Source organism: Rhinatrema bivittatum, chromosome 12 (genome assembly GCF_901001135.1).
Source record: "Rhinatrema bivittatum chromosome 12, aRhiBiv1.1, whole genome shotgun sequence".
NCBI classification, from domain to species: Eukaryota; Metazoa; Chordata; class Amphibia; order Gymnophiona; family Rhinatrematidae; genus Rhinatrema; species Rhinatrema bivittatum.
In genome coordinates this window covers 16538791-16671156 of record NC_042626.1, presented here as the reverse complement: position 1 = coordinate 16671156, position 132366 = coordinate 16538791, and the positions used below count along the sequence as shown (strand labels likewise).

At 47.0% G+C, this 132366-nt stretch overlaps 5 protein-coding genes across 17 annotated transcripts; 4 read left to right on the top strand and 1 right to left on the bottom strand.

The window, feature by feature from the left end:
• Positions 1-14695: 14695 nt before the first annotated feature.
• On the top strand, positions 14696-30263 carry LOC115074575 (NADH-cytochrome b5 reductase 1). Of its 3 annotated transcripts, none has more exons than XM_029574153.1 (9): positions 14696-14949; positions 16055-16204; positions 19077-19146; positions 20010-20116; positions 22364-22493; positions 23550-23633; positions 24869-24954; positions 27507-27606; positions 28516-30263. In XM_029574153.1, exons 1-9 carry the CDS (start codon positions 14935-14937, stop codon positions 28686-28688), a joined length of 915 nt encoding a protein of 304 aa, XP_029430013.1. In that variant the 5' UTR covers positions 14696-14934; the 3' UTR covers positions 28689-30263. The 3 variants fall into 3 exon arrangements, with proteins under 3 accessions (XP_029430013.1, XP_029430014.1, XP_029430012.1); XM_029574152.1 differs by having other exon boundaries at positions 14703-14949; positions 19074-19146; XM_029574154.1 differs by lacking the exon at positions 23550-23633 and having other exon boundaries at positions 14698-14949; positions 19074-19146.
• Positions 15997-37281, bottom strand: LOC115074576 (rab15 effector protein-like). 3 transcript variants are annotated; one of them, XR_003852282.1, is made up of 3 exons: positions 37142-37281; positions 36858-36974; positions 15997-16367 (listed from the first exon to the last, which is right to left on the bottom strand). XR_003852282.1 is itself a non-coding variant. In XM_029574155.1 (2 exons), the coding sequence occupies exon 1, from the start codon at positions 33826-33828 to the stop codon at positions 33115-33117; it is 714 nt and encodes a 237-aa protein (XP_029430015.1). In that variant the 5' UTR covers positions 33829-34380; the 3' UTR covers positions 15997-16367; positions 32681-33114. The 3 variants fall into 3 exon arrangements, 1 of the variants encoding a protein (XP_029430015.1); XR_003852281.1 differs by lacking the exons at positions 36858-36974; positions 37142-37281 and adding an exon at positions 16979-17067; XM_029574155.1 differs by lacking the exons at positions 36858-36974; positions 37142-37281 and adding an exon at positions 32681-34380.
• An 11-nt stretch (positions 37282-37292) lies between these two features.
• On the top strand, positions 37293-75673 carry ADIPOR1 (adiponectin receptor 1). Of its 4 annotated transcripts, XM_029574147.1 has the most exons (9): positions 37293-37425; positions 44727-44940; positions 57688-57952; positions 60003-60125; positions 66552-66723; positions 71326-71512; positions 71790-71977; positions 72763-72956; positions 74760-74897. In XM_029574147.1, exons 3-9 carry the CDS (start codon positions 57806-57808, stop codon positions 74886-74888), a joined length of 1140 nt encoding a protein of 379 aa, XP_029430007.1. In that variant the 5' UTR covers positions 37293-37425; positions 44727-44940; positions 57688-57805; the 3' UTR covers positions 74889-74897. The 4 variants fall into 4 exon arrangements, with proteins under 4 accessions (XP_029430007.1, XP_029430011.1, XP_029430009.1 ...); XM_029574151.1 differs by lacking the exon at positions 44727-44940 and having other exon boundaries at positions 74760-75673; XM_029574149.1 differs by lacking the exons at positions 37293-37425; positions 44727-44940 and adding an exon at positions 37562-37583.
• Positions 75674-81855: 6182 nt separating this feature from the next.
• KLHL12 (kelch like family member 12) lies at positions 81856-112028 on the top strand. Of its 6 annotated transcripts, XM_029572881.1 has the most exons (15): positions 81856-82104; positions 84289-84548; positions 84634-84702; positions 84979-85021; positions 85474-85715; positions 86087-86240; positions 86934-87151; positions 88577-88726; positions 89475-89589; positions 95285-95391; positions 97403-97598; positions 105157-105315; positions 106530-106628; positions 109544-109730; positions 110743-112028. In XM_029572881.1, exons 5-15 carry the CDS (start codon positions 85533-85535, stop codon positions 110867-110869), a joined length of 1695 nt encoding a protein of 564 aa, XP_029428741.1. In that variant the 5' UTR covers positions 81856-82104; positions 84289-84548; positions 84634-84702; positions 84979-85021; positions 85474-85532; the 3' UTR covers positions 110870-112028. The 6 variants fall into 6 exon arrangements, with proteins under 6 accessions (XP_029428741.1, XP_029428738.1, XP_029428742.1 ...); XM_029572879.1 differs by lacking the exon at positions 81856-82104 and having other exon boundaries at positions 82578-84548; XM_029572880.1 differs by lacking the exons at positions 81856-82104; positions 84979-85021 and having other exon boundaries at positions 82578-84548.
• A 4196-nt stretch (positions 112029-116224) lies between these two features.
• On the top strand, positions 116225-118093 carry RABIF (RAB interacting factor). Its single transcript, XM_029573929.1, has 2 exons — positions 116225-116422; positions 117114-118093. The coding sequence occupies exons 1-2, from the start codon at positions 116306-116308 to the stop codon at positions 117357-117359; spliced, it is 363 nt and encodes a 120-aa protein (XP_029429789.1). The 5' UTR covers positions 116225-116305; the 3' UTR covers positions 117360-118093.
• The last annotated feature ends 14273 nt before the right edge of the window (positions 118094-132366 follow it).

The window sequence follows — 132366 nt, the reverse complement described above, 5'->3', positions numbered from 1 at the left end:
CAGGGGGCAGTAATGTCTGGGGATTGCTCCTACCCCATTAGGTCCATCCTGGGGGCACAGGAGGGAGGAGTTCTGAGAGGACACAGGGGAGGAGATGGGGGTGGGTGTCAGTATAAGATGGTGGGGGAAGTTTTATGTGGGTGAGTGGAGGGGAGGGGGGGGGGGGGCAGGATTCCTCCAGGGAAGAATGCATTAATGTGCACAAAACTGTTTTCAACTCGTGTTAAAAAGAAATGGATCAAAATATTTTTTTCAAACAATACAAAATGATAAAAAGAAAAAGCAGAAAGAAAACAACACCCAAATTAAATGTAAAAAGGGAACACAGACCCTCCTACTGCCTTCCTGCCTGCTGCTGATATAAGAGGAAAATATTTATGACTTGCATCTCTGCGCCCAACCCCTGATCCCTCCAGTCCTAGAGGTGACAGGCTCTGTATCCCTGTGCCCCTCCCCTGAGCCCTCCAGTCCTAGAGGTGACAGGCTCTGTATCCCTGTGCCCCTCCCCTGAGCCCTCCAGTCCTAGAGGTGACAGGCTCTGTATCCCTGTGCCCATCCCTTGAGCCTTCCACTCTTAGAGGTGAAAGGCTCTGTATCCCTGTGCCCATCCCCAGAGCCCTCCAGTCCTAGAGGTGACAGGCTCTGTATCCCTGTGCCCATCATCTGAGGCCTCCAGTCCTAGAGGTGACAGGCTCTCTATCCCTGTGCCCATCCCCAGAGCCCTCCAGTCCTAGAGGTGACAGGCTCTGTATCTCTGCGCCCATCCCCAGAGCCCTCCAGTCCTAGAGGTGACAGGCTCTCTATCCCTGTGCCCATCCCCAGAGCCCTCCAGTCCTAGAGGTGACAGGCTCTGTATCTCTGCGCCCATCCCCAGAGCCCTCCAGTCCTAGAGGTGACAGGCTCTGTATCTCTGCGCCCATCCCCAGAGCCCTCCAGTCCTAGAGGTGACAGGCTCTCTATCCCTGTGCCCATCCCCAGAGCCCTCCAGTCCTAGAGGTGACAGGCTCTGCATCCCTGTGCCCATCATCTGAGGCCTCCAGTCCTAGAGGTGACAGGCTCTGTATCCCTGTGCCCCTCCCCTGATCCCTCCAGTCCTAGAGGTGACAGGCTCTGTATCCCTGTGCCCCTCCCCTGAGCCCTCCAGTCCTAGAGGTGACAGGCTCTGTATCCCTGTGCCCATCCCCTGAGCCCTCCACTCCTAGAGGTGACAGGCTCTGTATCCCTGTGCCCATCCCCAGAGCCCTCCAGTCCTAGAGGGGACAGGCTCTGTATCCCTGTGCCCATCCCCAGAGCCCTCCAGTCCTAGAGGGGACAGGCTCTGTATCCCTGAGCCCATCCCCTGAGTCCTCCAGTCCTAGAGGTGACAGGCTGTGGATCCCTGCGCTCATCCCCTGAGCCCTCCAGTCCTAGAGGTGACAGGCTCTGGATCCCTGTGCCCATCCCCTGATCTCTCCAGTCCTAGAGGTGACAGGCTCTGTATCCCTGAGCCCATCCCCTGAGTCCTCCAGTCCTAGAGGTGACAGGCTGTGGATCCCTGCGCTCATACCCTGAGCCCTCCAGTCCTAGAGGTGACAGGCTCTGGATCCCTGTGCCCATCCCCTGAGCCCTCCAGTCCTAGAGGTGACAGGATCTGTATCCCTGTGCCCATCCCCTGAGCCCTCCAGTCCTAGAGGGGACAGGTTCTGTATGCCTGTGCCCATCCCCTGAGCCCTCCAGTCCTAGAGGGGACAGGTTCTGTATGCCTGTGCCCATCCCCTGAGCCCTCCAGTCCTAGAGGGGACAGGCTCTGTATCCCTGTGCCCATCCCCAGAGCCCTCCAGTCCTAGAGGGGACAGGTTCTGTATGCCTGTGCCCGTCCCCAGAGCCCTCCAGTCCTAGAGGGGACAGGCTCTGTATCCCTGTGCCCATCCCCTGATCCCTCCAGTCCTAGAGGTGACAGGCTCTGTATCCCTGCGCCCATCCCCTGAGCCCTCCAGTCCTAGAGGTGACAGGCTCTGTACCCCTGCACCCATCCCCTGAGCCCTCCAGTCCTAGAGGTGACAGGCTCTGTATCCCTGTGCCCATCCCCTGAGCCCTCCAGTCCTAGAGGTGACAGGCTCTGGATCCCTGTGCCCATCCCCTGAGCCCTCCAGTCCTAGAGGTGACAGGCTCTGTACCCCTGCACCCATCCCCTGAGCCCTCCAGTCCTAGAGGTGACAGGCTCTGTATCCCTGTGCCCATCCCCTGAGCCCTCCAGTCCTAGAGGTGACAGGCTCTGGATCCCTGTGCCCATCCCCTGAGCCCTCCAGTCCTAGAGGTGACAGGCTCTGTATCCCTGTGCCCATCCCCTGAGCCCTCCAGTCCTAGAGGTGACAGGCTCTGTATCCCTGTGCCCATCCCCTGAGCCCTCCAGTCCTAGAGGGGACAGGTTCTGTATCCCTGTGCCCATCCCCTGATCCCTCCAGTCCTAGAGGGGACAGGTTCTGTATGCCTGTGCCCATCCCCTGAGCCCTCCAGTCCTAGAGGTGACAGGCTCTGTATCCCTGTGCCCATCCCCAGAGCCCTCCAGTCCTAGAGGGGACAGGTTCTGTATGCCTGTGCCCGTCCCCAGAGCCCTCCAGTCCTAGAGGGGACAGGCTCTGTATCCCTGTGCCCATCCCCTGATCCCTCCAGTCCTAGAGGTGACAGGCTCTGTATCCCTGTGCCCATCCCCTGAGCCCTCCAGTCCTAGAGGTGACAGGCTCTGTACCCCTGCACCCATCCCCTGAGCCCTCCAGTCCTAGAGGTGACAGGCTCTGTATCCCTGTGCCCATCCCCTGAGCCCTCCAGTCCTAGAGGTGACAGGCTCTGGATCCCTGTGCCCATCCCCTGAGCCCTCCAGTCCTAGAGGTGACAAGCTCTGTGTATCCCTGTGCCTGTCCTCTGAGCAGGACTGTCATCATGAAGTAGGTACAAGAAGCCAAAAATGCTTATCCACACTTAAGTTACTTCACTATGTCATTTAAACCTGCTCAAAAGCACATGCATGGCCCTTCAGAAATCAATGGAGAGTTAATGAAAAGTGTAATAAAATTTAAAGATGTTAACTTGATATTGTAAATTGATAGTTGGGGTCTGGGGAAAGGGTTATCCACCTGGCTAGGGTACATCATTCATCCTCAGGCTCAGATCACATTGGGCAAATGAGCAGCTGTCTCAGAGAAACCTGTTGTCACTTCTTGTCTCTTATGTACAGCATAGCCATGATAAATGTTATTAGGTAATGTAAGCAGCCAGGTCATATTTCCTCTCAGCCTCTTGAAGGAACCATTATCCATGCTGCATTCTGTCTCAATCCACCTCAAGGCTGGGACAAAGGATTTGCTTAGACTCCATGTTTCCTACAATGTTGATGAAACAGTAGAATCACGCACAGTCACATACTGTAAAACTGGCTACAAGTGCACAGGTTCTTTTCACCTTCCTCCGAGGCCGATGTACTTACCCATGGTATTTGCCACCATGTTTGAAAGGGGCTGCGTGACCTGTTTCCCCACCCCTCCCCCTATCTGCGCCCACACTAAGAACTCTTTGGTGGTTCTGGTGGTCCCTACCCTGATCCTGGAACCCCTCTTGGGCCCAAAAAATCATGGGGCTTGTTAAGTTCCACCCCCATTGTCCCTCCTAAATGATTTAAAGTGATACTCAGCCCCCTCTCTCCTCCCCTTAACCCCTCCTTTGTCATGCTGGCGCCATTTTGGAAAATGGTGCAGACGAGGAAGGAACAAATGGGCATCACTCCTGCCCCCAGCATAAACCTCCGCCCCCAACTATGGGGTAAGCCTGCAAATCCCTTTTTGCACGCTCATTTCTACATTGTAGCAGCTCAGTACTGAGCAATTTCAATAAATATTAATGCATAGCAAACTGTGGACTAATGCTACTAATTTTGGGTTTTTTTGTTTTGCAAAAAAACTGTTTTGCGAAACAACCAGGAGAAACAGAAAAATGTGTCGAGAGAAAAAGAGTGTATGGCCTATCCAATCTGCCCATCCACCCAACTAATTCAGCTTTGCGATTCCCATCATTCCCTCAGGCATCCCTTGTGTCTATCCCAGGCTTACTGCTTTTGTCTCTACCACTTTCACATGGAGGCTGTTCCGTGCATCCACCACCCTCTCTGTAAAGAAATATTTCCTGGGATTACTCCTGAGTCTGCCCCCTTTCAGGTTTGATGGCACTCTGGTCTTCTTCCAACCTAACCAACTACGACCCATCAAACTCTGGTCTTCTTCCAACCTAACCAACTACGAACCATCAAACACAAATCCGTCTTAGAAGGACAAAAGGGATAGAAAGTCGGATACATCTCCTGTTTCAGCTTTGTGTGAATTACTGAGCACGAAACCCTCATTCACTATAGACTCAGGGGCATATGTACATATTATGGACTACGACATGTTTACAAATTCACCTTAGAAGCCAAAGTTGTGGTCAATGAAATTTAATATCTTTAATTATGGATCTGATTCACCTTTGCCTCCCTAAGATGCTCCCAGTCAGTCACTGAACCACAACACAAGGTCTATTTTGGGGGGGCATATAAAGGGCAATAGTAACATAGTAGATGTTTTAATTCTACTTATGTTTCTTTTAATTCTATTGCATTTATTATGTGTCTTACGGTATTTTCCTTTGTTATTGTCTATTTTTTTGTTCTTGGCTGGCTGCGCTTTATTTTTCATTGCTTATATTGTTCCTTGCATTGAGTATCTTTTGACATAATCATGAATAAAAATGTTAATTAAATAAACTTCACAAAACACCACAGCTGGCTACAATTAAACAGCCTCTTTGGAATCTCACTGAACAAGTGCAGGTTATCTCCCAAACAAGGCGCAGCAGCCAACTTGTCATGAGCATCTTTCCTGCTACTTTTAGCCAAGCTAGACTTCTGGATCCTATGGCAATGGCAGACAATATTGAAGTGTCAAATAACTCATAGATATGACTAAATTCTTTGTCTGTTGATTATTGTTTTTGTGTTTGTTGACTGTTTTATGTTTTTTTCATATTATGAGTGTTTTAATCTGTTCACCGCATAGAACCTTGGATATTGTGGTTTACAAATAAATAAATAGAAAAAAAAAACCCATCGGCCCAGCCAGTCTGCCCTGTATTTCCTATCCACACTGATCAGGATATATCCCAGCTGTCAGCCTTAGTTGACCTTTTGTAGGTTATGGCTCTTTATCTGTCAGTTTTTGTTGTCTTTCTCGCTGGTTCGCTATCATCCTGGGTAGGTGAACAAACAGATTTTCATTCTTAATCCAACACCCAGCCCCTGTCCAGTCTCCCTCAGCCACCTCCATACCCCCTACCACAAAGTCCTACAACCAAGCTTTGCAATCATCTAAACAGCTACCAAAACTAGCGAAGCTGTTTCCCAAACATCTAATCTCCCAGGTCCCCATAGCCTTGCTGGATGATAGGAGGACACCACTAATCTGCGATGCTGACTTGGTTGGTTTCTGGGGTGTTGTAGCCTTCAGGTAGCAACCTCGCCACCCTAAGGTCTGCTGTGTCACTAGCTTGTATTTTCTTTATGTGCCCCATAATTTCTCATTATCACCTTGCTGGACTGTGCCTGGCCATCACCAGCCTGCCGGCACTGACCAAGTTGATGTCTGGAGAGTTGTAGCCTAGTGGTACCAACCAGGCTATTCTATGGCCTGCAGACTCGCTAGGCAGTTTTCCCTTTATCACCTTTCCCCTTTACTCTGATATCAAGAAATGAAAGTTTTGTTTTTTTTTAATACTACAGCCTCCTAACTGCATTCCAACCAATGTCTTCTAAATCCGTCCCAGCACCGGTCTCTACCCTCTCTCTTGTTTCCTTTGAATCTTCCTCTCTCCAGCTTTGTATCAGGATCTCTTTGTCCTTAAAATTCCTCTTCTATGGAAAATTTCCTGTTCCTGTGATTTATTGAAGCCTGTCAGTTACCGAATGTCCTTTGCTATAAATAAAGTGAGATTCCAATCAACAGATTAATAAAACCAAAAGTCAATGCCTTGTACCCTGCAGCACACAGACACTGAACACAAGTAAATACAATAGCACTGCTTAAACCTTATCTACAACGTGATCTGTGGCAAAACAAAACACAGAACTCCCAAGGCTCTCACAAGCTGGTTCTATGCATTTCTGCCAGCTTAGGCAGACATGGATCCAGAAAGCAACATCGCTTACCTGTAACAGACGTTCTCTGAAGGCAGGGGAATCACCAGCGACACTGATGGGTGGAGATATGTGGGTTTTGATGAATTTTTAACTGTCATAAAATGAGATATTTGGCTTGAGACAAATATATTCACCGACCCACGTGAAAAGATTTTCTGCGTCACATAGGCAAAGCCAGTATGGACGCTGCATTACTGCCCTCAACTGCAGCCATGCAGCTGCCTCCTAGGACTAATCAGAAGCATCTTTTCTGCACCGTCAGCAGCGCTCAGGAAAGGGGAACTCCCCCCTGGGCAGCTGCTGACACCTTGCAGCTTTGGTCATTTCAATGGCAGCGTATGTTACCTCCCAATATGGGTGAACAAAAAAAGCTGTAGCTTTTATGGCTGTATGGGGTAGCTAAGTTCTATCTTGAATAAGCTAAACATCCAAATGGACCCAGCACTGTTACATCTGAAGAAGGGGGTCTGAAAAGCTCATGTGGAACATTATGCTTTGATAATTCTTATCTTGAGCCAATAAAGGGTATTAAACATTACAGAGGACACTTAAAACATTCCTAGAGGTGCCCAGCTGTTGAATGTAATTTTTCAGAGTGAGGCAGAAGGAGCCTTTCAGCCTGAGACGTTCAATAATAGGTCTCCTCCTGTCCACTGTGAAGTCCTGCCACAAGCCCTGTGTCTCTGGAATTGTCAGGGCAAAATCGCTCCAGAGGTACATCTGACTAGTCCAGGACCGTGGTGAGGAGACTGCACAGCACGTGCATGTGTTTGCCATTAAGTCTTGTCGAGGAGGGTGGTTGGCACACAGTCCCAGGGCCGGTGCTTCCATTCGGCAAACTAGGTAGTCACCTAGAGCATCAAAGTTTTGGGGACGGCCTAATCCTGCCAGCACGAGGCCCAGAGGAGTGGCGTGCCAGAGTCGATACCAGCAAAGAGGGCAGCAATGTTCTGGAGCCACCGCCACCAACAGAAGGAAGCCCTGTGCTAGAGAGGGGCAAGCGCGACTGAAGGTTTGCATAGGCTGCCAAATACTTCTTGCACCGACCCTGCACAGCCTAAAGAATTATGGGACTTGTAGTCCTGCTTTTCCTGTTGAAAGAAGCCAGGATGATCACTGAAACAGAAACCTGGACTCCTGCGAAGACCCAGAGGCTCCTCACTGCTAATGTGAGTGAGCAGTTACCTATGTCAGTGAAAATACCAAGAACCTGGGCTGAAGTTATAACCAAAGATCATAAGGACCACTCCTCCTATTCTGTCAGCAAACTCTGTGGCAAGGTTTGTTCATGGGAACAATACTTTTAAAGAGCCACGCAGGCGGACATGTACGCACATATGCCAGCACGCACCACTGCATGCAGCCATTTTATACCATACGTGCATATATGCATTTGGTTAGAAAATAGGCAGTATGGGGCGGATTTTAAAAAGCATTTACATGCGTAAATCTGGGTTTTACGCATGTAAATGCACTTTACTCGAGTAAGTGGGCTTTTGAAAATTGCTACAATATATGCCATTGAATCGTCCATAGGATTTATTCGCATAAGTGCACTTTACGTGAGTAAATGGCTTTTGAAAATTGCTACAATAGTAGCTACATTTATGCGCGTAACTCCTTTGAAAATTACCCCCTATGAGTATACACGTGCAATTTTATAAGGATGCGCACATGTGCTTGCAAATGCTGCCCTATCGCACAAGTGGGGGATTTTGCTAGGCATGCACGCTGACGCAAATACCCATTTCCCCATTTCGTTCCCAGTTCACCCCGGTAAAGGACAGGACTCCCTAACCCCCCCCAGCTAGACAGCCTCCCTTTTACCCTATTAGCCCCAACCCTTCAAACCCCTCTGACTGGCACTGATTTTTTTTATTTCAAAACTTATGCGCCATCCGTAGCAGAAGTACAGTTATGAGGTGGGGGGACCCCGATGCTCGCTTGTGTGCGTAAAGACACGCACAGGCTTCATGTTACAGACCCAGAGTGCCCATGCCCTGCCCCCTTTTTTCCCTTTCCAATATGTAAGCGTACCAGGAGATACGCACGTACTCGGGCATGTCTTAAAATCCACGCGGATCTCCCGGCCTGGGCGCGGGAGGCTCTGAGAGAACATTTAAGTAGTGGGGGTGTTGGGTAGTTCCACAGAAGGGAACGACTGGAGCTCACCTTAGAACCCCCTCCGTTTGTGCCCTGCCCACTCGTGCAGTCACCCGGGGGAAATGCAGGACACGCAGGGCCAGGTTTAAAGATTGCTCAAAGGAAAAATAATGCCGCGAGGATCTTGCACGCACAATGACATTTAAAGTTCATCCACACGCAGAACTTTCTCCATAAAGAGACAACGGAGAAGCCAGACGTCAGCTGGGGTCTATGGCCCTGGCCAGCAATGAAACTGAGCCGCCGGTCCCTATCTGCCGTCAGATTCTAGGTTTCTAGAAAATGACTGTGCGGAAAAACACATTTCTACAAATCATGTACTTCTGTGCTTTTGAAACAGCGCGAGTCTTCCCGAAGGCATAAATTTGGCGCTAGACAAAAAGGGCCAGATTTTCAAAAGCATTTACTCGAGCAAAACTGGTTTTTGCTCGAGTAAATACACTTTACTCAAGTAAGTGGGCTTTTCAAAATTGCTACAATATTTGCCATTGAATTGTCCATAGGATTTACTCAAGTAAGTGCACTTTACTCGAGTAAATAGCTTTTGAAAATTGCTACGATAGTATGTCACATTTACATGCGTAACTCCTTTGAAAATGACCCCCAAAGTGTGAGCGGAAATACTGACGCGATCCGGCGCGCACCAAGGTGTCCCCCCCCCCCGCTGTGGATGCTGTGTAAGCTGAAATTTAAAGACAACTAGGCAAATCTGCAGGATTTTAAGGGTTGGGTCAGTGCTAACTAGGGGAGATGAGGGGTATCTAACCAGGGGGTTGGAGGACCTATCTCTTAACTGGGCAAACTGGGGACGGACTTGAAAAATTGGGAATGGCGTCAGCACGTGCCTCTTTTAAATTTCCCCCGAATTACCTTGTAGAAGCAGGATTTGCGCTCACAAACTTAAAATATGGCACGTATGTGCACACAAGCGCGTGTAGGTTAGAAAATGACAGTGTAGCTGGGCGCGGGCCGACGTAGGCGCGCACGTGCGCCGGTTTGAAAGTTACTGCTCCTGCCTGGAGATTTACGCTCGTGCTTTTTCAAAATAGAAAGTGAGCATGTAAATCCTTTCCCTGCCCCCCTCTCCCAACCCCCAGAGCGCGTCTTCCTTCTGCGGACGAAAGTGCACGCAAAAGCGGGTTTTGAGTGTACTCTTACCTGCAGAACCTGCGGGTTGATTTTCATACAGGGCTTAATGTGCATTAAATACTTTGAAAACCAAGCCCTAAAAGTGGATTTTCTTCTCCAACTGGAACATTTTGAACAAGAGGATTTTTTTTTTTTTTAGGGAAGTGGGAGGAAGGAAGTAGTTAGAGAAGATTTAGACCAATAGTTTAGTTATCCCCAGCTGACATCTCTTAAAGTATTCCACGTGCCCACCACACGGTGCTCCAAATGTCCATAGGGAAAAAAACAACGTAATACATAGCGCCAGTATCCTGCACTTACCCTGCGAGGACTCAGCACCCGTGTGCCTGGCCTTGCCCCTCAGCACATTTGCAGCTCAGATCCGGACCCGAGTTACAGAGACTGCAAGAGCAAAAGCCCACGGCAGGCAGGGGCTGCCAGGCCCACGTTGGGCAGCCACTCCTTTAGGGGCACTAATAATTTATAAGGAACTAGATATGCCCAGATGTCAGGAGAATGGAGGCAGCCAGGTAATCAGCCCTTGGCCCTGTAACAGACTCCATCAGAAGCAATTACATTGTGGTTTGGGGGGGGTGTACTTAACCCAGAACAGGAATCTGATCCGAGTCCCAGCAAAGCCAGCGTGCTCCGGCATCAATTATTCCTAGGGTCCCTGCCTGCCTTTTTACAGCTTCTCTTGTAAATAACAGGTGTGACTGCTGTCCAGCAGGGAACTTGACCCCTGGGGGGGAAATCCCTCATGAATGCTTAAAGGCTGCCTGAGTCATTGTTCAGTGCTTTGCTGTGGAGACTGGAGAGCTCCGTCCCAGGCCATAGCCCCACTGGTGCAGCATCCATAGACCATGGAAATCTGCACCTTTACTGCAGGAAGGCAAAGAGGAAGTGTGTGTACCTGCAGCCAAAGCTTTGCGGGATTCTGGGGGATCTCTGGCTCTCCTTTTGGCCATGCAGTCTTCCCCATAGGCGCAACTGCCTGCTCCAAGGGGGCGGGTGGGCCACGTTACCTCTTTCGGGCCGATACAGTAAAGCCCGCTCTCCCGGCGCGCGCACAGGCCACTCTCCTGTGCGCGCGATTCACTATTCAAATTAGGCCCGGCGGTAAAAAACCAGGCAAAAGGAGGTGCTGGGGACACTAGCGTATCCCTAGCGCCTCCTTTTGGCCTGGAGCGGCGGCTGTCAGCGGGTTTGACAGCCGACGCTCAATTTTGCCGGCGTCGGTTCTCGAGCCCGCTGACAGCCACGGGCTCGGAAACCGGACGCCGGCAAAATTGAGCATCCGGTTTTCGACCCGACAGCCGCCAGCCGACTTCACTTTTTTTTTTTTTTACTTTTGGTAACTTTCGGGACATTAAGTCGGAGGGTGCACAGAAAAGTAGTTTGGGTCGGCGCTAATTTCTGAAAGCAAAATGTGCGGCTTGGTTGCACATTTTGTTTTCTGAATCGCACGGGAATACCTAATAGCGCCCGCAACATGCATATGCATGTTGCGGGCGCTATTAGGTTCGAGGGGTTTGACGCACGTTTTCGGCCCCTTACTGAATAAGGGGTAACGCTAGCGCGTCGAAAACGCGCGTCCAGTAGAGGGTTAACAGTGCGCTCCGTCGGAGCGCACTGTACTGTATCGGCCCGCTTGTTAGTGTGGGTGTGCCCCTTGGGCTTGGAGAGGTTGGGAAACCCTGGTCTAATTGATCTCATAGTTTCCTGCTCCTCCACTCATGTCCACGAGGGGGCAGACTGCTGCTGCTTCCGCCTGCACAAGCAGAGCCTGAGAACCCAAGCCCGTGCACTGCGCGGTGCCTCCCTCCTGCAGGCGAGGCTGCCCGTCCGGATCCCCCCTCGACATCAGAGACTGTGAGGGTGGGTGGGAATGAGGGCCCCTGTTGGGGGAAAAGGCTACAAAGGGAACATATCCTCCGTGCACACTCTACAGAAATGCACCCGATTTAATGTCTCACCAGCCGCCACTGGTTAGAGCAATAGGAAAGATATGTTAAGGATCCATTTATTAAGGATCTGGCAAAATGAGGAGTTTAAAGGCCAGTTTTGCCCGTCTTGAAGTGGCAGACCTCTTTCCCCAGGCTTCCTGCACTATCAGGAAAGGGAAACGTTCCACAGAAAAAAAAACAAGGTTTTGCCGGCAAGCTTTGGGTCTGTGCTATTTTCTCCCAGAAGTGACAGGAGAATGAATTCTGGACCAAGAGATGAGCAGCTGCAGAATTGGGCACAGCACAGCTACTTGCAAGCTTTTTTTTTTATTTTGGGGGTGGGATGGGTCGGAGTTTCTTCTAATTTTACTCCATCCTAAATCTATTTAGTGGCTGAGGGATGGGTGGCGAGGCAAATCCAGGCTGACCCTAACCATGGAGTCTAAAGTCAATGGGGCTAAATCAATAATCCATGCATAAAAACGTGCGTCCAAAATGGGCGCCCGTTTTCTTTTAAATGCATGCATAGCCACATCTCTCAGGCGCCGATGCAGTACGGTAGTGAGGTGCCACGCTAAAAAGGACACGCTAGGGATCAATTGTGTGTCCCTAGTGCATTCTTGGCATTGGGCACCCAGGAGATGTGGCTGTGTGCACAGCCACGGGTTAGGAAAACGGACGCTGGTAAACTGAGCGTCCTTTTTCTAACCTGATCACCGTCAAGACTCCCCCCCCCCCCCCCCCATGGTGCTGCTTTCTGTGGTTTCCTTCTACTTAGTGTTGCGACAATATTAAATGTAGAAGGAAGCACAGAAAGCAGAACGTTTATGGTTTTTAGTGAACCCTTGACGCAGGGCAGGCAGAAAGTTAAATTTGCCATGTTTCAAAGTGTGCATCCAGCGGCGGACTCGCGATGTCGGACCGGCCCGGGTATTCGCCGCCCAGGACACGTCACGTGGTCTGCCGAGCGGGGCTCTGTCACGGCCGCGCACGGCAGACCACGTGACTGGAGCGACCGGCCCACCGGGGGATGCCCGATCCCCCGGTGGGCCGATCCGCCCCTGTGTGCATCGGGCAGATGGCAATTTTCTGCATGGGGAGTAATAGCTAACAGCCTCATCTACCCAGCACTTACATGTGATGAGCACTATTAGCTCCACGCGGGTCTGGACGCGCTCATCCCCTTACTGCATCGGGCGTTAGCCTAGCACGTCCAAAACGCGCGTCCAATCGCTGGTTAAGCTGTGCGCTAGCCTGAGCACGCGATATTGCATCGGCCCCGTAGAGTCTGGATTACACTACAGAAGCCTTTTTCGAATGAGCAGCAATGTCTGACGAGCGCCCTGCTTTCCATCTGCTTGTCCGCTCCTGTGAGGCTCCAGACTGCATTAGAGGTCTTTTCCTATTAGCAGCGAAGTCTTAATTTCCTCAGAACTGGAAGAGTGAGTCTCTATTACAGGAAGCACCGAATTACGCATTCTGTTGCTTCCTGAACATTGTGTGACTTCTGAAAGGTGGGGAGGAGCTGGATGGATTATTCTGTGCAAGATGTGCCAGCATGAAAGATACTGCACATGAGCTCCCTAGTCCACCCAGATGTTGTGTCTTCTTTGACGTCCCAAGAAAGGACCCGTGGGACCTTAAAAACTCAGGTGCAGCAAGGTCTTTCGATGTTTCCAACGACCTGCTGGGAGCCTCGTTTTCTCCAGACCCAACAGGGCAACTGGAACTGCCTCCCATGGGTCTTGTGCGCTGTGGCAAGTCCCACCTGTGGCATGGTCAGGCTGCACCTCCAGGGCCTTGTCCACTTCCTTTCTTCCAAGCCAAAAACCCACCCATTTCTACGCAAGAGAAGCGTTTATTCTGAATAAAGTCCTGAGGAAGCGGAAGTATATAAGGTGACAGCTTTTTATTGGACTAGTGTTATCACCTTATACATTTTTTTTTATTTTATTCCCATAACATTTTTAGCCTTTCCCAAGTCCACGTAGATGGTGCCAGCCCTTAAGGATGGCTCACTGGTGGGTCACGAGCCACGCACGGGCTGCCAGTGGTCTGCCCCACCTCCTGAGCTGGAGGAGGTGAACCTGTGTGACCCCGTGGAGGTAGGAGAGGGGCAGAGGGGGGTATGGTAGGGTGGGAGAGCAGACACCTCTCCTCCCCAGAGGGTGGCACTGAAGAGTCTGCAAAGGGTTAGATACGTTATTTGCCGTCTGGGGAACATTAAAGAATATTATTATCCAGGATGTTTGCAGCTGTGGTTTTCTGGCGTGGACTCTGCAGCATGAGCACAGCTTTGTCAAAGAAAACGATTTTTTTTTAAGTGAATGCAAGCATTACACCTTGTCAAATATTTCAGAACAAACCTAAGCTGCTATAGTACTTAGTAAATACTGGTTTTGCTTTTAATTGTGCTGATACCACTACAGTTATTTTATTATTCATTTATTTAAAATACTTAGCTGAACAGAAGCACTGAATAACAGGATTCCCCTCAGTCCCTCAATGTTACTCCCGGTCTTCATCCTGCCCTTTGCATTTAAGCTTCCTGCAAAGATGCCTGTGACTTATCTGAGTATTTTTTTTTTACAGTAAGCAGCGGGGGAGAAACGGGGGCTAAAGTGAGGCATGGGAGTGGGAGGGCAAAGGCAAACCAAACTGACATTCTCATACGTCACCCCCAGCATGGATTCAAATTGGCCATAAAATTCATAATCAGTATAGGAGCCGAAGACCTTCTGTGCAATTTTAAACCTCCCCAGCCAGTTTCCACCACCCAGTAAAACTACCCTTAAAATGATTTGCTATGGAAGCAAAGCCTGGAGTCTGTAGAGGAAGGGACAAATCTCAATATAAGCCCTGCACTTCCGATTATTCCCCCACCAATGGACCTGGGACGTTTCCCTTTACAACTCAATACAAAAAAATATATATATATTCAAATTCTGGTGACACCTCAGTAACAGTCATACAAACACCTTCCACTGCCAGACACTGCCACACCAAAACACCCTAACTTCCAGAACTCAAAAAGCACCCTCTAACTATGAAAAGACAACACTGCAGATAGTGCTACAGGCCTAGAACACCTATACACCTCCTGCTGTAAAAACAGAGCAAGCCAGACTGCTGCAGATCCCTCCACAGAAAATGGATGGATTTGTGGCTCTGATTAATTCCCATCGATGCGCTTAGGAAAATCAGAACTACAGATTCATACAGTACATGCAAGCAGGACAAAAGCAGGACTGGATCAGCCTGTTCGCTTGACGTGGGGTGAGATGACAGTCCTGCAGTGACAGCTGTGTGCCCAGCACTGAGCTGGACGCCTTTAACACGGCCCCTGAATCTGAATGGCTGTTTCTCTGAGCAGGACAGGGTGGGTGTGCCCGTGTCTGGGTAGAGCTGAGCTCTCAGCCCTGCCCTGGCTGACCGACACAGCAGGACGGAGTACCCAGAGTCAGGACGGCACAGTGCCCTGCAATACCATAAACGGCGATGGGTTACCCAGGGGTAAGCTGCGCTCGCCACCGAACGCTATTGACACAGTTTTCGAAAGAAATGTATGATTCTGTCTTTCTGCGATGCAACCAAGATTTACTCCAGGATGTAGTCCAGCTTCCCTCTCCTGGTAGAGGAAGGGATCTGAGCAGTCCGGAATTCCTGGCATTCCTTAGCCTGATAGAGGACTTTTCTATATTAATCTAATTGGGTAATTGTCTCTGAACAGAGAGAGAGAGAAATGCACTCACTCATAGCATTCAGACTGTGGACCATGCCAAGCGCCAGCCTCCTCCCATGCTGAGCGAGCTCTGTTTTCATAGACCCCCCCCCCCGAAACGTGGTAAGAGGACAGTCCTTTGCAATGTGCGACCTTGTCTGATTCTCACCACTGCTATCTAAAAGGTTCGTCCAAAAGCCTTAGCAGTGAGGGCTGGGAGCACATAGTCCTTGGTCTGTTCTGAATCTGTTCGGAGGGTCGGCTCGTGCCACGGTAAATCAAACCCATTGGGGCGAGTGAGATGAATGACAAGGGACATGTACGTCACATGGCTCCTTCTGCTGGTGCTGTCAGTCACATGCTATATCTGGCGCTGCTCCTGGGGGCATGTGTTAAATGCACTGTCTGTCGTTGATGCCACAGGTGTCACTCCCTGTTACCCAGGTCAGATCCCTATTATTCAGGGGTGGCTCGGTATTTCGGAGGGTGACAATCCCTGAATACAAGGGTGGCCCTGCCATGCAGTATCTGTGTATGGGGAGTGCTGAGAGCTCTGAGTGAAGTTTTAGGAGGTCTCTTACTGTAGCTTTTCCAGCTGGGTGTATGGGTGTGTGTGTGCGTTTGTGGATGTTTAGATTCCTTTATGCATGTATGTATATATATATATTTTTTATTTTTCCTAATGTTATTCCTGAATCTACTCTCCGGAAACCTCATATTGTGATTACTTATTTAGAACATCCTTTCCAGTGAAAAAAGCTTTTCTCTTCTGCATTAGATATTTGAATGTTTCTATCAGGTCTCCTCCTCTCCTTTCAGCCTAACCAACTAAAACAAAATGTATAAATGTGAAGATTTAATTCCCATACATTTCCTGCTCTGCCCCTGTCATTTCAGTCCACAAGGGTGCTGGTGGCAGTGGGCGCTGCGGTCCTGACTGCTGTGGGTTTTGTTGTCGGAAGCTACCTGGTGAGGAGGAGAAGGAAGCCCTTGGTGACGCTGAAGGACCCCAGTGAGAAGTATCTGCTATGCCTTGTTGATAAGACAGTAAGTGCTGGGCACTGCCGGCCGGGTGTGGCGTGGGATGCTCTCAGGTGGACGCGGTGCCAGCTGGGCATTGCTTAGGACCCTTAAGCAGCTCGAGGAGTCTCCAGGTTACGGCTGGGAGCCACATACAGCACAGTGACTGTAGTCCACAGCGCCTTGGCTTCTGTAAAATAATAAGATAATAAGGAAAGTGTAAGGGACCCCACATCTCATCTCTTCTCCCAATAAAGAATTCCAGAAAGAAAACTCACCCTACCACCCCGTTTAGTCAACAATGTCAACTCTCCTGGGCCTTGGAGTTATTCAGGCCTCTGTTTTATTATTTAAGGTTTCACAGTGGTCAGGAATGAAAGGTGTGCATCTTTTTATCCTGGCAACATTTCCCTTCCTCCCAAATCTCCTGCTCTGAGCTTCTTTTGGCTTGATTTACTAAGCTTTTATCCCACAGCCACAGTAAATCAAGCACTTTTTTCTTCTATTTGTGCTTTAAAGGTGCTAAAGTTGTTTTAGTGTCTTTTGCCGATGACAATCAGCACAGCAGCAACATAGTAGACTTAGAATCAATATGGTGGGATGACTACATAACAAGAACAATCAAAAGCCTCAAAACAAGGCAAGATCCTAGTCAGCTCGACTTCAGATTGGTAAATGGAGACCTCCCACGTGATATTTTTTTTTTTCTGAAGCTGCTAACAAAATGACATCAGGCCTGCTCGGGGTATATTTGGTGCTGTTCCTTGGAGGCCTGGCCCCTGTGCATAATATTTTACAAACCTTCAAATCTACAAATCCAAGGCTAGGCTTCCTCTTCTCCATTATTACGTTCTCTAAGTGCTTTGTAAAATGAACACTGGGAACTCCTCGGGGAAGTTCCCCTTTGAACATTGGCAGGCAGCACCATGGTTCATCTCGCCTCTAAGACGATCCCCTTTCCTTTGCAGGCTGGTAACCCACGCTAGTGCCAGCCCCTCAGTCCCGCAGACAACAGCCAGAAATGTTCAGAGCTTTGTAACACGAGATGCCTGGCGGAGCACAGAAGTACTTACATCAGCAGAGTTAATACCTCACAAAGGTTATGACAGCACCAGTGATGTCATCCAACACAACAATGGCCACACCACCTGCAGCAGCCATAAAAACTGATTTGTCTGTCAGATTTCATCAGTGGGCGGCCACGAGACCATTAAATCCAGAGAGGCTACTGCTGCTGTCCGTGCCTCCGTCCCGTGCATTAATAGGTCCGCATAGTCGCATATTTCCTCCATTTGTCTGGTGTTCTGTGGCCTGGCTCTCACACCTGAGCTGGCAGCCAAGATGGAACCCGCTCACTGCCATTTGTGATGGAGGGTTCCCAAACCGAGAGGCCCTGGACCTGCCCTCAAGGCCACCGGCGGCTTTATCCCTGACCGGTGCCTCTATAACCCCTCCCCTTCAGTGAGAATCCTCAGCAGGGAGCTGCAGATTGTGCTTACCTTCAGGGGTCGCTGTTGAATAATGACCGCAGCCCCCTCTGTTTGGGTGTTCTGACCGCTGCCCCCCCCCCCCCCCCCCAAAAAAAATCCTCTGGCCTCTTACCGCCCCATGAGAATCCTGGTCTGGGAATGGAACCCGAGTGCCTCTGAGCTGTTTGTCCTGGCCCCTCCGTTAAGAGCTTTAATAAACATTTAGTACATCTTTCATTGGTTCATTGTTCATCTTTTCATTGGTTCATTGGTTCATTGTTCATTGGTTGATTGTTATTGTTCTATGTAAAAAACCCCGGTCTAACCTCCCAGACCAGGGCAACCTTTTTGTTACATGTAAACCAGATTGATTTGTATTGCATACAGGAATTCCGGTATATAAAAATTAAAAATAAAATAAATAAATAATATAATAAATATCTTTTGTGCTGGGTTCGTTGTGTGGTTGACTTGAGCTAAGAAGGAGTAAACTTCAAACTATAAACTGAATGCACTGTAAGGACAAATGATGTGAGTACAGTACAGCGTATTCATCCGATGTTCAGCAAATTCTGTGCTTACAGCCAGCATATCCCTATGTACACAACTTAGCACAGCAATGAGATAAAGAAATACTGAGATGTGTGTACAGTGCCAGGCTGCACGTACAGTGCTGTGTGCAGTGCTGTGCTATGTACACAACTCAGCACTGCAATGAAATAAAGAAATACTGAGATGCGTGTACAGTGTCAGGTTGCACGTACAGTGCTGTGTGCAGTGCTGTGCTATGTACACAACTCAGCACTGCAATAAAATAAAGAAATAAATATTGAGATGTGTGTACAGTGTCAGGCTGCATGTACAGTGCTGTGTGCAGTGCTGTGCTATGTACACAACCCAGCACTGCAATGAGATAAAGAAATACTGAGATATGCGTACAGTGCCAGGCTGCATGTACAGTGCTGTGTACAGTGCTGTGCTATGTACACAAACTTAGCACTGCAATGAAATAAATAAATATTGAGATATGTGTACAGTGCCAGGCTGCATGTACAGAGATGTGTAGAGTGCTGTGCTCTGAGTGGTTAGGCTGCATGTCCAGTGCTGGGTTGGGTGTACAGCACTGTGCTGTATGTACAGGTCCAGGCTGCATGTACTATGCTGTGCTATATGTACAGGTTCGGGTTGTGTGTACAGTGCTGTGCTATGTGTACAGGTCTGGGCTGTGTGTACAGGGCTGTGCTATGGGCACAGTTTTAGGCTGCATATCCAGTGCTGGTTTGGATGTACAGTGCTGTGCTATGTGTACAGGTCCGGGCTGCGTGTACCGTGCTGTGCTATGTGTACAGGTCCGGGCTGCGTGTACAATGCTGTGCTATATTCACTCTGTGCAGCCCACATTCAAATCCTTATTTTCCTTAATTTAGCAGGTGAGTGCCAACACCCGAAGGTTTCGCTTTGCCCTCCCTTCACCAGACCATGTCTTGGGGCTTCCTGTCGGTGAGATTACTTCACAAATTCAACTTTATGTATTTATTTATTTCTTTTTACAGAGAATGGCAGCTGGGAATGGCATGTAGCACCTTTCATCCAAATAGGCTCTTAAAGTGCTTTTTCATTCATCACAGACATGCAGCCACCTCTGGGATGGATGGCTTGGCAGCATGTTGCTTGAGTTCATGTTGCATGAACGCTTCCAAAGGAGAGAAGAAGCCGTGCTGTTGTTACATTTGCTCACTGGTGGGCAAACGAAGGGAGTTAAGGGAGGAGCAGAGAGGATCTCAGTTATCTTCATAGGGTCAGGCTCCTCGCTATCCTGCCCCACCTTGCTTCCCTATGAGCTGCCGCCTTTGACATGGAAGCCTTCCAGTAATTCAGTGGAGTCAGTCCCTTTACTGATGCAAATCATTTTCAAACACACGTCGCAAGAGGCATGCACTAATTATTTATTTATCTATCTATACTTGATTACCTGCATTTCCTTTTAGGACTCAAAGCAGGGGTACAATAAATATTAGCAAGAAACAATAGCACTTCAAATAAATGCAATTCATAATAACAACCAATAAAACCAATCACAATAAAAACGAAATATGCATCAAATGTGTTGTAACTGTACAGTAAAGGCTGCAGAGCAGTAAAGACTTAGAAGAACACACAGTCATGGTCTCTAGAGACCGAAGGAGCCTAACAAGTTGTAGTGTGGGGTTCTGCATTATTCTGTGAGCCAGGGGGGCTAGTGTGAGGTTTCCTGTGAGCTGCATCATGGGGCAGTGTAGGATTCTGCGAGAGCTGCACCAGGGGGGACAGTGTGAGGTACTGGGTATGTTGCAAGCTGTCAACCTATTGGCATTTCTCTACAGGGAAGCATGTCTACCTCTCTGCCAGAATTGATGGGAGCCTCGTGGTCAGACCATACACACCCATCTCCAGTGACGAGGACAAAGGGTACGTGGATCTTGTCATCAAGGTATTCGATGTTATTCATAATCAGTGCTTTACAGTCATGATGTGAAGCCAAGTAAAATGCTAATGCAATCCACCACTCCACTGGGAGCAGCATAGGATCCTCGACAAGGAAGCTAAGTACTGAGCTGGAATCTGAAGGGAAGTGGACATAATAGGAGGTAATTACAGAAAAGCAAATTTCTGCTCCTTCCTTCATCTGGGTCCGGAACAACAGGGCTGCTAGCAGCGGGGGCCGAATTATACGGTGGGACAAGACTTAGGAGAGCGGAGGGAACAAGTAGCACAACGAATAGAAAGAAAACCAGAGAGGTTGGTCAAAAGTCCAGTTTGAGGAAAGAGAATGAATCTGTAGGCAGATGGAGAATTTTGAAAGAATAGAGTCTTGGGCTTCCTAAGAAGGGCAGAGAATGATAGAGACTTGAGGTTTCAACAGGAGAAGATCGAGGATAGAGATGTGGCCTTCACCGTGTGCAGTGCCTTTGGCCACCGCAGCTGCTGGGCAGTGTCTGTCAGTATACTACTGTGGTGTATGTTTTTCCCAGGTACCTGATCCATCTTTCCTGCCATATTATATACTCTGGAGCAGAAAGATACAGGCACACAAGCTCCTACTGGATTAGCAGACACAGTTTTCTCTCGTTTTGAAGGACATATGGGCCGATACAGTAAAAATCACGGGAGAGCGGGCAAGCGCCTGCTCTCTCGGCGCGCACACAGGCCACTCTCCTGTGCGCGCGATATAGTAAATTAATTTAAATTAGGGTCCGCGGCAAAAAAGAGGCGCTAGGGACACTAGCGCGTCCCTAGTGCCTCTTTTCGGACAGGAGCGGCAGCTGTCAGCGGGTTTGTCAGCCGACGCTCAATTTTGCTGGCATCGGTTCTCGAGCCCGCTGACAGCCACGGGTTCGGAAACCGGACGCCGGCAAAATTGAGCGTCCGGTTTTCAACCCGCGAGCCGCTGGCCCATTTAAATTTTTTTTTTTTTAAATGTTTTACTTTTTTTTACTTTTGGGGCCTCTGACTTAATATCGCCATGATATTAAGTCGGAGGGTGCACAGAAAAGCAGATTTTTACTGCTTTTCTGTGCACTTCCCCGGCGCCGGCAGAAATTAACGCCTACCTTTGGGTAAGCGCTAATTTCTTAAAGTAAAATGTGTAGCTTGGCTGCACATTTTACTTACTGTATCGCGCGGGAATACCTAATAGGGCCATCAAAATGTATTTGCATGTTGCAGGTGCTATTAGGTTCGGGGGGGGGGTTGGACGCGCATTTTCGACAGGCTATTACCCCTTCCTGAATAAGGGGTAAAGCTAGCGCGTTGAAAACGCGCGTCCAATCGCGGGTTAACAGGGTGCTCAGCTGGACTGCACTGTACTGTATCGGCCTGCATGTTAGTGCATCTGGACTTGCCTGATGTACTCTGCATGCCTGTTTGAGGAGGGGTTGTTTTTTTTTCCTAGTTGCTACATTACAGCAGATCTGGGGAATGCACAAAGTCCAGTCACTGCTGACACCGTATATTGGGTTGAGCTGCAGTCTTTGATCCCTGGCTGAGGGCTGAAGGGATATAAAAGTAAGAAAAGAATCCCTGGGTGGTTGAGAAGGAAGGCTCCTGGTGGTGGATTCCAGCTCCGGATCCAACTAAGCTGAAGGCCCAAACGAGCAGGCAGAAACTGCCCCCTCCCACATCCCAGAGGATTTGACCATTCTTTTCCACATGATGACATCACTAACATTACGGACCTCTATGTAACACCACTGCAGTCCTCCTATAATGCTCTAGGGCTCGCTTCATCAGAAAAATAATGGTCTAACCCTAAAAGTAGTTCTACAGATGCAGAGGGCTGATATCTCTCTCTCTCTTTCTCTGACTGTGAAATATTAATCTTGAAGAGGATTCTTATTTTTTAATTTAAAAACATCACAGTCATGCTTACAACTGATACTTGTCTTGGAAGTCACTGGCACCTATTGCTTCTGCCATGTCTGTCTGTCTATGCTTCCGTGTGCATGTGTCGGGGGCCCTCTCCATGGATTGGTCAGAAGTTTGACGGACGGGCCTCTTACTGAGGTTCCAGGACACCTCTCAAACTCCATTCAGCTCCGTCCATGGAAAGAGCCTCCGGCAGAATGTGCTGGGAGAGCGGGACCAGGAGTGCAAAGGAGCCACGGTGCCACAGTCCAGGCTTGCATTTTCTCAGCTTGTTTCTTTCTTTCTCATTTGCCTCTCCACCGTCCCCTGCAAGATCTATTTTAAAGGCACGCATCCAAAGTTTCCTGACGGAGGAAAAATGAGCCAGTATCTGGAGAATTTGGCGATTGGAGACATGATCGAGTTCCGAGGTCCTGGCGGGTTGCTGGTTTATCAGGGAAAAGGTAACGTGTGGACAACTTGCAGGGGACAGGAAAACCATTCTGTAACTGTAGAGCCTCCTATGGCACCTTATAGAGCAACCAATTTATTGAGGCAAGAGCTTCCGAGGACAGAGTCCACTTCGTACAGCCTCCTGTATCGGTACTTTCAGGGATACTCTGGTGCTTTGATTTTCTTTGTTAAATAACTCTAATCAATAACATTGCTCCTGCTTGCCCCTCTCTTTCCTCAGCAGTAATTGTATCTCTGTTTATTGCCCCTGCATGCCCCACTCTCTGTCTTGCACTCAAACATACAGCATGTGACTGCTGGAAGGGGATGTTTTGGGGAGAGGTGTTGGCTTAGTCTGTGCTCGGCAAAGCTACGCACCTTCCTCATCTCCTGCTTCCACAATCCCTGGATAGGTCTGGGACCATTCGCTTGCCCTCCTCTTCCCGCTGTCAGCAGCGCTTCTCTGTTCTCTCCCTTCTGCTATCGTCCCCTCCCCAACCTGTGACCAGCAGTTCATCTCAGGCCCGGCCGCTCCCTCCTACAGTAGGGCTACTTTCTGTCTCCCCAGGGTCAGACAGCAGCTTTTAAGTGAATGAACATCATCCTAGGCTGAAAAATGATTTGCTTACAGGCTACATTCAGCCCGAGGGCCACCAGTTTGGCCACCACTGTATAGAGACATAGAAACGTGACAGCAGAAAAAGACCGAACGGCCTATCTAGTTTGCCCATCCTTGGTGAGTCTTTTCAGATGTTCAAGTTGGTCCAAGACGAAGCCCAAGCATGCCACCTGCGGGTGGAGTCGTCAAAAATGGAGGGATAAAGGAAAAAGCCTCCCCCCTCCCAAAAAAAAAGGCAGGACTCTAAGTTCAGGCAGGAAATGTGGTACAAAGCAGGTCTGAATCAGCCTGACCTGGAAAAATGGAGTCATCTGTTGGTCCTTTCCAGGGCTGCTTCTGACCACTGCAAACCATGAGCAAACTTCCGAGTGCTTCTAACCCTTCTTTTCCCACTGAGGTCGACCCGTTCTCGTCCTGAGACTGCCACTCACTCTGCCTCTCGTTTCAGGGAAGTTTGCCATCCAGCCGGATAAGAAATCCCCTGCTCAGGTGAAATTCGCCAAAGCCCTAGGACTGATCGCTGGAGGCACAGGTGTGTGTAAGGGATGCTTCCCAGGCTTGACAACCCAAGTCCGAGTCAGCGGGAGATGGACCTTCAGTCCCGGAGTCCCGTGCATTCTTACTTTACTGTCATGCCAGCACCTTTTGGGACGGAAGTTAGGCCTGGCCTACGTCTTTAACCTCAATGGAATTTGTCTGTCTGCGGTGCTGCCGGTGCTAAAGGTGCATTATCCTCTCCCCTTCTGTCCTGGACCCTGCTGCAGCTGGGGTTCTGTGGTTCATTGGCCGGGGAGACCCAGGCGGGGTAGTGCTTGCGATACAGTCTGCCCCTGCTGCTTAAGAGGAGTGGCGCACTGAGACCCCAGAACCTTTACAGTCTCACCTCGGTTTAGCGTGATCTGTCTGTTCATGCACTGTCTCTCGGCTGTGATCAAGTGCCGATCGGCCTCACACCCATACAGCCAGGCAGCAGAAAGAGACTGGAAGCATGGGACCTTCTCAGAACCAAGGTCGGAGCAGCATTTACTGTACTAAGCAACTCGCTGGGCAGACTGGATGGACCCATTTGGGTCTTTATCAGTCATTTAATAGGTTGCTCTGTTAAGAGACTCAGTTTTAGAATTATATAGCTAGGAAAAAGAGAGAGAGCGATAATGGGATACATTTAAAAAATGCTCAGCACTTCACTTAGGCCCAAAGTTTAGCAGAACTTTCAATATTCAGAAAAGTGGCAAGCAGACAAGTTATCCGGCTACTTTGCCTGGGATATTCAGCAGAGCACTGCCGATTAAGCACTCTGCTGAATGTACCCGGATAGCTTTATCCGGCTAACCCTAGGAGGTAAGTTATACGGATAATTCAGAATACTGGAGTTAATCAGATAACTGGTCAGACCAGCGGTAGTGGCCACAGAGGCAACGAGAGACAGCCACACTTCATGGTCCCGCAGCCTGCCACGGAGGGGGAGGGGATGGGAGATAGCCAGTGCCCCCCTCTTTTTACCCCCATAGACGGGTCACCTGGCATCCTGTGGGCCAGGCAACCTGGTGGGGGAGGTAAGTGGCGGGGGTGGATAGGAGACAGCCTAGGGGGGGTTTCCTGGAAGACCTAGCAGACTTTTATTGTCTTCTCCTCTCATTTTAGTAAATCTGACTGTGTGCAAGCCACGTGTTGCGGACACACTGAGCCAAAATCCTGAAAGCATTATTGGAGGTTGTCAGGGAATGAGAACTGCACACTGGCGCTCTTTCTGATATGTTTCTGCAGGTCTGACACCCATGCTGCAGCTTATTCGAGCCATCATGAAGGACCCCAATGACCAAACCAAATGTTCTCTCCTGTTTGCCAACCAGGTTGGTTCTATAGCTGTATCCTGAATGTCTGAACGCTTTGTGTCAAGGACATAAGATCAGTCAGAACTGTGGACTGAGAATGACTGACATACTGCAGGTTTAGAATCTGTACTAATGCAGGAAAACTCATACATCCGTCTTAGTTTATTTTTTACAAAAACACAAATTCGCTTACTATGATCATCCTCCAAACGATCTAAAGTCCATGGTTTATTAAAAAATACATTAAGGGAGACTTCATTCACTGCATAAATCCCATTGCATGATGAGAGGATTTATCTGCATATAACCTTGTCACAGCTCTAACAGAGATGTTATTAAGGGGTCCCATGAGGCAGGCATTGGTTTTCTGAAAAAGCAGCATATTTGTATGATGATGTTATGTAGCATCGTTGACAAATCAAACAAAATTTGGATTTTTAGCCTGTCTTTCCAAATAATGCTCCAGGTGGCTTACAGCATTATTAGTTAGTCCCTTCCCCAAAGAGCTTACAGTCTGAGTGTTTACCTAGGTCAATGGCCAACAAAGCGACTTGCCCACAGTCATAAGGTGTGCCAGTGGAAGAAGTGGGATTTGAACTTTGGTTTCCAGCCCATTGTTCTAACCCAGGAGTGGCCAATTCCGGTCCTCAAGGGCCACAAACCGGGCTGGTTTGGAGGGTAACCCTCATCCTTATGCATGAAATAGATTTGTACACAATGAAGGCAGATCTCTCCCATGCATATTTATTAGGAATATCCTGAAAACCTGACTAACCAGAGGTGCCAACACCTTTTCTAACCACTAGGCCACTCCTTCTGGATGCCAAGCCAGTAGGAAGTAGGACTGAGTCCTTCTGCTGCCAAAGCTTGGGGTGACCTTTGGGGGGGTTTCTGAAATCATGGGGGTCAGGATGGGGGAAAGGATTGGGCTGACAGGAATTTATTTTTTTTTTATCGTGGCTGTTGAGAGGAAGGGGGCACTGCTGACTTGGTTGGGTTTTTTGTTTTTAGAGCCTTTGCCAGCTGGTGCTGATTTTCCGGGCTAGCCAGCTAAATTTAGGCTGAGGCCCCTAATTCCAGCCGGCTGAATTTAGAATGATTTTCAGCTGACAATCATCTTAACTAGGCCAGTCAAAACTATTTTGGAAAAGTTAACCACCATCTAACCTTATTTATTTTGGATAATTCATTATATTTACGTCTCAGCTCTCATTTATTAAATATTTTTTCACCGCTTTTACCCACTTGGTGGTCTCTGCCGCCCCTACCCCTCAGATAGGCTGTTTGGGCAATGCCAGTGATCCTTGGTAGTGCCAGGACTAGAGGACACATCTTTCCAAAACCACTCGCAGCGCTGCTGGTCACTAGCAGGAATCATCTGTGCCAGCAGTGTCTCCCTGGGTCGCCCAGACCGGACCAACCCGATCTGGCAGAGGTTCTGAAACTGCCCAGTTCTGAGCTTGGAGTCCCCGGGACAGCCCTCTCAGCCATTCGTTTTATGCTGATGATACTCCGATGTACACATGCCCCCTCACCCATTCCACTTCTCAATGAATTTTGTGAACTTACCCATAGATCTCTCTCTAATCTTACTTTTATTCACCATGTTCCTTCCACTGTACTTCCCCTCTCCTCTCCATCCCAATGCAGACTACACTGGTGACTGGTCTATATGGTATTGGAGGAGGTCTTTTTCTGTGGATATGGTGGCAGATCTCTATTGGTGCCACTAGTAGATCTTTTGCTCTGGGTGCCACTTGCAGATCTCTCTGCATGGGTGTCACTAGCAGACCCAGTGGCATATCTCATGCTATGGGTTCACTGGCAGATGTCTTTCTGTGGGTGCTGGTGGCAGATCTCTCATTGTGTGTCATTGGCAGATCTCTCTCTATGGATGCCAATGGTAGATCACTCGCTATGGGTGTCCCTGGCAAATCTCTTGCTATGGGTGCCGCTGACAGATCTACCTCTATGGAGAGCAGTGGTAGATTTCCCTCTATAGGTGCTGGTGGCTGATCTCTCTCTAATGATGCCAGTGGGAGATCTCCTTCTATGGGAGTTGGTGGCAGACCTCTTGCTATGGATACCACTGGCAGATCTCCCTCTATAGGTGCCAGTGAATGACTGGTGGGTCTCTCTCTATGGGTGCACCCTCTGCCTGAAATGCCAACTCCTTTCCACTGCAGATGCTGTCTCCAAGACACACCTAATCTTTCTTGTCTTATGGATCTTATTCAAAAAGAACTTGTTTTCCACTCTGCCAGTGGAAACAAATCTTTATTGAATAAAGCCCTTAGAGTCTAATGCTTACCTAATCAATTAAAGTTTAGTGATATATTGCATTCCACTATTTGATACATATATTACTATATGTGATGATAAAGCATTTCTGGATCACAAGTCATACTGAGCCCTGTATTCCCTCTCTTTATATAGATTACAGTGGTGTAATATGGTGTACTATAGGCTCTCTCTGTTTTATACCCCGCTGGTAATATAATATGTGCCCTGTACTCCTTCTCTGTGCTTCTACGCCACCAGCGATATAATTCACTATGCTGTATTTTCAGACTGATAAAGACATACTTCTTCGGGATGAGCTAGAGGAGCTGCAAACACGGCATCCAGATCGCTTGAAGCTGTGGTTCATTGTAGACCGAGCTCCAGCAGGTAGTTTCCAGTCTCCCCTCATCGTTACTTGTTCTGCACTGACGTAGCTGAGGGCTCACTCTGTGCCTGCTGTAGAGGAGCACCGAGATGAGCCAAAACGAAATGCTAGGACATGTCTTCACCAGAAGAATCTATTGAAGTTCTCCTACTATATTTCACAAGCGTGTGAGATCCCTGGGCATGGTGACATGCTACCGCTGTGTCTCCAGACCCAGTGACATGCTGCTAAATTTAAATTTACTTTGAAAATAAAATCCTTTATCTACACGGTCAACAATTAAGTGTTGCTAATACAGCAGAAATTGAGGACAGTCCATCAATTTCACTAGTTATACATATGTAGAAACACCTGTACTTGAAATGCAGTGTTTGTACACCTGCATACTTTGTGAAATTGGCGGGTTGACTTCTGTTTCTGCATTATGATGAATACTGGGTCAATCATATTTGTCTTCTATTGGGTGTCTCTTTGAGGTAATTAAGTATTATGTCATGACATCACAATTGCTATGAAGTCCTGACTGAATGTGCATTTTTCAGAATGCCTCCAGCAGCTGAATATAAGCCCTTCCATAGGGTATCCATGCATTGGTTTTAGGCAATCCAGGTTTATATGATCATAGAAATTTCCCATCAGCAGTTGATATTACATTTGTTGGACAGTGCCATCCACTGCAATGTGACAGCTCTGCCTCCTGCATTAAACCTCTACCACTGAAACACAAAGCAGGAATGGAAGAGGAAACCCCAGGAGGCTAGAAATAGGCAGAGAGCACTGACTGTGCGAGAAGTCAGTGACAATGATGCAGGGATGGTGGATAGCAGAAAGAGTTCCCAGTGCAAGCAGTGATGTGTGTTATAGGCAAAGGGCAGTGATGGTGATTAACATGGCATCTTTTTATGTTACAGGATGGGAGTACAGCGAGGGATTTGTGAATGCCTCTGTGATCAGGGATCACCTGCCTGCACCAGCAGAGGATACCCTGATCCTGATGTGTGGCCCTCCACCTATGATTCAAATTGCTTGCAATCCTAGTCTTGACATGTTGGGATATGCTCAGGACCTACGTTTTATTTATTGATTCCCTCTGACCTCACACATACAGAGATATCCAGAGAACCTGTGCTTTATCTGTTGCTCCCATTTGCCCCAGGTCACTGGGATAACCAGAGAATCTGTGCTTTGTTAATCCCATCCACCCCAAGTACTCTGGGATAACCAGAGAATCCGTTTTTTTAGTGTATTAACCCTCTCTGACCTGACAGACTTACTTTGATTTATCTTTATATCCCATCTGTGAGAAATGGATATGAGCAACCAGGCTAACGTAGATATGGATCTCTTACTAGCTTAGCTATGGAAGCTGCTCTTTTAGTTCAGCAATAGTCTTTTGTTTGGAGCCAAAAGATTTCACGCTCATATTCCAAGATCCCCAGTTGGAAAAATGGGCTGTGGCACTGCAGAGTGCACATTAACTAATCCCAGCTATACCAGGATTCCCACTAATTTATAGTTTATTCATTAATAGCATCCTAATTCAATATGCAGGCCTACCCCCAGAATAAATCATCTACCTGTTAATGGGCACATGTTTTTTACCTTTGGGTATATACATTCAATTGAAAATTATTTAAAACTGATAAAATTCCTTTCCACCCACTGATTATTAGCACAGGCAAACAGTCATATCCTTTAATGCAAATGAATTAAAAAAAGAATCCCATTGTATAGAACAGTACAACTTAAGGAAACTCATAATTATATAGGTTCAAATGTTACTGGGTGAGCTTTGAACCTTTTCTTATTGGAGGATAGGTTTTTACTTCAACTCATCTCTCACTCCCCTGGTGGAATTAAAGGGCTCCATGTGGGAAGATTTAAGGGGGACTTCTTGCAGGCAGGCTGTCCCCTTCATCAGGCTTCCCCTGTCCCATTGGGCAGTGCCAGGTACTTGCCTCACTAGCAGAGTTCCTGCCAGCAGAGCACTCAAGAGGTCCAACCCAGCAGTCAGCACTACAGTGCCTCCAGATTTCTAATGCTTGGTTTGTGATGTCATCTGTGACATCATAGCTAATCAGATCCAGCCTTGTGAGAAAAGCGATGACAATGGGTCAGCACATGGCAGTCCCAAGAGCTTAGGGGCGAGCAACTTACAAGATTTCACATATTGTAACGTTTGCAATATTGCCCAGTTCACATCTAAGAGCAAGGGTATTCAAAAAGCTGGAGACTGGTCCTGCTTCATAAACCACTATTAATTCTGATTTCTGCAGCTGCCTTCACCGTCCAGTATTAAATGCTTTTAATAATGCATTTTCAGTGTTTTGTATGCAAATCTAACCATGTTTTTGTATTTAAATTGGTCTTTTGCATCTGTTGCTGGTAATATTTGTTGTCGGTGCTGTGGTATCTTTTAATGGGATTATGGATTCTTATTGTGTTATGTGGCTATTTTGTGACCACTTTCAGCTAACATTGGAAAAGTGGGATAGAAATGTAATAATAATAATTAACTTGCTGTGCTTAGCACTCCCAATAAACTGTTTTTCAGTCTGCATTTTTCTGACCATTGTACCAAATTGAGTCTTTCTTATTTCCAGTGCCAGAGCTGCTGCTTGTTTGCATATGAGAAAATGCAATAAAGTTCTCAACCGCATTTCCCATTTGTGTCATTCCACACGTTTCATCTGCATTGGCTCCCTGTTTGACAAGTTCAGATAGAGATTAGAATTGTATTAGTCCCTTCAGATGCACAGAAATAAAAGTGAGATCCTGTTACTGGGCTAACATAATAAGTATGAAACCAGCTTTTGAGAGCTGTGCTGCCTTCATCAGGTCAGCGAACAGCGCTCCCGAAAGCACGTCATGAACACATTCACACAATCCAATAAAAAACGCATTGTCTGCAGCTTGTTCTTGAGGGTAATTTTAAAACACCCTGCGTAGTGATAAAGTCTGCATTGTATGTTGTGCATGGAGATTTACAGAATATTTTCAAAGCCAATTTATGTGCATAAGTTTGCTTTCAAAATGTGCCCTCTTTGGAGGGTGTAACTTATGCACGGAAGTGCCGACTCCAGCTCTGGAACACCTCTGCTCAGTTTGTGCTTGAAACTAGGATACACATACCCTTTTATGTGCAGAGCCCCAGATGATTTATGTGCATCAATGGCTTTGAAAATGAGACCACCCTCAGGAGGACAATTTTCAAAGCCATATATGCAGGTAAGTAGCCATTTCTGCGTGTAAACGAGCCATCTGAGAATTACCCCCCCCATGATGCGGCGTTCCACAACACATGGATTTTGCAGTGGTGTTGAGGAGGCATTCCCGGGGATGTGCGTAGGTCAGGAAGGAGAGGGAGGAACATAACAGGCCTAGACTGCACATTTCACTCTCAGTGCATTATTTTCCTTGAGAAAAGCACCTGCAATGAAAGCAGGTGCAAACGTCTACAGGTACTTTGTATCCTCAGCAAGTTTCATACTGAAAAGTGTGCTTGGCGCAAAGCCTGTAGGCAAAAGGTACCCACGCGGACAGTCTGAAAATTCTTTCCTGTTTGTATATACCCAAATGAACTAATGGCACTCCCACTAGTCTATACAGCTATTCAGCTGCTCTTGGGTTATCACTAGTGCTAGTTTACACTGCCCAGATCTCATGCAAGAGTAACTTACTCACCATATCCTCCTGCCTTCCACCCCCATTCCTCCAAGGGATGGCAGCAATGGGGAAACATGGCAAGTGCACACCTCCCAGCCATTCCACACCTGGGCAGCCCTTTCACTCTCCTCCACTTAAACCTACCAATTCCCAGTCCCCACTCTGGTGCAGCCCTCTCACTTTCCTCCACCAACCCCATTCACCCGCCTCAGTGCAGTCTTATTCTTCCAGCTCCACACACGCTCCATCCAACCACCCAGTCTCCCCAACCTGCAGCCTGCTCTCCTCCTCCCCATGTTCTCTCCTCTTCTCCCCTCCAGCCCTTTCATTCTCTCACTCTTTCTTCTTCACATCTCCCTCTGCCTTCTCAGGTGCTGCCTTCCCCTCCACCATAAGCCCAGTCAGGGACAAAGATGTCCCTCATCTCCTCTAATGATATTTCTGATGCCTCTGCCACTCCCCAGCTCCTACGCCTGGGCCCCAATTGACAACTGGGACCAAAGATGCTTCTGCAATTTGCCCCTGCTCCTGCTTTCTCCAGCCAAGAAAATGCGCTCACCCCAGGTGAGTGGAAGAGTGCTGCTTCAAAACCTTGGCAATTCCTTAATAAAAATGCACTTGTTTTAGTTCTTGGACCTTGAAGTTATGGTGTGAACTCCAGCAGCAGGAACCTCAAACCACTGCTGCCAAAAAGAAAGAAAATCAGTCAACATCGCACTCTTTTTGCCTCTCTCGGCAGTTCCTCTTTGCCATGTCTTCCATTTTGCTACTCAATAACACTGGTGGCTCTTCCCAATATTTCTTTCCTCTTACTTCTGGTGATCTTTTCTCACCTTCTTTTGTTCCTCACCTTCACTGTGCAAATCAGCTCTGCTTTTTTCTTGCCTTTTTACCTACCCCAAGTTGTTTCCTCCCCCCTTTTCAAAGCCACCTAACCTGATGGCTAGCAAAGACATTGTCATTCACACCAACTAAGCTGGCAACAGTATAGATCCAACATATTGATGTATTCCAGGGCTAATAAAATAGCTGATCTATATTACTTTGAATATTTCTCAGGTTGGAAGCTACCAGTCTGTCCCTATAACCTCTTAAGAAGTTTCCGTTTCTTTCAGCTTTCCCATGTTTGCAGGTACCGTGGTCTCCTGGGATTCAGAGACCTGCTTGGAATCTACAGTAAGTGAATGATACCGGATCTTTGCTCACCTCTCATCCTGATGCCATATCTTGGGGAGCTATGATGTTCTGTCACAAGCAACAGACTACATTATAATAATATTTCCAGTCACATGTCACTTCAGTCCTTTAGTTCGGGGTAGGGTCTCTTATTTGGAAGCCAGAAGGTTGCAAGTTCAAAGTCCAAGCAACCCAGTTAAAAAAACAGGCACAGCAAGGGTTAAAGGGTCTTACCTCCCATCCTGGCAGAGTTTGCAGTTATCTGTTCAAAAGAGCTGCCTCTGGTGACACAGAAACGGTTATAGTGGTGTGACCATTTGTTAAATCTCATCCTGGTGCTCTTGCTTAGAGCTGTACCAGTAACATATTCATTCCTCAGGCTCTATGTTGCTGATGTACCTTTTGATCAGACAGTGGTCCAATGTCACATCCTCTTCTTAGATGCTATCTTAGGTGACAACAGTCCTCCTGATGACACATCTCTTCTTCAGACATTGTTCTGGTGATGTGGCCCTTGCTGGAGCCACAGTACTTGCTGTGGAACAGTCCCAGTGATGTGACCCTTGGCCTGGTCATGATTAGGGAAGAAAAAAGTAAACTGCAAACATCCTGAAATAAATAAGTGTTTCAAGAGCTGAACTGCTCCTAGGAATAATTGGCAGAAGAGCTTAAAGAAAGTTTATGTAGACCTGTTCAGCACTGGTGGATTTTTTTCCATTGCAAATATAGCTTTCCATCATTTCTTTCACAGTGATAAAACAACCTGCGGTTTTCAGATACTGCAGCAGTATTTCCTCTTTCATGTGGGGATTCTTGTCCTTGAAATGAAGAAGGTGATTAACAAGGACTCCACGGATCTCTCTGGTTCTCTCCTGCACCCCATACACAATAATCAGTCCTGTACAGTTTGTGCCTATGGAGGTGCAGAAGTCATGCAGCTTCTCATAACAGCTCTTATTGACGCCTTCTAAGTCTATCATTGACTTCTCCAGAATCCTCTCATAAGGATCCTGGTCCATTTCCCTGATTTTGTACGTGTCTCCCAGCTGCACCGTCTGCACAGCAATCTGGAAGCTGGTTTGTTTGTCCCCTCCAGTCAGAGTCCAGATCCAGTCCACCCCCAGTAAGATTTCTTGCTGCTTGGTCATTTTGCTAGTGGAAATCTGATCCTCCATCCCTTTCTCCTTGCACAAGCTGATGAAGCTCATCAAAAACACCTCGTTTAGAGTCCTGGTGCTTATGTTCAGCTTTTGTTGGGGGTCCTGGAATCCCAGATAACCCCTCACCTTTTCGGCCGCATGCAGCAGGATTTGGGTAAAGATCTCACATACCACGTCAGGTTTGTTATCTTGTGCCAAAAACATAGTCTGATTTTGCCCCATCTTTCCAATCTGAAAATGTTCTCGAGAGTCTGGGCTGTCACAGATGTTATTTGATGTTGCAGCCTCGAAGGCTCTAGCCGTATTTTTGTCTGGCTCTGGAGAAGCAGGGCATGCAGATGATTTGTATGTCCACTTTAGGAAAAAGTAAATCCCAAACAAAAGGCAAACTCCCAAAAATGAAACAGTCAAGTCACTTGCATTCTAGGCATCTGTCCTTCTGAAAGTGCAACTGCTTCAGCTTTTGGCATCAGATTTCCAAAATTGTTTACAGGTAATCCCACTTAGACTTCAGAAATAAAAAGTCAGAACAGCTGATAGGAATATGCTGTCTCTTAGTAGCTCTGCTGGGCCTTACCCTAGGCTCTGCTTTCGGTCTGTTTCTTTCCTGTGGTCACTTCCATTTCCTGCTAAATTACCTGTTGGAGCTGGCCCTGAGCCTGGCTCAGCCTCTTTGGATTGGTTTGTTCCCCTCTGTGATGTCACAAAGGGGTTTGTTTTAGGGAGGCCTTGGTAGTCAGACATCTGACACCTTCTCTTCATACAAGTATTCAAGGTGAGTCTGTAACTGGCAGTCACTGCTGGTTCAATTTAAAACACAAGACAAGAAGCTCCACAAGACTCTGAATAGTAAGTCTGGCTATATGCAGTTTTTCTCAGAAGATATATTTTATTAAATATCATCATTGTAGGACGATATTCATGTTTCTGTCATGTAACTGTTATGCATTATAATTCTGGAAAATTAATAAACATGTTTTCACAAATTAAAAAAAAAAATCACCATTGTATAGGTTTGTGGTTTGTTAATGTAAATTACACAGTTTAGAGTACAGAGTTTTAGACTTCACCCAGTTAAAATCTTGGTCAGGTGACCTAATAAAATGATAGTATTCCTAGAAATCAGAGAAAAAAATTAGCAGTCTATGATTATTTATTTAGCCAACCCTAATGGCTCTACACTGGCTACCAATTGATTCACGCATTCTTTTTAAAATGTTATGTACTCTACATAAAGTAATTTTTGGCGATCAAAATGACTGGATGAAAGCTATGATACGATTACACACTCCACAAAGAAACCTCAGATCAGCAAATAAAGGCCTTCTGACAGTACCGTCTGTTAACATGGCTACACTAACGTTAGTGCGAGACAGAGCAATCTCACTATCAGGCCCAAAGCATTGGAATGAAATGCCACTTGAACTAAGAATGCAATCGGATTTTAAAGTTTTTAAAAGAATCTGAAAACCTGGTTATTTAAGAGAACTTATAGCACGGCTGATTGATGCATTTTTACTAATCTTATTTTCTTATGCTGTTCTTATCTATATTTTATTTTGATTTTAACTATTTGTTCTATTGTAAAACTTGTTTTATTTCATTTCTGTGTATTCTCAAAATTATTTTATACTCAAAGATGTATTTATTTTCTTAATCATGTAAACCGTTGTGAAAGTTTTTACTAAACGACGGTCTAGAAATCCTGGTAAATAAATAAATAAATAAATATACCGTTGTTCCATATAATGACCACAATGGTTTACAGTAGTAACATTCATTACTATTAATTAGCAAATGATGGTTTTCATAGGTAGTATTCATAAGCAGGGCTTAACATATCTCACATGAAATTAAAATGTTCCAATACATATTAAATTGTTTATTAAAGATCTAAGACTAAAGGCGAGTAATTCATTAAAATACTATAACAAATATCATATAATAGTCTGTACATTGTCTTAAGATTCTTATATTCTCTCATTATGTTTTATTCCTCCTGCTTCAAATAATATCTCTGCATCATTTTTCCTTGATTTCCATGGATTTTATTATCATGATTTGATATCATGAGCCAATAATGCTTGGATGACAGGCTGAAGTTTCAGCCTATTTCTACTCATAAACTTATCCTCCCTAGCAGAACCAATAGCAGGTGCATTCCATTCAACCATGTACACAGATTTCACAGACACCACCCCTACACTACACAGCTGGGGGCCATGATTAATCCAAGATCCGGAGAGTTGCAAGAGTACCAGAGGCACTGGGGCCAGTGGCTGCTCTGGTGCAAAGGTGAGAATGAACTGAAATCCATCAATATATCTTCAAAAAAGAATTATTTGGTGTTAAACGCACACAATCTGCTCTAGAATCCTTTCAGAATGAACTAATCCCAGAGCCAGACAGTAGTGATATCACAATGATATCATAAGAGAGTCATGTTTATATGGGCCTGCATGAGGGCTTTAACTGCAAGACTGAAGCTGGCCATCAGAGGCAGGTGCAGGTATGAAATGTGCTCTCTTTCTACAGTAGGGAGAAGAGGCGCCAATGGATGGGGGGAGGGGATTGAGGGAGATAGTGGAGGACTGGGAATTAATGGCAGAGGGATGGAGGAGGAGTACTAAGGATGGGCAGTAAGGAGAAGCTGCAGTGGCATTGTGGAGTGCTTAATAACCACAGATGGGAAAGTAAACTCCAAGGTCCTACGAATGTCTCCCTCAGAAATCCAGGGAATTCAATTTCCAAACTCCATATTCCATGCAAAACTGTTGCTCTAAAGAAAGGCTTTACTGAAAATAAACATCAATGTTATAACCTCCCATGAAGCCAAATGCTTCATTTATTATCCACTGCTTCTCTAGGGATGATCATTGTCTTAAACCCCTCTAAGAAGTAAGCATGACAAGCCCAATTACATTTCCTGGTGCAAGTGGGGTTCTCTGAGTCTCCTACTACCCTTACTACACAAATGTTTCTCAGTGGGGCAATTCCCTTAAGGATTCCTTCTAGCATAATTCCATTCACAATAATCCAGTCCCTGGAGATCTGGACTCCTGAAAAGATTCTCACATGGATACACTGAAAGGACATTCGATGGTCACACTCTCTTTCTCCTTCACCCCATTGGTACACAGCTGGATGCTGCCTCTGGAGATCCTGTCGTGGACCCCCCCCCCTCCTTCTTCCTCCTCCTCCTCTGGAGCCAATAATTTTTCCCTTGGAGGAAGAAAATCTCCTGTTCTCACCTCCTTCTCCAAGGCTCTCTCTGATAGGACTCTCTTCATCTCTCACTAGGGGTGAGGTGGCGTAGGGGTCTCTGTCCATTACATTCCAGGCTCTCCCAATGAGAGATGCTTTCGACCCTGCAAAATGCCATAACATTCCCAGTACTAGAGACATTAACTTTACTGGGGAGTCCAAGGGGCTCTCACACCATTAAGAAAAGGATATGAGGGCTCACTCTGTAATAGGGACCGGGTGCTAGGGGCCACATTCTCAGGGCTGGGATGAGGCTCTAGGAGCTGCTTACTCTCTGATCCACTCGCTTTTCCAGGAAGGGATGTGGTGCCAGGGGCCACTCCCTCTGAATAAAGCAGGGCTGGATATTAGGGGGCCACTTTCTCTCCGTCAGGACCTCTGGAGGTATCGAGGGCTCGCTCGCTTTCTCTCTGGTTGCTAAGGGGCTCTTGTGACAATTGTTATGATCCTCGTCCCCGGTCTGGCGCAGGAAGTGCGTCATTCCGCAGCGCCTCACTTCCGGCTTGCAGAGGTTCTGCGGTGGCGGTGGCAGTGGGGGAGGTGAGCGTCCGGCAGGTGAGTTGGATTGAGACACGGGGTTGGGGGCCAGGGGATGACGTGGCCTTCTCGGGACGGAAGGGCAGTCCCGGCCGCCTGCTGATTGAAGGGAGCTCGGCCAGGGGCAACCGCCCCCGACTGCGGACCCCCCCCCCCCCTTGCCCTCCTCGTCCCAGGTGCTTGTCTTCTCCCGGTGCGGCTTCCGTCCTATGATCCCCCTCTGCCCCACTAGCCTGCAAATCCTTTCCATCCCGCTCTCGTCAGGGAGCCATCGTGCGCCTTCTCCCTGCAGGGCACCGGGTGGCGCTGGCTTCTGGGCCGCTGAGCTGCTAGTGTAAGCCGTTCTTACTAGTGTGAAGTCGTGCAGTCCTCTGTGATGGAGGCTGAGTACTTCGAGGAGCTAGATGCTGTCCAGGAATTTACTCTGATCGTCGTCTTTTGGCTTACGATCTGTGTTTTATGTCTTCATTTCAGTCCTGGTCTATTTTGTCCTCTTGTCATGCCCTCCAGTACTTATGGGTATATTTATGAAACTGGAGTACCACGGGTTTTATAATGTTTATCATAGTTTCGAAATAGACCCCTAAATAAGGTGGTCTGCCATCAGGTCCTTTGCGTACATGACCAGCAAGCATGATTATACACCCTTGGGTGACATAATCAATTAGCTAGGCTACAGGGCTTTAAGCTCTATACACTCGTTCAGAGAATTCTAAAGCTGTCGTACACAATGAGTGTGATGTACTAAGAATTTTTCCGGTAGACACCAAATGTCTGATTTACAAATCCTTTTATTTATATATATATATATATATATCATACACACAGACTGGGGGAAAACCTCCTAGTAAATCAAGGGGGTTTTCCTCCATTCTGTGTATAAAAGGATTAGTAAATCAGACATTTGATGTCTACTGGAAAAACATTTATTAATTGTATGTAACCCTTTGCTACAGGTACAAAATATTATTTTTTGTTCTCCAATTTGCTAACTGAAATGAAGATCATGGCTGTGAATGTACTTTCAGAAATTGGTTTTGAAATAGATAAAACCTTGCTCTGCAGACTGAGCTGTTCTCCCAGCTGCATACTTTACATTTATCTGTATAAACTCTGCTTGATTTGGTTTACATTCGCTACTTAGAACACTTTTGTTATATTTTTAGAATTCGGCTGACACATGCTAGAAACTTTCCTGTTCTGCTGAAGGCTTTCACCTCAGCCCTGACTGTAATTGTTGGGGAATCTCAGCTTTGTTTGGTTTGCTTTTATTAGGTATGTTTGAAATTATAGGAATGTGAAAAAACTGGGCAGACTTTACAGCCTGAGATGGGCAGTTGCCTTTTTTGGATTAGTGAATGGAGCCAAGAGATGTTGTGTACCCATCATTGTGGCTTCCTGAGTTTCTACGTGCTTGAAGGATTCCAGTCTGTCCCACGTAGGTGGATTACAGTTTCCTTCTTTTAAGAGTTGGCCTCAAGGTTAGACACAAACAGAAAACCTAAACTACTTTTGGAAATTTGATTAGCACTTAATTGCATGGCATTTATTTTGACTAGTGTATAGAGAACTGCATAAAAATCAGACAGTTTTGTATAGTGTGAATTTCTATGATAATCCATTGCCTTGTGGACCAGTGTTATTAGCCTGGGCATATGACAGCACAGTAGCTAATAACACTATGTTGGCCAGTCAGATTATGCTAGGTTATAAGTGTATGCAAGATCTAACAGATTCTATTTTATGGGGGGATTATTGTACTTTTGGGTGAGTAGTGACAACAGAATACAGTCAACCAGCTGAGACTGGCAATATTCCTTTTGTGTGTATTCCTTGTAACTCAGTTCTACAAAATGACTGCCCACTAGGAGAACTAAGAACATGAAGCAGGGCAGAATGCTTACTTTTGCTAACACTGTATCAGGGCTTCCTAAACTTGTCCTGGGAATCCCATAGCCAGTTGGGTTTTCTGACTGTTCATAATGTAAATTTGGATAGATTGATTTTCCATTGCATACAGCTTCATTGTGGATATCCCGAAAGGACACCTGGCTGTGGGATCCCCAGGAAAGGTTTGGGAAGCTTTTCAATCTTCATGTTCTCCGTTCAAATCCTGGTTCTAATGCCAATGCTCTGAATCACCTTGGGTACTTGCCAGGTTCTTATGGCCTGGATTGACCACTGTTGGAAACAGGATGCTGGGCTTGATGGACCCTTGGTCTGACCCAGTATGGCATGTTCTTAAGTTTTAAGTTTTCGATTTAATCCCCTGCTTCTTTTCTATGCTCCAAGTTGTATTACTCCCTTGTTTTATTGTAACTGCATACCTTAGCCTTCTCTTGTTTAATGTTTTATTATTATTATTATTATTATTAAGATAAATATTAGTTTTTACCTTTTTTTGTTACCTATCCACTTGTTAATTGTAAACCGACATGATGCGATATCTATTGTGAATGCCGGTATAGAAAAACTTAAAATAAATAAATAAATAAAATAAGTTGCTTTATTACCCTGTGCTTCTTTTCCTCAAGGGCCCAGTTGAAAACAATATGTGTGTTTGTGTTGTGGTTTTTCTGGTCCACAAGTTTAAAAAGTAAATACAAAAAATTACATCTGCTAATAGCAATAAAATGCTATGGAGCATGTGTTCAAATAATTGAAACACGTAGGAAACCAAAGTTATTTGATCTTCAGTCATTCATATAGCAAATGCATATAGCACATGTTAATGAAAAGAGACCTATGGCAAGCACAGTAAAGGGCAATTGACACAATCTTTTTTACATTTTTTAATATTCCAGCACTGATGGAAGTATGATGTTGGTACCTGATTCTGCACAGAGAGGCCAATGTACTAACATAGAAACATAGAAACATAGAAATGACGGCAGAAGAAGACCAAACGGCCCATCCAGTCTGCCCAGCAAGCTTCACATTTTTTTCTCACACTTATCTGTTTCTCTTAGCTCTTTGGTTCTATTTCCCTTCCACCCCCACCATTAATGTAGAGAGCAGTGATGGAGCTGCAACCAAGTGAAATATCAAGCTTGATTAGTTATGGGTAGTAGGGGAAGTAACCGCCGCAATAAGCAAGCTACACCCATGCTTATTTGTTTTACCCAGACTGTGTTATTCAGCCCTTATTGGTTGTTTTTCTTCTCCCCTGCTGTTGAAGCAGGGAGCTATGCTGGATATGCTTGTAGTATCAGTTTTTCTTCTCCCCTGCCGTTGAAGCAGGATATGCATTGAAAGTGAAGTATCAGGCTTATTTGGTTTGGGGTAGTAACCGCCGTAACAAGCCAGCTACTCCCCGCTTTGTGAGTGCGAATCCTTTTTTCTTCTCCCCTGCTGTTGAAGCAGAGAGCTATGCTGGATATGCGTGAAGTATCAGTTTTTCTTCTCCCCTGCCGTTGAAGCAGAGAGCTATGCTGGATATGCGTGAAGTATCAGTTTTTCTTCTCCCCTGCCGTTGAAGCAGAGAGCTATGCTGGATATGCGTGAAGTATCAGTTTTTTTCTCCCCTGCTGTTGAAGCAGGGAGCTATGCTGGATATGCGTGAAGTATCAGGTTTTCTTCTCCCCTGCCGTTAAAGCAGAGAGCTATGCTGGATATGCATTGAAAGTGAAGTATCAGGCTTATTTGGTTTGGGGTAGTAACTGCCGTAACAAGCCAGCTACTCCCCACTTTGTGAGTGCAAATCCTTTTTTCCACATTTCCTCTTGCTGTTGTTGCTGGTGAAAAAATTCACAAACAGGGCTTCGTGTAGAAACCATGCAAAATCCTCCAAACTTTTAGGGGTTTTGCATGCAATGCCTCGTTTACAGAATGTTTCACCAGTTTTCTCCTACATAAATAATAAAATTTCACATGTTCTTATGTCATTCAGCTCTGCAGTCTATTTGTATTTTTATCCTAGAAATTGGCCTGAGAGTGATTATATATCTGTAAGAGAGGTATTCTGTTCTCCTATATTACCAACAGCCCCATATGTCCACAAGTAGCAGCCACTCTGCTGAGTGATGAGCAGGTAGTAATGTTCAGAATGCTGTCCTCTCAGGTATAGAAGCACTGCACCCCAAAGATTATTACACCCCCAAAATTCCCACCAGTCCTAATGGATGTGGCAGAGATCAAAATGGTCTCAGAATTCCAGGAAGGCTGGAACAAGTGCAGGGGATCGTTGGTGGGGATGTGAGTAAAAAGCCAGGGGTCATGTAGGGTCTTTGCAGTATTGAAGCAGGTAGGGAAACCAGTCAGAGCGGGCCTTGTGGTCCATGTCTGCCATTATATTCTTGGCTTCTGTAACATTGGTTATATATTCTGAGAGCCTAGCTAACAAAAAAAACCTGTTACCCATGCAGGCAGTTCATTTCTTTCCCGAGCTCCTGAGCCATGACTGCTTTCAGTTGCTGATGTGGGGTGTTATGCTAGGCTTGGTGACATCCAGGGATGTAATAATTCTGCTGACACTATGCTTTCGTGCTTCCGAAACCCCTGGTCCTTGTCAGGCTGGTGTTTGTTTAATGGTGCTGCTGCTGCTTATGGAAGAATGGGACTGTTAGCAGGGTCAGAAAAACAATTATAAGGGAGGAGCAGTTTTCTGAAAGCTAAGTTGATTTGTTACAATTTTTGGTGATTTATTTTAGGCATTTTTTTGCTTTTACGTTTTCACAAAGCTTCTGGCTTTTTTTTTTTTTTTTTTTTGGTTAAAGAGCTGTTAGGCAACCAGGAAAAGGTTGGACTCTATGGCGCTCTGGTCTTTCAGTCTAACCGCTGTATAATTACATATTCAGCAGGTCAGAGAAGAGCGGGCACGCGTGCTCCTCAGCATGGGACAGAGAGAGAATTCTGCCTGGATACAAAGGGATTTCTGCCACTCTGGAAAGGGTTAATTTCAGCTGAATATCAGTCATGAACATTTGCAAACTAAATGCTCCCCCCTCCACAATGCCTAAAGGACCCCTCCCTCCCCCGAGAGCTGAGTGTACTACGACCTTCAATCACTTGCTCTCAGTTTTAATAACTGTTCTACGGCGTCTGTGCCATAATCCAGGGGACAGCAGAAAAACACCGAGTACCTGCAGCTATAAAACTGCATTAGCGAAACAATTCCTCCTTGACTCCAATACGGCAATTAGCTTAAACCCCTCAGTCAGCATTTTTCCCCTTTCCCCCATAGTCTAATTACGTAGTCATACCTACCTTGCTTTTTTTTTTTTATCCCTCTACCAAGGACAGTGCTCACAGAAGTTTATCCGGATGAACCTGGCTGAAAGAATCCGTGTTTAAAGAGGTGTTTGGGGGATGTGGGATTATCCAAGGCACACATTTTATTTATTCTCCCAACTCCCTTGGCTGCCCAGACAAATAACAGTGCAAGGTACATGGGCACTTTTAGCACACGTGTACTGTAGTTTCTATTTGCAAATGAGCTGCAAGGGCACACAGTAAAAAGATAGTCTCACTTTCAGATCTATTTCAGGTATTGCATTTGCGTGCACAAGTGGACGCACAGAGATTTACCCCAATATGTATAGCTGCACAATTTATAAAATACTGAACAGCTCTGCTCAGAAACTATGTGCATATATTTCAGTATGCATCAGTATTTCCAGTGCGAGGAAGAGCTTATGTTCTCTACCTATCTTATACACGTATGTGTATATAATTTAGGCACAAAAAAAATGATGTAACATGTAAAATAAATAAATAAATGTATGCTTCATAATCCTGATTTCCTTTTCGCCCATGCCAGATTAGTCCTGTCAAGAGGGTTGTCTCTTCCTGCCAGCAGATGGAGACAGAGAAAAAGCTCAAAGCTGACTTCACTCTCCATAAAGGTCTGGTACTAGGGATGTGCATTTGTTACATCTTTTTCGGCAGATAACGCACGTACCTCGCCGACTTTCTAGTACACGCGGGAAAACTGAGAGTATGCATGTGAATCATCATTAAAAGTACACACATACTCTGTACTACAAAATCGTTGAGGAACACGCATACCCACTGAAACAGATGTAACAAATGCACATCTCTACTGCTTAGTGTGGTTTGTCTGCAACATGTTTTGTCCTTGCTTGTGCTGCTCGACGTCCAGTTAATCCTTTAATCTAGCCTAAGGTCATCAGATGGCCTCAGCAATCCGTTGCACAGCTGTGATGACAGCAATTATTAATTTATATTCCACTTTTTGGCCCTTCAGAGCAGATTGCATTCAGGTACTGTAGGTATTTCCCTATCCCTAGAGGGCTTACAATCTAAGTGTGTACCTGAGGCAAGTGACTGAGGCGAAGTGACTTGCCCAAGGTCACAAGGAGCGGCAGTGGGATCTGAATCCTGGTTTCCCTGGTTCGTAGCCCACTGCTCTAACCGCTAGACCACAGCTCCACAAAGCAAACTGCAGCTGTGGTAGAAGCTAGAGTTCAAATGACAAAGGGTAAGTAACTACGCCTTTCTCAGAAGTTTGTGGATAAAGGATACAGAAGTAGCAGATCGCTTGCTGAGAGCCTTTTCAAACTGAAAATGTGCCAGCGCTGCGCATGTCATGTAGCACTATAGAAATGTTTAGGAGTAATAGGCTGCTTTGGGTGAAAGGGGCCAATTCCAAAAAGAGTAAGGAGAGAGACTCTGAGACAGAAAAGTCAGAGCAGGGAGTAAGAGAAACTTTGGGTATCGCAGAAACCGCTTGGTATAGTGGAGTTCAGAATTACTGCCCTGTGGTCTGGGGTCTGCTCTGCCCCTTCCACTGAAACCCCCCTCGTTCCCAGGCCCACGCAGTGAGCTGAGCCCAGCCTAGCACACGGGTTTACTTGCGGTTGGGAGCGCAATAATAGCGTCCGGTGCAGCAAGGAGATTAGCACGTCTAAAACACGCCCCCAGCACACGCATACCGGACTGCGCCCTGCACATGTAATTCAGTAGCGACCAGGACCTTAGCTGTTACTGCCCGACGCAGGAACGCGCGCCCGACGCAGCTCTGCTGGTGGAGTAAAGTTTACTCAGTCACGTGCTCACGAGAAACATAAAAAAATGTGGTCCTCTGTGTGGCGATAAATGTGGCCCCTGGTAGCCTAGGGTTGTTTAGAGAGAGTAGTACAAGATTTAGTTTTCCCTAGCGCGCCTTTTTTTTTTTTTTTTTTTCCACTGCTTCGATTTCTTTCTCAGAATATTGCATTGGGCACACAGGGGATGAGGATGCGCAGGTCTTCTTGCATCGGCCTCTCAATCTCTAGTGATCTTCTCCCCACTAAATCTTCTCCCTTAGCACATTATTCATGACCTCTTTCTTTCTCACCTCCCCCTTCTTTCTCACTTAGGATACTCCTTGACTCTCCTTGGCCCTAGATCAGTTATTCTGTACCAGAGGTTCCCAACTTGGAGTCCGCCACAAAGAAGTTAAGCTGGGCTGCTGCCACAGGCCAAGAGAGTAAGACTGGGGTCTCCTGCTGCCCTGGAAACTTCACCCCACGTTGCTGCAGGCCAGGAGGAGGAACCTCAAAGCAGTCCCACACTGCTGCGTGTCCTGCAGAGGTAGGGAAGAGAAGGACCGATTGCAGCCCATGAGAGTCATAAACCCCATGGCTGTACTATGAGTTTGTGGGGAAGAGAGGGGCTGATCACAGCTGTCAGAAGCTTCAGCAGCCACTGCTGCACAGTAAGCAAATCAGAAGAAAGCAGGGTGAGCACAGTGCTGAGACGCATTTCCTGCTACTGCCACATGTTCTGTCACTAGACAAGAACTGCACCAAAAAAAGTGAGTAGAATGAAGAGGAAGAAAGGAGCACATGGAACTGAGGTTGAGAGGATGAGGGGGAGAAGGAATAAAGGAGGAAAAAGAGGGAGACAGGAGTCCATGATTGACCTGGTCAAGGGGAGAAAGAGTAGATGGCAGCCTATCGGGGAGAGAGAAGGGGAGGACCCTCAGGAATCATGCTGGATCAGGGATAGAGAACCACCTTGATTCAGGAGGTAGACGGAAGAGATGACTGCCAGAGATCGAGGATGGAGAAAGAGACAACGGGCAGGTGTGGATCTGATATTAAACTCAAAAGTTATTTAGAGGACACACCGACAGACACGGAGATCTCATAAGCCTTTTCCCTTTGAAAAGCAGGCTGTTTTGCTTTTTCTAAAATCTAAATTATTTTGCAAATATTTTCTGTATGTGGTTATAAGAAGTATAAAAGATAAGCAGGCTAAAAGGGGGTCAGTTTTCAGGGAGGGTCATTTTCAAAACGTTTTGTGTGGGTAAACAGCTGTTTATTATCCCCAGGAAAAGGCCTTTTGAAAATAACTATTCCCTACTACTGAGGGTAAAAGTGGCTGTGCTGTGAACGACCTGCAGGTCAGGACTAGGTTGGGGAAGGAAACATGCATGCAGGGATTTAATTCTGAAAACCTCACGCATACTTTCAAGCATCTGCTTTGCTTTTATTGTTGTTTGTGTGGTAATCATGCTATTTCAAATGTTGTTTTATAATGTGTATGTTCCTATCGTTAGCTGCCTAGGACTGTGAATAGGCAGAATATAAGAGCATTAGAACATAAGACTTGCCATACTGGGTCAGACGAAAAATCCATCAAGCCCAGTATCCTGTTTCCAGCAGCAGCCAGTCCAGGTCACAAGTATCTGGCAGGATCCCAAGGGGCAGAGAGATTCCAAACTTATGGACTTTTCCTCCAGGAACTTGTTCAAACCTTTTTTTAAACACAACCACACCAATAGCTTTCACCACATCCTCTGGAAGGTTTGGACAAGTTTTATGTATTTATTTGGAGATTAGTGTAATCTCAAAATAAAAAATAAAACTCCGCAGAACAAACGTTGGCCTGAGATTTCAAAAGGAATCTCCGCGGGCAGTCTCCCTTAGAAAATGAGATTGCACTTCTGCAGGTACCGGTGCTGGTCCGGTCACTGAGTTGCTAACCTGTAACTTTTCTAAACTCATGTCCTTTTCCCCATTGCAGCAGGAGTGGGAGGTGGAAGGCACTGCTGGCTTCAGTCTTCAATTATGAGGCAATTTTTAGATAGCTTTGAAAATTTCCCTCCCTATGTATTCAGTTTAGGTCAGTAAGCAGTGTTATACATTATGAATGATTCTGGAGTGCACATCGTTTATTTCATGTAAAAAAAAAAAAAAAAAAAAGTCTGCAAAAATTTTTAGGCTGAAAAGGGTCCATGTTCCCTGAAAAGTTGGGGTGCTTTGCTTGGGTAACATTCTTTTTATCTTTATTAAAATCTTTATTTTTGATTTATATTCTGCTTTTGCAGGCACTTCAGAGCGGATTACATCATCCGCCTATATTGGAATAACCAAGCTAAGCAAATGACAGCGCATAAACATAAAATACATATAAACAATAATAAAAGCAAACAAAAAGTGAATGAAAAAATGCAGAATTCATATCCTGTTAATTACAGCAACACTTAAAGTCACTGTGAATTATCTGAAGGCTTCTTAAAAAGAAGGGCTTTCAAATGTTTACAAAAAGTAACAATATCATCCACTCCTGGCATGACACTTCTGCCCGAATGGCACAGAGATCTGTTTCCATGCTGGGTGGGGGGGATATCCCAATGGCCACTTATGTCCAACATGAACTCATTAGCTTGCATGTGATAATGGCTATTACTGCACCTGGGACTGAGGTCACCAATTCGCTTGATAGGGCTCTGTTTTCCATTTTTACAGAAATGAAGTTTATATACAGACGGATGTAAATGAGTGCAGTGGTATGAAGACTGTGCATGTCTGGACAAATCACTTACAGAGGCAAGCAAAGGCAGGACTATGAGGTGTTCTGCATCTCTTCTAGTGCTGACAGGAATGATATGACCTGGGATCAGTTATAGAGTGAGGTGAAGGGCACAGAGGTCAGGGAGTGACAGCAGGAGAGCAATTACAGGGCGCGATCAGGGAGTGACAGAGGGGGGAAGTTACAGGGCGAGATCAGGGAGTGACAGAAAAGGGGAAGTTACTGAGTGAGATGAAGGGCACAGAGGTCAGGGAGTGACAGAAGGGGGGAAGTTACAGGGTGAGATCAGGGAGTGACAGAAGGGGGGAAGTTACAGGGCGAGATCAGGGAGTGACAGAAAGGGGGACGTTACTGAGTGAGATGAAGGGCACAGAGGTCAGGGAGTGACAGAAAGGGGGACGTTACTGAGTGAGATGAAGGGCACAGAGGTCAGGGAGTGACAGAAAAGGGGAAGTTACAGGGTGCGATCGAGGAGTGACAGAAAAGGGGAAGTTACAGGGTGCGATCGAGGAGTGACAGAAAGGGGGAAGTTACTGAGTGAGATGAAGGGCACAGAGGTCAGGGAGTGACAGAAAAGGGGAAGTTACAGGGTGCGATCGAGGAGTGACAGAAAAGGGGAAGTTACAGGGTGCGATCGAGGAGTGACAGAAAGGGGGAAGTTACTGAGTGAGATGAAGGGCACAGAGGTCAGGGAGTGACAGAAAAGGGGAAGTTACAGGGCGCGATCAGGGAGTGACAGAAAAGGGGAAGTTACAGGGTGCGATCGAGGAGTGACAGAAAGGGGGAAGTTACTGAGTGAGATGAAGGGCACAGAGGTCAGGGAGTGACAGAAGGGGGGAAGTTACAGGGTGAGATCAGGGAGTGACAGAAGGGGGGAAGTTACAGGGTGAGATCAGGGAGTGACAGAAGGGGGGAAGTTACAGGGTGAGATCAGGGAGTGACAGAAGGGGGGAAGTTACAGGGTGAGATCAGGGAGTGACAGAAAAGGGGAAGTTACAGGGCGCGATCGAGGAGTGACAGAAAGGGGGAAGTTACAGGGCGCGATCGAGGAGTGACAGAAAGGGGGAAGTTACTGAGTGAGATGAAGGGCACAGAGGTCAGGGAGTGACAGAAGGGGGGAAGTTACAGGGCGAGATCAGGGAGTGACAGAAAAGGGGAAGTTACAGGGCGCGATCGAGGAGTGACAGAAAGGGGGACGTTACTGAGTGAGATGAAGGGCACACAGGTCAGGGAGTGACAGAAAGGGGGAAGTTACTGAGTGAGATGAAGGGCACAGAGGTCAGGGAGTGACAGAAGGGGGGAAGTTATAGGTCGTGATCGAGGAGTGACAGAAAGGGGGACATTACTGAGTGAGATGAAGGGCACAGAGGTCAGGGAGTGACAGAAAGGGGGAAGTTACTGAGTGAGATGAAGGGCACAGAGGTCAGGGAGTGACAGAAAGGGGGAAGTTACTGAGTGAGATGAAGGGCACAGAGGTCAGGGAGTGACAGAAGGGGGGAAGTTATAGGTCGTGATCGAGGAGTGACAGAAAGGGGGACGTTACTGAGTGAGATGAAGGGCACAGAGGTCAGGGAGTGACAGAAGGGGGGAAGTTACAGGGCGCGATCGAGGAGTGACAGGGGGACGTTACTGAGTGAGATGAAGGGCACAGAGGTCAGGGAGTGACAGAAAGGGGGACGTTACTGAGTGAGATGAAGGGCACAGAGGTCAGGGAGTAACAGAAAGGGGGAAGTTACTGAGTGAGATGAAGGGCACAGAGGTCAGGGAGTGACAGAAAGGGGGAAGTTACTGAGTGAGATGAAGGGCACAGAGGTCAGGGAGTGACAGAAAGGGGGAAGTTACTGAGTGAGATGAAGGACACAGAGGTCAGGGAGTGACAGAAGGGGGGAAGTTACTGAGTGAGATGAAGGGCACAGAGGTCAGGGAGTGACAGAAAAGGGGAAGTTACAGGGCGCGATCAGGGAGTGACAGAAAGGGGGAAGTTACTGAGTGAGATGAAGGGCACAGAGGTCAGGGAGTGACAGAAGGGGGGAAGTTACAGGGCGAGATCAGGGAGTGACAGAAAAGGGGAAGTTACAGGGCGCGATCGAGGAGTGACAGAAAGGGGGACGTTACTGAGTGAGATGAAGGGCACAGAGGTCAGGGAGTGACAGAAGGGGGGAAGTTACTGAGTGAGATGAAGGGCACAGAGGTCAGGGAGTGACAGAAAGGGGGAAGTTACTGAGTGAGATGAAGGGCACAGAGGTCAGGGAGTGACAGAAAGGGGGAAGTTACTGAGTGAGATGAAGGACACAGAGGTCAGGGAGTGACAGAAGGGGGGAAGTTACTGAGTGAGATGAAGGGCACAGAGGTCAGGGAGTGACAGAAGGGGGGAAGTTACAGGGTGAGATCAGGGAGTGACAGAAGGGGGGAAGTTACTGAGTGAGATGAAGGGCACAGAGGTCAGGGAGTGACAGAAAAGGGGAAGTTACAGGGCGCGATCAGGGAGTGACAGAAAGGGGGAAGTTACTGAGTAAGATGAAGGGCACAGAGGTCAGGGAGTGACATGGGGAAGTTACTGAGTGAGATGAAGGGCACAGAGGTCAGGGAGTGACAGGGGGAAGTTACTGAGTGAGATGAAGGGCACAGAGGTCAGGGAGTGACAGGGGGAAGTTACTGAGTGAGATGAAGGGCACAGAGGTCAGGGAGTGACAGAAGGGGGGAAGTTACTGAGTGAGATGAAGGGCACAGAGGTCAGGGAGTGACAGAAAAGGGGAAGTTACAGGGCGCGATCAGGGAGTGACAGAAAGGGGGAAGTTACTGAGTAAGATGAAGGGCACAGAGGTCAGGGAGTGACAGGGGGAAGTTACTGAGTGAGATGAAGGGCACAGAGGTCAGGGAGTGACAGGGGGAAGTTACTGAGTAAGATGAAGGGCACAGAGGTCAGGGAGTGACAGGGGGAAGTTACTGAGTAAGATGAAGGGCACAGAGGTCAGGGAGTGACAGGGGGAAGTTACTGAGTGAGATGAAGGGCACAGAGGTCAGGGAGTGACAACAGGGGGGAAGTTACAGGGCAAGATCAGGGAGTGACAGATGGGGGAGCAGTTAGGTCAGGTGAAAGCTTCAGTGGGCAGGGAATGCCATCGAAGCAATATGATTGGCAGATGGCCTTAAAGTCCACCTGGTATTTTGTTACAATGCCATAGATCCCAGCTGATCTTTGTTTTTCTCCGCACTTCTTTCCAACTAGGGATCTTCTGTGTTTATCTCCAACTTTCCTGAATCTCATTAACATTTTTATCTCCACCACCTTCCCTGGGAGACCATTCCATGCATATTATGTCTTCTTATTAACACACAGGTTAGATGATTGCTTTTCTCTATATTGGGGATTGCCATTGTTACAGAACATGGCAGCTAAGAGACTGTTTAGTGCTAGTGTGAGCCAAGTTCAAGATCTTGACCCTAGAATAGTATGGGTCCTGAATATCTAAGGGATTTATTACTTCGCTGCCATCTGACTAGGAATTTGCGCTCTCGTCAGAGATCTGAAGGAGGTTCCCTTATCCTCTGGAGAGAAGCTGCTGTTTACATGCAGATTAGCATTTAGTGCAGTAGGCTGCTGTGGGATTTGCTGCTTCTTTACATTTGCTCTGACATTTTATTTATTTAAAAAGCTTCCATTCCGCTCATATACGGTAAACCTGTTCAAGAAAGATTACAACAATAAAATACAGTCATGAAAATCCGAGGAAACTCGGGATCATCGGAAGAAAGAGAGTTCTTCACGGGAAAGGTGCTGAATTGATTGATTTGTCTTTATTTACTCGTATTTGATGTCATGCCTAACAATTCAAATAACTCTGAAGTCAGTAACAATACTAAAAACAAGCGTGCGTGCCCGTCTCTTCTCTCCTCTAGGGCTAGACAAATTTAGGTCCTTTTCGGGATTTGATGCAGATCCTTTGCCATTTCGGTTGCCTTTCTCTGGACTGCCTTTAGTCTGTCGATGCCCTTTTGGAGGCTACTCCCTCCAGAAGTGAACACAGGTACCACCCGGGACCTCCGTATTGTTTTTCCCATTGTGCCTATCTGTTATGCATTCTAGCAGCCTCCTAGTTCTGGCTCCCGTCGTATCACACTCCTCAGACCCCATCGCCCCAAGGGTTCTCTCCTTGTCGGTGCACGTCACTGGCTCACCCCCCATTGTGTACTGCTCCCTCGGATTTTGCACCACAGCAGCCCTAAATTGTGAAACAAAAAAACAAAAGCTGTATAAAAATTTATTTTTCAAAATGTTGAGTTTTCAAGAGCATGCAGATTGTAACCAGATAAGACAGAGAAAGCAAGTTCGGAGGTCCTGTGCTTTGATTCAGGCAGCTGGAAGGACAAACCGGAGAGCGTTCTACTTGCTTTTAGAGTAATATTGCGCAGTGCTCAGTGTTTCTGCATTTTTGGAATTAAAAACATTCTAAAACTTTTGGCTGGCATTCAGGTTTTCTAAATAATTTTTTCCTAGTGTGTAGCAGATGGACTCAGGACCAATGGGTATAGTGTACTCCTGATAGCAGTTGGAGACGGATCAGATTTCAATGTGACGTCAGCCCTAGTACATATACCCCTGCAGGAAGTGCAGCTCTTCAGTATTTTCCGTCTCCATAGCAGTTAGGGACTCTATGCACCCTCGCACAGCGTTAGAGTAATTTTACCAAAGAAAACCAATTTAAGAAGAAATCTTACCTCTACAGATGAGCCTTGCTCTCCTGCGGTGACACCCGTTGGGTCCATCCCCCAGTTGAGATTTCCCGAGGTGATTTCCGCGATCCCTCAGAGGTAAGCCTCGGTCCGGCAGCTGACCCTCGGCGGGGACCTAGCCCCCGACATCGGGTGAGGCTGAGAGGCAGCGGGTGCAATCTCGAGCCCGGCGGTGAAGGTATTTTCCCTCTCCTCCTGCAGCCGGAGACCGCCTGGAACGAAACCGGGAAGCGCCGAGACAAGGTAAGGTAGAAATCTACTTAAAAGTCTCTGGTCTCCGAAGCTCGAGGAGACGCACAGGTCACCAGCCGGGACCAGTGCCACCGGGTTGATCGGCCCTAGCAGGGCTGGACCCCGGTCAGATCCGAAGGTCCTCCCACGTGGAGACCCTCCGAGGTGGTCGCCATATTGTTCGTGTGGTCGCCGTCACCATTTTGGCTCCGTTCGCCGCCCTGTCCGCTGTATCAATCGTGCACACAGAGACGAGCCGTGCGCACAAATACCTTGTGCGCACAATGTCGCGCTCAAAGGAACCGGGTGCACAAGCGAAGCGCATAGCCACTCGCTTACTGTGCCAGGCGCATAATTTCGACCTGTGCGCACAACAGCGCGCACCAAACCTACATGCGCAAGTTCGACGCACACCGGAGCACATAACTGTATTGTACGCGCACAAGCCATGGCACCACCTGAAAATAAACTCAAACTCAAAGCTCGGGGCCTTTGTCCAGCATGCCACATTAGAGCTGCACAGCATGAGGAGGCCACGGCCCTGTGTGTACAGTGCGAAGAGGCCCTAGGGGACCCAAATCATGGCCCCCAGCCGGACCTTGACCCCAGCCTCTCGAGCGGTACACCGGACCTAGCATTACACAGCACCCCCTAGTCTAGACCCGGCATCTATCTCCTGGGTGGAATTCTTCAAAGGTCTGCATACCTTCATCCACATGCAACCGGGGCCGCCCATAATGCGGTCACAGGCTCCACCAGAGGACCTCAACATGCCGGGATCCTCTATGCCCAGGGAAGTGATCCCACTGCCCAGAAGCCCTACCTTTGGAGACACGGACATCTCAGATGAGGAGTCAGAACCCCTGGAGGAAGGGGAACTCCCCCCGGGGACAGAACCCCATCGAGCCATGAGATGCTTCTTCACCAAGGACGAGCTTCCAGACCTGGTCACAAAAGCTTAAAAGAGCTGGCCATCCCGGGCACAAGTGCCTCGGGGGAACCTAAGACGAACCCACTATTAGAGGGACTCCGTCAAACCTCCTGACATTTCCCACTATTACAAGCCATCCAGCAGCTAATTGACCTGGAATGGGATGCCCCAGAAACTACATTCAAAGGGGGCCGGGCTCTGGCAGCCATGTACCCTCTGGACCCAGCTGCCAAAGATCTCCTGGCATGTCCGAAAGTGGATGCCATAGTCTGCGCGGTCTCGAAGTGCACTACTATCCCGGTGGAGGGAGGAGCAGCACTCAAGGATGCCCAAGACAGGCGTCTGGAATCTATCCTCAAACAGTCCTTTGATGTCTCCGCTATGTCTTTACAGATCGCAACCTGCTGTGCCGTGGTGACCCGCGCCTGCTTAGCACAGAACAGGAACAATACTCCTGGGGAGGCCCTGGAACCAGCTGTATCATTCCTCGCAGACGCTGCTTCGGATCTGGTACGCACAGCAGCTAGAGGAGTCTCATCCGCCGTTGCAGCCAGAAGACAAATCTGGCTCTGAAACTGGTCAGCCGACGCATCCTCCAAAACGAGACTCACAAGGATGCCTTTCAAGGGAACACTCCTGTTCGGAAGCGAACTAGAGAAGCTAGCCAACAAATGGGGCGAGTCCCCACTACCTCAACTACCGGAGGACAGGAATAAGAGAAACCAGCGATCCTTCCTTCCCCTGGACTTCCAGGGGCAGAGGATCACAGCGCTTCAACCCATATAGAAGCTCATACCAAGCAGCCCGCTCCACAGGATAGAGCCAGTCCTTTCGGAACAAGCGCAATAAAAGGGGAGCCAGCATGGGCTCAGGCCCCAGCTGCACCTCACAATGAAAATCAGCCGACCCATCCAAAGGGAGAAGCCATAGGGGGCAGACTTGCCCTGTTCTACCAAAGATGGGTCAAGATAACTTCAGACAAGTGGGTCCTATCCATCATTCGAGAGGGATATTACCTGGATTTACACCACCTCCCTCTGGACAAGTTTGTGGAATCTCCCTGCCACGACCCTTCCAAGAGGATGGCAGTGGAAGCTACACTGATCAGATTACTAGCCTTAGAGGCTATAACACCGGTGCTTCCACAATAAATAAATATTGGCCATTATTCTACCTATTTTATCGTCCCCAAGAAAGAAGGAACGTTCAGATCCATCCTGGACCTCGAGGCGGTCAACTGTCACCTGAAAATTTCTCGCTTCCGCATGGGAAACCCTATGCTTGGTAATAAAGGCGATACAACCGGGAGAGTTTCTTACCTCCCTGGATCTGTCAGAAGCCTACCTACACATTCCGATCCATCAAGAGCATCAGCGTTTTCTACGCTTCTCGATCCTGGACCGTCACTACCAGTTCCAAGCACTATCTTTCGGGTTAGCCACTGCACCCCGGACGTTCACCAAGATCATAGTGGTGGTGGCAGCAACACTGAGGAAGGAAGGAATCCGCATGCAACCTTATCTAGACGATTGGCTGATCAGAGCGAAATTCCCAGAGGAAAGCCACCAGGCGACCAACAGAGTCAAAACTCTACTGGAGAGCCTCGGGTGGGTGGTCAACACAAACAAGAGCTGCCTACAGCCCTCCCAATTTCTGGAATACTTGGGAGTCCGGTTCGACACCAAACAAGACAAGGTCATCCTGACACTGACAAGGAGATCAAAACTGATGACCCAGTTACGAACCCTGTTGAGCAAACTTTGCCCCACAGCATGGGATTACCTACAAGTTCTCGGCCTCATGGCATCCACACTGGAAGTAGTCCCATGGGCACGAGCTCACATGAGACCCCTACTACGCTCACTACTATCACGATGGAATCCACTGTCCCAGAACTACACCGTACGGCTTCAGCTCCCGGACAGAGTTCGGGCCCAACTACGATGGTGGCTACAAGAAGCCCATCTGAGCCAGGGAACGAGACTATCCTCACCAACTTGGACCCTACTCACCACGGATGCCAGCCTACGAGGATGGGGAGCTCACTGCCAGGAACTAACCGCCCAAGGGCAATGGAACGAACAAGAGTCGGGATGGAACATCAATCGCCTAGAAACCCGGGCAGTCAGACTAGCTTGCCTAAGGTTCGGTCACAGACTCCGAGGCAAAGTGGTCAGAGTAATGTCGGACAACGCCACAACTGTGGCCTACATCAACCGTCAGGGAGGAACCAGAAGCCAACAGGTGTCTCTGGAAATAGACCCCCTAATGTCATGGGCGGAAGTGAATCTTCAAGAGATCTCGGCCGTCCACATTGCCGGGAAAGACAACGTCTCGGCGGACTACCTCAGCAGAGAAAGTCTAGATCCAGGAGAATGAAAGCTGTAGACCACAGCATTCCAATTGATAGTAAACTGTTGGGGAGCACCAACCATGGACCTTCTGGCAAACTAGTCCAACGCCCAAGTACCCAGTTTCTTCAGCTGCAGGCGGGAACCCCAGTCCCAGGGAATCGATACCCTGGTACAGACCTGGCCACAGGAGACTCTGTTATACGCCTTCCCGCCGTGGCCCCTATTGGGCGCGATCATCCACAAGATCGAACACCACAGGGGACCAGTACTTCTAGTGGCCTTGGACTGGCCAAGAAGACCGTGGTACGCAGACATGCGAAGACTGCTGACAGGGAACCCCCTGCCGCTACCTCCACACAGAGACCTGCTCCAACAGGGACCGATCCTCCATGAGGATCCAGCTCAATTCTCTCTTACAGTCTGGCCATTGAAAGGACTCGCCTAAGGAGAAGCGGATACTCGGGGGCAGTAATTGACACCCTACTCCGAGCACGCAAGTTCTTCACATCCCTAACATACATAAGGATTTGGAGAATATTCGAAGCTTGGTGTGAGGACCATGACATCATACCACGCTCAGTCAAAATTCCTGCAATTTTGGAATTCCTGCAGAACGGCCTACAGAAGGGATTGTCCCTCAACTCCATCAAGGTACAGGTGGCTGCATTGTCATGCTATGGAACCAAGAGCGAGAGCGGCAGCATAGCCTGTCACCCGGATGTCTCCCGCTTCCTGAAAGGAGTCAAGCACATCAGACCACCCTTAAAGTGGCCGGTGCCTCTTTGGAACATCAACCTAGTCCTAGATTTCCTACCAGGAACCTCCTTCAGACCTCTCCGCGGCCTGTCTTTCCGACTATTAACATTGAAGACAGCCTTCCTTCTGGCAGTCTGTTCAGCCCGATCGTATATCCGAGCTTCAGGCACTGTCCTACCAAGAGCCGTTCCTCAGACTCACCCCGGGAACCTTCCAGTTACCCACAGTTCCGTCGTTCCTTCCCAAAGTGGTGTCTCACTTCCATCTCACTACCATCGCTAGATGAGCATAAGAATTCGGAAGAGGCTCGCAGTCTATGCCATCTCAACGTCAGCAGGCTCCTAGTCCGATACCTGGAAAAGTCAGAATCCATACGAAAGTCGGACCATCTATTCATCCTTCACAGCGGGAAGAAGCAGGGGGAAGCGGCCTTGCGAGCAACCATAGCCCGCTGGATCAAAGTAGTCATCAAGTTGGCCTATGTAGAAGCAGACAAGCCACCGCCTTTACAAGTCAAGGCCCATTCTACTAGAGTCCAGGCAGTGTCCTGGGTGGAAGCCAAGATGCTATCACCTGCCGAGATCTGCAGGGCGGCGACATGGTCCTCCATCCACACCTTCTCCAAGTTTTACCATCTGGATGTTCAGGCTCGAGAGGACACAGCATTTGCAAGGGCAGTACTAAGTGGGTCACGGGCAGCCTCCCACCCGGTTCAGGAGTAGATTTTATACATCCCATTGGTCCAGAGTCCATCTGCTACACGCTAGGAAATAGAGAAATTACTTACCTGATAATTTCGTTTTCCTTAGTGTAGACAGATGGACTCAGCATCCCACCCACGGCTACCGTTACTCATGGAATTCTCGGGGGACATCCCCGGGAGCGAGTGATTCACGGGTAAGCCATGCTTTCCTTCATCTAGGACACCCAGCATACCGGGTGTTGATGTTTCTCGGTTGAGAGCACTGGCGGTCTCCAGCTATAGCCAATTCAACTAGTTCAAATTAATTAAGTTAACCAAGTTATAAAGTTATTCAAGTTAACCAAGTTATAAAGTTAATCAAGTTATTCAAATTATTCAGTCATACATATATCCACAATGCTTTTCGAGGAGAATACTGAAGAGCTGCACTTCCTGCAGGGGTATATGTACTAGGGCTGACGTCAGATTGAAATCTGATCCGTCTCCAACTGCTATCAGGAGTACACTATACCCATTGGTCCTGAGTCCATCTGTCTATACTAAGGAAAACGAAATTATCAGGTAAGTAATTTCACCATTACACTTTTGGTGTTATCCAAAGATGCTTTTGCTATTTGAGGGGAAAACAGAGCCCAGACGTTTGTATGAAAAACCTTGGCTAGTATCAGGGGGGGCTCGTTTATTACACTTTTAAGCATGGAGGATTACTTGAATGCTTTACTGCACATAATTACAGGGGGAAGTCTGGTAGATGTATGGATAGTTTTGGGGGTTCCAGCATTTTCATTGGTGGTTTTGTTTTTATTCCTTAGTGTGACATCTGTGAGGGAGCATATGAAGCACTAACAGCTCTCGGTACCCGGAATCCCTTTGTATGACCCCCGGCCTGACACTCGGGTGGACACTGCTGGGCTTGTGGGTGCTGACCAGATGTCTTCCCGGAAAGGATCAGCAGCCGGCCAGGACAGTGGGCTTTCGAACAGCAGCAGAGCGGAGGCAGACGATGTGGAACTGACGGAGCTGGGGCCATTGTTGCAAGTGAAGAGAGACCATCGAGGAGCTGCTAATACAGTCAGTGTAAGTAACCCAGGCCACAGCAATAGCCTGAGGGCATCTCAGTTTGGAGGAGGAGGGGCTAGTGATTACAGCAGGCTGAGAACCAGGGAAACAAGGATGCAATTCCCACCTCCTACCCCCCCCCCCCCCAAAAAACACTCCCTGTGATCTTGGGCAAGTCACTTTATCTCTTGCTGCTTCAGATTGTAAGCTCTCTGGGGATAGGGACTTCTTGCACCTGAATACTAATAATGCTGTAAGCCACTGTGAGCATCATTTGATGGGTTAATGGATGCTAAACCAGCTTGTCAACAGCCCTCTGAGCCCTAGACCTGATCCTTCTTTCATCCCTCAAGAAGAGAGGCAGAAAATACCCAAATCACAGATTTAGGGCCTGATTCCCTAAGCTTTTGTCCCCATAGACACATTCTAGCAGTCGGAAAAAAAATCAGATTTATGATTGTTAAAAAAAAAAAAATAATAATTTTTAGTTACCAATTTGTACACTGAGCCAGCAAAAGAATATTAATGTAATCATACTGGTTTTCTTAAATAAATAATCCGGAAGTGGGTAAATCAAAAATAAATTGTGAGAGTCCTGGGGGCAGCCCTGTTTTGCCAGAGATGAGCAGACCTGATGGTGAGGTTGTGCAGGAATTCTTGGAGTTTATTCCTCTGCCAAACCTCTGATGAAATGGATACTACGAATCTTGTGGGCTGAGCAACCTTTAATGCTCGCCTCTCATCAGCTGGGATCGATGCTCGCGGACCTACCCACTTAATTATATGGGCTTTGGCATGAAGTTGAAGTGCCTAGTTGCGAATCTCCTCGGAGACGGGATGGAAGAAACCTGACTGCTGATATCTCTCCCCTTCTATCCTTTTCAGCTAAGAGCTCATACTGGATAGATTTTTCTTCTTACTAGTCACTTGTATCCAATTTTGGTGCTCATGCACATAGGACAATTTTTGCTGAGCCTAGGACACAAATTATAACAATATTTATTGGTAATGCATATGTAAGATTAATTCCAGCCAAACAGAGTTACAATAGATAAAACTTCCAGATTAAATAGGTAGCATGCTAGGCCTGTCTTTACCGTGCCCCACCATAGATCAGGTACTGCTTGGGAAGCAGCAGTGCACGCTTCCTACACACACTCACGCAGCCCCAGCTCAGAACAGAGGCAGCAGCACTGCCAGCTTCCCTTACATCACAAAATAGGGACAGCACAGACGGCAGGAGTGCAAGTGCAGTATGTATGCTGGAGAAATAATGGTTAACGTAGTGATGAAGAAGGCATGACCTTGGGACCCAGGGAGAATGACATTGGGTCCATAGAATGGGCTCACCACTGCCTATTTGAGTTTCACTGAGGAAAGAAAATCCGGCATCAAGATTGTGGAATTCTGACGATTGATTTGACATCTGGAAATCTTATTGTGAGGGCAGTTTTCAAAGGGATTTCCAGGCAGGTGAAAAGTGTTTTTTTCTTGTGTAAATGGAATGACGGAAATGTGCCCATCCTGTGTGCAGGCAAAAGGGCCTGCTTAGTTCTGCACCCCATGGACTTCTACCCGTATTGCCGTGAACTTGTTTCCGGGTCTGGGAAAAAACACATATCTGCAGGTACTTTTGGTAAGAAAACATATATCTGCAGGTACTTTTTCCTTGGGCAGTTTTCAGAGTGAAAGTATGCATGTGCTTTTCCTTAGAAAATTAGTGCAAATAGCGTGAGGAAAATGGACCTGTGGGCTGTGGATTTTGCAGCTGTGTGGGTATTCCCCCTCTAGACTGTGATCAAAATGATTTTTCCCACAGTGTTGAATAAAGTAGTGTCAGCACACAAATGTAAAATTATACATTTTCCAAACGTATGAGATAGCATTATGTACTGTTCTTATCATTGCTAATTTAATTATGTGTTTTTCTTGTAACATTGTTTGGGGATTGATTCACACGGGGGCTGAATGCTATGGCTTTTATCAAGTAACGTGTTGTGTCCACAGCTCTTTCTACCCCCCGGCACTGCCAAACTCTCCGAGAGTGATAAAACCTGTGTTGTTTCAGGGCGATGAAGACCACGCGTGTTCTACGGCACAGGAGGAAGAGGAGGAGGAAGAGGTTCGGGTGCTCACGCTCCCACTGCAAGCTCATCATGCCATGGAAAAGATGGAAGAGTTTGTCTACAAGGTATAGGATGTTGGCTTTAGGACAGTGATGGTCAGGTTTTAGTTTTGCAGAAAACAATGAATAGTTTGTAAAAAGGATGGGAAATTTTAAAGTGAGGAGGTAGGAAGGGCAATTGAAAAAACAGGATGACAAAGGGGGTCTGATGTGAAGGGGAGTAAGGGTTCACAAAGAGGGGTCAAGGGGCCAGTGGATGAAGTTTAAAAAAAAAAAATGGTTCTGGTGTAACTCAGGCTAGACTGTGTTTGAAAGAGAGGAGGGCGCCGGTGTGTAGAGAGTAATTGAGCCGCCCTTGCCTGTGGCAGCCCAGCTCCTTGCCTCTGTCTGTCTGTCTGCAGCTTTCATTGATCGCACAGCCCGTTCTGCATTCTGAACTCTGTTCCTGTATGTGGGGCTGTGACTCAGAGACAGAACGTAGAGAAGATTCAAGGCACCTCATCCCACAGCTGAGAGAAATGCGTTGTATCCAATACTCATGAATTCAGTGCATCAGCTTAACTTTATTACATCAATTCATTAAAAAGACTGTTTTTTTTTAAATTTTTGGAAAGATTTCTCCTCCTAAACGCTTTGGACCATTCATAACGCTCCGCAGTTGGCCAAGTTTGTAATCTTCACTTGTATATTTATTTATTTATTTTATTTAAAAACTTTTATATACCGGTATTAGTATGCATACATCATACCGGTTTACAATGTAACTTTAAAGGTAGAAATTACAATGAACAGGGAGGGCGAACAAGGAGGAGTATACAAAGAGCAGGAGGTGGAGGAATTAAAGCAATAAATAAAAACTGCAACGGACTATTTACAGGAATATACAGGGCGTAGGCAAGATACTTGCAGAAGTCGGTGTACTTAATCAGGGTAGGCTTGTCGGAAGAGCCATGTTTTAAGTTTTTTTCTGAACTTGGCGTAACATGGCTCTAGCCTGAGAGTGGTAGGGAGGGCGTTCCATTGTTTAGGGCCTGCAATGGATAGTGCGCGATCTCTGGTAGAGGAGAGGTGGGCTTTTTTCAAAGGGGGAATGGAGAGGGTGCCTTTGTTGACAGTGCGAGTGGGTCGTTCAATATATATATATACAATATAAAAATGACTCCGAGCAGTATATTTACTGCTCGGAGTCATTTTTAATCATCGGTCCATTGAAAACATTTTTTTTTAAGTATATGTGGAAACGAATTTCTCTCTTTTCTTAAAAAACAAAAAAATGGTACTTCCCTTTGCGTGGTAACTGAGAGACCAGAGCCAGAATCTTTTTAATGAATTGATTTAATAAAGTTAAGCTGATATATTGAACTCATAAATATTCAATACAACGTATTTTTCTCAGTATAAACTATTCGTTGATCGCTGGGCAATTTATAAATTTAACGTTGGTAATTTACCTTATCCCACAATCCAGCTGGAATATTTTACCTTTTTCTCCGATTACACAGGGATCTTTAAGCTATAGACAGTAAAGTCAGAAGGATACATGCAGCTAACATCTGATACAGAATAATACAGGACACGGCAGAAAGTCATTAAACTAAGCATTTCTCAGCTCTACAGAAATGACTTGACATGGCAAGTCCCTACATAGAACTTGTCTGAATTCTGTAGTTCCCTCAGGCCTTAAGTGGAACCAGCTGAAGCTATGAGGTTACCAGCACATTATAAATTAAAACTTTTTGAACTAAAATTATTTTACTAGCAAGAGCACCCTGCCTGGACAGGATAGGACCTGTCAACATCCTACCTTTCCCACACATCAGGTACCCTTGTTTACTCCCCTACCTAGCAGCAGTGTTCAGCATACTCTGCTGGGGATAATATGATACCTCAGAGCAAATCTGTCATTCCAGAGGAGCAGCTCATAATGCTTATCTATGTATCTTTCTACAAAAGGAGCTCTGACACACATGGTGCTGCTGATAAAAATCTTTTGGCGGTTCCTTTCACTAACTTAGCTCGATTGTAAGAAACACGCTGTAGGACATTTTTGGTCATTGGGTCTACTTTATGGAATGCCCTACCTGGGACCTTGCGAGATACCGATGATATAAAGTCATTTCAAAAGCTCCTTAAGGCATATTTCTTTGCCCAGGTGTATGCTAAATACAAGTTCATTTTTTTTAGTGTATTATGTATTTTTGTTTTATTACTTTGTTTCAATTTTATATTCAGTTGTTTTATGTAGTTTGTGTAAGATGTGTGTAACATTTTTTTAAAATGTTTTATATTGTAATCCGTTTAGCACATTTTTTTATAAATGGAATAGAAATACTTTTAAATAAATAATGCATTGCCCTAGGTCAGCACTGTTGTGCCCCACCCACAAATATGGGCCCAACTCTGGACATTTGTGAATGGGATGAGTTGCTCATGTGACCGCATTTCGCCTGTGCAAAAGCAGAAGTGAGGGAGATATTGCCTCCAAGGTTCATGTTCCTTTCCACATCCTAAAATCGCTTGACTGTTTCTAATGGCCTTTTCAGTGAAGTGGTCCCACTGCTTTATTAGCTCAGTATATAATTTTAGTTTAGCCAGGGTTCAGGGGAGTGTAAACACCTGCCAAAAGCGTTTGATGCATCAGCCAGTTTACAGGTTTTGATCTCTCTTTTTTGCAGGTAAAACAAGGAGAAATATTTTAGCATCCACAAGCAATTTCTACCCCTGTGCTACAGTGGGAGGCCATAGCTAGTGAGGGGCAGTTTTGGGAAGAGAACTCGTAAGTAGGGGGGGTAGCCATTGTACCATTGTAACCTGCCCTGAACTATGGAAGGAGTGGGATACAAATGCTTTAAATAAATAGGCAGTGGCATTAGTACAGCACAGGAGCAGAATGGCTTCATCGGCCTTGCATCAGTTTTATTGCAGTTTGTGTAGATTCTTTCCTTCCAAGCCCAGCAGAATCTCTCACCAAAATACAACAATGCAGATAATGCCCATTATTTCTATGGTATGCCCAGCACAAATATGCAGTAGCTTGCTTCAGATTAAGAGAACTGGTGGGCAGACTTTTAGTGACAACCATAAAAACTGATTTGGCTGCCAGTTTTCAACACTAGGTCACCAGATTTCAGAGATACTAGCAGTAATCCATTGACATTTATATAAAAGGTCATGCAGATAGCAAGCAAGTAATAGTATGGATGTGATCAGCTGAAGAGCTGGCAAGCCAGATTCCTTCTTGTATCCCAGATTGTGCTGGTTTGCTAGTCACCTGAGGAATTTCTTCTAACGGTGTTTGATTCCTAAAGTCATTCTGGAAACCAAATTTAGGCTCTTAGGTAGAAAGCTTAAATCCAGAACCTCCAGGGTAGCATTCTCTGAAATGCTCCCTGTTCCACGTGCAGGTCCCCAGAGGCAGGCAGAGCTCCGGAGTCTCAATGCGTGGATGAGACGATGGTGCAAGGAAGCAGTCAAGGCCTTTCCAAATGTTCTGATGCAGAGGGACATTTGACCACATCTGGGAAAGCAACACAAATAAATGCAACTCTAGCATGTACAGACCACTTAAATGAAAAAATCGAAGATTGGCCCACACTGTCTCCTCCCCCCCCCCCCCCCCCCCAATTTTCCAGTAACTCCGGATTTCAGATAAAAACTATGTTCCTACATGTGGTCTGCATGGACAACAGAGAGCTCCTTGGTGAAGAGTAAATGGAGATGATTTGAGTCCTAAAGTTGTCTTTCTGTTGTAAAGTCTGTGATAGAGGAAGCAGATGATAGAGTTTGGATAGTTTCACCATTCAGCCAAAGCCAGACTGACTTATTTGTTTCTAGTCTGCTTATCCTCCATTCTAAGCGGATTGCATCAGGCTTGAGGCCGTCAGTCCAAGATGTAAATGCATTAAGGTAGGGGAGGACCTCTGCTGGTATACAGTGTAATGAGCTAGACCAGACCTGACTGCTGGTTACCACAGAGAGAGCTTTCTGGAGTAGATAAGCCATTGTCAACTTTGTGAAGGCTTAAGGGGAGTTTGCCAAGCTGAAGGGAAGAGCCTGGTATTGTCACCAGGAACATCAGATATTTCTTGGGTTGAGAATTTATGGGACGTGGATATAAAAATCCTGAAGATTGATTGATGTAGAAACTTTCTGCCCTATCTTGAAATCTTTTATCCAGATCTTTTTTAAACCCCTTTAAAATGCACTAGTTGAGGCATTTTATGTTTGAAATAGGATTAAAGTCCCTTCCTCTCCCAGTAATCTTGCGATTGCAAAATAAAATGAGTAAACCTAGCATATCTCTTCAGAAAACACTAGATCTTCCATTTGGTTGTCTTACAAATGTTGAATCTGAGGGAAGGGACAAAGGTGCCAGAAAAGAGGCACATATTCCAATTCTATGAAGTAGCCATGATTTTATCAACCACCATCATATGCACTCTGCCATCTCTTCTCCAAGCTGCAGAGCCCTAATCTGTTTAAGCTTATAAGAAAGGTTTAGAGAAGAGAGAGGATATGATAGAGGTTTATAAAATAATCAGGGTAGAAAACATAAACTGGGGATGGTTAATTACCATTTCAAATAATTCCAAGACTAGAGGACAGCAGATTTAAAACAAATCAGAGAGAGGATGTAGTGGAGGCATCTAGCATAACTGGGTTTGAACAGATTCCTGGAGGAAATATCTACAAACCATTTGTTATCCAGGTAGATTTGGGAAAGCCATCGCTTATCCCTGGAAGTGAGCCACAATGAATGGATGTCCTCTTTGGGATCTGCTGGGCACTTGTGAAACGGAATGCTGGGCTCGCTGGACATTTAGTCTGACCCAGCATGGCGTGTTCTTATCAGAGCCCAGCAATCTGGTGTGAACTTCATCCACTCACGAGTGCTAGAGACTTTGACTCCTGAGGAGCTTCATTATGATTAGCCCAATTGTCTGAACTTTCTTTGACTCTACAAAGCGGGGCAGCAAAGTATTCTCACTTTGTTGAGCTTTGAAGCCTGTAGACTGTAAAAAAGATGAGGTACTTTCATCCTACTTCACTTAGGGGTGAATTTTCAAAATACTACATGTGTAAAATTAGCATATACGTGTGTAAGTAGCATGTACTCCCGTAATCGTTATTTTATAAACACTGAAAGTACACGTGTTCTTTACGTTTCGTGCGCACAAATTCATGTGAAAAAGGTCTAGGGACGTTTCAGGGCAGGGCCAACAACTACATGCACAAGTTGCTATTTTATAAGAAATGCATGCACAACTGGTAACTTGTGTAATTCTACACCAACTAAATATCTTATGCATTTGATATCAGACTTGTTTACTGTGTACTCTTAGCTGGATGGGAGGACTGGGTGAACTGGTGGAGGAATCTTAAAACTGGTAATTTTCAATTACACATGCATGTTTTAAAGTATACCATCTTCCATGTGTAAATCGGGTTTTATGCAAGTCCTATTTTATTTTCATGTGTAACACGTGTGTATATATTTTTAACATTGGTAGGAAAGGTCCATGCGCTTAATGCATTGAAATACTCTTTCAATCATTGCATATACTCCCACGTTTATTGCGGCGTAGACACGCACATTTTTTTTAATACGTACGTACCATAAAATACTATTGTACATCTTTGCACGGCCATATATTCAGACACATGCAGCTGCGCAGAGTTGTATGAAAGATATCCTCAATGTCTGCACCCATCTGCACCTGGCTACTTATTTTGCATAATGCCTTTGGATGAAGTTTGGAAGATTAAAGTGGAAAACTGTGGATGGAGCTACATAATTTATTATAACTTTTTTTTTTTTAATTCCACGAGTCAGCATGTAGGCCAGTGGTGGTTTGGCACAGGAAAACCTGGGTCCAGGCCTTTTGTCTGCCAGGTTTCTGTTATGTCCCCTACAGAAGCACTGACAGCCAAGGGCAACATACGCCATGCCTAATTAGTGATAAATCAGCTCAGTCTTAGAAGAGGCCTCCCTTGAAGGTCATATTCCATGCTAGGCCTCTCAATGAGCAGTCAGAAAGCAAGGGCAAACAAACAGAAGCAGGTGTCAGGTAGGATTGCCAGCAGCTTCTAATTCAACAAAAGATCATCTAACCCAGAGGCGCTGAAAGCGGTTCTTGGGCCCTTCCCCCCCCCCCCCCCCTCCCTGCTGGTTGGGTTGTCAGGATATCTCTAATGAATATGCATGAAAAATATTTGCATGCACTGCCTCCTGTATATGCAATTATTTCTCAAACATATTCATTAAGGATATCCTGAAAACCTGACTAGCTGGAGGGGGCCGAGGACCAGCTTGAGCATCCCTGCTCTAACACTTGCTTAGAACATGCTCCTCCTGCTTTTACAGATGACTCGGCTACAACAGACAGGCTCTGTGCAGCCAATCAAAGCCTGAGTCATGCGGTATCATTCCAGACCTGCCCATAAAATGTCCTGTTTCATCCGGCTGAATGCATGCTGTCTTGTGTGTTTCAGGTATGGGAGGGACGCTGGAGAGTCATTCCATATGATGTTCTTCCAGACTGGCTAAAGGATAACGATTACCTTCTGCATGGCCATCGGCCGCCCATGCCATCTTTCAGAGCCTGTTTCAAAAGCATCTTCAGAATACACACAGAGACGGGCAACATCTGGACGCACTTATTAGGTGATTGCAACTGTCATAGCCCATTTGAGCTTAGTTAACCAGTGGCATTCAGTCCTCATTTGGTAGGCGAGGGCACACATGCTGTCTATCCCTGCAAAACTCCTCTCTGCTAGGTACTCCGGAAAGGACCTTAGAAGTCCGAAATACTTGTATCCTTAATGGGAAATTACTACTTACCTGATAATTTCCTTTTCTCTAGTGAAGACAGGTTAATCCACGACCAGTGGGTTATGCACCTCTACCAGCAGATGGAGACGGAGCAAAGCTGACATCACGGTAGATATACTCCTGCTCTGATAGCTCGCCAGTATTCTCTGCAAAAGCCAACTGTGGACACACTAACAATACTTGATTATAACCATTAATGGACAACCACTCAAGCACTCAGCAACAGGAAACACTAAGCTCAGCCCTGGCGATTGATGTAAGCCACTGTAGTTGCATTGTCTGACATGCGGATCTGTGAAATGTAAGCACGCCAACCAAATGGTACGCGCTTCCAGATGATTGATGCTCCAGTGCCCCTGCGCCATCAACTCCTGACAGTGAGCCCCTCCTAACCCTGGAGGCTCGCATCTGTCGTGAGCACCAGCCAGTCCAGAGCTTGGAAGGAAACTCCCTTCCTTAGATTATCTGCCTGCAACCACCATTTCAGTTGGATGCTGATCTCCACCGGTAACTGAAGCCATATTGAGTAGTCCTGACACTTTGGACTCCACCAGGCAAGCAGTGTGCGCTGAAGAGGACACACATGCGCCCTTGCCCATGGAACCGCCTCTAGGGTGGCCACCATCAGACAGAGCACCTGCAGGTAAGACCATACTGTTGGATGAACTACCTCTGTCAAAAGCTGCACCTGAGCCATCAGCTTCTGAATGCTTATCTCCGGCAGAAAAACCGTGCCTTGCTTCATGTTGAAATGAACACTGAGATACTCCAGGGTCTGGGGCGGCTGTAAATTGCTCTTGACCAAGTTCACCACCCAGTCTAGCTCCTGCAGCAAAGAGACCACCTTGCGTGTGGCTTGCAAACTCTTTTTCAAACTCTTGACCCGAATTAGCCAGTCGTCTAGGAACAAGTGGACCAAAATGCCATCCTTTCTCAATGCTGCTGCTACCACCACCATGCCTTGGAAGAGATTCTGGCTACATGGCCAAACCGAAGGGGAGCACTTAAAACTGATAATGTTGCCCCAAAACAGTGAACTGCAGAAACTGTTGATGCTCCAAACAAATGAGAATATGAAAATATGTCTCTGACAAGTCCAGATACATAAGAAACTTCCCTGACTGTCCTGCCATTATCACCAAGCGTACGGTTTCCATGCAGAAACGAGTCACTCGCAAATGACTGTTTTCTCCCTTCAAGTCCAGGATGGGCTGTAAAGAACCCTCCTTCTTGGCCACACTGAAATAAATGGAATGGCCTGTATTTTCTTGTGATTTGGGCACTGGAATCATGGCTCATAAGCTCAGATGCCTTAACAGCGTAGTCTCTACTGCCTGCCTCTTTTGCGGGGAACTGCAGGAAAACTCCTCCATTAAGATGACCCGAGGAAAGTTGAGAAATTCCAGAACATAGCTGTCCTTTATTATCTCCAGAACCCACTGCTCTGTCGTGATCCTGACCCACCTCCGATAAAACAGAAATAAGACTACCCCCATTTCCTGCTCCAGGAGGTGGGTCGATACACCTTCGTTGAGGGGATCAGGAGGCAACACTACCCGAACCTGCGCCTTGCCTGGGCTGAAAGGACTGAGACTTACCCAAAGGTCTAGCCCTCTGAGAAGCCGTTCCTCTGTAGGGTTGAAAATGTCTGAAACCTCTAGATGGCCTCTTGTGCCGAACGAGCATGGTGCTTCTTATTCTCTGGCATCCGAGGAACCTGGGACTCACCCCACATCGGCCATTTTTTCCAGCTCATTCCCAAATAAGAGTGATCCTTTAAAAAGGAATTTTGTAAGATTAGACTTTGAAATTGCATCGGCCAACCAATTCCGCAGCCACAGCTGATGCCTGGCCGCTATCACCGAAGCCACCCCTCTGGCAGAAGTACGGACCAGGTTGCAGCCTGCATCTGCCAAAAAGGCGGCTGCTGGTTCCTTCACTGCCCTGGAATTCAAACCAGTCTCATTGGCCTCCTGAGATAGAAGTAAACAAGCACGAGCCACCAGGGAGCAGCAAGAGGCTATCTGCAAATTCATTGCCACTGCCTCAAAGGCTTGCTTAAGGATAGCCTCAATTCTCCTATCCTGAGCATCCTTCAATGCTGCTCCTCCTCCTACTGGAAATGGTCATCCTCTTGGTGACGGAACACACCAGTGCATCCACTTTTGGAAAACTCATCTGCTCTCTCACCACCAGATCCAGGGGATACAGCTCGTCCCCTTTTAAAATTAGCTTCTGGAGTGCTCTATTCAAGATCAATAAACTCTTCAATCACACCCATAATGGGGAAGAAACGTGATGCTTTATGCAAAGTAATCAAAATAGGATTCTTCTTTGGCTCAGACATGGGATCAGTACTCCGTATTCCCAGCATCTTCAGTGTCTGAGAGATTAGCGTCGGCAACTCATCTCTATGAAAGAATCACAACACTGTTCTATAATGTTTCATCTTCAGAGGAATTTCCCAGTCCTCCAGGAAATAAGCATCGCCATCCAGGTGCCCATCAGTGTGACCTGCAACAGCCTGAGACGCCTTCAGACGTTTACCTGCAGGACCAGCCTTGCGGGATTCTGCAGCCTGTGATCCTGAGCTTTCAGGTTTGGCTGCTTCTGCCAAATGTGCCTGTAGAAAGGACTGCAGCCCTTGAAAAAATTCCACCCAGGAGAAGGCGGAAGGGTCCTTACCAAAACTAGGGGTTGTCGGTCTGGTGCCCAATGAGTTTCCCTCCCCTGGTGACGAGCCAATTAGGAGAGTCTCAAAACCAGGCAAAACTTCTGACATGCCGCCCTCCAGTTCCCTTCCTGCAACCTGCTGGCTGGGACTGACCGATCTTAGCAAAATCAGTTAGAGTTAATTAGCCTCCAAGCAGCACTGACAAAGATTAGAGGGGACCCCAGGCTGTGATGCCCAAATATGGCAAGCAGTGCAAATCTCAAGGCATTTAGGCTTCTTTGCTTCCAGTGCCATGGAAAGGGACATCCAGAGGCAGCACACTCAACAACAAGCACTGAACAATTGTGCATCCAACAGTGTGTCTGTATCCGGCAAGCCTGGACAGGATGTCCACGTATAAGCTATATATACGTGGACTCCGTTGAACACTCATACTACGTACGTCCAACCACGCGGTCCACCCAGATGCTCAGCCTGGACACTCAGGCACTGCTTTTGCAAACTCTGTCGCGGCCTACATACGCGGCAACCCAGTGAAGCCTGAGAGCGGGGCCTAGACCAAAGGGCCGCTCAACCCACAAAATAACTAACTGCAACTCCTCAAGATCCCTATGGAGACAGGAATGCACATTGGATCAGCGCGCTGAGGCTTGGAGACTAGAAAACAGAAGAGGGGAGAGGAATCCCTAATCTCACTTTTTTATTTATTTTTTTTAACATGAGCTCAGCCCGTCTTAGCCGAGTACAGAGTTGGTCTCCAGCAGCAGGGTGAGAGGGCTAATGCCTTCCCCGCTGAGCTTGGCTTCCTGCACCTGCTAGCCTCTCAGCTGACTCTTTCCTGGCAGCTAACTCCACTCCGGAACCGGCTACCGGCCGTAGGCACTTGACTGAGGGAGGGATCTCCAGATATCATCTCAGGAGAAGTGGTGTATGATTAATCCTTCTTTCTCCTCCTCTTCTCCATCTGATGGAGACGGATAATACTGGTGGGCTGATGTCAGTGCAGAGGTATATATATACCGTGACGTCAGCTTTGCTCGGTCTTCATCTGCTGGTAGAGCTGCATAACCCATTGGTCGGGGATTAACCTGTCTGAATGCTGAGAAAATGTCTTGTTATCCAGCTGCTTTGCTGGTTTTAACTAAAATATTAGGGAAGAGACTCCAGCAAAAGAGCTCAGTAACTAACTCTATGATAAAGGCTGCTTAGTCTGTTACTGGGTTTGGATTTAATTACTCATGTTTTCAAATGTGAATTAAAGGCAAGTTACAAATCAGGTACAATTTAGATATTCCCTGCCCAAGAAGACTAGCATTCTAGGTTTGTACCTGAGGCAATGGAGACTGAAATGAGCTGCCCAAGGGCATGAGGAATTTGAACCCTGGCTTCCTCAGCCTGCTGCTCTAACCACTAGGCTATTCCTCCACTCCTGTCACTTTCCCACATACAAGGAATCTCTTCCCATTGGAACCCCCATGAAAGAAACATGTTTGTGAAACGTGCACACTGCGGTTCAGGTTCCATTGCACCCTTCAAAAGCAGCAGCTCTGCATGCTGTGGGGTCTGGTGCACTGCCGAGGCCCAGTGCTCGGTACCTCGGAGGTGGCTACTGTGATAACCATTGCCAGCTGAAGGAGACTGGAGGAATCTTCATGGCAAGCCTTCGAGGTTGGGTGTTCAAACAAGAAAAAAATTGTAGAATTAAAAAAAAAAAAAGTAACCGAGCAGAACCTTTGACACCTTGCTGTTTTTTGGACCAGGTTTCGTGCTGTTTCTGTTCCTCGGCGTTCTGACCATGCTGAGGCCGAATATATACTTCATGGCCCCCCTGCAGGAGAAGGTGGTCTTTGGCATGTTCTTCCTGGGCGCCGTTCTCTGCCTCAGCTTCTCCTGGCTTTTCCACACCGTTTATTGCCATTCAGAAAAAGTCTCCAGGACATTTTCAAAGTAAGTGGCCTGGGTAATTCCAGGAGATGAATTCATTGAAACAGCAGCTCCTGCTTCATAATTCTGTGCACTCAACTTTTGGCTACAATTCTCTTTTCATTAGATGTGCTGTAGGTTTTCCTACTTTTGTTGAACTCTGATGCACATGTTGGTAGGAGCAGATCCAGGGACTCCTGCAGATATCGGAAAATGCCTGCTGTGCCTGGGATGGCTCTGCTTGGCTGTAGGGAATTGGCAGAAAGGACATTGCTTATCTGTCTTACCTTTTGTATTACAGGTTAGATTATTCTGGGATAGCACTGCTGATTATGGGCAGCTTTGTCCCCTGGCTATATTACTCCTTCTACTGCTCCCCTCAGCCTCGGCTCATCTATCTCTCCATTGTCTGTGTGCTTGGGATCACTGCTATTGTTGTGGCCCAGTGGGATAGGTTTGCAACACCCAAGCACCGCCCAACAAGAGCAGGTAATTTACAGCTGTTTGTATTTTATAACAAACTACATTGATGGCCCAGTTCCTTTCGGGTTGCAAAGGAAGAAACCTGGGGTCCAGTCCTGGAAAACACAGGCAGTTGGCCTTTGAAACAAGTGGTGTTGTGTGTGTGTGTGTGTGTATATGTATGTATATATATTTTATTTTTTTTTTTTTTTATAACCCTTGCTAGAGTTTAGTGTTTTCTCCATTTGTAAGATCCTGAAGTTTATACTGTAAGATTATGGCCTTTTTGCTGTTAATATGAGTAGAAAGCTGTGCTCTCTTAACTATTTCTGGACCAGATATGACTGGGCTTTCAGAGTAAGCACAAGATAAATGAAGAGCATGGTAAGTGATTGGTGATACAAAAGCCCAACCCAGGATTGTTGCACTGTGCAGGTAAAAGTGTGTAGTGAGGCACGAGGCTGAAGGAGACAGAATCTTGTGATGGTAGACACTAAGGTGGCAGGAAATAACTGATAATTAGCCAAGCTTCTTGTCTGTGCCTTAACTAGTGATGAGCTATTTGGGGTTTTTTTAGGTTGCAATGCTAAAAAAGTACACCAAAAGAAATGCCCAGAATGTTAGATGGGTGGGGTATTAATATTTTAATAAGTAAAATACCTGGACTGGAGCAATATGTTGGGGATTGTGATCCAGCAGTGCAAAATATCAGCTCATCAACTTAATGGTATCTGTTAGCAAAGTGCCAGTCGCCTGGTATTAAAATCCCGAGGCTCTGGTTTGATGCCTTTTTTCCCCCTTCTCTACCACAGGTGTGTTTCTGGGCCTGGGCCTGAGCGGGATTGTCCCCACCCTTCATTTTACCATTGCAGAGGGCTTTGTGAAGGCTACCACTGTGGGCCAGATGGGCTGGTTTTTTCTGATGGCCGTCATGTACATCACAGGTGCCGGCTTGTATGCAGCCCGCATCCCAGAACGCTTCTTCCCTGGAAAATTTGATATCTGGGTGAGCAGAGACTTGTTTTCTCACATCTTAAAGCTGTCTTACATAATGTTGACATGCTTAGTGTAATATGCCGTTAAAAGTAAATTCCCTACTCATGGATCACAACATCTTACTGTAATTTGCAACACTCATTTCATATTCCACATTCATATGCCACTCTCCTTAAAAAAGGACCCAGAGTGGCTTGCAACATCTTAATACACAGCACTATATTACATACTATTAGTAAGAGCCCATCCAAGGCCAGAGAAACACTGTGAAGTGTAAGCAGTGTGTGGTAATAGTGCGTGCAGGCTGAGCTTGCGTGTACTGTGTGGTTCAGTACAGACAGAGAGGGTAGGAGCTCAATTTCCATTTGTGGTAGAAGAGAGGAATGGACAATGCAGAGAGCAGGGCGGAGCTGGAGAGTTCAGGGAATGGGGCAGAGCTCAGTTTGCATACCAGTGATGCAAGCGTGGGGTAATGACCCTCGTTATTATAGTTAAATAATAAAAATTTTAAAAATCTGAATATATCATAGCAGAATACAAAATGCATTTTAGCAAAAGGACAACCTTAACTCCACCCTCTCTCACAAAGTGTAGAGGCCAAACCTAATAACCTACCTATTTTCCACCATCCCAGCCTAATTATTAATTCCTTCTTGAACTCTCCCCATAGCAATAAGCCAACCAGAATGAGAGAAGACATTTGTTAAAGACTGTATGTTCATGGGCTGTGCTCTTATTACTGGACTGGTCAGAGCCCTGGGGAGGGAACTTGAGTAAATGACAACAGAAAAAGACCCAAATGGTCCATTCTGTTTGCCCTGCAAGTTGCTTAGGGAACAAATGTCACTCCATGCAGGTTACCCCCATGCCCTCTGTTAAAGGTAGAAACTGCTGCTCTGTGCAGGTTACCCCCATGCCCTCTGTTAAAGGTAGAAACTGCTGCTCTGTGCAGATTACCCTGATTCCTTCTGTTAAGGGCAGTAACTGCTGCTCCGTGCAAGTTACCCCCATGCCTTCTGTTAAGGGTAGTAACTGCTGCTCCGTGCAAGTTACCCCCATGCCGTCTGTTAAGGGTAGAAACTGCCGCTCCGTGCGGGTTACCCCCATGCCTTCTGTTAAGGGTAGAAACTGCCGCTCCGTGTGAGTTACCCCCATTCTGTTAAGGGTAGTAACTATTGCTCCATGCAAGTTACCCCCATGTCCTCTGTTAAGGGTAGAAACTGCTGTTTCGTGCAGTTAACACAGACATTTTGGTAGTTGTCATCTTGAAAACATTCTCTGTGGCACTGCCGGGAAGGGAAAGGAAAAGACCACTTTAAAGAAGCCCAACTTTTTTTTATTTCTATTTTAAATTAAAAACTTGTGAATTGCAGCAATGCACAGTTTGTTTCCATTCTCCCTGTAGGAGATATAAGAGAAGAGAGAGTCCTGTGGCATAACATGGGGATTTCTTGCATCCTGTCAGGAGTGCAGATCAGTGCACGCCTGTAAAAATCCAAACTTAAGAGCAGACATTTCCCATCTCTATTTATTTAAAACATGTGTGACCTGCTGTATCTTGCATTCTTGGCAGCGTACAAGAAAACTAGTACTCGCATACAAGCAACAAACCTATCTATCGGACATTACAAACTCCCTGTGCAAATATTGATGCTTTTACTCTCTTCCTGAAAGTGCTCCCAAAAGTCTCAAATCATCAGGAAGCATATTCCAAGATGCAGGATCCATTACTGACACAAGTGCAATTAAAGGAGCCGGTAAAGTGATTCTCAGGTCAGCTTTTAAGGTCTCTCTCTTCTTTCCCATTTCACAGTTCCAGTCCCATCAGATTTTCCATGTGCTGGTAGTGGCTGCAGCTTTCATCCACTTCTATGGCGTCTCCAACTTGCAGGAGTTCCGATATGGACTAGAAGGAGGCTGCACCGACGACACTCTTCTGTAAGGTGCTGTTTGCTCCTGCTGCTGCCCAGGTGCTGGCTCATCTTCACAGGAAGACTCGGAAACCTCTGAGAATTTTTTTAGCTGACTCGCAGAATGACCAAATTCTTGGGCTCTGGTTCTAAGAGAGATTTTATTTTCCTTTGTTTTGACTGTGGGGAGAGTTGCATCCCAGGAACGATGCCTTCTGGCTAGTGAATCCTTTCAGTGGGAGTTGGAAATGTCCTACGCATAATCTTTTTCTTTTAATCGTCTGCTTGGGATTTCACGGACTCTTTTAGGATACCAGCGAACCAGGAGATGAATGCACAAAAACTTGGCTTCACAACTACTACTGATTTACTAGATAAATGGGTTTGTCAGATCACCGTTCCTAGCACATTTCTGAACAACCTGTATATATGTCTGTGTGTATGTGTGTGCGCGTGTGTGTGTGTGCGTGTGTATTATCAGACACAAACTCTGGGGCATTCTGCTGTATTGTATAGCCAAGGGGAAAAAGTCAAGGGTGAGGTGCAGAGGGTGGTATATAATTTAACATTTTAGTTGTATCTTATGTTTAATTTTTCCTTTTCACTTGGCAAGGTAATATAAAAGAAAATGAGACTATTTAATATTTAATACTTAGCATTAAAAAACCCGATTAGAAACAAACCTGCTCTGTTACAGTGTATCTTGATTCAGAGACTTTATTACAAGAATAACAATTTTCAGTGTTTTAGGGGGAATGTGGGGCATTTTCAAATGATCTCGGTACTCATGCCCAATAAACATGTTCCCATACCAGCAGTGTCCTAAGGTCTGTTTGTGATGCGTGGGGTTACACAGCTGTTACACCCTCAAATGTATTTTATGTAGTATTTCTACTCTCTTTTTAAATACGGATGCTTTTATAATCCATTCCGGATATGTGAGATTGACATGAGGATGATTCCTTTTGTATATGGAAGAAAAGGGAAAAGTATCCCCAACCCCAGGGCTAGCAGCCCACCCCCAAGACTGAATCAAAGGGGGCATAAGGAAAGACCCTATCACTGTGCAATGGTGACACCTAGTGGCTGGACTTGGGGTCCACCTTGGCTGGGTTCTACCATTTCTGGTCCTGGCTGAAGAAAATATCCAGTGAAGGCCCATAACACTATAACCCAACACAGGCTGGTTCCCAGAGGAGCTGGGAAGCAGCTACGCCCAAAAGAGATGGCAGGAGGAAGAGAGAATGCAAGTGCCACTGGAGAGCTCTAATTAGTTATCCGAAGTTGAGGGAGGTTGCAGAATTTTTGTACTGATAAAAAGTTTGGTTTTTCTGGTTATCTACAGCAGCCAATTGTACTAATAATCCATTCATATTCCTGCAGAGACATGAAATTTCCAAGCTTTCTATTTAAAATGTCAAAGAATGTTTCATAGCCTAAGGAGGATGTATAACAGTGAAGGTAATCTATAACATCTTAAATGTCCATTTTTTAGCCACTCTTTTTCCATATCATCCACTGTAAAAATATTGTCTGACTAATCCACAAATTGACCCTATATGTATTTTTAATCACCTTGTAGTCTCTTCCTCTGCCAGATAAAACATTACTAATTTGCTCAGGGCAGCTTACAGCATTTTTAAGAATTCAGGTACACCAAATCTCTTCCTCAAAGACCTTACAGTCTGTGTGGGTACCTGAGGCAACAGGAAATAACGGGACTTGCCCAAGTTTACAGACTGCCAGTAGGGAAAGTGGAATTCACCCTCTTAGTCCACTGCTGTAACCACTAGGCCATGCCCCTCGCCTTCCAGCCCTGATCTCTTGTGGATGTCCTTCTTGACAAAAAGCACATCTTCTAAAAGAAACAGGCAAAAGGAAATGCAAAAAAAAACCACCAATGTGTGCTGGGATACAAAAGAAAAGGAACTATTACCCTTCAGAAAAAATCAGCTTATGTTGGCTGTCATGTCTAACAAACTCCACTGTACATAACAGAAATTCAAATTGGCTTCTTATGGCAAATCTTAATAAGTCATTTGCAGAATGTAATGTTTAAAGAATGGTCTCAAAAAGGTGTTTTGTTTTTTTGAGGTTTTATTCTCTACTTTTGCTAATGGCCAGTATTCCCAGTGGCAGGGTGTTAACCCCCCCGATTTGCAGGTTCTGAATCTCACCCAAAAGGTCAAGAAATGGACTGCCTTTAGCTCATGGGTTAGCTCCTGCACGTGGAGCTTAGTCAAAATAAAAGAGGCCGTGTGCTTTCTAGTTTATTTGGTCAGAAAGAAACTGTCTCAAGAAGATGCCTTTTATCTATCTGCCTTGCTGAGGCAGTGTTTCAAACAATTTAGCTGATCTAAGTGATTTCTTGCAAAAATATCTACATTCTGTTACCATGTTTCTTGGGGGGGGGGTTGTAGATCATAGAATTTTCCACAAACATTTTCTATTTTTACATTAATGATTGTGTGTAAAAAAGTTTCTTCTGTAGAAACTAACTCAAAAATTATTAGTAAAGGCCAAATTTAGAAGATTAATTATGATCATCTCAACATGAAGCAAGAATTTTCTCTTCTAGCAAACAAAGGCTTAGAGCATTCGTATACCTAAGGGCCTGAAAGGAAACTGATGATTTCTTTAGTATCCAGTCAGACGAATCCAGATCAAGTGGGTTATGCACCTCTACCAGTAGATGGAGACGGAATAAACTGACGTCACAATATATATACTCCTGCAGTGACATCTGCCTGCCAGTATTCTCCTTCTCCAGCAGATGGTGGATGTGCATCTCCCTATGGGGATTGCTTCGATTTGAAAAAAGGAGAAATAAGGAAAATAAATTTGCCCCGCTCTCCTGCGGGTGATACCAGTTAAGATTTCTTGAAGTGATTTTCGTGGTCCCTCAGATGAATGCCTTGGACTGGTAGCTGGTTTTTCAGCCAGCTTGGACTTGGCTGTTAAGCAGGAAGCAGAGTGTGGCAGTGATGGCATATGCCTTCTTCCCCTGCAGCTGTACTCAGCCAGGTAAGGCTGAGCTCAGGTAAGTGTTGAAAAAACAATACAGAGACAAGAGGAGGGTTTTTTTTTGTGTAGGGCTTCCTCCTGTCCCCGGTCTCCGTGAACTGTTCCGACAGCCTGGCGGGTTGAGCAGCCTCTGGCTAGGCCCACTCTGAGGCTTTTTTGCTGCACACCACGTGGTGGGCCTCAACAGTGTTTCGCACACTTTCTTTAGGCTGCCCTCTACAGGATTGTCAGTTTGGTAATTGTGGCTAGCTATGTGACCAAGTTTTGCATCCAGTTTTTTGGACATTTAGGCAGGCCTAGTAGTCTGTGCATCTGAGTTAAGCGGCGCCTTAAGTGGCCGTCCACTTACCTGTGTGCAAAAGTTGAGTGTTGCAGTGCACTTAAGCTTTTTATGGCAAGAGACACCTAGGCGTGGAATGCCTAGAATTTATTTGGTCATCCTTAAAAAAGAAGAGAAAAGCAGCTAGACATGCCTCCGGCCACTGGTCAGCATGCTGCTGGTCCAATGGTCCCTTTATCTAAGAAACCTAAGCGCCTTTCTCTTTGCATTGCCTGTCCTATTCGGGCATCTCAACCAGGAATGCCTGCTGACTTGGCCAGTGCTGTTTGGAGGCTCGGGGAGATCTTCCTTTGATTTCACTAAGCCCGATTCTTCCCAGCTGGATGTAGGTCTGGGTAAATACGTTTCAGGGGCGCCTGATTTGGAGCTCCTCTAACGGGTTCTTCAGCAGTGGAAGGTAGCTTAGTGACAACGCCTCGACTACCTCCTGGTCTGGATACTTCTACATTTTGATGGATAGACTTTTTCCAGAGATTGCAATCCTTTCTTCAGGCGCGGTCCTCAGCCCCATCCCATGCTCCCAGGGTAAAGTTGCAGGTGCAAGCTTTGCCAGGACCTACTGTTAAGCACTGGAGTACTCCTAGGGCGCCAGCGGGACTGCCCGATGGCGATCCGGTTGGCATGGATGAGGACACCGATCCTGACTCTCTTTTGGATGGTGAAATTCCTCCAGGATTAGAGCTATATAGTATTATGCTATGGTTCTTTCATAGAGATGAACTGCTGGCCCTTATTTCCCAGACCTTGAAAATGCTGGGAGTACCTGGAGCAGATTCCATGTCTGAGCCAAAGAAAAATCCCATTTTGGTTTCTCTGTGTAAATCCTTTTGTTTTTTCCCTGTGATGGCGGCCATTCAAGAATTGATTATTTTGCATGGGGTGACTCGGAGGCTAATTTCAAAGGAGGTTGGATTTTGGAAGGCCTGTACCCTCTGGATCCAGTGGTGAGAGAGCATTTACGTTTTCTGAAGGTGGATGCACTTGTATGTGCAGTCCCCAAACGGACGACTATCCCTGTAGAGGGAGGAGCGGCCTTGAAGGATGTACGATACCGTAGAAGGATTGAAACTATCCTTAAGCAGGCATTTGAAGCAGTGGCAATGACTTTGCAAATAGTTTCTTGTTCTCTGGTGGCTTGCTGCTCTTTACTTCTCTCTCAAGAGATTGATGACTCTGGGTTGCATTCTAGGGCAGTTATGGAACCAGTGGCAGCCGCCTTTGCAGATGCAGGCTGCAATTTGGTCCACATCTCAGCCAGAGGGGTGGCTTCAGTAATAGTGCCCAGGTGTCTGTTATGGCTGAGGAATTGGTCAGCCGATGCGACCTCAAAGACTAACCTCACGAAATTGCCCTTTAAAGGCTCGCTCTTGTTTGGGAGCGAGTTTGAGAAACTGGCCCGTAAGTGGTGTGAATCGCCGCCTCACCGCCCGAAACACAATTCGAACAGATGCCATCGCGTGACACCCGCGTGCACGCCGAGCTGCAAGCGCGGCAAGAAGATCCTCTCGGCATCCGCCGCCCCGCCGACGCGCCAAAAGCAGAGTAGAACTAAGAATAATTAAATGCCCCGACCGGCGAAAAGGACGACAACAAAGTACGCAGAGTCGGCGAGGCTAAGATCAAAAACACATAATACTTTGGTTTTTTTGGGGGGGGGGGGGGTTTCTCTACTTGCCGCCGCTGTCCCTGGTCCTGATCCTCCTGCTCCAGCGGGGGCGAGTGAACCGGGCTCCCCGGTGTCACCCCCGATGCTGCTACCAGAAGAAGGCTGGGTCCTCGACCCTTAGCAGCGGCCTCAACCAGGGGGGTATGGTCCCCTCAGAACCTTCCAACCCCCCTGGGAGACTCCCAGGACGAGGGAGTCTCTTACTTTACTTTATTTTCCTTCTTGTCTTCTTTCTTTCTTTATTTATTTTGAAACTTCTCACCACAACAAAAATTCCTGACTGCTACCCAGGGATCCCAGATGCTGTGGCTGAACCTGCCCCATCTGCTGGAGACAGAGTAAGACTTGAGGGGCTGTGAGTGGCGCCTTACTATATGTAGGGGAGCCTGACAGGTCTTGCTCTGTCTCCATCTGCTGGTGCGGAGTCACAACCCAGGTGTCTGGACTGATCCAGGTACGTACAGGGAATGGGTGCTATCAAATGAGGTGTTTCAGCTGATTCTGGATCGCTGGGGGTCTTCCATTTCTAGACCTGCTGGCAACATCTTGCAATGTGAAAGTTCTGTGATTCTTCAGTCACAGGAGAGATCCAAAGTCATTGACGATCGATGCCTTGGTGCAGGAGTGGCCGGAAGAGAAGTTGCTGTATGCCTTTCCTCCATGGCCCATATTGGGCGGATTAGTCTGAAGGATCAAGTGCCGTAGAAGGTTGGTGCTCTTGGTTGCTCCAGATTGGCCCAGGGGGACTGCGGATCTGCGGTGCCTCCTGGCATAATTGCCCCTTCGGCTTCTAGCACACAGGGATCTGTTGCGGCAGGGTCTTATTCTTCATGAAGCTCCAATCAAGAACAATATATTGCTCAGTCACGGTAGAAAAATGTTTTTCAATTTTTTCACATAGATCTTGTGTAAATGAAGGTATATTCTGAATTAAAACTTTAATTTCAAAACCTACACTCAACAATGGATCTGATGATTTTACATTAAGTCTTATTTGTTCATCTAGTTTAGTTTAAAAATATTTTTAGGAAGCGCAGAAGGTTTCATATAGAGTGTAGGTGTCCCCGCACCAGACTGTACCAGTGCCACTTTGAAGAGAATGACTGGAGAAGGCTCCTCCTTGGCCTGAGGATTTGGCATCATAGGCAACTGCTGATGTTGCCTAGGCCTAGACCTGGGCCTGAGTCCAACTACCTTTAGGAAGAAAGTTATAAAGCACAGCTTTTTAGCCAAGCATGCCCAACAACCTAGTTACCACAGAAGTATTCCTGTACCTCTAGAAACAACAAACCAACTTATGCATCTGTCATTAAATATAGAGAGCCTCAACCAGTGTTGTTGATATAATACTGTTGTAATCTACTTTGAGGACATTCATGGTAAAAAGTGGAATATTAAACGTAAATGAATAATAAAATAAATACCCTAACTCTAAAAACGGTGAGTGACATATGATCCATTCTAGGCCTTTTGCAGAGTCTGTACCGTACAGGCGCGGAAGGGAAGAACGCTTTCTGATGAGCGGCGGTATATAAAAACCAATTAAATAAATAAATAAATGACCCCACTGGGACAGGATGCTCTAACGACCATTGCCAACTCAAGAGGATCTAACCTCCGGCTAATAAAATGTCTCAGCCCGTCAAGAGCCAGAGCTGTCGCCCCCCCGGAGCAGGAAAATTTAACACTGCTGTGACTTGTAATGAACTTCCCCATGCCAACAGCCGGAATCACGCAAGGTGGAATGGAGAGCCGCGGGTGCAAAGTCAACCCATCTCCATGGCGATAGCCCGAGACCTTCCGGGATAGAGGCGGAGCTTTGTGCGCTGTTCTGTCCTTGCTGTTGGCGATTGGTTGGGAGCTGGAAGCGTCACGCGGTGGGCATCGCCCCCGCCGTCGTCAGCTTGCTCGCCCTCCGTCTCGAGCTAGGGAATGCGTCATGTACGGCACTCAGGAAGGGGAGCTGGGCTCTATGATTACGTCATTGGGCTGCGCGGGCGCGGTGACTGGTGAGGTTGTGGTGGGGGAGAGATGGCGGTGGAGCGCTTCGTACTGTGCCTGGCCCTGGTGTGAGAACGGTGGCGGCACCACTGTTCGCTATTCAGAGTTTATGGCTTGACTTCTGCGGGAGAGGTTTAGACTTGGTACCTGAAAACCCTTCTGATGCGTCCGAGGCTCGGTCGGGCGGCCCAAGGAATTCCTGCGCTGCCCCGGGACGGTATGTTGTATGGAACCGGTTCCGCAATTTACGTAAAAAGACAGGTTCACGAACCCCAATGTTTTTAAATAATTGCTGAATCGATTCCGGGAGAGGAGGGGGAGAACTATAGCATAATGTTAAGTTATCCAGTCATAAAAGTTTGGGCTACACCCCCTTTAAATAATGCAGGCATGTGACGTCATAGAATGTTTACGTTTTCTGTGATGTATAGTGTGACGTCATAGTACTCCAAGAGCCTCGAAGCTGAAAATGTGGCCAGGTATGTCACAAATGAATGCATTAATCTGAATAAGAGAGGCAACAAAATGCAGAGCTTCAGGGTAGTTGTAAACGGGTGAAGGAAAGAATCCAAGCTTTCATGAAGATACTTCTTGCTGGTTCGAATTATTTTCCTTTAGTTGTTCCGTAGCCTTGCCAGTCTTCATATTCTTGATGGCTTTTTCCATTTCTGCTGTTATGACCAGGTCACTAATTTTTTTTTTCTTGCTATTTGTGGTTGCAGTTTCCTTTGCAGTTTATTTTGTGTTCTGCCATTATGCAGGGTCTGTCTTCAAGCACTAGACAGGCCAAAAAGTGTTCATGATCTGCCTTGTGCCAAGGGCGCAAGTCTTCAGTCCGGTAGATTATCCCCATTTCTCCATGTTGGCACTTGTCTGGGTTGCCATAGGTAGAACTTTATAGGCTAATAAGTAATCTTGGCGATAATACAATGTGTGCTGGTTTGTAACACCCAGATTATTATTATTTTTAGCTCTCTGTGTAGTAAGCCATTGCTATGTTAATACATCGCGAGTTAAAAAAAAATGCACGTAACCTTTAAAATATTTTAACTCAGGAAGAGAGGCTACCGCCACTTAGCCAGATAAATTCTGATTTATCTGTCTATCTGACAGTGAGAAGCAGCTGCCAGATAGCTGCATAAGTCAGTACTTGTACAGCTAACTGTTGCAGGTCACGTTACTTAGCCGGATAAGTACTTTATCTGGCTAAGTAGTGGCAAACTGCCATATAGACAGATAAATACTGACTTATGCAGCTATCTGGCGGCTGCTTCCTGCTGCCAGATAAGACGGCTACATCGGTGGCTGCCGGCACTTACCAGGAGAGTTTCTGACTAATTTTAAACTTTTTATTTTAAACTTTTAAACTATTTTTTTTTCATAGTGCAGGAAACTTAACTCCAGCTTTGACCAGGAGATAAGAAAAGCGTTCTGGCCAGATGCAGTCTTTCTGCATTGGGGAGTACTGCTTAATGCCCTCACTGGCATGGGATTTCTGTGTGAAGGCGCTAAACATGACTTTCGATTGGAAACACACATTTTCTGTGTGCAAAACTTCTTGCTGCGTCAGCAGTAAGATTGTGCACAGAAAATGCACATTGAAGTGCAGGCAGAAAGGTGCATTCAACTGAATGCCCCTTTCTGCATCGGTCTGTCAGATTGTAAACCCCTATGGAGAAAAGGAATTACCCACAGTACCTCAATGTTTCCTGCTTTGAAGTACTGAAAAGCAGAATATAAATAAGGAGGTGATTTACAGCCTTGCAGGTGGCCAATTCTTTCTCCACCCTTCTGGAACTTGCTCAGTTGCCCTGATGCCAGAAGCAAGCCAGCTGAGCCCGATTCATGAGCCCCGGCTCCTTAGCCAGTGGCTGCCAGAAATTAAAGTACAAACCTGGCCAGCTTTTTGTCAGCCGCACTGGCTGCCAGAAATTAAAGTACAAACCTGGCCAGCTTTTTGTCAGCCGCACTGGCTTCCTGAAGGAGACAGTCACGGAAGCTCTCTCACTACTGTCTCATATTAGATACTTTCTTCCAAGGATTAAAGAATAAAATCCTCCGCTGCAAGAGATCTTCTTGACTTGGAAGGGATGTAGCTTCCTTTCGTGGCTTTGCAGGGTAGCATCTCTTTCAGTCTTGTTGTAGTCAGTCGCCTTCTTTAAAGGAAAGAGCCTCTCTGCACCCAGTAAGCTCCCTTTTTCAAGGGGAGTGTTTCACTTCTGTTGGAATCGGATTTTTATTACTTTACAAGGGTGAGGGAATCGGGCATTGTTGGCCGGGACAGGGATGACCACTTCATCCGTTCTAGGCTACTTTTGAGATCCACTTTCTTCCTGGATAGTTCTTTGATCTACTAACGTATCCTGTTAAAGCATAGTGGTTTCAAATGCATCAATTTCAGGAGGAATCAAGGAGAAGAGTAGCTTGGCCCATTTCAGCAAGAATTTACAGGTCTCGGAGGACCAGTGACCCCACTGGACAATGGTGCAAGAGTCAGAATCTCTTTCCAGAAGACAACAGCAAGGCAACACCCTTATCTCCATTGCATCCCTGCTCTAAGCACCTCAATGGAGGTGGGCAAGCTGGGAGAGATTATGCCTTGGATGCAGGAGTCCTGAGAAATATCGTGGCTTCCTCCCACCTGATCTGGGTGAAGCTTTGGTAAGGCCCATTTGTCAGGACTACTCTGGCTTGCATGATAATGAAAGTGAAATTTAAACTTACCTGTTAATTTTCTTTTCTTTAGTCCAGAACCCACCCAAGAAAGTTGCAGCGATCAAGGGTTGGCAGTCTAAGTTCAGAAATCTAACAGCAAGTATGTTATTGTTTACTCTGAAGGCAGTTGGCCTGATTGTGAGCTTGGTGTAGGGATTCTTAGTCCCGGGTTAATTACCATGGATTAAAGGTTTTTAGCTGTATCGTGTTTTTCTTGTGATGGTGATTTGGAAACTACAATAAATAAATGCCTTTGGTTGTCTTAGTTTTGACATAGGATACTGAAAAGCTGAAGGTAGCACCAGATCTTTCTAGGGGGGAGTGAAATCAGCTTTGAGCTTTTTTTTTTTTTAATTCTGTCTCCATCTGCTGGCAGGAGGGCATAATGCACTGGTGTGGCAGGACTAAAGGAAATTCAGGTAAGTTTAAATTTCACCTTCTGCACACTGAAACCTTTTCAGAGTTCACCCCTGTTGAGTACATCATTTGTTTGAGCTCTGCCAGTAGCGGAGAGAGACCTGCTCGTTCAGTATTCATGCTTTTGGGAACTGAAGCTACTTTCCTGGTTGCTGGCATGGAGTTATGCTGTTTCTCAAATGTCCTCCCCACAGATCTAAGTGCCAGGATATCCACCAGGAGTGTTCGAGATACCTTTTGCATATACTTGACAGTGGTTCCCAAATCCAGTCCTTGAATGGCCCCAATAAATCTGATTCTCAGGGTAACCAAAATGTGAAGATGATTCTGTCCTGGGATCAAATGTATGTTCCTGTGTCAGATGAATATTCATTGTTGACCATATCTGAAAACCCTGACTTTGAACAGGATGTTTGAACTTCATTCTGTGGCGCTTTCCTCTTTTGGGATGCAGGCCGACTTTCTGCATGAGCTCCCTTACTCCTGCCTTCCTGTGTCTACAATCAAGACACGATGGCCCCGAAAGACATAATGACCAACTCTCATGCCAAGTCCATCCTGAATGCCATGAATTCACTGCGCAAGAGCCACACGCTCTGTGATGTCACCCTACGCGTGGACCTGAAGGACTTCCCTGCCCATCGCATCGTTCTGGCCGCCTGCAGCGACTACTTCTGTGCAATGTTCACCAGTGAGGTAGGTAGGGATACGGGTGGCATTGCAAAAGCTTACAGAGCAAGCTTGCCTTAATGCAGCTGGCTGTGTCTTTGGTGGGGGCCTTTTGAAATGGGTGGAGAAAACTGTGAGATAAGAGAGGAAGATAAAGGCAGTAATCAGGGGGGAAAGGATAGGGCAGAGCTGTAGGGACGAGAGAGCCCCCATGTAATAAATGAGGATAAGGATAATAGCGATAACCTCCTGAATGATACCTGTCCCTGTCCAGCCCCCCCCCCCCCCCCTCCCCGTAGTCTGTCGCTTTGCTCCCTATGCCAAGTATGTCTGCACATGTGATGCAGTTTTGGCATCCCCAGAAGTAAACCTTCATACGACTGGTGTGCTTTTTCCAGCTTTCCGAGAAGGGGAAGTCTTATGTTGATATCCAAGGCCTGACCTCCTCCACCATGGAGATCCTCCTGGACTTTGTATATACAGAAACTGTTCATGTGACTGTGGAAAATGTGCAGGAACTGCTACCTGCAGCTTGCCTGCTGCAGCTGAAAGGTAAGCGCAGGGATGCTTTACAGCTGGAAGTCGCTTCCTATATTCAGAACTTCTGCTTGAGAGTGTATCTCACAAACTATTGGGCCAGATCTAATGAAGTGAAAAACAAACAAATCCGCTATATATAGGCATAAACATTCACCCCTGAGTTAGGACGGCAGCTGTGGGGGATTTTCATTCATTTTAGATTTATATTTGTATAAGTGTGTGTTAATAAATGTGTTGCCTGATAATCCCCAAAATATGCCCATACCAGCTTACATAAAAAGAAAAACAACATACAAAACTAAATAACACATAACAAAATGGAAGTAAAACAAAATTCCAGTTAAATCCAGCAGGCAAGTAGATAAGATGAAACAAAATCAGATTCAACTCTCCTGGATAATATCACGCAACTCAGGGGACCTGGTTAAACTAGGCCTTCACCTTCTGGAAATACAGTATGTCAGTTTCCTGGGAGTTCCCCTTCCCTCTGGGTTAGAATGGGGACCATGTAGGGTGGCTCCTGGGAAATCCCTCTCACCCCAGGGGCTAGAATGAGGCTGTATGGGGTAGTGTCTGGGAGTTTCTCGCAGGCCTGAATTGGAAGGGGGCCATGCAAGGTGGTTACTGGGAGGTTCTGTGCCTGGCATTGTCCTCGACTAATTCCTTCTCATGATAGTTTTTCCTTTCCGATGGTTTTTCTCTTAGGTGTGAAACAAGCATGTTGCGAGTTCTTGGAGAGTCAGCTGGACCCAACCAACTGTCTGGGCATTCGTGATTTTGCAGAGACACACAACTGTGTGGACCTGATGCAGGCAGCAGAGGTCTTCAGTCAGAAACACTTTCCAGAGGTCGTACAACATGAAGAATTCATTCTCCTGCAGCAGACAGAGGTGGAGAAGCTCATCAAGTGTGACGAGATCCAGGTGATGAGACCTAAGAAAAGGAAGGTGACAGGTCAGGAGAGGAGTGAGGAAGGAGGAGCAGGCAGGCAGCAGACAGCCTCACTGTCTTGCCTTTTGATCCACTTGTTCTGGTATTCTCAGTTTCTCTAAGATGGTGTCCCAAATGGGTTAATTTTAGATGTGAAGGGTAGTGCTCCTTGCCTTGCTTCCTCTCTTTGAGTTTGGATGTACCACAAATAGTCATGGAAGGATGGAGATGTGAAAAGTTAGCAGGAGAAGGCTGGAAGGGAATAGTAAGAATTAAAGGGGAGGACAGCTTTGGTGACCAGGAGGATCAGAAGAAGGTATGCACCCTGTAAAAGGGATGGAAAGAGAGGCTGAGCAGATCGGGCTGCTTCAGCTTGGAAAAGTCAAAGGAACATGATGGTGCTTATAAAATCATGAATGATAGGGAACAGCTATTTGCTCTTTCAAATCGTGCTCTGAACACTGCACGAAGCAACTGGTAGCAGATATAAAGCACATTTAAGAGAGTACGTTTTCAGTCGGCATAAAAGTAAACTGTAAAATTTCTTGCTGGAGAATGCGGTCATGGTTAATAGGTATAGCAGGTTTTAAAAAGGTTTGCATAAGTTCCTGGAGAACATGTGGACATTAGGGATGTGCATTTGTCACATCCGTTTTGGCACTTACCTCGCTGACATTCTAGTACACGAGAGAAACAGAGTGGGGTAGATTTTATAAAGTTGCGCACACGCATGGCGCCCGATTTTATAACACGCGCGTGCAGATTAGATGCTGAGCTTGATGAACCATTGGTCTGATCTAGGATAGCACCTCTTCCGTTCTTCTGTAGGGACACTCAACAGGAATGTGAGAAAATGCTGTTCACTGAGAGGGTGGTAAAAGCCAAAACGGTGTCAAACTTGAAGCATGTGTGGAATTAGATGCAAAGGGACTTTAGTGGTCCAACTGAGTGGAGAGATACTTGCTGCCAACATTGGATTATGTGTGATGATCCATGAACCCCCAGATTTACCACGAGAGCTCTCTTTAATGCTTACATTGTGCTTCCTTCTGGAGCCCAGAGGGTGTCAGGTAGAGGTGGACTTGGAAGATTTTCAGTCAGATCGGCATGCATCCAAGACAGTTGAGTCTCTTTTCTGTCACAGTTTCCTCATCTCTGATTTCATCTCTTGGTGTCTATGTATGCACTGCAGAAAAGACCTTCTGTGCTGATGCTTCGCAGTTTTCTGTCACTGAGCAGTTTGTGTGCCAGTCCTGGAATATCTGATGTTACCACAGGTTCTCCTTTCTCCGCCCTTCTCATGTTTGTTCATGTCTCCTCACCTTCATATTCTCAGATACTTTTCTGTCCCATGAATGCTCATGCATTTGTGTTCTTATGTTGGCTTCTCTGGGTTCACGGTGTGTCGTGTCTCCCAGGTGGACTCGGAAGAGCCTGTGTTTGAAGCCGTGGTCAGCTGGGTGAAGCAGTTGAAGGAGGAGCGCGAGGAGTCACTGCCGCAGCTTCTGCAGTATGTGCGCATGCCGCTGCTCACGCCGCGATATATCACCGATGTGATAGACACCGAGGTATGCTGGCACTTTTCTCAAGTCCAGTCCTCTGCAGCCCTCTGATTCCTTCGTCTTTGTCCTAAATATTGTGCTGATAGGATGTGTGTGTGTGTGTGTGTGTGTGTGTGTGTGTGTAATCATTATCAGCCCAGACCGAATTACAATCAACATATTCAAACAAAAGAGGGATCTGTATCGCATACAATTACAGTTAAAAATGCTAACAATCACCACTTTGCAGCTCTCTCAATTTCTCCCACCTCACCCTATTCCGATTCCAACCTCGTCATCCCTCCTAACGTTTCTTGTCGGTAACACCTGTCCTGACGAGCCCTCTGGGATCCACATTTCATGCCCCAAAGCTAATCCCTCCCCAGTACAAAAGTGCCATGGGGGGTCCCACACCCACTGCCACCAAGCCGAGCCCCCTCCAGTACCCTTGGCCTTAGGGGTCCCCCACTCATTGCCACAGCGCTAAGCCTTGTGCAGTGTCCCACACCCACTGCCAGCTGAATTCTCCTCGGCAGCTTCAGTTTTCCATCAGAGCATGTCTTTAATTAAACTTCAGGCGCAGTTGCATAACAGGAGCTGTAGATACCCCTCCTACTCTGGTTCAGCTGCTCATTCCCTTCCCCTTGCTTCTTCTGCTCAGCCCTTCTTCCGGTACATGGAGGCCGATCTATTTTCACTGTGCTTAAATGATTCGCAGAGAAACTAAACTTACATGTTTTTGGTTCTTTTTTTTTTATCCTCCCCCCTCCCCAAGCCTTTGATTCGATGCAGCTTGCAGTGCAGGGACTTGGTGGATGAGGCAAAGAAGTTCCACCTGCGGCCTGAGCTCCGGAGTCAGATGCAGGGTCCGCGCACCCGGGCTCGTTTGGGTAAGAGTTTGAAGCCTGCTCAGGCTAGTGACTGGTAGTGCACACAGTGCTATTAATCCATTCCTGCCGTGGCTGCTGTTTCTTTGAAAGTAAATAAAAAAAGTGTTATATTTTTCTTATAGCAGCAACGACTCGGGCTGTTTCTGGTTTGATCATTGGGGTAGGTCCAGGCTGGGGAAGGGAGCAGTGTAGCGCCTCTCTTTGTGGCTTTGGGCTGTTCGGGGAGCTGGAGGCTGTGTTGGGCAGTGTTCCCCCCTCCTCTCCCGCGCGCGCGCCAGGATCCACGCGGCTTCTGTTCCTCTGCAGCAGGTCCGGCCGCATGGCGACAAGATTTCGCCGACAGTGGTTTCCCAGCGCAGGAAAGCTTGTCGGGCCGGTGGCCTAGCTTGAGGACAGCTGAATGCAGCGGCGCTATCTCTTGATTTGTTTTCTGGAGGGGAGGGGCCCTCTGGTGGGGGGGGGGGGGACGACAAGGCTGGTAGGAGAGCCACAGGTTCCCAGGTCCCTGTCAGGATCAATACTGGGAGCCTAAACAGTAGGAGAAGGGCTACAGCTCAGAAGGTGACAGACTCCTGGAAGCCCAGGGACTCCCCTCCCCCATTGTCTCTGATGATACTGTCGGGGGGGGGGGGGTTGCAGAGATGTGAGCTCTGGGCCAGGCAGGGGAGAGGATAAAGGGGAGTTTTCCTCAGAATTTTTCCTGCTTATGCATGAGGCCTTTTTAACCAGGAAAAGCACTGGCTATAAAAGGGCATTTCTGCCAGCTGTCTCGTCCTGCTGCAAAGAGACTGGGGGTCAGGAACCCCCTTCGCCGGCTGGGTCGGGACCATCCTGAGGGGCCTCGCGGCTCAGATGATTCAGACCTGGATGACCTGGAAGGATGGTCTTGGAGTTGGTCCAGGGTGGATCAGGATGACCCAGCAGATCTCATGGCGGATGTTGATCAGGACGGGGATAAGGACATGGCTGATCCGGAAGAGGTTCCGATAACGGAGGGAGATGGCCCGTAGATGGTTCATCTGTTCCATAAGGAGGAGTTGAGATCCCTGAATTCCCATGTTTGGAAGGAAATGGATATTAATTAATGTGGTCCAGGAAAAGTTGGACAATGACGGGTTGGATCCAGTTTTGATTGGACCGAGGAGCCTAAAAGAATCAAGAAGCTGGTGAACCAGGAATGGGACTTCCCAGAAGTGTGGCCCAAGGTGGCTAGAGCCGAAGCAAAGTTGTATCCCCTCATGGAGGATATCCTGCAGCTGCTGGTCACAGGGGTCACTAACAGGGTGACCATTCTGCTTACGGGTTTGGCAGCATTAAAGGATGCACAGGACTGTAAGCTAGAGACTCATCGGGAGAGGATGTTTGAAGTCTTGGCGCTGAGCCTGTGAGCAGCAATCTGAGGAAGTCTGATGCAGAGGGCCTGTTTATGTTGGGGTTAATAGCCAGGCAACTCAGGGGGAGGCCAGGACTGCATATGAAGCTGACACGCTTTGACTTGAGCTGGACTTTTTCCAGGAATATGGCCACAGTGGTCTCGATGCGACGTCTGCTGTGGTTACAGAATTGGTCAGCTGATATGTGGAAAACACAAAGATAGATGCCTTGATCTTTTTCAATGTTTGTTAAAGCAGAGACGTAGTCATAAAATGCCCGACTCAGGCCGAGTTTCGCAGCTCAACAGCCGCTGCCTTAAGGGGCATGTCCCTGCTCGCCCAGCTCTCCAGTTGCAGCGGTTTTTGTTCCAATAAGGGTTCTGCATTGTCTTTGAGGCAGAACCAGTGGTCCCGTAGGCAGCAGTCCTTTCGAGGCACCTGTAGAATTCCCTGAGAGGGCTCCGACCAGGGGGCTGGTGGTGGTACGGTTTCCCAATGAAGCCAGGCTGGTTCACTCTCTCTCGCGATGGCTGTGGAAGGATGTCTGTCACAGTGGACCAGGATTACCTCAGACCAATGGGTCCTAGAGGTAATAAAGGGTGGCTGTGCTTTAGAATCTTTTCGCCCCCATCATGGAAGCTTTTGTGGTGTCTCATTGCATTGTCTGAGGCAAGCAAGCAGTGATTCAGGACATGTTATGTCTCCTTCAGCTGCTGGCACGATAGGACCTGAGGCAGCCAGAGAGCTCGGTCGCGGGAGGTACTCGATTGATTGTGTCATGCCAAAAAAGGAAGGAGCTTTTCATTCCATTCTTGATCTGTAAAAAGTGGAATGTGATACTACGAGTTCCCTGTTTTTTCGTATGGAAATGTTGCGGATGGTGATAGCGGCAGTTTGTCATGGAGTTTTTTGGCCTCGCTGGACTTGACGGAAGCCTATCTGCACATATCCTGTCAGGAAGAACATCAAAGTTTTCTTCATGCTATGGTTCTGGGGTAACTTCTCCAGTTTTGGACCCTCCTGTTCGGTTTGGCGACTGCACCTCGTATGTTCTCAAAGGTGATGGTGGTGGTGGCAGCGTTTCTCCTCAGGGAGGGGATCCTAGGTCATACTTATCTGGATGATTGGCTTATCTGAGAGAAATTGGAGGATGTATGCCAGCAATCTGTGCGCACGATGCTGGATGTGCTGCAGTCCTTGAGCTGGGTGGTGAATTTGGCGAAGAGTCACCTGAGCCCTACCCAGATGCTGGAATACTTGTGGGCGAAGTTCAATATTCAGCTGGGCAGAGTGTTTCTCACCTCGGAAAGGATTCTGAAGTCACAATCCCAGGTGGTGCGGATTTTGCGGATGCCAGTGCCCAGGGCTTGGGATTATCTTCAGGTCCTGAGTTCAATGGCATCTACATCGAATTTGGTGCCATGGGCTTTTACCCACATGCGCCCCTCTACAGGAGGCAATGCTGTCACGCTGTAATCCGTTGTCTGAGAAGTTTCATCGGGCTTTACTGCTGCAGGATACTTCCAGGTCCAGTCTCTCGTGGTGGCTGTCTCAGCCCATTTTGGAGAAAGAGATGGGCCCGGAGGTTCTGGACTGGGTTATAGGGATCACGGATACCAGCCTCAAGAGTTGGGGGAGCGATCTGTCAAGAATGGCTGGCCCAAGGGCTGTGGTTGCCAGTGGAAGCATCCTGGTCTATCAATCGCTTGGAAACAAGAGCAGTGTGCAGGGCGTTGGTGGAATTCCTTCCACAAGTCCAAGGTCGAATGGCCAGAGTGTTTTTGGACAATGTGACAATGGTGGCTTATATCAATCGGCAAGTGGGAGCAAAGAGTCGCGCGGTTGCCCAAGGAGCCCAGGACCTTCTTGCCTGGGTGGAGCAACATTTTGCAGGGGATAGCCACTTCACATGTTGCGGGAGTGGACAATGTACAGGCGGACTATTTGAGCAGGCAACAGGTGGACCCAGGAGAATGGGAGCTGTCAGAGGAGGCCTTCGGCCATATCCAGTCTCGTTGGGGCAGTCCTCGTCTGGATCTGATGGCGTCAAGGAGAAATGCCAAGGCAGCAAGTTTCTTTAGTCGCAGACAATAGATCGCAGCCGAGGGCATAGACGCTTGGGTTCTTCCATGGCAGACAAGGATCCAGCTGTACGTGTTCCTTCCATGATTGCTAATGGGTCGTGCGTTTAGGCGCTTCGAGATGCATCCGGGCCAGGTGGTACTGGTGGTGCCAGAGAGGCTGCATCATCTGTGGTTCATGGATCTGGTTCAGCGCACAATCAACGAGTCCCTGAGATTGGCTCATTTGCAGGGGCTGTTAAGGTAAGATCCTATTTTCTCGGATTGGGCAGATCACTTTTGTCTCGTGACTTGACTTTTGAGAGCAGGCGCTTGCAACAAAAAGGATACTCTGAGCTCGTGATTTTCAAGGGCTTAGTTTACAATTCCTTGCGGGTTCAGAAGTATACTCCAGGGAAAAGGTCATTGGCCTCACATCTGGATGATGTGAGGTTTTTGAAGAGGGTTGAGCTTTTGCAGCCACCGGTGCATAGATTGGGTCCGACGTGAAGTGTAAACTTGGTCTTGTGGGTGCTTTGTGAGCCTCCATTTTGAGCCATTGAGGAAAGCGTTGTTAAAGGACCTCATGCTTAAGGTAGTATTTTTGGTGACGATTTCTTTGTGGAGAAGGATCTCTGAGCTGCAGGCTTTATCCTGTGGGGAGCCATTTCTGAAGATTTCGGATTAGTCTTTGCACAATGTACCCATGGTACCCTCGTTCCTATCTAATGTGGTATCTTCTTTTCACCTGAATTGTCTTCCCGAATTGGTCTGCTGAGTCGCCAGAGGCAAAGGTCACAAACAGTTTTCGGCGGCCAGATCATTTGTTTGTATTATTTGGAGGTGCCAGAAATGGATGCAAGGTCTCCAAGGGCACGATAGTGCATTGGGTGAAGGAAGCTATTGTTTCGGCCTACTTTTGTAAGGGGAGAAGAATTCCAGGCAGCGTCGTGGGCGGAGTGTCGGTTAGTGTCGCCGCAGGAGATTTGTAGAGCGGTGACGCGGTCTTCTCCTCGCACTTTATCTTACTGTTTCCATTTAGATGTTCAGGCTCCAGGAGAGCCGACCTTTGAAGTGTGTTGAGAGTTGGTCTTTCGCAGGCCTGCCCAGTGTAGGGGTGCTTTGGTACATCACTCTTGTCTGGACTGATCTGAGGTATGAACTGTAGAGGAAAATTTGGTTCTTACCTGCTAATTTTTGTTCTTGAAGTACCACAGATCAGTCCAGAGACCCAGCCCTTTAATGTTCTCAAGACCGTTATGGCAAGTCCGTGTTCTGGCAAGCCTGCTGGGAAGGACGGTCAGAATGTATATGTACAGAGCCGAAAGAAGTTTGCCAGGTTTTGGTTAGCCCCTTGGGTTGATTTATAGTTTTTCTGTTTGGGAGGCTCCAATTTTTGGGTTTGGTGTTCGCCCTCACTTAGGGCGTTTTTGAGTTGTTGAGTTGTTACTCTGTATAGTTGGCTTGGGTACAGGTCAGTAGTGAGGGACTGAGGCGGCACTCTCAGATGTGTAGAACCCCTGCAACATTTTTATTCTCTGCCTCCATCTGCTGGTAGGGATGCAAAACCCACAGCCAAGCCGCCATTTTACTTTCAGAAATTAGCGCCTGCCCAAAGGTCAGTGTTAATTTCTCCAGACACCGGGAAAGTGCACAGAAAAGCAGTAAAGACTGCTTTTCTGTGCACCCTCCGACTTAATATCATGGCGATATTAAGTCGGAGGTCCCAAAAGTTACAAAAAGTAAAAAAAAAAATAAAAAAAAATTTGAAATCGGCCCACGGCTCTCAGGTTGAAAACTGGACGCTCAATTTTGCCGGTGTCCGGTTTCTGAACCCATGGCTGTCAGCAGGCTCGAGAACCGACGCCGGCAAAATTGAGTGTCAGCTGTCAAACCCGCTGACAGCCGCCGCTCCTATCTAAAAAGAGGCGCTAGGGACGCGCTAGTGTCCCTAGCGCCTCTTTTTACCGCCGGACCTAATTTAAATAAATTAATTTAGTGAATTGCGCGCACAGGAGAGCGGGCGTTCGCCCGCTCTCCCGTGACTTTTACTGTATCAGCCCGTGAGTGATCACATGTTGGGGTGGTCCTGGAGCAGCTGTCCTGCAGGACTGAAGCTCTTGATCACGAATGTGTAGCTGCAATCCCAGTGGGGACTGTTTTAAATTGATGAACGAAAAGAATTATCTTATGGGCTAGACACTCAGCATTTTGGAGAACATTTGTTTGCTAATTGCTGCTGCTTTGTTCTGTGGCTGTTAGGCGCTAACGAAGTGCTGCTTGTGATTGGAGGCTTCGGCAGTCAGCAGTCCCCCATCGATGTTGTGGAGAAATACGACCCGAAAACCCAAGAGTGGAGCTTCTTACCGGTAAGAAGGGATTGCCCCGAGGCCAACTGGAAACGCAGAGTCAGGATTTGGGGTGCTCGTTAGCTTAGATATTGTCCACATACAGATGTAATACGTGCAGTCACAGAGATAGAAATACTTGTGCCTTGTTATAATGGGCAGCAAGCATGGAGACCTTCAGTCCATCGATCTCTGAGTGGTGTCTTTCTCAGCCATAGAAGGCTTAGCATGTCCATGCTTTTTCTTAAAGCATGGCTGTCTGGAAAGTAAGCCCCTGAGGGAATTCAGAACATTCTTGGGACCCCAATTAATTTCCTACTGTTACCGATCTCCAAAGCTCTGCTGGATTAGCCCTACAGCATGATTTTCTGCACGAGTTCAGGGGAAGACTTACTGTAACATGACATTAGGCAGTGTTGAAATGACAAGGACCTGCGGCGACATCAGAGCTGGAAAAAAACCCTGAACTGAAAAGCTGTTCAACCAAGGATTTCATCAGGGAAGGATGTAGGTACCAAAATAGGCTTTTTCTCCTCCTCCTCTGAAATGGTACAAGCAAAGGTTCATGTTTTGCCTTGACATTGGTCTTCCTGTTTTGAAGGCAGGTTCTGCTCAGGTGCACTTTCTGAGAGGGGCCACGCCCTCCGCCTGGCAGTCTCCACTCCCTCTGGGTGGAGAGGTTTCTGCTCATTCCCACCTTGCTGGGAATGATGGGAGTGGAAGCTGCTGGAAAGCTAACCAGTGCCTGCTGCGGGAGCTGCTCTCTGTTCCTCAGACTGCCATGCGGAGGGTGTGGCCATCACTATTCCCACACAGTGCACCACAGAGGTGGGCTCTTGTATCCTGGGTTTTAGCTTTCTATGCACACAGATTTTTATTGCTCTGCAGGCACAGACTGCAGTAATCAAATGTTCATGTTCTATGAATTGATTTACTAATATCTTTTAGTTCTCCAGGTTTCTAGACAAACCTTCTTAGTAGATAACACAAGGGAAAATCCTTCTGATTTATTTCACGTCCCCTTTTGGTATCCTGGATATACCAACTTTTTTTTTTTTAACAAGGCAATTTGCTCCTGTTTTTTGGGCTTCCAGCTCAATTGAAGCCGAGGCTGGGAGCTGGCACCACGAGCCTTCATTCGCATCCACCTGTAGATTTTGACTCTGTTTTACATTTCCTCCAAACTCAATTAGCACTGGCCCGGAGCTGGGCCAGGCACCAGGGCTCCCTTCTTTACCCTGTTATCATGGGCCCTCAATCTGGCCACTAGGTGTCTCCCTTGAGCTATGACCCGCCCCTTCCCCACCAGGGGCTGTGAACACTGCCTCCCCAGACCAATATAATCTTTACTTGCGATTTCTGTCTAGGACTGGTTCATGCCTGATGACCTCTTCAATCATAGATCAGTGCTCTGATCACTACACACACATGCTCACTCTCCTGGGGAGAGATTTAACTGTAGAACCCCCCCCCCCCCCTGTGTGCATGAAGTGGGAAGCGTAGAACTGTTCCTGGATAGGGCAGCTCAGTTTGGGGACCCTGTGCTTTGAGCCTCTTTTCCTCCTTCCTGCCAGCAGGAGGAGAATGACATTTGTTACGTGCATCTGCCGACTTCAGCCTGAAGTCCAAACATGCAGGGCTGAAAGAGTCCCATGAGACTGCACAGCCCAAGTGTCTATAGGGTCCCCTGCCTTCAGACTTAGGTTGAAGCTGGCACAAGATGAGGCAGGCACAGATAAATGCTGCCAGTGGCAAGGAGGAGAGGAGAGCGAATCATGCTGAGGAAAGGGGGGAGGAATATGCACAAGTGTGTATGCATTTGGAGGGGGGAAGGGATGCCCTGGATAGTCTGTTCCCTGTACGTACCCAGATCAGTCCAGACTTCTGGCTTTTGCCTCCGAACCAATTTTCCTATTTACTCCATCCTCAGCAGTCCCCCCCGCCCTCAGAATCTGCTGTGTTGCATCTCTCTCCTAGGTGATATGCTGCTATGTACAGTCTTTTCCAAGTTGCCCTCTCTCCCTTCTCTCAGAGCATTACCCGTAAACGCCGATACGTCGCCACTGTGTCCCTTAATGACCGCGTCTACGTGATTGGTGGCTATGACGGCCGCTCCCGCCTCAGTTCAGTGGAATGCTTGGACTATACTTCGGAGGAGGATGGTGTCTGGTACTCCGTGGCTCCCATGAATGTGCGGCGAGGTCTGGCAGGGGCCACAACCTTTGGAGGTACCCAAGCACTGGTTTCATGTAGAGCCTTGTGCGCTGGTGTGGAGGAGTTTTATACTCATGTGTGTTTATAAATAGTTCATAGTAATAATGCTCTCACAGAGAGCATACAGTTATATAACCAGTTAGGCTGAAAGAAGACTAGATCCTGTCATGTTCACCCTTTCTCTCGCTGCCTAACAGCTCTTTCATACCTAGAGTGCCTGAATGAGGCGTCATGAAAGGCAGAATATGCAGGCAAAATGTTATCAATGTGAAAAGAATTGGGTCTGAATCGCATCCGAATGAAGACTGCCAGCTCTTTTGTATGATGAGGGTGTCTGACTTGCTAATTTTTTGGCCCTATGTCTTAGTACCTGTCTGATCTTTTCTCCTGTTTAAATCTAGAATTGTGCCGGGAGTGGCTGGGGATGCAGCTGAGGCCCGGGGCAGAAGGAACCTTTAGCATCACGCGATAGACACAGACAGGTGTGTGGCAGAGCTGTGCTGGGCTCCAGAGGAAGCTGATGCAAGTCCCTGGGCCAGGAGCACTGTCGCCATGACTGTAAAAGAGGTGGAGATAAAGGGGAAACGAGTCACTTACCTTCCATTCACTCCCCAGTGCAGTGAGCAGGACCAGGGCAGGTTAGAGAAACACCCAAAATGGGAGGCAACATGACTGTTCCTGAACATACTCCGATCAGTCCAGACAAGTGGGCTTTACCTCCCTACCAGCAGATGGAGACAGAGAGCAAAACTTTGAGGCACTGCTACATAACAGAGAGTGCCACCTGCAGTCCCCTCAGTATTCCTCTGTTTCCAGCAGATGGTAGAGGTACAAACCTGCAGTCTAGAAAAGAAAAACAAAAAAAAGAAAAGAAGTTAGTTAGTTTAGGGTTACGGAGAAGAAGTCAGAAGCTCACTGAGGTGTTAGGCTCCTTCGTAGACCATCCCTTAGGTGGAGCCAGGGTGACCCGGCGGTTGGAAACCCCTGTCTTGGCTTCGTCCGCAGTGCATCAGAGGGTCCATAGCCAGGGGACTGTCTCCCTCGAGGTAAGAGATGATGCTGACGGAGGACCCTCTTCAGCTCCAGCCTGGCAGAACTGTGGGTTCCTGCTCCCAGATCAGCATGAGCATGAGGGGCAGGAAGGCCAGTTTGAGGCTTGGTGGTGGAAGGACCTTGGACATCGGAGCTGTCTATCCTTACAGTGAGGTGGGAGGGCTGTTTGGCTGCGTTTGCTCGGTGACCCGGGGGTCTGGGGGTTCACGGAGGCCGGCGCCAAGGCGGACTTTTTTGGGGCTGCGGGTGTGGCTCGAATTTTCCTGCACGACACCTGTCGGTGAGGGCGGCTGTGGCCTGTGCAGCTTTTTGTATGCCGGCGAGAACGGTGCTTCAGTTGCGGCTATGGCTCTGGGTGCTGTCCACATGCCATTGATTTCAGTGCGGGATGGAACAGTGCGGCGCTTTACTGCATGGATGGCCTAGTTAGGTCGGATGCTGCGTGGCGGCCAGCTGCGTTTGGGGTACATGAAAATGGCACCAAAGCCTTGGATAGTGGCTTGCTGTGTCTGTGGGCTCTGATCGGCGCATCTGAATGTCCATTCCTTCTGCGTTGAATGCACAGCAGGGGAAGGAGGGCTCTTCTGCCAAGGGGCGGGGGAGGTCGTCTGCGGCCTGTTCCGTGGTGGATCGCATGCAGGGACTCGCGGCCACCGAATCAGAGATTCCCCCCACCTCTTTCTTGAGGCAGTCTGATTCTATTAAACATTTTAGGAAACATGATAACCTATTTATTTAATTTAACTTACTTTTAATTATTTTTTGGTTAAATTTTAGTTTTCTTTTATCTTGTACATTTTTTATTCTTTGATGTTTTTTGCATTTTGATTTTATTTTAATTTGAGACTGAAGAATTTTATGACTTTGTCTGATTTCTGTTTTAACCTTGTCTCATTTTGTTAATTTTATGATTGTGTATGTTTCCGATGTTCATTGCTCAGGCCTATTTTGTTGAGCGATTCATAAATCCAATAAATGTAAATGATGGAGGAGGGGTTTCTGATTTCACCCTGCGAGGGCAGGGGATGGGTGACCCGGAGGAGGGTAGGGCTATGGCTAAGCTTTACCCCCTGAGGGAAGAGACTTTGTACCTCCTGAGGGTTCCCAAAGTGGATGCAGCAGTATCGTTGGTGACCAAGAAGACGACAATTGCAGTGGCTGGTGCCGCCACCCTAAAGGATGTACAGGACGCAAGTTGGAAATCCAGCTGAAGCAGATGTTTGAGGTGACTGCGTTGAGTCTACGGGCTGCTGTTGTGCCAGCTTGATGCAGAGAGAGCCTGTCTGTGTTGGGTGCAGAAGGCCCAAGAACAAGCGGTGACTGGAGAAGGCAGTGCATTGCAGTCGGCCCACCTGGAGGCGGGAGTGGCTTATGTAGTGGATGCTCTGTATGATTTGGTGCGCAAATCGGCTAGAAGCTTGGTTTCAGTGTTGGCAGCCCAAAGACGTCTGTGGTGTTGCAGTTGGTCGGCAGATATGTGGTCCAAGGCCAAGCTCTGTAATCTCCCCTTTAAAGGGAAGCTTCTCTTTGGGGATGATTTGGATCAGTTAATGAAGCCGTTGGGCTAGTTGAAAGGGAACAGGTTGCCGGAGGGTAAGAGAACCAGTAAGAAGGTCTTTCCAGCCCGAGTCTGGTTGCGGGATTCGTGCAGATTTCTGTCAGGCAAGACCTCCACCAGTTCAGCTTCAAAACAGGGTGAGGGTCGTCAGTCCTTTCGTGGAGCCTGCAGGTCTTCCAGAGATGGAGTTGGTCAGGGGATCATTGGCGGAAAGTCAACTCAATGAAGCCAGGCTAGCCATAGGGGAGGCTTCTAGAGTTGCATATCATAGTCCCGTTCTGCAGGGGGAACAGGGGAAGGGAAGGTACTCCATTTACTTTGTGTTCCCCAAAAAAAGGAGGGCACATTTTGTCCCATTCTTGATCTGCAGAAGGTGAACTGGGTCCTTTGGATTCCGCGATTTCAGATGAAGACATTGAGCACCATCATCGCAGCAGTTCACAAGGGAGAGTTCCTGGTGTCTTTAGACCTGACAGAAGCATACCAGCATATTCCTATTTGGGAGGAACATCAAAGGTTTCTTTGGTTCATGGTGCTGGGGCAGCATTTTCAGTTCAGGGCTCTCCCCTTTGGCCTGGCGACCTTGGCATGAAATTTCACCAAGGTGATGATGGCAGTAGCAGCAACTCTACACAAGTACGGAATGTTGGTGCATCCATACCTGAATGATTGGCTTATTTGGGCAAAATCAAAGAAGGAATGCAAGCGGTCCCTTCAGAGAGTGATGAACACTTTATGGTCGCTGGGTTGGGTCATAAACATGGCGAAGAGCCACCTGGCGCCGACTCAATCCTTGGAATATCTGGGGTCCCACTTTGTACGCAGAGGGGCAGGGTATTCCTGTCAGTGGATCACGTGGTAAAGCTACAGGTGCAGGTGGTGCGTCTTCTTTGGCTCTCAGTTCTGACAGTGTGGGACTATTTGCAAGTTCTGAAGTCCATGGCGACCACATTGGATTTGGTACCATGGGCGTTCGTGCATATGCAACCTCAACGTGCACTCCTATCCAAGTGGAATCCGGTGTCTGAGGAGTACCATCTGCATTTGCCCCTACTACGAGAATCCAGGTCCAGTCTATCATGGTGGCTGTCACATCGTAATTTGGAAAAGGAAGCGGATTTGGAGCCCCCAGTCTCCATGGTGGTCACCACAGATGTCAGTCTCACAGCTTGGATCACTCTGCTCAAGGGCTTTGGTCTCCAAGGGAGAAGTCCTGGTCCATCAGTCGTCTCGAGATGAGGGTGGTCCGGCAAGCCCTGGAAGCCTTCCTTCCACTTGTCAGGAGTCAGATGGTTTGTGTATTCTCAGACAATGCGACAGCGGTGGCATACATCAATCACTAAAGTGGAATGAAGAGTCAGGCGGTGGCGCTGGAAGATTGATGGTTGTTTGCATGGGCAGAGCACCATCTCGAGGGCATAGCGGCCTCACACGTGATGGGTGTTGACAACGTGCAGGCAGATTTCCTCAGCAGGCAACAATTGGACCCAGTGGAATGGGAGTTATCTCAGGAAGCTTCGGATCACATCTGTGCCAGGTGGGGCCCCGTTCGAGCTGGTGCGGAGAGCGATGTTGAAGGATTTTACTCTGACGGTGGTGTTTCTGGTGGCCATCTGTTCTGCTAGACAGATTTCGAAGTTGCAGGCTTTGCCCTGCAGGGATCCGTTTTTGAGGATTTACAATGACAAGGTCACATTGCGAATGGGTCCCTCCTTTTTGCCGAAGGTGGTGTCCTCGTTTCATCTTAATCAGTCGGTGGAGCTTCCGGGGTTTCCGGAATGGCTGAGAGATTCCCCACGGGACAGGGAGCTACACCTTTTAGACATGCGGCGGATCCTGTTGTGGTATTTAGAGGTTGGGAATGAGTTTCTCCGATCTGATCACCTTTTTGTACTTTTTTTGTAGCGAAAAAGGAGACAAGGCCTCGACAGCTACCATCTCGGTGACTTAAGGAGGCAATTTGCTTGGCTTACATTTGTAAAGGTCGCCAGGTGCCAGAGGGCTTAGGGCGCATTCTACAAGAGTGCAAGCAGCGTCCTAGGCTGAGTGTCGGCTGCTGTCACCCCAGGAGATTTGTAGGGCTGCGGTGTGGTCCTTGATTCATACTTTCACCAGACGAGGGCGCAAGACGAGGCGTCCTTTGGTGACAGTGTTCTGTGTGCGGGTCTTTCGGGTGCTTGGGTAATCTCACTTGTCTGGACTGATCTGGCTTATGTTTAGGAAAGGAAAATTGGTTCTTAAAGGCTGCTACTTTTTGTTCCTGTAATACCAAGGATCAGTCCAGAGACCCAATCTGTAGATGCCGAAAGACTGATTTTCCTGCCATGTTTTTACTGCACAAGCTTTTCTAGTTTGGTGCTGTTTGGCAGTGTGTACATAGTTTTCAGATACGTTGGTTTGGACGTGTTAGAGCTCCAGTTGAGGGGGGTTTCCAGCCCCATTGTTACTGTCGCCCAATAGAGGGGTTTAAAGATTAATCTTGGCTTGGACTTCAGGTGGCACACTCGGTTATGTTCTCTGTCTCCATCTGCTGGTAGGGAGGCAAAACCCACTTGTCTGGACTGATCTGTGGTATTACAGGTATGAAAATTAGCAGGTAAGAATCAGTTTTCCTTTTCAGGCCCTGCCGCTCCACTGTGATTTCTGCACTGCACATGGCTTGATCACCAGTGGGACTGGAGTAAGCTATGATGTCCATTTACTTTAACCGGCACTCAAAATGGAAAATAGCCCCAGGAATGGTTTCACGCAGTGTACCTGTATCTCTCTCTCTCTCTCTCTCTCTCTCCATCCCTGCCATTTCTCCCATCATCTCATTGTATTTCTTCCCGCCACCTCCAGAGGTTCCAGGGCAGGAGCAGTGCAAGTCGGCCTTCTCTTCTTTCTATGTAGGCTTGGAGGGACAGCTGCCTGCTTTCCCCCCTCCTCCTGGAGCCAAGGGCCAGGCCAGCTGCTACCTCTTCTTTGGGCCCAGATCTAGGTCGGCTGATACCACTGTCTTCTGCGTGAGCCCAAATCTCTCTCTCATGCTCATTACCTATACTTACCCTCCCATCTCCCCCTCTCTCCTTTCTTAAACTGTGGCCTGTGCATTTTGCTTTCCCTTTCAGTCATGTGCACCCTACTCTCCTCCTTTTTTTAGTGAGGCTAGACAGGGCCAGTAACCCTGCTCCTTCCATGAATGGCCTTCCCCTGTCTCTCTCGCCCTCCTCTCCCCTTGCTGCACACATAGGCCACCATCCCCTTTCACTTCTCCTCTGCATTCTCTATCCCTTCATCGTGTGCCGCCTCCCTCTCCAGTCTGTTTTCCTCCCAGATGTTTTTGTATTGGCTCTCGCCATGCTTTCTCTCCTCTATCCTGTCCTCTTCTCATGCGGTCTCTTCATTTCCTCTCCTCCTTGGGCCCTGTTGTCTGCTGGTGACAGCAGAGGCTGTGGAGGGAGAGGGATCCCTACCTTAGCAGCGGTGGTTGGAGGAAGAGTGAGATTTCTTATCCCAAAATCAGTGTGGGTAGAAGCAGAAAGCATAGTAGATAGGATAGGAAGTCCCCCCAACTCTGGTGGCAGAGGTTCCAAGGGTAAGGGAAAAGGTCTCTTCCACAGCGGCACCAGGCGCCATGGTGTGGAAACGGGACTAAGATCTTTCTCCCCCTGCTGCAGCAGCAGCAGAGACTGGGGGTGAGGAGGGGAGGCAGGGGGCTGTTGGAGTAGGATCTTTTGCTTGCAGCAGCCGAGGCAAGAGATGATGCTGACGAGGACCCTCGTCAGCTCCGGCCTGGCAGAGCTGTGGGTTCCTGCTCCCAGATCAGCCTGAGCATGTGTTGCAGGGGTCAGCAGGTAGTGGGACACTGTTCCTGTCCATTTCAAGCACTGACTAAAGTCACACATCGAAGTTAGTGCAGAAAATGGGGGATAATACGAAATCCTGATGCATAGTATGCAGATGCCAGGTTTTAAAATCTGCAGTCTCCTACAGTCAGTCATTGTGGAGTACGATATTACATCCATAATATTAACATGCAGTACAGTATAACACAGTGAATATAACACACACATTTACAAAGTAAAAGCTTTAATAAAATAGTGCTTTCACCTTCCTAAATATTTTAATTTCATTAATGCACTGCAGTTCTTTTGCTAGCACTTTCCATAGAACAGGAGCTAGTAACTCTTAATATTTTTTATTTTCTTTACTATATAAATCTGTAGTTTTCTAAACTGCTTTGATTTGCTTGGTGAAAGGTGCTATATTAAGATACATGAGCTAAATTGATATTGATTTATGATTTTGGCTTATGTACGTCAGGATTAAGCACGGCTTCTGCTGGCCCACTGTCCTCACAGCAGTACTGGGCATTGCCACACAAGATCTGCCTTTGATCTGGTGACCCGACTTCTGCTTGTCAAGCTAGTGGGGGCTGGAAACTCTGTGAAGGCAGTACTCCCAGCCCCCCGGTTTAAAGGGAACCCATTGATTTCTACGGGTGGCACGCAGGGTGGCACATGTGCCAAGGGCTGTCACTGTGGTGCCTGGGATAGATGAGGGGCTGACTTGCTACAGGGGGACGTTTCCTGCTTCTCTGGTGTCCTGTTAGGAGTTGGTTCCAATTGAGCTGAAAGCCCAAAAGAGAACAGAGAAGCCAGGATGAAAAAGATAAAAGAAATAGCCAGAACTTTTTTCGGTCACCTCGGCAAAGCATCCTGTGATCTGGCATTGGTGGCAAATTGCGACTCAGTTTATGCATTTTACAGACACAAGTTCCTTAATCTGTGTGTGCCTAGCAGGCCTGGTATATTCAGTCACTGAACTGTGATTTAGGAAAAGCCCTGAGTCCATGAGCTCAGCTCTTCTCTGCCATGGCTCTGGGCTGAAACCCAGGAATTTGTCAGTTTGGATTTCTCGGTGAATGTTAAAAAAATGCATAGCAAGTGAATGATTGTGTATTCTGCACTGTCCCTTAGATATGATCTATGTGTCTGGGGGCTTTGATGGAAGCAGGCGTCACACCAGTATGGAGAGATATGATCCCAATATTGACCAGTGGAGCATGCTGGGAGACATGCAGACAGCTCGGGAAGGAGCAGGGCTCGTGGTAGCCAATGGAGTCATTTACTGCATGGGTATGTGGTCAGGAATAGGGTACAAGGTCTCATCTGTACCATAGAAGTGCATAGGGTCACAAGCCATCTAGCTAGGGGAAGCTATATGGTGCGACACTTCTCCATACAATGGAAGTAAAGTTGTATTGTGCTTCCTGTATGCCTCCGTCTAAGTTCATCTTTGCTTCGAGATTTACCACCTTGTATTTAGAGGGGTCCTTGGGGTGAAGCACATGAGCGCAGCTGATCTGGGCTACCCGCATCCCCAGGTGTTGAGCTGCAATCTGAAAGAGGTACCAGCCACACCCATTTAATCTGTGAGCAGCAGAGAACCTTACATTAAAAAGTCCTCAGTTTTGTTTAGAGCAGGGGCAGGCAGTGTACTGATCCTTGAATGATGCAAGCCAGTCTGGTTGTCAGGATATCCACACTGAATATTGATGAGATGTATTTGCATGTACAGCCTCCATCGCATGTAAATCCATCTCGTGTATATTCTGAAACCCTGACTAGCTTGCAGTACTCAAGGAACAGAGTTGCCTGTCCTTGGTTTAGAGAAGTAATCCCCCCACGTTTTGTATTGGAATGTCCCGATTGCCATTCTGCTGCACGACTACCTTAAAATAAGGGTGGGGATGGGCAGGTGAACGTCCTTGGTGCACCGGAGATTGGGATTGGGAGTCTCTGGAATTTCTAAAGCAAGGGTAACCAATTTTGGTCCTCAAGAGCCACAAACAAGCCAGGATTTCAGGATATCCATGATAATTATGCATGAGAGAGATTTAACTACAATGAAGTCAGTGCATGCAGATCTGTCTCATTCATATTCATTGTGGATATCCTGAAAACCAGGACCTATCTGTGGCTCTTGAGGACTGGCATTGGCATTGGCCACCCGTTCTAAAGGCAAGTAATTAATTTTCCTGCAGAGATGTATCATTGGGAGAAGATGTGGGGTTGTCTGCGTTGCTGCAGGATATGTGAATGCAGGAGTCCTTACTAAGATTTTGGAGCAAGTTAGATTAAGGCAACAGTAGGCAACTCCTGTTCTCAAGTACTGCAAGTCAGTCGGATTTTCAGGATATCCACACTGAATATGCATGAAGAATGTTTGCGTGTAGTGGAAGCAGTGCATGCAAATTTAGTTTAATTGCCTTTGTTAATGAGGAGTGTTGATTGTTTTGTAAGAGATGAAAGTGAATGTTGTTCCTGGTTCTCTTGCTGCTCAAATGCAGGGGGATACGATGGCCTTAATATTTTAAACTCCGTGGAGAGATACGACCCTCACACCGGACACTGGACAAATGTGACTCCAATGGCTACAAAACGCTCAGGTGAGATGCTCTTATCGACAGGAGACAGAACCGGGTGAAAGACGCCCCATGGCTTGAAAGTGGGACACAGAGAGAGGTTCAGATACCTGGGACAGGAATAAGACGGGATGAAATGTTGTTGATATTCTAATGACACTATAGAATGGGATACGATGGGAGCGATGCTTCTAGTTTTGTACAGACATTGTGGAATGAGGGTAGATGCTGCTGGTATTGTATGGACACTGTGGGATAGGACTAGGGCTGGACGAGATGCTTCTGTTGTACAGACGCTGAGGTATTGTGCAAACACTCTCTGTACATTGATTTTATAGCACATGTGGGTTTAAACTGTTCAGCTGTCTGTTGGCTAGATGAGGCGAGGCAAATTCTGAAAAATGATTAGAGTGGCTTACTTTGCTGTATGTTACAACTTACCCGACTTTCTGTACGTTGCAGCATTTTGTAAACATCTTAAAGCCTTCCTTTTTCAAGCAGCATTTGGTTCAGTGTAATCGGATGAAGAGTTGTAGAGCTTACAGCAGCCTGACAATAATGTGTGTAGTCTGCCTGTCTGTTATCCATCTGAGCTTGTGCTATTGTTGTATTATGCATTTGATATTTTCTGTTTTTACTTTGTAAACCGCTTAGTATGGTTGACAGTTATAAACTGAAAATAAACAAGTAACTTGAGACCTGTTCAATAGCAGCTCTAAGGTAACTGGAGAAAGCTGAATATCTGCACTTAGCCGGATAGGTAGCCACGCCCTCTGGCTAAACACGGCTGAATATTCAAACAGTGCCACTTAGCTGAGTAAGTCTGAACTTATCTGCCTAAGTGGTGCTGAATATGCACTCTTTCTCTTCATCAGCTGGTTGAAATATTTGTTTTATTAGGATAGTTTTATGAGTGATGTTGGCTTTTTTTTTTTATTTTATTGTTTGATGCTTTATGAGGCAGGGTCTGGATGCTGTGCTCTCTAGTTCAGTTTTTGTCCGCACGGTTTTATTTATACTTGTGGGCTCTTTAGTCTTTATTTGGTGAGGGTTTGTGGACTGCATGTGAGACTGAGCTCAGGTATTCTCTAGTGGATGGTTTCTGTGTAGGGCTGTATAGCAGCTTGATTTGTTTTGTATTCCTAATAGGAGGTGAATTGGTGTTTTAATGTCTGGAGTAATATTTGCAGTGTTGCATTTTCATGGGAAGGGTTCTTACTGGCTGAATGCTGGCAGTTAGTGGTATTTTGGTATGGGAAGCTGACACTATTATAATTGTAGTTCAGTTTACTTATGGCTTTCTGCAGGCCAAGCACAAATGCAGCACACTTTCCAGTAAGCCCAGTACCATATGGCAGGGGTGGCCAACTCCAGGCCTGAAGAGCCAGACAGGCCTGGAAAAAAGGACATTACCTCTGAATCTCCTTTTTTCATGTAAAATCTGTTATGAATGCATAATTATTAATTGTGTGTTGAGAGGGGAGAAACAAGCCTTTAATATTCACCTAGGGCGCCTAATATCCTTGCACCGACCCCGAGAGAATTCACCATTCACCCATCTCCCACTTTCCCCCGGAGGGGGGGTGGGGGCCAAATGCCAGGGCAACATAGGGTGAGCAGACAATTAGGGCTGTTTCTCTGTCATTAGAGCACATTTTTTTGGTCTTTGATTACATCTTTAGCCCCCGATGATGACACTTCTGTTAGTAATGCTGTTTTCCTCAGGGGCACAGGCAGAGAGAAGACCCCAATGATTTTCTAGCATCAGACACTTCATTGGTTGGTCTAGGAATGAATATTTATACTGGGATTTATGCAAAGAGAGTATGTCAGAAAGAATGACTAACTGTAAGGGTAAAATAAGAAATTGGGAGGGGGTGGAGTTGGGGTAAGGGCGGAGTTTGGTTGACCCCACCCCCACAGCCCCTGTACGGAACCAGTTATGCAGAAATAAGGGTCAACAAACATGCAAGTGATATTACCATTTAATTAGACCAATTCATCTATGGCTGGATTTGGAGAAGCAAGCTCCCTTCTTTAGATCAATCAAGAAACCACCTAAGCTACACTGGGTTTAGCTAGGACAGAACTGGCTTGGCATGAGGCTGTTTGCATGTGTTAGGAAGCTACAAGTCGCATTGGAATGGCAGCGCAGTAAAGATATGGGTTGACAGAGGAGAACGAGGCATTTTGGCGAGAGCAGCCGATATCTGATGGTGGGTGAGAAATCCAAAGTGATAATTTCAGATGGGAAGTTCTGAAATCCTGAGGTCGTGATGATGCATGTCTCTAGATTGGCAGGTGCAGGGCTCTTGGCCTCAGGGCTTGGAATGGGGCAGGGGGAGATCCTCAGCCGTGAATTGAAGGCTCATGGTACCAGATTCCAGCCCTGGTTCTGACTGAGCTCAAGAGAAAGGAGGAAGTACCAGATGAAAAATTGGACGGTCTCGCCTACGCCTTGTTTGACCCTTGATTTCTACGTATTCAGGTGGACTGACACAGCAACCACAATATTTTGAACCTGAAATTTAACAAGTTAGCGTCCCGATTTAATTAAATTCACTTCTAGTCTGCCTTTCCAAGCCAACAAGAATGATCAAAGTGGCGTACATTATAAAATCTGAGAGGGGTTTATATTTGTACACCACTTTGATCATTCTTGTTGGTTTGGAAAGGCAGTCTAGAAGTGAATTTAATTAAATCGGGCCGCTAACCCGTTAAATTTCAGGAAAAATTCTGGAGAAATGCGGAGGGAGTGAAACTTAGTCATATATTGATGGGGGGAGGCTGTCAGTGACTGGAGCTCATACCCTCAGGTCCAAAAAAAAAATAATAATAATGTAGGCCACATGTGACCATTCCCTGACTGACAGAACCACACAAGGCTTTGGGCAGCTGCTGTAGCTTTTGCTGAATCTTTTTCTCGCTCACCCCTGCAGGAGCTGGAGTCTCACTACTCAACGATCACATTTATGTCGTCGGAGGCTTTGATGGGACATCGCATTTGTCCTCGGTGGAGGCCTACAATATCCGCACAGATTCTTGGACGACCGTGACTAGCATGACCACGCCTCGCTGCTACGTGGGAGCAACAGTGCTGCGTGGGAGGCTGTATGCCATAGCGGGGTAAGGCCATAGGGCATGTTGGTGTAAGGGGGCCGCGAGCCATGCTGCTGGGCAAGGGACCATGTCTCTTACACAGCTTGCCTCCTCCTTTCTTGCGTTTGTAACCCAACGCAGATGGCTTGAACCTTTGCAGGCCCCGAGGCTTGGATGGCTTCGCCTGTGGGATACCCCCATGCCACTTCTTGCCTGGCAGCACCTGCCACAGCCAGAACGGCAGTCTTTCTCTCGCTCCATCCCCAGGATTAGATGTGGTGGTCCTGGTGCACCCCTGACCCTGTCTGTCCCCATTGCAGAGAGGTCATGACCTGAGATCTCTTGTTCCACAGCATATACAGTCATAGAGCCAGCACTGACGCTCCTTTTATGTTCTTATCTTGCCCATGTACAAGAAGCCGCCTGGGCATGTAATTGCATGCATCATTAATCAGAAGTTGCAGCATGACCAATTTGTCTCATGCTTTTATGAAGTGGCCTCAGTTTTCTTGTCCAATCGCATATCAAGCAGTGGCCAACATGCAGCCCCATTGCCTTGCTCACAGCCAAAGGTTTACAGCTTTTGACCAACAGGGACGCTATCTATGGTCAATAAACACCTTGGTTCGGTTAATTTGTTTTCCCTGTACGTACCCAGATCAGTCCAGACTGCTGGGTTTTGCCTCCTTTCCAGCAGATGGAGACAGAGAAATACAAGGCATCAAGGACGCTACCGTGTTTTCAATATGGAGCAAACATTCGTTTCTTCATAACTCTATGAAGTCAATAAAAAGCTTTTCGGTTAATTTGTTTTAGTTAACTGGATAAACCCCCAAATCTGAATTTCTCGCCCTGCCAAGCAGTTAAATGTTTAACTGAGTAGAAAAGAGGCAGTGAGGGGGCATTTCAGGGATGTAACTGGTCTGAGCTCAGGTCGGTGGAGTGATTCTCTTGGGGGTCACAGAGGGCTGGGATGTAGCTGTCAGGTTCTGCATGGGTGGCCTGGAGAGGGTGATCTATTCATTTTGCTATTTTGTAGGTACGATGGAAACTCCCTGCTCAGTAGCATTGAGTGCTACGACCCCATCATTGACAGCTGGGAAGTGGTGACGTCTATGGGGACTCAGCGCTGCGATGCCGGGGTCTGTGTCCTGAGGGAGAAGTGAGGCTGCCAGGAGAGAAAGGGGAAATCGATGGCAGCGCCAGCCACCTGCTTGGACTGAAGGAGCTGAGCATCCTCGCCAAAAGTGTGTGTGGGGGGGGGGGGGGGGGGAGTGAGAAGTGCAATACAAGGTCTGGACTAGTGCCGAGTTTACCTGTATTAAAGCAGCTACTCGAACCTGAGCCATCAGTCAATCTTTTGGGTGGGGGGGGGGAGGGAAGGAGCAGGGAAATCCAGTCTGTCATTTTTTGAGGGGTGATAAGTGACATTATGCCAGTAGCGGGGGGGGAGAGCCTCCAATCGAAATGCTTTTCAAAGCTGTGATTCTGGTCTGGGGGATCTGCAGTGCCCCCTCTGACAACTGTGAAATAACGTTAGAACAGAATCGGACCTTTGTGAACTTGTGATCATTTCACATTTCTCTTTTAAAGGCAAAACTACTTCCCATGCATTTCAGTGCGGGAGAGGAATGGGGATTTCAAAGCGGGCTGTGTAGTTGTATCACTGTGGATCAGCAGCGCAATGCTTACAGCAGGACTGTCCGTGGCATGCCTGAAGCTTCCTAGCGCCCTTCCTTCCCATGCGTCTCACAGTATAGGGCTCTCATGTGAAGGTACATAAGCATCAAGTGACAGCATCTCATTTACCAAAGTACTGTTATCTGTTTTAGTGTCTAATTTAAATGCACAGCAGGCCATAATCATTGCATCCTAAGACCGTGAGACATAGAAATGCTTTGTATAGGATCATTGTTCTGTGCAGCGTGTCCATGTACAGTTTGCTTTTCTCATGTTCCTGACAGGGGTTAGTGGGGAATCCGCTCTCCTCCTCACGTCCTGAGTTTTATTTTCATAGAAACAGGAGTCCAGCGGGAGAGGGTGCCACTGTGCGTTTGTAATCCGCCAAAAGGTCCACGCTTTTCAGCGGTGCAAAGAAGGGTGTGTGGGGGGCTGTCTCTCCCGCACACCTCCACTGGGGTTTGCTGCTCTTTCCAGGAGGCAGAAGGGGGACTGACGGGTGACAGGCGGATTGTTACTGAAAGCCCTCGATGCCAGAGAAGCAGCCGCCATTGTCGTGTCTGTGTTGTGCGAGTGCTGTCCTTCTGTGTCTGGTGTTCGACCATTGCACATTTCATGGAAAAAATAAAATATGTATTATACTCGGCTGTGGATTTTGTGTTTTTGTTTTTTTCGCTTTAAGAATTTTTTAAAAGAAATAATTGAAGATGAGGTCAGATAAAGACAATGAGGCTCACCTACTCTACCAGTTCTCCTTCCCCATTCCCCCTTCTTAATTGCCAGGTTTTACTTGTGCTCTCTTACCACTAAGGGATCCTCTGTGCTTGCCCCTGCGTCTTTTCCCTCCTCCAGCAAGGGTTATGATGGTAGTCCTTGCTTTCACAATTCTAATCATTTTAAAAAGAAGTCTCTCCAAATTATTTTTTGCCCGTTTTCTTTACTGTGAGTGGCCTCTAAAATGCAGCTCTGGTTTCACCAAGGTTAGGTCCTGTGTGTCGCTAGTTGCTGTGATTGTTTCCTAAATTCTGCTTGCATCCTGCTGTTTCTGCCTGTCCCCCAAAATCCCCCCAGCAACCAAAAAAGGCATTGATGATAAATGTGCACATGGATAGTTGTTTTGCAGCACACTAAAGCAATCATTCCTCTTACTAGCAGTAGCACTCAGGAATATTGTGTCACAGTATTAGACAATTTCCTTTAGCAGCAGGCAGCTAGGTATGGTATCAGAATTCCTGACCTTCACCTAACTGTTATTCCATCCAAAAATCTTTATTCTTTAGTATGGTCTTGCATGTGCCTGTTTGAATATATTGTTTGGGGGCAGAAGAGAGAGACTCCATTGCTTACAGTCCATCGTGGGACTTTGCCTTCTAAACGCCTCTGCACATACAAAGGCTACAGGAAAGAGAAAAGGAATTTCAAGGGTAAGGGGGGGGTCATAATATGAAGTTGGAGGAAAGAACCTACTTTCCTGGGAGTGCAATAGGTGTGGTAGTGGAAAACCTGTATTGCATCAATTCAAGTGAGCTTGTGGCAGATGTAAAAGACAGTGCTAGGAAGAGAGTCAGAGAGTGGCAGTGTTTCACACAACGTGCTCTTCGCTCTGTCAAGAGCAGCAGCGGTAGGACAAGATCATCAGAAAACAGGGGCCACGTAAAGAAAATATGACCTAGCTATACTACAGGTTGGAACCAGCGGGCTACCACTTCCCAGAAACTAACTAGGCTCATGCTGGCCAAGTGCCCATCCAGTCAGATGTTTGGGCAACAACCTCATTAGTTTTCCGGCAACAATCTTGCTACGTTTTGAAGCTGTTTACATTTAGAAAGCTTGGCGCTCAAACATGGGCAATGGGATGGTTTGGATATTGCATTTGGGATAGAAATGTATGTGCTCAGTGGAAGGGAGTGGACAGTGGAGTGCCTCAGGGATCTGTATTGGGACCCTTTTCAATATATTTATAAATGATCTGGAAAGAAATACGACGAGTGAGATAATCAAATTTGCAGATGACACAAAATTGTTCAGAGTAGTTAAATCACAAGCAGATTGTGATAAATTGCAGGAAGACCTTGTGAGACTGGAAAATTGGGCATCCAAATGGCAGATGAAATTTAATGTGGATAAGTGCAAGGTGATGCATATAGGGAAAAATAACCCATGCTATAATTACACAATGTTGGGTTCCATATTAGGTGCTACAACCCAAGAAAGAGATCTAGGTGTCATAGTGGATAACACATTGAAATCGTCGGTACAGTGTGCTGCGGCAGTCAAAAAAGCAAACAGAATGTTGGGAATTATTAGAAAGGGAATGGTGAATAAAACGGAAAATGTCATAATGCCTCTGTATCGCTCCATGGTGAGACCGCACCTTGAATACTGTGTACAATTCTGGTCGCCGCATCTCAAAAAAGATATAATTGCGATGGAGAAGGTACAGAGAAGGGCTACCAAAATGATAAGGGGAATGGAACAACTCCCCTATGAGGAAAGACTAAAGAGGTTAGGACTTTTCAGCTTGGAGAAGAGACGGCTGAGGGGGGATATGATAGAGGTCTTTAAGATCATGAGCGGTCGAGAACGGGTAGATGTGAATCGGTTATTTACTCTTTCGGATAGTAGAAAGACTAGGGGGCACTCCATGAAGTTAGCATGGGCACATTTAAAACTAATCGGAGAAAGTTCTTTTTTACTCAACGCACAATTAAACTCTGGAATTTGTTGCCAGAGGATGTGGTTAGTGCAGTTAGTATATCTGTGTTTAAAAAAGGATTGGATAAGTTCTTGGAGAAGTCCATTACCTGCTATTAAGTTCACTTAGAGAATAGCCACTGCCCTTAGCAATGGTTACATGGAATAGACTTTTTTTTGGGTACTTGCCAGGTTCTTATGGCCTGGATTGGCCACTGTTGGAAACAGGATGCTGGGCTTGATGGACCCTTGGTCTGACCCAGTATGGCATTTTCTTATGTTCTTATGTTCTTACCCAAGCTGCTAGAGAACTAACAAAAAATGAATAGAAACCTAGGCATATGATGCCAGAAAAAGACCAGATGGACTATCTAATCTTCCCATCCGCCCAACTAATTTAGCTTTACCATTCCCATTACTTCCTCAGAGATCCCCTGTGTTTATCCCATGCTTTCTCGAATTCAGATACCATTTTTATCTCCACCATCTACACTGGGAGGCTATTCAATACATTCACTACTCTCTGTAAAGAAATATTTCCTAAGATTACTTGTGAATCTACTCCTTTCACCCTCATCCTGTGACCGCTGGTTCTAGAGCCTCCTTTCCAGCGGCGGATTCCCGATGAACACCGGCCCGGGGATTCGCTGCCCAGGAGATGCCACGTGGTCTGCCGAGCACAGCTCTGTCATGGCCATGCTCGGCAGACCACGTGACTAACGTGACCGGCCCACCGGGGGTGCCCGAGCCCCCGCCCCTGGATATACCTATGAGAAGGTGACCACCACTTATCCACCTAAGTCCATACTTATCCAGCTAAGTGATAAGTCCAGACTTCTCTTATTTTTTTTTCTTTTTGTCTATTACAGATGGTTTTAAGTAGCAGTGGAAATATAACTCCCTCTGACTCTTCAGTTAAGTTCCAGCAGTTCGTTTGACTAGCCCACCCTCTGCATTGCAGAGTAATGCTTAATATCCTCATTTGCATGGGATTTCCATGCAAGAATCCTACATAGTACTCCCATTTTAGAACACACCTTTTGTGAGTAAAACTCCTTCAGGCCCACTCAATAAGAGGTGCAGGAGAGCCAGTGCTCCAAGTTGAGTGCCTGCTCTCCGGACGTGCCCAGGCACTTCTGCGTGTGCAATTTTGTATTTAACTAAAGGCTGGGTGCTAATGAGGCGCTAGGGACAATAGTGTGACCCTAGTGCCTCATTAGTGGAAGAGGCAGCTGTCAGCAGGTCCGACAACTGACACTCAATTTTACTGGCGCTTCTTTTCAAATCCACTGACAGCCATGGGTTCGGAAAACGGACACCGGCAAAATTGTGTCCATTTTCAATCTCCCCCCTGTTGGGCAGATTTTTAATTTTTTTTTTATTTTGGTTCCTCTGACTTAATATCGCTTTTCTGTACCCTTTTCAGAATTTCTAAGAGTAAAATGTGTGGCTTGGCCGCACATTTTACTTTCTGTATTTTGTGTGGCTAATAGGCTCATCAACATGCATTTGCATGTGATGAGCGCTATTAGTTCCAGGGGAAGGTGGCCGTGTGGTTTCCACATGCTATTACCCCTTTCCTCGGCTGAGCGTACTGAATTCAAATGCAGGCAAAGATATGTGTTGGCCTGAATGCACCTTTCTACCCGACTGAGGATATGCAGTAGCACACCCTTACATCATTTCAAGAGGGAAAGTGATCCATTTCTTATATGTAGGCTTTTGCCTAAATCTAGTTTTCATGATACCTTCGTTTAGTGAATTGTGGTATAGGATCCTCAGCCAGTCAGATTTTCGGGAGTTGTGTGAGAGCTTGCTGGGCAGACTGGATGGGCCGATTGGTCTTTTTCTGCCGTCATTTCTAAGTTTCTATATCCAGGGTTGGGAACCACTGATATCGGTTATTCACCGCATTTCTTTGTTTCAGAGAGATAGGTAACTTCCTTGGTTCAGGGCCCATTGCGCTGACCACTAGGCGGCTACTCTGCTCCTAGACAGCATAAAAAAAGAACTACAACTCCCACAGTGCAGTGGGCGAGTAAAGTCGCGTGCGTCTGGTGACGGTTCTGATCTGCCTAGTGTCCGCGTCTGCTTTCTAGTGCGCATGCGCCTTATGAAGCCCTTGTGTAGGTGGCACTGGCGTCGTAAAAGTGCGCATGCGCTTTATTCTGCTAATGGCGGCGGAGCGGTTGTGAGGGAGGTGCGTGTTCCTTGCCGGTCTGGTCGCTATGGAGCCGGACTCCAGCCTAGTGTCTGCAGGAGGCAGCAACTCGAAAGCGGTTTTGTGCCAGCGCTGTAGCTCCACTGTACTGCTACCCGGTTCGGCGCGGTACTGCCAAAAAGAGGTGAAAGTCAGCCCTGTACACCGCGCCCTACCTTCTGTATCGTCCCTGTATACGCTTACCCCATTTTTCTTCCTGCCCACCCCTCCCCCCTCTCATGTATACTGCTTCTTACATACATAGCGCATCTTGAGGTCGCCCAGCCTCCAAGAGACCGGATGAAAAAGGGTGGTGGGACCTGACGTGTCTCCGACCTATTAATAGGAGCCTTATAGGGCACCTGGATCAGATCTTACTAGAGAGGATTTAACGGATGCATTTTTACTTGTGGTTTCAGTCTTAATACTTAATTACTTTTGCTATGTTGAAATGGTAAATTCATTCAGCACTATGGGACCTATGTACTAAAAGGTTTTCCCATTTTGGTGTCTGTTGGGGTAGAGGCTTCATATTCCTGGTCCTAAGTGAGCTGAAGTGAGTGTAGAGAGGTCTGAGTCCAGTGTGCTGCTAACTTTTGAAAGTGTAGAAGGCTGTTGGGATGGTTAGTGTCCTCGCCTGCTTTGTCCGCAGTTGCTGTGGATTAATAGTTTGCATGTTTTAATGTGTCTGCCCCTGGGTTGATGTAGAATATAAAGTGCACAGTTTTGAGCGAGTTTTCAGTGCTGTCTGTCTGAAGATGCTGGTCTCAGACTTCTTCTCTTCCTGGAGTTGATGTCCCTAATACTGACATAGAATCTTTGTCTTTACACGGCAGCTTTTCCTTCCCTCCATGAGGAAGAAGACAGCACTGGCAGGTGACACTTCCCCTGAAGGTGAGACGTTGCAGGATCATTGGCTTGTGGATGATATGTATTCCTTTGAAAACATTGGCTTCACCAAAGATGTTGGCAACATAAAGTATCTAATCTGTGCAGACTGTGAAATTGGACCAATTGGCTGGCACTGTCTGGAAGACAAGAAAAGCTTCTATGTGGCCTTGGAACGCGTGAAACATGAATAAAAATAACTAGGATCCTGAAGGAAGGAGTTGCACAACTCTTTATAGCGGTGTCCAGCATAACTGTCTTTCTGTGCAAATATCATTACTGCTGTAAAAAGCCAGCATGCACAGCAGCGTAAATGATTCCACAGTGATGGCCACACTTTCCAGCTCAGTATCGCCCCTCTGCTCCAGAATGCACACTTGGGTGCTAATGATGCCCAGAGGGATGCATGTCAGCTTTTATTAGGCAAATAGCTGGCTTCATGTCATCTGAGACAGGCTGAACCAGACCTGCTTTTGCTCCTTTAGACATGTAGTCTTGATTTTCTTGAATAAATCTGACTTACAGGTCCAGAGATTTGATGTGATAAAACCAGGACTGTTCTGGTGTACATTATTTAAAATCAGATATGCAGTTAGTATGTTTTGACAGGTTAGGAGGAGGTGTGGTCTAGTGGTTGAAACATTGGACTATGACTGAATCAGGAGATGTCCTGGGACATGAGTTCGACGTCCCTCTGCTGTTGACACTCGGTGTGACTTTAGACAAATCCCTTAATCTCCCTTACCTCTGTTCTAATCCTAGCTCAGCTACTATGTGACCTTGGATAAGTCACTATTTTCTGTGTCCCAGTTCTTCTGGGACACAAGTGTCTTAATCTGGTTTACCTTGTCAACAAATTTAAAAAATATATACATTTGAACAGCAAATGTCTGTCTTGGGTTTTTAATAAATGCACTGTTGAAGTATATGCCTGTAGTTCTGAATTTTCTTGTTTTTTAGTCATTGGACTCACAAGTGGTGCAATCATTTTTTTTTTAACTGTTTGATTTTTAATTTTAACTTTTCTGCTTTTAAGTAGAAACTGACTTTTGAGTATTTTGATGTCAGGTTGTCATTACAGAACTGATGAAGCTGCCATCAGCCAATTGGATTTCTGCCTCAGTGACACTCCTGCTAAATTGTATTCTCTACGTGCAAAGGTTCACAGCTGTTCTCTTATACAGATGTACAGGTAGCTCTTGCATAAAACCCAACTATTTTGTAATTCAGTTAGTAGAATATTGTCAATTATTTTAGTTTTTTGAGAATCATGTACTTCTAACAAGTTGGTCTTGTTTTGCCTTCACCTGAGAATATTTAGAATACTAAATAAATGTTGATATTACCTGAACTAGGAGGAGCTTAGGATCCTGCTTTTGAGGACCCTTTTTTTCTCTTATTGATGTATACATATTGCAAGTATGTGAATCATGGAGGGGAGCTGATCTACCTGTACATCCTTTATGCTGTTAAATTTACTGTCTCGCCTAGTGTCCATATCAGAGAGAGAGGAAATAAAACTTTATTGGAGGAATGGGAGTGTGATGTATGTCTGAATTCTTGGTGGTAGGTCTTGTCCTGTACAGAGCCCTAAATGATTGGCAGGGTGCGCAGGCTCAGAACCTATTTCAGAGCCAGAATGGTCCTGTAGGAGCTTTTGTAGGGAGTGAAATAGGAATTATTTTGAACTTGGAATGATCACGCAGGCACTTCATCTTGGAGAATATTTTTGAGGAAGAACATGCTTGGGTAATGGTAAAAGCACTGAAAGAGAGACAGTGGTTGATGTGTTTGCAACCCTGGTGCAACAGGAAAGACATGCAGAGTGAAGCAATGGCATTGACCCATCCTGCTGAGCTACTGCCACAGTGAAACTGTCAACAAGTGTTGGCCACTGCCATGCCATACACTCACATGGATTTTTTCAGCTTTATTGATATTATAAAGTATGCCTATTAAAAGTAGGAAATTTAAAGCTTTCTTCGACATTACAGCAGTTGACAATTCTACCATTCATTTTTTTCACAGGCATAAACTCTTAAGAAACAAAGTTCTTTAGGCTATCTCTGTATCCAGACTTTGTAATTTAAGCTGTATCATGTTTGGATTTTTTTATTGTGATGGTTTCAGAGAGAAGGAAGATGATCAGTCTCTGGCCAGTTTTGTCTTCCTGCGTGTTCTGTGGCAGTAGCTGAGCCACTTATGGTGAGGATTCTCTTCCAGCAAGGATCGATACAGCAAATAGTGTACTTAGCAGGGTTTTTTGGCAGACTTGCAGAGAACTACCAAACCAGCCACATAAACTCTCCCTTCCTAGGCTGCAGTTCTCAACTTGTTGGTTGGAACCCAAAATGTAGTTAACAAGAAAATTAACTGGAAGATATAGGGTAGTCCAGCATCAAGTTGTGCCATTTTCTGAAAAGTAAGACATAATCTTTAATTGTTACATTAACAAAGTGCTTTAAACATTTTTGCTGTTGGTGTATGATAGGGACAGAGCAGAGGATAGTTTTGGTGGTATGGCCATTCTTGAATAGTGCTTAAACCTATACGAATTTGTAAACCCATCCTCGATTTATATATCATTGTAGTAAGCAGCCTGAGAAGGGGATATACCTTTACTATTTAGAGCCTGATCAGGCTGGGTGTCTGCTGCAGTTGAGAGGAAAAGAGGATCTACTCTGTTAGCTGGAGGCCAAGAGCACAGCCATATGACAGCTGCAGACCTGGTTCCAATCTTACCATTGCCCCTTAGCTTCCTGTAATCTCCAGCAAGCCAATTACGCTCCCTGTTTCTACATTCAAACCTAAAAAATTTGAATTTTTTAGCCAGAATTTTATTTCATATACAACCATGACTGCATCCCCTTAGAGCCCTGTCCACCTAGAAGCCCAAAATCCAGTCCCTAAGGATTATCCTCTTTGCCACCCTGCACTACATCGCTTTTAAATCAGTGCCCAAAAGGGCTCGGCTCCGTTCTCTGAAATTTCTGCTGAGATCACTTGTCCCTCTTCATGAAATTGTAGATCTTTTGAGCTCTGAGTGACAAAAGGCTGACACTATCTGCTTCATTTATTGAAAAACAATTATTCTAGCAGTCTATTATTCTCCCTTCAGCAGTGACATGAGACATCTCTGTTCAGCTGCATTTTAAGTGACCGGGGCCGACTTAATTCTATGCAACATGAGAAGGAGGGGCCGAGGGGGGGGGCACCTAACCCAGTCTTCTGCTGGGCTCTGGTTAGTCGGTGGCTTACAGTTACCATGATTAACAACCAATTATCTCTCTCAGCAGTTGCACATAATGGAGTTGGAGAAGAGCTCACTACAGCAGAAATTTCATCTAGTCTGTGACCTTTGATCTCTTTTTGGGAAATATTAACCAAGAGAGTGCTGGGTCAAACCCATTAGACCACATTCTGCTAGCTAATAGCATTGCTGTCAAACCTGCTCTGGCCACTAGTGAAACGTTACCACTTCTTCAGTTCCTATGCATGTAGACCCTGCGTTATAGTGTTAGAGGCCCCTGCAGTACCTGCGTGTAATCCATTTTGAAGTGCTGAAAAGTGGAATATAAATAAATCTATAAGGGACAGTTTTAAAAATCCAGAATAGATCCTGAAGAGGTCAGGGGCAGAGTTGTTAAAGAGAAGCCAGGGTGGACTGTTCAATAAACAAAGTAGGCAACAGCCTAGGGGTGGCCACTCTGCCTGTGTTGGAGCTGCACCGGTGCCAGTTACTTTCTGACATCACAGCAGGGGGCAGTAAGGGCTCCCTCTCTAAGGACTGGGCTGGCTAGGGATAACGCCCCATGCGTAAGGGTAGTCAGCAGTAGGGGTTAAGTACCCAGCCCCTAGCTGCGTCATGTAGCGCTCCTGGGGAGGTTCGTGAAGAATGGCCTCACATGAGTCCCCCTCTTAAGAGGAGGGAAAAGGGATAATCTGTGTCAGAGGAGGAGGAGGATGCCACCCCAAATTGTACTAGAGGAAGCGGGAGCCAGCACAGCTCATGCCTGCTGAGATTGTTCTGCAGTTTATTCTATTACAGTTCTCTGCTCTAAACAGAAACTCATTGCTTTCTGTACAAGAGCAACCTGTTCAACCAATTTTTCTTGGAAATAAGTCAGACGTCTGGAAACCGCACCAGCTGGGTACATTTGCATTTATTGATATTCAGACAGGATGTAGCTTTAGTGACAGAACATTTCTACCTTCACAGTAAATGAGTTCCACTTGTGGTCCACTACCTCATCTGATAGACCACCAAGTAAAAAGCTTTAAAATGCCTCGTACCCAAATAGCCAGGAATAACTGGCTACATACCCAAATATTCAGGATCCTGAATTGTATTGAGGGGGTGGAAATCAGGGCATGATGCAGGAAAATAACCTGAAACGGAGCAATAGACCCACGACCTGGAATTTAAAGCCCACAGTTAAGTGACCTACAGACCTCGGATTATATAAATGCATTTCTCCAGTTTAGCACAAATAATTATTCCTGAACATACAGACCAGTGGGTTTATGCATCCCTACCAGCAGATGGAGGCAGAGAACAAAACTATTTTTTTTATTTTTTTAACATGCCATACTGGTCAGACCAAGGGTCCGTCAAGCCCAGCATCCTGTTTCCAACAGTGGCCAATCCAGGCCATAAGAACCTGGCAAGTACCCAAACACTAAGAAGATCCCATGCTACTGTTGCTAGTAATCACTATACATTAACCAACCTCTTCCCTTCAGTAATAATACATTAACACACACCAATCCAAGGGAACACTTGTGCTCTGGTGTTGCTTATGTACGGTGGCTTTATTCAAGGACCTCCCAATGATGGGTGCCCTTATCTTTCGCCCCGTCTATTATTCTTTATTATCTCAATTTTTTGAAAACCATTTTTCTTAATTCTCTGCTCCTGCAGTAATTTTCTTAAAAACCCCTATGCTTCCCGTTTTTTGAGGCGACCCGCTGCTGATGTGTATATACTTATCACAGCTTCCGCCTGAAATCCTTCTCACGGGTTCGCGTCTCTTAGCCCGACATGGGCCATGTTTCGGCACCTCCGTGCCTGCTTCAGGGGCTACGGGAGGGGTGTGCCGTGTCCTGGCTAGGTACACGGTAGCTGTTACGGCTTCAAATCTAAAGTTAACATCAATAGCCTTTGTTAGATTGTCTCATCTACAAAAGATCCTTTTCTGTATACCATTAGCACCGTTTAACACTTACTGTTACAGTGATCGTATTTCTGCGTGGACAGCGCCTATCTTCCATGTCTAGGGCGCGTTCGCCTATTCTAAACGTTTTATACTTACCGCGGGTCACCACCCCATCCTCACTCCAGATCAAGACTACACTCAGTGTTTGCAATTAAACTAATTACCAATTACGGGGCCCTCCTCTAGGGAGCTGTGTGTTTGGTTTTTTTAGAAAAAGGGCGTGATCATGCTAATTGTGGTCCCACCCTGTTACTAACAATGTCTTTCAAAAACGCCTACGCGGACGTCATGGGAGACTGACCACTCCCATGTCCGCTCTTTTTTTTCTTTTTGTCTCTCTCTCCAATTATACTGGGGAGATCCCGTTTATTTTAATGCCTGTGTGCTTGTGGTGTAAACTTGGGTGTACACAACTCACTGCCCTGGGGAGACTCTCTTATGATTCTAAACCCGTAGCGGTGGCTCCTCTTTCATCTCCATATGGCTGCTATCCTCACTGGGTCCCCGCATGCTGCATAATAGCCGACATCAAATGTAATTATTAAATAAAACTAGACCTCTCTATAATGGTATTGCTCGTGTGTATGCTTGTGTGATTGTATTTCTTCATTAACATCCAATCCTGTGTGTATGTTTGAGGAAACTCTCCTCTCTATTGACGCTGTGTTCTATGCTTCTGTTCACTGTAGTGAAAAGTTGTACTTTAGGTGAACACTGTCCAATCTATCTCACGATTGAGACCATTGGGGGTGGTGGTATTCCAGGTGTAGATAAATCTCTGCTCCATTTGTACTAGTTTTAAGTTCAAATCACCTCCTCTTGGGTGGGGCTGTACCTGGTAAATAACTGCTACTTGGAACTCTTCCGGGGAGTGACCTACTTCTACCCAATGGTCAGTGAGAGGTGCACCTTCAACTTGATGTCTGAGGCGGCTGACATGCTCTTGAATCCTATTCTTCAATTTCCTCATGGTCTTCCCTATATAAATTTTGGGACAGGGACACCACAGCGCGTAAACAACTCTTGTTGAGTCACAATCATATGCTTGCTGGAAACGATAAGGTTTTCGTCCTGGTATATTGAGAGATGTGCCAACATACACAAAGTTGCACGCACTGCATTTTCCACATTTTTTATGGTTACCTTGTTGATCAGGATATTCCAGTCCGGGAAGTGACAGGTTCGAGTGGACTATGTGATCCTTGAGGTTTCTGGCCTTCGTAAGGGCGAACATGGGTTTCTCCTGAAATTCAGGGTGGATCTGTAAAATAGCCCAATGTCTTAAGATGCTCTTTTTTATCAACTGTGTTTGGGGTGTGTATGGTAACACACACACCATCCTTTCATTCCTTTGTGGAGTTTTAGGTTCCAGGAGTAGATCTCTGTTGGTAAGTATAAAACGTTTAGAATAGGCGAACGCGCCCTAGACATGGAAGATAGGCGCTGTCCACGCAGAAATACGATCACTGTAACAGTAAGTGTTAAACGGTGCTAATGGTATACAGAAAAGGATCTTTTGTAGATGAGACAATCTAACAAAGGCTATTGATGTTAACTTTAGATTTGAAGCCGTAACAGCTACCGTGTACCTAGCCAGGACACGGCACACCCCTCCCGTAGCCCCTGAAGCAGGCACGGAGGTGCCGAAACATGGCCCATGTCGGGCTAAGAGACGCGAACCCGTGAGAAGGATTTCAGGCGGAAGCTGTGATAAGTATATACACATCAGCAGCGGGTCGCCTCAAAAAACGGGAAGCATAGGGGTTTTTAAGAAAATTACTGCAGGAGCAGAGAATTAAGAAAAATGGTTTTCAAAAAATTGAGATAATAAAGAATAATAGACGGGGCGAAAGATAAGGGCACCCATCATTGGGAGGTCCTTGAATAAAGCCACCGTACATAAGCAACACCAGAGCACAAGTGTTCCCTTGGATTGGTGTGTGTTAATGTACTGTTGCTAGTAATAGCAGTAGCTATTTTCTAAGTCAACTTAAGAGCAGGTAATGGACTTCTCCAAGAACTTCTCCAAACCTTTTTTAAACCCAGCTATGCTAACTGCACTAACCACATCCTCTGGCAACAAATTCCAGAGCTTAATTGTGCGTTGAATAAAAAAGAACTTTCTCCGATTAGTTTTAAATCTGCCACATGCTAACTTCATGGAGTGCCCCCTAGTCTTTCTATTATCCAAAAGAGTAAATAACCGATTCACTTTTACCCATTCTAGACCTCTCATGATTTTAAACACCTCTATCATATCCCCCCTCAGTCGTCTCTTCTCCAAGCTGAACAGTCCTAACCTCTTTGAGGCACTGCTACAAAACTGAGAGTGTCACCTGCAGTCCCTCAGTATTTCTCTGTCTCCAGCAGATGGTAGAGATGCATTGCTGCAGTCCTGACTGATCTGGAGTTTGGAGATTTTGGATCTGCTCCCTGAGGTTCCTTTGTGGGGCATCTCTCAGGTTGAGCCGGGGAACGGGGGGGGGGGGGGGGTTGGATATGCCTGGCTGTTGCAGTTCGCTAGCTCTGGGGCCCCTGGCTCCATCTTTGTGCCCCAAGGTCCTTGCCTTTCCACTGCTGGCTTTCTCAGGAAAGTATCCCCTTTGGGGTTCTTGTTCATTTTTTTTTAATTTTTTTTTAAACAAAGCTTAACGAGTCGGAGCGGTTCCAGCCAGGAGAATCGACCTCAGGCGGATGACCTCCGGGGCTGTCGGGGTTGGTAAGGGGGTGGGAGAGAAGTGTGCCAGCGCGGGATCGCCGAATATTCCCTGGTGGGGGACAGGTGTTTCTGTGCACTGTGGCTTTTTTTCTGTGGGCTACTTTTGGCGCGCACAGTGTTCCTACTGCTGCATTTGTTGCTGTGCGCAGTCTGTGTCGACGCGGCCTACCTTGCGGCGAAGTGCGAGTGTGATCAGGCCTGATGGCAGAGAAGCCATGTGTGGAGGCCTGTAGGCCCTGCGGGATTTCATCAGCCTGACTGAACTCCCTTTCTCTGTGCACTGGTTCTGCTTCGGGGGGGGGGGGGGGGGGGAAATCTTCCACTAAGGGTCCTAAGACAAGAAGGGCCTCTCACTCTGCGGGGCCAAGGTGGGGTACCGCTTCCGCTGCTCCTGATGGGGATCGCTGCCAGGGGGCTCCAGTCAGCTGGAAATCCGGTGACTCCCCTCCTCCACAGGCGGCTCCGGTCAGGGGGACCAGAGGGAGTAAGCCATCCCAATGAAGCCAGGATCACCCACTCCTCGTTGGTAGCGGTAGGGGGCAGGTTGTCCAGTTTTTACAAGGAGTGGGTAAAGATTACCTCGGCCCAGTGGGTGTTGGAGGTTGTAAGAGACGGTTAAGCCTTAGAATTTTCTCAGCCGCTCAGGGATGCCTTTGTGGATTCCCACTGCTGTTTTCGAAACAAACGAGAAGATGTAGAGGAGACTGCAAAGGTTGAGAAGCTTGGAGGCAATAGTTCCGGTGCTGCTGGGTGAGCAGGGGCAGAGAAGGTAACTCCCATCTATTTTGTGGTTCCAAAAAAGGAGAGCACCTTCTGTCCCATCTTGGATCTGCAAAAGGTGAGCAGGTGCTTGCGGGTGCCGTGCTTTCGGATGGAGATGCTGGGCATGATAATCGCTGCGGTCTGCAAAGGAGAGTTCCTGGCGTCTTTGGATCTCACCGGGGCTTATCTGCATATTCCCATTCGAAAAGACCACCGGAAGCTCCTGTGGTTCAAAGTGCTGGGTCAGCATTTCCAGTTTCGGGCTGGCCACGGCTCCTTGAACTTTCCAAAAGGTGATGGTGGTGGTAGCGGCAGCCTTGAGGAGAGAAGGGATTTTGGTCCACCCATACCTGGACGATTGGCTCATTCGGTGCAGCGAGTGATGAATACCCTAAGCTCTTTGGGATGAGTGATCAACGTCTCAAAGAGCCACCTGACTCCATCGCAATCTCTGGAGTTACCTAGGAGCCCGCTTTGATTCCCTGAGGGGGCACGATGTCAGCGGACAGGTTGTCGAAGTTGCAGGAGCAAGGAACCCAGCTTCTACGTCTCCCAGTTCCAAGGGTCTGGGATTACTTGCAGGTTCGTGACCCTCCAGAGTGCCACAGCAGTGCCCCTTTGGAGCAGGCTCCTCCTCGGCACAATTGCACTCCTCTTTGGCCTGGGTGGTTGGCGCCTTCAAAGGTTGACGCGCTAGGCAATTGCCTGCGCTGCCTCAGCCTGAATCTGGGCCTGCACAAAGCCACGCAGCAGACTCGCCAAGCATGTTAGGGAGCATGGGAGGAAAGACGTGAACGGTTTATTTTCAGACATTCCGAGTCTCCAACCAGCCATGGAACCTCCCTCCCTCCTCCTATCACCGCCCTTGCTTCCCGCCATGGAGTCTCCCTTACTCCTCACTGTACCAGGGCACAGATCATGTGCTGAGTCACCATTAGGCCCTGTAACTTTTTTTTTTTTTTTTTTTTTTTGCCAGTTTTCAATTGCAGCAGTTAAGTTTACTAGGAAAAGATTATCCTTGGAAGATCTGGGAGACTTGCCATGCTATTTTTGCTGGTCTCCAGAGACTGCTGAAATTAAAATGCGTTATCCTTCCACCTCTTCCCAGCTTTGATAGTGCACTGGAAGCTTAATTCCTTGTCATGCTGTGTGTTCAGTAAGCAGTTACTGAGAGCCCTAAACCCCAAGGCTTTCTAATGTTAGCCAAAGAAAGCAAACGAGCTTGCTTGCCGCTGTAGCAAAACTTCAGAGTTTTCCCTTTGGATATTCTTAGAGACCTTCTTTTTCAGTTCTTATTTGATTTTTCCAGTGCACAAAGCCAGGGCTGGGTTTAGGATCTGGTTCAGCATTTCATTCTTTTCTCACAGCTCGATCCCAGTTTGTCTCCAGAGCGGGCAGGCACCTCTGAACAATATCCCTTGAGTTGTTGTGGAGGCCCTCGAGGGGCACTTCCCTTTGCCCCTCCTCTTTAACAGGCATATGCAGCTCCTGGCGAGGATCATTCGGCGATCCGGGATTCATTTTCAAATGCTCGCCCGAGACAAGGAAAGGCCTGGATGACAGTGAAAACCTAATCCTCAGAAGACAGAAGGGAAAACTGTACCTCAATGTGCCCTTCCTTAACTTGGGATGCAGTTATAATTCAATCAAAAGAGCAAGTGGGGCATTGGGGAATGGAGACTGATTGCAGCGCTATCCTTGGAGACTCCTATTTCTTCTGAGGTATAGATCTTCTGTTATTTATGCCAGTTGAGGATTCATAGGTTCTTTACCCAGTCTCATTTTGCAAAAAAAACAATTTATGCAGGCATTAGGGCCCGATTGGATTACTGTAACGCCCTGGACTTGCAGTACAGGGCAATGGCAGTTAATCCAGACGGGAGGTGCAGGCCACGCCCATTTTAAATGCACTCCCTTGGTTATCAGCTGGTCGGCAGGTCCAATTTCAAACCTTAACCATGGCCTTCAAGATCCCAGGTGTCTTTGCTGGGGCAGTTGGTGTGCTAAATGCGTGGGTGTACGTTGCCTTCCCAAGGAGGTGCTGTTGCTCAAGTTGTAGAGTTCGGCTAGGGTTCAGGGCCTCGCTTTTTCTTGTATAATCCCATTGGGGGGGGGTAGAATAAATTGCCAGAGTTGGCGCGTCTATCACTGGAGCTCTTACCTTTCAGAAGGGCTTGGACGACTTTTGTATTTATGCCAGGTTAGAGGGGAGCATTCTGTATTGCATGTTTTATTGTCTGCTGAAATGTTTCTGTTGTTGTCGCCCGCTCTGAGCGGTTTCGCAAGGATGAGAGAAACACCCAAACAAATACATAATGGAAGAAAATGATTGGGAAAAGTCGCTCATGATGAAAACAGTTTGCTTTGGTGGCCAGAAGCCAGGAGATGTGGGATCAAAGCCACCGATTCGGGGGGGGATGAGGGCACAGGTGGTGGTCACATTCAGCTTGGCCTCGCTGACAGCTGCGTGAGACAGGTCGCGCTATCGGCACCAGTGGTAATGGCCTGTGCGGTCACCGGGTCCCTCCCATTTCTCCTGTGTGGCGCTTTAGAAGCCGCCTACCCATGTGGGCACTGGTCTTTGAAACCTTGCTCTATTTCCCTTGTCTTCTGCGCCCTGCGTCTTCCTACGTGCGCCTGCACGGCTTACAGGGAACATTGCCTGCGGCTGCAATGCTTTTAAGACCAGGGTGCAAAACTGATTTAAACTCAAAAACTTGGGAATTTTTCGGTGAAAACAAACAGATAATGAGGAGCAGCACTGTCTGTCCCTGGAGGGTGGGAAAAAGATAAAATGCCCTGCTTTCACGTTAGCTGTGCTGTGGATACAGAGGCCCAGAGAGGGACAACAGAACGGTCTGCAACAGCCATTGCAACAGCCCAGCCACAAGAAAATGACAAAATAATGCAAACCATCCAACCTCTCGCCGCCGGTTTGACAAGGTGTAAATGAGGAACGCTTTGTGCTGGTTGAGGTTCACAGTTGGAGCTTGTGGTTACCGGTTCCATTGTGGAGTCTTAATTTGGTGCTGGACTTTTTGGCGTAGCCTTTCCTTACGGTTGTTGACCTTGAAGACTATGTTCCTGGTGGCTATATGTTCTGAGCTGCAGGCCTTGTCTTGCCGGGAGCATTCGGATGACTCCGGGGGGGGTGTTACAGGTGCGCACCGTTCCATCCTTCTTGCCCTTGGTAGTCTCGGACTTTCATTTGAATCAGTCCATCTCCTTGCCATCTCCCTGGTTAAGATCGGGGATGCGGAGGGGTTTCGCTTTTTGCGCTCCTTGGATGTTAAGCATCTTGTTGTGCGGTATCTGGAGGTCTCTTTTTCAGAAGACGCATGGCCTGTTTGTTCTCCATGACGGGAGTGAGCAGGGGGCGCTCTGGGTTCACGGGTTACCGTAGCTTGTTGGATTAAAGAGATGGTCACGGTTGCGTATGTGGATGTTGGAAAGCCGTAGCCTATTCAGGTTAGGGCTCATTCCACGAGGGTTAGGGCTCATTTCACGAGGGCTCAGGCAGTGTCATGGGCAGAGGTTAGTCTCCCGTCATAGCTGCAACATGCTCCTCCTCTCACGCTTTTTCCAGGTATTATCGCCTGGATGTGCAGGCCCGGGAGGATGCAGCCTTTGCACGTGCAGTGTTGACTGGACCGCAGGCAGCCTCCCATCCTGTTGGGGAGTAGCTTTTGTACATCCCGAGTCCTTCTGCTACACGCTAGGAAATGGAGAAATTACTTACCTGATGATTTTGTTTTCCTTAGTGTGGTCAGATGGACTCAGCTTCCCGTCCTCGGTGCCACATGAATGTGTCAGTAGTCCTCCTGTGGGGTTCTGGGTCCGAAGGGATTACTGGTTCATCCAGTCCCTAGTTTGGGGTACCTAGAATCCTTTATGAGTTTGGTATTTATGGTTGGTTGAGTACAGTTCTAGTTACCTATTTTTAATCCCGTTTTTTTGCTAGTCTGTCCACAGTTGCTTTTGAAGAGAGTACTGGCAGGCTGGGGTCACTGCAGGAGTATATGTACTGTGACGTCAGCTTGCTCTGTCTCCATCTGCTGGCAGGGGAGCACAATCCAGTGGTCCCGAGTCCATCTGTCTACACTAAGGAAAACAAAATGATCAGGTAAGTAATTTCTCCATTATGTTGCTGAAAGGAGCTTCCTCTGCTTTGTAAAATCATTTTCTAGGACGCGCGGATAGACACGCGTGCACACCGGTGGGTCATTCTGCTAGTGCACAGCAATACTTTTAGTTCATTCTAAGAGTTGGTGCAGTGAAAAATATTGCATTTTTTTTTTTTTTTTGCTCCAGGACAAGTTTGGGCAGCGCTCTGCACTGGAGAAAAGGGGAAAGGAAGGGCTGAGTCACATTTCTGGTTGTGCAGTCAGTCAGGTACAGGGTATTCAGGTCAGACTGCTGCATGGTTTCCTGAGGGAGGAGGCGACCCAGAGCTGTGCTGCTCTAATGTTAGCAGCGTGCCCCATCACATGTAGGAAATATACTGCTGTTGCCCCCTTGCAGAACACAGGGAGAGGCAGAGGTCTGGCCTTTAAAGTTCTACCAGACTTCAAATTGGGTGGTGGTGCTGAAGTCTCAGTTCAAAATCCCCCACCCCCATGGCATTGTGACTGCGTGACCTTGGACAAATCCCTGTTTCTATCTTCCTGGGCCTGTCAGTTCTAATCCTCTTCTCTGCGAGCCTGGAATAGTTACTTTTTGTTTCTCTTCTGCCTCTGGGACAGAATTGAAAACAAGGGTGTTTGTATCTTTTTGTTGAGATAAGCCCTCGTTTCCTGGCCCTAATTATTACGATGCTTTCCTACTCGTTCCTTAACCTTGGTGCACATCAGAGTACAGCAGCGCCTTCTATATTTTTCCAAAACTCCCTACTGAGATTGCCTAAAATCCTACCAAAAATGTAGCACTAAGCTCAGTGTACTGCCAGTATTCTGATCTAATAGGATCTTTCCAGCATCAGAAGTTTGACATTCCTGGGTTTTTGGGGGGTTTTTTGCATCGGTGAGGAGAGAGGGGCAGCTGAATCCTTGTGCGCTTCCATTTCCAGCTCAGCTGGGACTGCAGGGCAAACAGCCCTGTTATTCACAACTATCCAGGGCAGGGTTGGCAGAGAGGGGGGGTGGGGGGGGGAGTAGGTTTCCTCACTTTTCAGGCACTCCCACCTCTGCCTAGCCCAGCCATGGGGATTCTTGGCTAGGAGGCCACAGCCTGTAGCTCCCTCTGGAACCCAGTACATGTGCACCCTGAATCTGGCCACTAGGGGTCACCATTGTGCAGTGATGGGGGCATCCTCCCATGCCATGGGGGGGGGGGGGGGGACTGTGAGCACTGCCCCTGTAGCATCACACCAGGGATTGTAGCATTTATAATTCATAGTCTGTAGTGGTGGGTTCACAAGGTGTCCTTAGGCTCAGACATAAACAGCAGCTCATTAAATTCATTTCCAGAGAGGTGTAAATGGGATAGGACCATGCCCTGTGCCTGGAGACTCCCTCTTCTTTCCCTGTTGTTTTTTTTCCTGTGGTCTCTTCTCTCTTGTGAAACAGAAAGAGAGAGCAGCAGGGAGGTCTCTCCCTAACCCAGAGGAATTGCCACGGCAGTCTTTAAAGTGGGACCCTGGTCCTTGATTTCATAGGACAGGAACACGAGACCACCCAAAGAACCCTTTCTAAACCCCTGGATAATTTTCAGGCTTTGTGCTCCCAGTGAGAGAATTTCCTTTCCTCTGGCAGGGATCCGGGACAGGAAACAGTCAGCCCTGTGGCATTGGGTCCGGTATCCTGTCTGACTGCAGGGGGGAGGGGGGCTTAGAGGAAATGGATGGGGCATGTGGACCGTGGCCCATCCCTCCTCCAGATCCTTTCTGTTTCCAGCAGTCACGGTTTCAAAGAGAACTGCCAGCTTTTTCTGCAATGGTGCAGCAGGACTGCTTCTGGCAGGCGAAGGCACAGCGTTCTTTAATCCCTCAGCATGTACAGTTCAGCGATGGCCAGAAAGGAAGGCCAATGGTTTATGTTAAGGTGCCTGTAAAAGAAGAGAGTTCTGGTTTGACCTTTTTCAGTAACTAAAACACAACAGTACAGAAGACAGGAGAGCATAACACTACCCGTGCCCCTGGGGCAGCATCTGCATTGCGTGTGTGTGCGTGCGTGCGTGCTGTACGAGTCCTGGGGTGGTGTCTGTGTATGAGCGGAGCTGGCACTGCTGCTGCCTGTGCTGTTCCTGTATCTTTGCTGGGAGGGAAGCAGTGTGTATGTGAAGCTTGCACTGCTCCTGTATCTCTTGGGACTGCTTTCAAATGGCTGGGGCCACTCTGAGAAGGGGGAGCCTCAGGGATGTTGGTGCAGCTATGATGTGTGGGTTACCGGTTGGTTCATGTCACCAAGGCAGGCTCAGCCCGGTCTGCTTTTACCCAATTGCATGTCCCAAATTTTGTAAGAAAAGCAAGTGCATGAGTCAGTTGGCATCCCAGCCGTCTGAAGCAAA

Coding starts and splice junctions, on each gene's coding strand:
- LOC115074575 (XM_029574152.1), top strand. Junction 20,117..22,363: donor ACGTGGATCTTGTCATCAAG/GTATTCGATGTT, acceptor GTCCCCTGCAAG/ATCTATTTTAAAGGCACGCA. Junction 27,607..28,515: donor TGTAGACCGAGCTCCAGCAG/GTAGTTTCCAGT, acceptor TTTATGTTACAG/GATGGGAGTACAGCGAGGGA.
- LOC115074576 (XM_029574155.1), bottom strand. CDS start 33,828: ATGGGGCAAAATCAGACTATGTTTTTGGCACAAGATAACAAACCTGAC.
- ADIPOR1 (XM_029574151.1), top strand. CDS start 57,806: ATGTCTTCCCGGAAAGGATCAGCAGCCGGCCAGGACAGTGGGCTTTCG. Junction 66,724..71,325: donor CATCTGGACGCACTTATTAG/GTGATTGCAACT, acceptor TTTTTGGACCAG/GTTTCGTGCTGTTTCTGTTC. Junction 72,957..74,759: donor CTGGAAAATTTGATATCTGG/GTGAGCAGAGAC, acceptor CCCATTTCACAG/TTCCAGTCCCATCAGATTTT.
- KLHL12 (XM_029572881.1), top strand. CDS start 85,533: ATGGCCCCGAAAGACATAATGACCAACTCTCATGCCAAGTCCATCCTG. Junction 97,599..105,156: donor AGGGGCCACAACCTTTGGAG/GTACCCAAGCAC, acceptor ACTGTCCCTTAG/ATATGATCTATGTGTCTGGG. Junction 105,316..106,529: donor TGGAGTCATTTACTGCATGG/GTATGTGGTCAG, acceptor GCTCAAATGCAG/GGGGATACGATGGCCTTAAT.
- RABIF (XM_029573929.1), top strand. CDS start 116,306: ATGGAGCCGGACTCCAGCCTAGTGTCTGCAGGAGGCAGCAACTCGAAA. Junction 116,423..117,113: donor CGCGGTACTGCCAAAAAGAG/GTGAAAGTCAGC, acceptor TTTACACGGCAG/CTTTTCCTTCCCTCCATGAG.